This window comes from Nipponia nippon, unplaced genomic scaffold, assembly GCF_047370975.1.
Source record: "Nipponia nippon isolate SJK-2023a ecotype South Korea unplaced genomic scaffold, ASM4737097v1 scaffold_6, whole genome shotgun sequence".
Lineage (NCBI taxonomy): Eukaryota > Metazoa > Chordata > Aves > Pelecaniformes > Threskiornithidae > Nipponia > Nipponia nippon.
Genome location: NW_028262380.1, coordinates 68,599,174 through 68,743,352, shown reverse-complemented (window position 1 = coordinate 68,743,352; position 144,179 = coordinate 68,599,174). Strand labels below are relative to the sequence as shown.

General features: G+C 38.7%; 1 protein-coding gene across 2 annotated transcripts; it reads right to left on the bottom strand.

Moving 5' to 3' along the window:
* Nucleotides 1–45,600: 45,600 nt before the first annotated feature.
* Nucleotides 45,601–132,837, bottom strand: LOC148051542 (uncharacterized). Of its 2 annotated transcripts, XM_087737137.1 has the most exons (9): nucleotides 132,807–132,837; nucleotides 77,482–77,601; nucleotides 64,280–64,402; nucleotides 53,961–54,021; nucleotides 51,378–51,584; nucleotides 49,701–49,724; nucleotides 49,019–49,125; nucleotides 48,278–48,358; nucleotides 45,601–47,735 (listed from the first exon to the last, which is right to left on the bottom strand). In XM_087737137.1, exons 4-8 carry the CDS (start codon nucleotides 54,004–54,006, stop codon nucleotides 48,305–48,307), a joined length of 438 nt encoding a protein of 145 aa, XP_087593263.1. In that variant the 5' UTR covers nucleotides 54,007–54,021; nucleotides 64,280–64,402; nucleotides 77,482–77,601; nucleotides 132,807–132,837; the 3' UTR covers nucleotides 45,601–47,735; nucleotides 48,278–48,304. The 2 variants fall into 2 exon arrangements, with proteins under 2 accessions (XP_087593263.1, XP_087593264.1); XM_087737138.1 differs by lacking the exons at nucleotides 64,280–64,402; nucleotides 77,482–77,601; nucleotides 132,807–132,837 and having other exon boundaries at nucleotides 45,602–47,735; nucleotides 49,019–49,095; nucleotides 53,961–54,143.
* Between the last annotated feature and the right edge of the window lie 11,342 nt (nucleotides 132,838–144,179).

The window sequence follows — 144,179 nt, the reverse complement described above, 5'->3', positions numbered from 1 at the left end:
CTTTTAAAGGGAGAGAAAATAATTTTAGTACTTGTGCTTTCAATAACTAATTTTCATTTTATTTTAAAAAAGAGGAAAAACTGTAACCCAATTTAGTGATCATGCAGCCTTTCTGGAGCAAACAATATAAAAAACACGCAGTATAGATACAAGAAATAAAAAATACAACAGAAAAGGTCAAGCGTCTCATTTCTCAAAGCTGACAACTGATTTTTGGAAAGGAAAATTCAGGGGGAAAATGAGACCAGCAGGCCTAAGTATTGAAACAAAGCAAGAAAAAAGAAAAGTGTCATTATCTGAAACTCCTTTTTTTAATTTCCCTATTGTCCCCATGGTCTAAGAAGCCCTAATACAAAAACTGTTGGATACAGTATAGATTTTTAAGAAGTGTATTCAGTGGTCTATTTAAATTATACTAGTCAACTTGTTAGAAAAGGGAGCATATCAATTCTTGGTTTCAGTATTCTCTCTGAAGAAAGCAAACAGCTAACTTTTCAAGGCAGCCTTAAATAGCTTTCATTCTAAGACAGTAAACTGCTTTGGGTTTAGGTTAAACTCTTCACTGCCATGACAGGTGGCCCATCTTCTTTAATTTATTTGAAAGCTGACGTAAGCCAGGGCTCCTGTTTCACTGAAAGATACAGCTGAAACGGTGAGTGGTTTACTTCACATTTTATTATAGGTCTTCCACATTATTTGAACAATAGTAACAGGCTTGATAGGCCGTAACTTATAAACTGCTTTTGTCAGAGAGATACTCAGGAAAGCAACCCTGGAGTTCAGGTTATAAATGAGTATAATTTACAGGAAATAAATGAATACGAAAAGGAGTTTCTTGGCCATCAAGAACTAATGAGAGAGAACTCTGTAAGCAAGCCAAATACCCTTAAAGCATTCAGGCATTAGGTGTCAGCAAATTCTTTAACCAAAAGTCGCTATTCCCAAGTAAACCACAATATTTGTTATTTTCTACTACTTTCCATGCTATGTGCAACTATTTGCATCTCATCAAGCTTTTCATAGAAGTTATTTACCAGCCAATGTGGGAAAAAAAAAGACATTTTAAACATTAACTACCTTCAATGCAACACTACCAAGATCCCATTATAGTTAATATCTTCAATTACTTCTTTGCTTCCTACATCAATCCTTAAGAAAACTTACATTTCACTTCCCCTGACTCCTCTGCTTTTCAGTCCCATATAATCACTATATAGTCACTAGAGATTTAATATAACTTGGGAATTATTTTGGGATAATTTTGGTTAAAGGATATTGCATCAGTGCAAGAAATTATCTGTGTGTCTGGCAGAATCCACAATGTTTCCTAACTGAGGTGTCTAGGTGATGATCACTTACAGCCAAATAAGTTGTATTTTTAAGGCACTTAAAGCCTCCTTTGGAGAGAAAGACATTCATATTTCTGAGCAAGTACAAGATATTTTTAGCAGCATTTTGCTGTAGATAGAGCTGAAGGATATTGGCAGTATTTATTGGTAGCTGGAAAAATCAGATAAATTTCCAGGCATACAAGTGATTTTATACAAACATGCCCACAGCTGTCTAGTTTTCCTTTTTTTTTTTTTTGGTTTTGTTTTGTTTTGTTTCCCCAGTTGAATTAATTGGAGATACTATCTCTGCCTATAAACTTTGTCCTGACAGGTACCTTCGGCATTCTGCCTTCTGGACCATTCTCTTAGTCAGGTCTCATTCATGCCTGTTGTCCAGAGCTGGCACCACACCATGTTTTCCCAAACTGGTGAAACTGGGCACATTTTCTTCTGGATTAAAATTAGTGGCACAAGGCAGATTTCCAGGACTCTGCAAGCAGGGCTGAACAGGAGTACCAGGACTAGCTTCTGTGGCCATCACAGACCACCACATCCTTCCTCTTGGTTCTCTAGCTGGGCACCTCCTCTCAGGCTCTGTAGATCGGTTGCCCATGGCAAATGTCTGTTTAGATTTTTGTCCCCTGATGTGCTACAACATATAATTTTTGGAAATGATACTTGGAAAAGATGGCAAGGCTAAGAATGACCTCCTAAGACCAGCAGTTTAGCAATTCCACTATTATGTTAACTCTAGGCAACATCATATTTTGGAGTGATATTTTCCCTCGGTTATTACCCCATGAAATGCCAGTCGTGTTCTAACACCTGAACTAACGGTCTAAAACAAATTCACTGAGTCAAGATGCTTGTCACTCTGAAAAGGAGGGAGAATGGTGTTTCAGCTGAGCTGACCTCTCTAATCATGTGAGACATGCTCAGCCAATTAGGGACACAGGATAAATACCATTAGACATACACCATTGCATATGTCTTAACACACACATCTTCTCGGGGTAATCCTTCACTGACAGTCAGAGAGAGCAAAAGGTGATCTCTTCATGAGAAACCTGTGAATTAAAATACAGGATTGGCAATGGCGCATTTGTTAATGTTAGTAAAATTTGAGTCAGCCAATTCAAAACTATTTCCTTCAATCCAAATTTCAGGCTGCTTTGTTGAAGAGATGAAGTTTCCTTGGTAATAAAATCCATAATATTCTTTGTCTTGCATTTTTCTCCAAGTAATAGTTAATATTCCAGACAATCCTTGTAACGAGAGGTCAGAAGAACAGCAAAGAGGGATCAGCAAAGAAGATTCTGAAGAAGATTAACAGCCCAAAAGATCACATTTGAAGGAGTTAATTAAACATGCTACTGTTGCAATAATGGCATAAAAAAAAGGATTTAGTTCTTTTGATATTTGACTGTTGACAGTATATCTTGCAGACAATGGATTTGTCATTGCTGCTTATTGCCAAACTACTGCAACTACCAGAAAAGCAGCTATAAAATCTCTGTGGCTGTGCTCTCTCCTTCAGTGAAGAGCTGTACATTTTTTTAGTGTATTCTCAGAAGTTGCAGGAAGGGAGTGTTGTTTATTGTCCATTCAAAACTACATATTGCTGCATCAAGAAATTTAAGTTGTCTTAGTGGTGCCGAAAACAGTAAAATCTTTTTTTCTTTTGGCTTGATTTTAACACCTTCCCTGGGGCCATTCTGCCACCTACCTACAGCTGAACAGAACTGTAGAGAATACTGTTAACACTTGCAAAAGCTAATTATGTTATACATATGCAAAAATACAGGCTGAAGGCATCAACCAGTTATGATGTTTCTCCATCTATATCTTGTCAGGAACACATTCATAAAAGTTTCAGTCAATTGATAGAAAAGATGCAACTGAGGGAAGTTGCTGCAATAATTTGTGGGGTAGAACCTCACCTGTGTCATTCATGTCACAAGGAACTCTCATAGCCGTCAACTCTGACAGCTGTCAGATTCTTCAGCTTGAGAATTTTCTATTTGCCAGCTGGGTGCTGATCTTCTGCCCCCTTCTAAATGCCGTTATAGATTATTTCACCATGTGAAAAAACATCTTGCCATTCCACTGCCTCTCAAAAAAACATCCTTCCTTCACGCTCTATGGGAGGCACGACTGACCCAACTATGTAAAAGGAGACAATCTCTGTTGGTAACCTGAGGAAGTTCCTAACCCCTTAAAGTAAAGAAATATCCCATTTTTTCCTCAAATAAATTTTCAAGACTGTTCAGGAAAACCTTGTATTTTGTTTTCTTTCTTCATTTTTTACTTCCAAAGTTGTCTCACAGGTGTTATATAGTATTTGGGAATATGGATTCTTTGTCGCAGAGATTACAGTTACTGAAACAGCACTGGAAAAGAGGCAATTTGGAAACACATTTCTCTGGATGTCAAATGAGAATGAATGCAGATGAATGAAAAGTAGTAGTGTCTAGATGTAATTTACATCAAACTTTAATAACTACATTTAGAGAAACATAGTTCACCTACAGCATATATCTCAGCTGAATTTCTAACCTCTTTTACAACAACTTGACTCAAGGTCTTGAACAACTTGACAACTAAAGAACTGAGCTGGATAATGATTCAGTGCCCTAGTTCACTGTTAGCAGTCAGCCTGTGATAAGATGCAATTGTAAGTCTGCATAATTCCTGAGGGAAAAGTGCCACTGTAACATTGTTACTTTTACAGAATTGCAAAACAGTAATGTAGGACAACATAGAACTTCTGAAGTCATATTAATGTGACTTGTTTTCTCCAGGCTTTACTTTTTCTCCAGACAAATGAGATGGGTCTGGTCATGTAATGCTCTCTCCAAGCTGTATTCTGATTGGTTTTACGTATGGTTGCCATAGTAAGGTCAAACCTTTTGAATTTCTCTTCTAGGTTTTAAATTCATTTTAATGGGACTTAATGAGCGAGATTAATTTCTCAATCCTATTCATGTTTACATTGTGAATAACGCTGGACCTTGAGTAAGGCTCCAACACATGCAATACAAGTAAATAGGTGCAATACACCATAACAGTAGAAAGACATTTTTCCCCCCTCAGTGTGTCCTGAGGGGGAAAGAAAAAAAAGCTAACTGGGTGGAAACAACGACATGCTCCCAGAAATTACTACCAGTTTTGCTACAGCATGGCCACACCTGTTTTTTGCCCAAGAAATCTTTTGCAAAAATTTTATCTAAATGTCATCTAAGTCTCTAATTACATCTGTTGCATTTCACTACTTTTTCCATAGGAATCACTTGTCCTGGTTTAGATACATTTTTAATGCCACTATTATAATATTTCTAATGTAACCATTGAGCCATTATTTTTTGCTGGTACATCTGAAATTCCCATTAACAGTATTAATTCATAATAATCACAAAACCAAAGAGAATCTTGTGGCCATTTTAGTTGATACTCGATTACTTTTATTAAACTGCCTCTGCCAAGTGATTGTGAATAACAAGTAAAGGAGTTACACCTAACTGAACATCCTTTCCTCACATTTTTGGTCTAGAGCACAAAAAACAAATAGGCTGACTTTAAATTATGTATGTATGGTGCATTTGTAGTTTATACCATAAAACGGTTATTTTAGAAAAGTGGACCAGACCACTTCTAAACACAGACTCTCTCTACAACCTGAAACAACTATTTTCTAGTAAACTGAGGAGAGTTACTCACCTTACTAGGAGCCCTAGTTTTACAACTAAGACCACCACTATTCTCCCCATACAGGTATATTCATGCAGAATGTTTCTGTACCATAAGTGACACAGACCATTTCATTGCCTTTCTGAGGAGTTCAGACCAGAAACTGAACTCTCCTAGTGTAAGGGGAAGATAATCCTTTTGTGTCATGATCACCTGAATGAAAGTGAGATGATGTCATTATTTAATTTTGTCTCTTGCTTTGTCAACTTTTTCCAATTATTCGGCCCATGAATGGAGGCATTCAGATGGTGATGTATCATGTTTTGTACTCGGCATATTCTTTTCCATAAGTGGAACTGCAGCAGTCTTCTACAGCCACTGGGACAGTCATACAGATGAGTTTATAGACAGCTGATAATAGTGGTACACAAGTTTTGCTTGCATTTCCTCACCAGGCTGTTTAGATGGTGGATGACCAGTAGTTTTTGAGAAGGCTTGCAAAGATGTACACTTTTTTTTGGAATGATGGTTGTGCCTTGTTTCATTTGGTGATCTGGCTGCTTTCTGAGAGTGTACTTCATGGAACTTGAAGACTGACCTATGTATGGCTCTTTCTGTGTTTCTCACTGCTCATTGCCACTAGCAACGTAAGCTGATTCTTCAGGCTGTCTTGTTTTGGTTACTTGATGCTGTCTGAGTGGAAGGGACAGCTGAATCTTAGGAGCACCCATTGCAATCTGCTACGTCAATGATCAAGATAGTTCACACAGTTGCAGAAAACCAGTGACAAATATGGATCACCACCCAAAATTCTAATAAACCCTCTTTCTAGTCACTTGTTTTTAAAACAAATGCTTCTTTCTAGATCCCTGCAATGGTGTGCTGGATGATTAATTTAGTTTTCAGAACTTGCACATCAGTGAAGTTGATGCACTTTGTGCAATACCATCACTTTTCATTCCAACCTGACACTACATCATTGCTCCACCTTGTGTTCACAGAAAGTTCTGGCTTTTGAGATTTGATCAGCACTTGCTCCCCTTCCCTTTCTCCTAAGTAGGAATAAACTGCACCAAACCTTTTGCTGGCACAAGGTACTGGCCTAGTGACACCCTCCTGATGACCCGAGATCCAGGTAGCATATGTAGCTTTGCAAGCTAGTGCATTGTGGGCACATCATGACCACAGTTTCCTTGGAAGTCAGTGGGAGTTTATCTTGAAAGGCACAGACTAAGGATTAGGTGACACAGATTCAAGCAGATAACTCGTTTCAGTATTACTGTCAGTGCTGTAATATATCAACTTCAGAACTTGTTTCAAGTATGTTTGCATTTGAAATTGGAATTTTTGCAAATGCAAACATGTCAATTGGCATATTTAAAACCTAATCCCTGAAGGGATTGATGCCAGGAGGCTGAAGTGACCTGAGTTGTATTTGCCTGGGGAAGAATATGCTCCTTCTATACAATAGGTAAGTTGTGCTGTGATTCAGCCTTGTATCTCCTGTGGTGATTGATACGTAGCCTGCTTCAGGAAGCCTCTCTGAAAAAGCTGAATCTTTATAAGTGTTTGATATTAATAGAATAATCTAAACTATACAAATTAATCCAGAGCAGTAATGCTTGTGATACTTTTGAGAGAGGAGAAAAGATGGGGAAAGAAGGCAGTACCAAATTCTACCTCCTAAGCAGGTCTGTCAAATCCTTGTCAAAACTGTATCCAACGATAGAATGCAGCCACGTATCTTTAAAGATTGCCAAACCTGGCAATGGCTTGACAGCTGTTCATTATTCGGAAAAGGCAGCCTGAATGCAAGTAACTTAAGCTTTCACAGAAGCTGCATGACCAAGTGCTTAGTTGATTGAGAAAGTGAACTCATTTCAGAGTTGTTTTTATGGCCACCTGACCAGTTTGAAGTGAAAAGCATGCTTAAATGCTAGCAAAAATTTTTCTCCTATGACAGAATAAAGCCACAAGAGCTGTATGAAACCCAGCAAGAAAAGAGGAATATAGCAGTCTGCATCAGCTCATCTTAAGTTAGGAAACTGGAAAACACAAAACTCAAGAATCAAGCCTGTTATGAAACATTTAATTACCGCACAGTTCAACAGACTCCTGCCTGTGCAAATTTATCAAGTTACACAACAAACTGACATTTAGAAACTGCTTCCCGAGCAAATTTAATGAGTAATTTCTTTGGCCTAATATGCTGGCCACTTCATATTGAAGTTTGCATCTATGGTGAAGGAACGCCTAAAATTAGAGGCATCTGACCCAAGCACTTTTATCTTTCAGAGCTTCAGAAGCAATGTACTTTCCCTAATTACTCACCTTATCTGCTTTATAATTGTGTTGTGCTTTTCTGAGTAACAACTTATTCTTAGGGTCTGTTTAGACTTTCTGAGGAGCATGTTTATCACATAGCGAAACCTATGTTTTGCATATGACAATTGTTTTATTTGTTTTACCATGAGTTAATCATGACATCTTTAAAGCTCAAGCATTAAGAGGAAGTATAAATCTAATCCTAGAAGTTTTGCATGATACATTAGTGTCAGTTCTAAGTACCAGTTCAAGTCTCTCAGCCATAAAAATAGACAACCCTGTAAAATTGTGCTAAGTTCCCATAATACCGTTTACAATCTACTTCTAGCCTTCTGACCTCAAACTAGGAATACACATGGCCCAAGGGGAAAAAAAAAAAAAACAAACAAAACCCCCACATTCTGGTTGTTTCTGTGATTCTTTTCTCTAAACTTTGAGTCACGAATTTTGAAAACTGGCAAAATAAACAGCTACAAACCTGCATATACTTGATTACCACCCTTCACATCTACGCATCCAAATCCCTACAGGGGCAGTTCAGGACTGCCTTGCCCGTTCCCCATGGATAAGCCATCTATGATGCCCAAAGCATAAGAATCCCCACCCACCCATGCCCTGCCCCTTGGAGTTCAAAACATGCTCTGTCCCTATTGTCTGATAGGTTATGAGAAAACTCAGTGCCACATGTTACTTCCCTCACTGGCTTCTTTTTCAACATGTGCAAATTTTTCATCTGTTCTCAGGGAGAAGTCAAAACTCCATTCAGGAGAAATTCTCCACATATGAAACGCATGACTGACAAAGAATAAAACTGAAACAGAAGGAAAATCAACCAAAATAACTAAGGAGGAAATAATATATAAGGGAACAATTATTTTAAAAGTGCTTTTCTTCCTCTAACCTCAGTCTCACAGCACAAAGATTGGTATGGCAATAATAAGTTTTCTGTAGTCAAGTATAGTTCAGAATTATGTGTACTAATGCTATGACAATAAGTATTTACTGCTAATAGCTTTCCAGTTCACAGCTTGAGTATTTCCACTGTGAGCTCTGAAACACCATAAAGTCCTATAGCTCATCACAAGGGCCTGCTGCATTTAAAGCTTACACCATATATTTAGCTGTAGGTATGGGGGGGGAGGGCAAGAGGAAAGGATGAGGTAAAGTGAGGAAAATGCTTTGACAGTTCTTTAAACACATCTAAAGCTTAAGCATACAGTTTTTGGAAATAAAGTCTATTGCATAGTACTCATGGAGATATTAATCTACTAGTTGAGAAGCTGGAACAGCCCTAAGACACTTGGCTTTTTGTGTTCTCTGCCTTTGCAAGGATGGAAAATATCCATATTCCTTCTGTAATCTCTAAAATAATGTTATTTATTTATTAATTAAACTTACTAAAATTAGTACTGTTCTCCCCAGTACTATGTCTATATTCCATATATTTCCCTCTATTTCTTTGGCAGCTTTTCCCATAGTAACACTCCTTCCCTCAAGCCCAGTTATTAGCCGAGTATGGTAGTATTGTTACCAGCCCAGAAAACCACATCATCCTGTTTTACTATGGGAGAATTCAATTTGGCAAAGAAACACTTGGATATAAAAAATTAAGTATTTCTTTCAGGCTAACTACAGTTATTAATGTAGTAGCAAGTTTAACAGTTGGTTGTAACTTCAAAAGTATATTCTAGGCCTGCCATAAACTACTTTGTTGGTAAAAATAATCAAGCTTACTGTTTTTAGGAGCAAATTACTCTCTCTAAATTGGAGTATACTTCATTTTTATTTGTAAGCTTCGACTTTACTATAGACAGTAAACACTACATTCTTGACTATTTCTTTTTTTTATAAGCAAAACTGTATTTTTCCAGGCTAGCTGAAGTTTTCCTATGCTTTCAAAAAGGATTTTTTTCCTAGTCTACCAATGTCTCCCTGTTATTCTTGTCTCCTTCCCATTCCTTCCTGCCCAGTTCAGAGATCTTCTACGTTGAAAACTCCCCTTTAAGGATGAAATTAAGTATTTATATTAATCATCCCAACAGAGTAGTCAAGATTTTTTTTTTAATCATGATGCACCCTTTCCTGCAGCCAACTTGAAATGCTTAAAAAAAAAGGCAACTCCTCAACTCCTTCTCCAGAGCCCTACAGCTTCTAGCACCCACTCCATTATGTTTCAATACATATGAAAGTAATATAAGGAGATAAACATATTAAAAGATAAGACAATTATACCATCTCACACGATTATGTTAATCAAATGCATACATTTGTCTGGAAGAGCAGGAGCTAAATCAACCACATTCTGTATCCTTATGTAAAGGCTAAACTTGGCTTATGTAAGAACTTCTAATAACTGTTAATTAAAAAAATTAAAAATAACATTATTGATACATGATAACACTACGTATATATACATAGATATGTACATACCTAGCTAGCATTTGGTCAGAAACACTAATTTAAAATCTGATTACTACTAAATCAACAAAGATTTTCAAAAGCATATTATAGTTTGTAAATAATTAGGTTTAACATCTATTTTACAGTAAATTTCCATCTGTTTTAAAATTGAGAGCTAGATAACTGTCCTGCTGTCATTATCTCTATACTTTTACCTACTTGTATCCTGTGAATAGGTGGACAGATTGCTCTGTACTATGTGATGGATGAAAGCTTAAGATGGAAATCTGAGCCAGCAATCATTCAGGAATGACAGACATTTCCCAGAGCTTCCCTCAGAAGACTTCATCTCCAGAAAATTTTGTAGGACAATGGTCTCACACAGTAAATCCTTTAAAAAACAGAAAGAAAAAAGAATACTGTCAGAAATAACCTGTAATATCACTTTCATACAGGTACGTGATAGCTTGTTGTCGGTTGATGGATTCAATATGTGCAGTTACTCACAAAGGGCTCCTCTGGCATTCAAATCACTGGTGTTAAGCTTTTCCCTTCTACCTGCAGTGTGTCCCTATAAGCAAACTTAATGCTTGGTTGTAAATAGGGATATAGAAAAATGTGTAAAATATCTTTGCATGTGCTGTCTTAAGTGGAAGTTTTTGTTAGCAATACACTGCAAAAGCATTATGGAAACACAAGCATTCTAGCATTTGAAATCCAAAGAGTACTTGCACTCCTAAGTGAGCTGAGTATTGGTGACAGATCCAAGATTATGAACCAAAGATCCCATGCACACAGTAAGCGCGGAGATATGCTAACTACCATCACACAGACTAACCACAGTGCCAGAAGTATGCAAAGGTGTGGTCTGGAGTTACCTAGCAAAAGGAAGCCCAGATTTGGAAGCCATGTTCACAGGATACCATGTAGAGCCAATAAACATTGTAGAAATACTTGCAGACCCTGCCATACTCTTCATGGACATGGCCTGGTGAATTTGCTTTGTGCTGTTACACATAAATTTGCCACCTCAGTTCTCCAGTTACTAGAACGCGTCTGCTTTATTAAACTAACAAGCAATTTTTGGAAGACATGCTTGAGGCAAAGGCAATGCATAGTGTCACGGTTTGGCTCGAGCAATAGCAGTAGAAGAGGCAATATTAACATTCTCATATTTTCTTTCCCGAGTCTTTCCTTTTTAGTCTATTACAGATTGAACAAAGATATCTCTTGTTTTTAAACAAACCTGAGTTCAGACTTCATCCAGGGCATATAAAACTATTCCCCTTGATTTCACCAGGTTTTTGATCCGCCCAGTCATACTGTGCTTGGCAGCTAAAATCAACATACATCCTACCTCCCTAAAAGCTCCAAAGAACTGAAAGGGCAAAACACACCCTGAGAGTAGATATGAACAAGTATACCTGCTAGCATGCTGTTGGCAACCGGCATTTCAAAGAAGTGGGGGGAAGCTGTGGTAAAATGCAGGTAAGAGAACGGAGGGGTCATATGGACAATGCTGTTGTAGGGCAAAAGGTGTTTACAAAACACTTCCTCATTACTCTTGAAGATACTTGGTGAGGAAAAGTATAGTACAGTGACACAGTGCTCTTCCTCTTCTGGCCCTTTCCACTGTTGTCTGTTATCTTTGCAGTTTACCTCTCTGCTCTTTCTTTTCTCCGCCACCACTAATTCCTTTACATCCCTATTTACCTCACACAGCCCTGCTTGCATTTGTACGCAAACCCACCCTGTGCTTTGCCTAGCAGAGATTGCCCTGGTGCCACCACTTGGACATCTTTCCCTCCCAAGGCTACTGACACTTGCTGAATTGAGCTTAATTTAGCAACAGTCAGGAAGATGAGGAATCGTCTCCGAAAAGCTAAAGCTTTAATGTGAGTCTAATGGAACATTACAGAATTAGAAGAGAGGTATAAAATTTACTGGAAGTAAAATGACGTGATTCAGAGAAAGATTTTCAGGATCATTTGGGTGGCTAAAAATGCAATTAGGTGTTTATATAACTTTACATAGCTGATTTTTAAAATACTTCTGAAGCTTTCAGTCTAGATGTCACATAAGCCAGTCAAAATGCTGACCTCTCTTTCCTTCCTCCCTCATCCCTCCAGTTTTTCAACTGGCATGGCCAAGAACTGTAAAAAATTGCCACAAAAAGTATATAGAATATATCATCCCTTCAAGAAGGCCCACAGAGATTTTAATCAGAATCTGCTGATCGATTTTGGGCTTGTGACAGATGACAGATTAGCAGCTACAAGGAGTCAAACCTTCTCCTTGACTGCTTGCTCAGTCACCTTTATTACTAGTAAAATAGAAGGTGTCTGAACTGAAAACTACAACTGGAACAACAGATCCTATCAGCTCTTCAGAGTACCTGTTCTCTAGACAAGGTTCCATAATACACATGGAAAAACTCAATGGACTCAGTTTTTCAAACAGCATCAGGGTGAACATTGAATAAAGCCAATGTTATTTAACTTTATGGAAAAAACACTATTTGTTATACATTTGGATGTATTTTGTGCTTCTTTTTTTCAATCACACTGGAAATACCATTCACAAATTTCTTCTAACTGTAGAAAATTAAAAAATAAACTGCATCCTTTTTCATATAACTTTGAGGTATAACACAGGTCACAAATTAGCTTTGTGCCACCTATTATCCGAACCAAATGATGAGGAAGAGATTTATAGATTTCAAGGAATATGGGATTTTAACTTTTATCTAAATAGAGTTCATATTAAAAATGACCAGGTTATTAAAAGAATTAGGACTTTTTTTCTGCGCTGGTAAAAATTCTGTAACCTGAGTGCCTCCATTCTAAAACACGTCACTGATTCCTGAAGAGAAATAGTATTTAATTTTGATACATATTTCAGTTCTTTGTCAACAGGCTCTCTACTGCCAACACTTTTTCTTTGCAGAGCACTGGTCTCTAATTCAGAGTTGTAAAGAATGTTGTGGTGAATTTCTTCAGTTCATTAGTAATTAATGAAAGGCAAAGAGGAAGGATTACTCTCCTCCATTGCCACACAGGAACAACCACCCAGGCAGACAGAAACACACCTCCCATGTGATAATTACATAGCAGCTTTGGTTCCCAGTTTTATATATTACCTCACCATGTATCATCCTGATTTAAGCTTTTATGGGTGTGAAGCGATTAATTTAAAATCATGGCAAATGCTTCTAAGTTCTATACTGTTTTAAAAGAAAGAGATGCTCCGGCTGTATGCGAGTGGAGTTTATGGAATATACTGTGTTATGACCGATCAGGAAGATCAAATGCTTCCAATGTTGACAGGTACTGGTTGCACAGGCTGCTTGAAAAGGAATTGCTTTTTCAAACATTCTTTCTGCATATCTGTAATCTCTTTTCTGGCTAAATTCACTTCCTCTCCCATACTATCATTACTGTCAAGTTTTTTAAAACCTGAAGAGTATCACATTCATTCAGTCATAAGCTTCACCAGGACTCCTCCCCCAAAGGACCTGGCTCAGGAACCTGCAATGTCATAATAGTTTTGCTGTTATCACCTTGACTCAGTTCCTCCTTGTCACTGAGAATGTCTGATAAGAAAAATTCCCTTCAACATGTCTACATAATTGGATAGGAAACGCTCTTCCGATCTAACAAATGTTTGAGTCTAAACGAGTATTTCCTTCTCTCAGCTGGGGAATTCTCTTTCCTACCTTCTGTACCTAAAGAACATATAGACGCAATGAATAACACATTAAGAACCATTACATCAACTGACAACTAAATTACTGCACTTCCGCTGGCTTGGGAAATACAGCTCAGATACAATTCAAAGTAGTAAATGGTCCCATTGGCAGCAAGGATTCTGAGATTACCTTCTCTGAAACACACCAAGATTATTTAAAACCCAGCACATCCAAACCCCTCAAAACCCTAAGCAACCAAATATCTCTTCATTGCTCCTTCCTTTCTCTGCTGTCTTTATCTCACAAACAGTAAGACTAGCCAGCTTAAATGCTGCTTCTCTGTCGTCACATTTACACAGCCGCCCTCATTTGGAGACAAGGCAAGCCACTCACGGAGAACAGGAAGGCCTCTCTTACTTCAATTACCAGAAGCTGGTAGAAAACTTCTCAGGAGTGAAACATCTTTTGTCTGAAGCTAACAACACAGCACTGGGTTTTCTGGGACAAATGGATAGATGGGAGTAAGATTAATAACTAACCCACAACAGGGCTTCTTAGCCAAAAATGAGTTTTGCAATCTGTTATGCATCCCCAGCTTCCAGATACTGCTTGTTGAAGCAGCGGTGATTTTTTAAATTTAAATCCCTGTAGCCCTTTGGATGGAGTATCTGCACTTACGTTTTACTCCAAGGAACACCAGGATGGGAACCCAGTGGGCAAGTTATAGACAATATGACTTTGGGTGGTGGATAATGGTAGGCTTGTACTTGCCTGATAGGCTAAAACCTAGACTTTCTCTAGTTATTCATAACAAGACAGCTTTCCCAAACCTCATGGGAAACTTTAAGGATATGTTCATAGGACTTCAAGAAAAACGCATGTTCTAATTTGGTTTTGCTTCAGGCTTAGGCTGGGCTTGCTGTGGTCTATTGATAGATGCTTCCAACAGGGGTTTCTGGTTTGCATTTTGCTTGCTTGTTACTTTTTGTAATAACTGTTGTTTTGCTTGCTATGGAACGCCGCCTAGCACCACACATTTCTCAGATCTAAAAATAAGTAAACTTACAGCAGCAACATAGTGGCACTTAGCTCATTCTTCAAAAGGCAGTCTGGAAAGCACTCCCTCCTAATCTAGGGCTGACTAAATAGTTCTAGCTCTTTCCTTTTACCCTGTTGCATAACAAAAGAAGCTACAAATGCAAACATCCTGCTAATTTCTAAACAAGCAGCTCATGGACTCAAAACTAAAACCAGAAGTCCAATTTCTGTGACAAAGAGCACAAAGTGAAAGCAGTGCCTGTGCCATCTCTCTGTACCACACTCTCACCGTCTCATTACAGAGAAGCTTTGAGCTTTTCTGGGTGAAAGTCCTACCAACTCTTTGCCACCCTTCAACAATTAGCTTCATCACAAAGCTGAAAATTACCTTGGCACAGAACGGAAGGATAGGTGAGAAGCCGGCTAATTCACTAACTCATTTCACGGGTCCATTACCACACTCAACTCCTTAGCCACTTGAACATAAACCATGAATGAATCTCAAGACTCTACTTTCTGGCTTAGCTACAGTTGCCTCAACTCAACTATATTTGGCTTGCCCTGTCCTGTCTTCTTTCCCTCACCCCACACCTTCATTCTTCATTGGGCTTTTGCCAGGGAATTTGGCTGATGGGGTGGAACAATACCCAACCATGCACAAGGCACGAGGCAAGGTACTGTGCAACCCCAACCCAGTCCCATGGCAAGTGCCCAGTACTGCTACAGCTGTACCAACTGGACAGGGATCAATATTCAGAGTTTTTCTAGCGCCTCTGCAGTACAGAAAGAAAGAAGAAAAAAAAACTGTCATGAAAATCCCTGTGGGATGGAGTATGAATGGGAATTAACAAGGCTTTCTACACTACAAGAAATATTTCTCATTCTTAGAAAGCGTGAAGTTTAGACATAGTGAGCTGCCTATTTGGAGGCTGCTTGCCCGATTGATGTTTAGAAGAATGTGTTTTGTAGTTTGCAAGTGTTCTATAAACGCATGATAACCACATCATCTATATGGCAAGATAAGAGCATAGGATTGAAGCCAGTTTTATTCTTGCAGAAATTTCTTACTTACTGCCACAGTTATAGAACAGCCATCAAACGGTGGGAGTTTAGTATGTAAGAACATAACTTCTGTGCTTGAAAATCTATTAATTTTCTGTTTTAAAAGGACAACAGCAATTCTTTCATTCTCTCTCCTACAATTTCTACAATTTCTAGCCGTTGTATGATTACTCAGACCCTCTCCTGCATTTTAATTCACTGTACTGTACTGTGTGCTTCTTCATGGCTAATAGCTACACAATTCCATTATTTTATATCTGAGTAGCTGCAAATACAGATAAATCATTGTCACCAATCCAATTCAGGAAGCAGTTAAATGACTTATCGTTATGACAAGCTCCATAAATGTTGCCAATGTTTTTCAAAGCAAGTATGTTTGCCTGAAGTCTCTGTAACAGATAGTTACAACCAGCCCAACCTGATGCTTCAAAATCTGCTTTGGATTTTGTTCCCTTTATCTATCTGCCATCAACCTCCATTCTTGATTTGAGTGAGTTCAGGTTACTCTATCACAAGATTTTCTCTGCTTGCTTTTTCTACTCCCCTTAGGTTTAAGCACAGAATAGATTTTTCTTTATTTCCCTGTAAGAAGTTTCTAACAGCTGTAACAAACATATGGAGGACATCCTAATTTACAGGAAAGAGGAAAACAAATACCTACTCTTTTGGCAAATACCTGTAAAGTCAAATATTTCTGTCTGCATGAGAGCTTTGCTAGACTAACAGTAAAATTCCAAGTTTTATGCTCAACTCTTGAACTTTATAATTCGTCCTACCAAATCTATTTAATCCCTTTCCATATCCTACAGGTTAGAAGTAATGTTTACATGTGCCTAAGCAACAAACTTGATCAAAAGTTCAGCTTCTTAATCACTGCTCTGCTTCATAAGCAGTTCTGCCCAAGAAAGTATCTGGTGCAATAGACATTTCCAACAGCACTGGCCCTAAGCATGTTCACTGGCACTTTAACTCAGAAGCCTTTGAAGAGCAAGAAAAAGGCCTGTTAAAAACTTACTGACAATTTAATAGAACTTGTCAATGATCTTATAGAGACTAGAATAGAAGACTTTTCTAAAGCAACTTAAGAAGGGGCATTGTATTGAGTGACGGACAACATTTATGTTTACTGGAATGTAGTTTTCACAGCAGTCTCTACAACTTCCTCTGGGATTTCCAGCTTCAGTAGCTGTCTACATTTTGGACTTTCAAACTCCAGAGAGTAAAACTTGCTTTAAGTTTACTTTGTCTGCACTGTAGGTCTGACAACACTGCTATAATCTCCCAAGACTGACGGATTTTTGTATTTCACCATTTTTGAAGCCTATGCTACCAACTTGGATTCTTGATTAATGAAGATGACTTGGTAAAAATGACAGAATAGGAACATGAAATTGTGTCACGTCCTTTTTATTTACTCTGAGACTGCGTCTGTAAGACTTCACACTCCAAAGTGCCTGTCAAAGTGATTCCTGAAAGACTGAGCTAGTATTTGAAACCTGTCATCTCCTGTAAGTGGTGTCATACTTGGGCTCACACCAGATCCAGTAACGTGCCTCCATACTGACCTCTGAGTCCATAGCTGCCGAGGTGTGAAAAGCAAATCACATGAAAAAATGCAGGATTGAACATTTCAACAGCACTTCACAATGTGTTCATTATTTGTTTTAAGAGTTTAGCAACTATGGAAATTGTCATCTAATATCTCTTTAAGCAGACAAACCATTTCAGGCCAAGTTCAACAAATGCCAGTTATTACAGATCAAGAACCGGTATGGTAGGGCAAAGGGTCAGATGCCCTTCTGCTTAGATTCTGCTTGGCTTAACAGGGAGAGGAAGATTTTAACCCAAATGACCCTCACTAATGGGCTCAGACTACACTATAGAGGTTCCTCAGGTCTGCACTGTCCTTTGTGAATGTATCACAAAACTGTAGAGATGAATGAGATGTTCTCACCTGGAGATGCCAGGAAGCCTTTGCCAGGTTCTCGGCCATATTGCACTGGGAGAGACAAAAAACCACTGAAGTAGTGATACCGAGCTGTTTTCTTCTCACATCAGCTCACCTGTTCATACAAATATAATAATCTTACTAAAAGCTAGAGGATTTTTTAAAGAAATATTTTCTATTGGCTTTGAGCTCAAGTTGGTTTGCATTAGAAATTACTTCAAGGCCCTGGCTGAACCTAAGGGGTTCCCTTCCTTCAAAAGGGAATGTCTGTTCCCAAGCTGATTTTCCTCCTCCTCTTGCTTCTGCAAAACGTTATGTTCTCCAGTTTATCTAAAGGAGAAAAATTACATATTCTTTTAGTTGTACAAGTCAGCAAGGCAGTGCTCTGCATCTTCCCCTGACCACCATGAAAGAAGAAAGATTTCTGGCACCCCATTAGGAACACCCAGAATCATGATGTTCCCAATGGTTCATATAGCAATATACATAGCAGGGTTTCGTTTGTTACTTTTCTGGCTTACACTCATTCTGTGTTGGCTGGCTCAGCAGTATTTAGCAATTGTTCCTTGCTTATGTGGAAATATTTCTTGGATTAGAACTCAGTCTCTCTGTGCAGCTTATTTGTTGAACTATGCGGTAATAGAAATGCTATTTTGCCCTTAATCATTGTTAACAGAAACATAACCATGACCGAACTGTCTTGGATGTACATATGATATTCAATATCATGTATAACAAAAAGCATTGTATTAAAAATTTCTATTGAGTGTCAATGGTTTCAGTTACAACCTATAAAATTACACTTAATGAATCCCATAATGTTTCACTTACTAGCGTTTCTGTCTCTAACAAATACTGAACTGGGAACTGCAAAAGGAGTACCACACCGATTCTAATAATAACAGGGTTCATTGCAGTCATTCTACATAATCCTACATAACTTGCATTTTCCAAGTTTGTGATCCTTTGATGCTTATTTGGCTACAAAAAGAAAGCCGTGTCTCCAGATAATGAAGGAAAGGAAGGTTGTCCTGGACCATTTGAAGTCTGAGCATATTTGATTCTTTCATTGCTTACAGCTAGGCTTGTAAAGGATCAAAAAGATTTTTGCAAGACTAGCTTAGTGTAAAGGCTTATTTCTGATTTGTATCACAACCAGCGACCATAAAGAAGGTATTATCTTTGAGAAGCAATTGGACACAGTAATTAAAAAGCAGACTACAGATCACTTCATACAACAGGGAGAGGGAGTGGAGAGCTGTTTCAATATGGAAACAACTTCTGTATGTATACTCTTAATTTTAGCCAAAAAGCTTGAATTCACATAGAAGCTAAGATCTCTGTTTACTGAAACTTTCAATTTCTTCTTACTCTCTTTCACTCATTCTGGAAATCAGCAGACACCCAGATTGCCATTAATGACTGCATCTGATTTCCTTCATGAAGCCATGCCTAATTATCCAAATGGAGCACTAAGACACAATAGAGTAAAATAGATTTTTAGTAAGTTTGCAGCTTAGTTCGCCATTGAAATTTATCTCCATGGGAATGAAATTTTCCTCCTACTAGGATCTGCAGCGAGTGTTGTAATATATAGAAAGGGAGAAGAATCCCACTAAACAGTCTTCTAATAATGCTTACTATATTTTCTTATTTTCAAAGGCATGTTAGTGCAAAGCAGCAGGATGCATAGGCAGCTAAGCCCAGAATATCAAACACTATTGAAAGAAGGGCATTTCAATCCACACAAAAGAACAAAAGAGATAGTGGCAGACTAGGAATGCATGATGAGTCCTGTTTATGATAGATTAGTATCTATGCAGCTGAATTAAAAACAATATTGGAACAAGGACAAAGATAAGACACCTGATGCATAATGCTTCAAAGGAATTCAGACCTATTTTGGGCCTCATTTAAGTGAAAGCAGCTTCTATTTCCTGATCAGACCCCAGGATCAGGGGTATGTTATACCTGAGTCAGTGGCCTTGGGAAAGACGTAAACAGGCTGTCAGCAGACTTGGGGTTACACCAGGACGTATTGTACCTACATGTCCCATTTTCTGGACAAGCACTTAAAGAGCTAAAAAAAGGTAAAGGTGGACATCAGCACCATCATTTTCACTTTTGCTTTAGAAGAAGGTCTCCACGCACATATTCTGTGGGGGACCTCATCCTACATGGAAGTGTTGAGCATACTTTAAGTATACCTACTAGACCGGGACAGATAAGAATTTTTAAAATACCAGTCCCAGGTGGCAGATGATTTTTCTCCCCCCAAAATTTAATGTGTTAACCCTGCATATCCTTGTTAAATTTGCAACTCTACAGTCTTGCTACTTATTTTCCCTTTTGAGCTGCCTACATTGTAGATTCAAATTTGTACTCTGCCATCCTCAGGGAAATTGATATTTTAGGTCCAAAGGAACAGAAGATTTCTATTTTAGACTGTACTCTTTGAGGTAGCCTGCAGATGCCTATTTAGGTTACATGAGCAAACAACACACCTAGACGTCAAGGTAACTGCTACCTACCCCTTAAAAATAGTCCGGCCTGTACAATCTGAATATAAAACATCTGCAGCATAGCAGGCTTAGAGAAGTGGATTCTGTTTACGTTAACTGAAGTGTTGCCAGATCTTAAGTAATCTGAGGTCACACCTAGATCTAACAGACTCTGTGACTGCAAGCAAGCCTTGCCTCACACAAAGACAGCTCTAGACAAGGTACTGCGCTGCGATGCTGCAAAGAGCCACCATAAACAGTCCCAGAAGCAGCACTGTGGCTTCAGTACTGAGTAGGGGCTCAGCTGCTCGGGTGGTGTGCACTGCCATGCAAAGGTGGCTAAGACTAGTTTGGCATAGCTGTGCACATTCTTGGTGGGTACAGATCTTTGAGGTCTTACTCTACAATGACAACTGAAAGAAACAGGAGAATGGAAACATGAAAAATAAGCTCTTGAGCTCTGCATCTCAGTTACCCAGCTATAAAAAAAAAAAAGAAACAGACCTCTGCCTCTTATGGTGATAACTGCTACCAAAAATCCTGTGTGTTAACAGTATGTAAAGTGCTACCTAGAAAATCTTCACCATATTTTCACTGCTCACTTGATAGCTCTCAGAATATTCTGACTTGGCAAAGGGTAGAAACGTCATGATCAGATAAATGGTTTCTAAAAAAAAAGCTTGATTTATGACAGATTCTGTTTAATTCTGTTTACAGAGAATCCTGCTGCTGGGAGAAATTGATCTTGGCACTGACGCGTTAACATAATGCTACCAAGGGTGAAAATGAACAACCAACATCACAGCTATGAGAATGTGTAAGTAGCATTGGCTGCTAGGTTTATATGCAGATGTGCATATTACCATATCACAGCTACTCACAGTGATGCAAAATGTTTGTAGGAAGAGTTATTATTGCTACTGAGAATATTCTTCTCAACTTCTTTACATAAATAATAAAAATGCCTTGCTTTTTACAACTATTTCTTCCTGCTAATTACTGGGGTAATACATGTTGAGCTTAAGATATTTTAAAACCTGGAGAATACAAAAGATAGGAACACTTGGACTTCTTATTAAGAAATATTCTGCTTTTTAAGGTGCTTTAAGGTATAAGATGACTATGAATTTCAGACTTCATGTGGGTATTGGTCTGCAGCTACTCTGCTACACACAAAGGACAGGCACAAGGGAAGGAGTTTATCCATCTCTCTGGCCTGGGCTTATTATTCAGTAAGACTATAAAAGGAGAGATGAAGTGCTTAGCCCTGCGGTAGTCAGCACAAACGTCAAGTGATTTTGTTTGTTTGATCTCTGAATCTTTTTATGTGGTTGCTAAAATCCACCAACATTCTGTCTGCACTAATTCCTCCTATGTTGAAGGGCAGCTTGTGATACAGTATTGCACCCCCAGTCACTGAAACAGAGTTAGAAAAAGTTGGATTGCATCTCAGAATCCCACAATATTGAAAGATTTGCAGGACAATAGGGAAGTCTCATGTTAAAGTAAATACAATCTTGAGCACATACTGACAATCCTTCCATTGGGTTTTGGGTTTTTTTCCTGCTTTCTGTTCTCTGACCATGGGCTACAGAAGACAACTATCTGACTCTTCACTGCATAGCATGAGATGTTTCCATTTTCACATTCCCAGGTACAAATCTTAATCCTGCAAAAGCTATGCTGAACCTTTATCAGCTGGAAATATCACCTTCTGTTTGTTGGTAGAGGTACAGAAGTAAGCTTCTGACAGTCTAAGTACAACATGTTCAGCAGAGACTTTCACCTGCCTCTAGTTTGAAGACTGAGAAGTACAAATCACGTGCGCTATGTCTAGGGAGGAGGAAGTCAATCACTTGTCATCAGTTGATAAAGCCACAGAACAAGATGTTTACTCCTGTTTTGTTTTCATTTGGTTTCTGGTTTATTTTTTTAGTATGAAGGTAACCAATTTGTAACAAGAATGTTTGCTAAATAAAGCATCATGCTGCTTAGCTGCACAGTTTTCTCTAATAAAGGCATTTATTTTCCTGAATTTTTATTTCTTCTTCTCCTAAGCACTGACATTCCCATTTAAACATGAGCTTATACATTAAGAAAAAGGCTTGGTTTGTACCCTTCTAGCTTACCTATAAGGCCGGAATTTTTAAAACTTTGGAACTAAGCCAGAAGTTATTTGTTTTGGGAACACGATGATACAACAGGATATTAAGACAGTTAAGTGTGGTCATGATACATATTACAATTTGGTCTCAGAAGGAAACATGAGAAGGGGAAAAAACTCAGCTGATAAAGTTCTCTTATTATTATTAGTCTTTCATAAATGCTTTTTTTTCAGCTGTTTCTCAGACATTCAGTGTTTATGAAAACCACATATTTCAGCTAGAACAAATAATAGCTTTTCCCTTTTACTTGGGATTGTATTATTACAATCAGTCTAGTTCCTCATATGTGGTGAAATGCTCTTCCACATACTCTGCAAATGGAAGCATGCTATTTATGCTATATGTGAGCTATATTAAAAATATGTTGAAGCAGATGAGAAAAACTATGAGATAAATGGGATACACGCTACACTTCACAAAAATCTTTTGGATACTGCCATGAACAAAGACAATGATCACACCATAAGTTCCTCCGGGGGCGGGGGGCACGGAATCTTATATATGAGGTCTAAGCATGTGAGGCATATGTCTGTATATTTAGCTTTCCAAAAAACAAACACCACTAATATCACACCCAGCCTTTCCAAAACCGACATTGTAGAAACCCTTCTGGATTAACAAGAATTGACGGTAATTCTAGCAGTCAACACTGCCCCCCAGTGTGGGTTGTTTCAACTTCATTCTACAAAGGCTTCCTTTTTCAGGGTTAACAAATACATTTGGAGTACATTGTTGAGTATGTCATTCCATTACTTAATTTAACTTTATTTTAAGAAAATAATTTTGACAGCTAGTGTTTATCAGCTGTTACTCTCCTTTCTATGAATTACTGCAAAAATAGAAAGGAATGTGTAAATGTATGAATATTGGTTTTATCACTTAGATTTGCTTTATATTGTGTTTAGTATTTTTTTGAAGAGTTCTACAGGCCCAGTGGATCAGCTTCACAGGTGATGTGTAATATGGTGTGGATTTGCTTTCTGCAATTACTTTTCTATCTATTTTATCTATATGCAAATTTGATAGTGCTTACAGAGGTCTATCAAAAAGCTGGCAGAACATACTCATTTAAGCACATGCCTGTCTCCTCAATGAATGCCATGAGTTTGTACATGAGAAGAGCAGGTGTATTCACATATAAGGACCTAATCCAAAATTCACTGACATCAACAGGAGTCTCCTCAGCGGACTTCGTGAGAGATGAAGGACTTCATACTTTTATATACTGAGCACTCAAGCTATGATGTAACACAAATCACACAAAATACATCCAGAAAGCATCAAACTCTACAGAAGCAGTTCTGCTGAAATCAAGAGTCTTCAGAAGGCAGCGTTATGAGCCAGTGAGCATCTGCTCTACCCGCCACCTCTAAACTGTCCTACCACACCAGCATCCCTGTGCAGTCAGGCTATGGACCACCACACAACCAAGCTAGTTAGCATTATCCCAACTGGGCAAGCAAAAAACATTGTGAGGTTAGCAACAGACAGAAACATTTTGAAAGAACCTTGGCAGATCTTTATAAAACAGTAAAGAGAATCAAAACGTTGTTACACTACCATCCCAGCAGATTTCTGATAGTCTGTATAGTATAAAAAAAGAATAAAACTCTTCCAAATCAATAATGCCCTCCAGCAGTCTCAAAGCATTAGGAGCTGTTAATCTCTAAATATATGATTCATCTCATAGTCAACACACTGCATGTATATACACAAATATCTCAATCTCACTTAGAAATAACTAGGATTGTTACAGGCATAGCCGATTTTAATCTATTACTTAATTATCTTTTTTCTATCATTCATCTAGAATATACTACTGAATTTCAATCCTGAATTGCATTAAAAGATAGCATTAATGTAACACTAAGTTAGTATGCTCAAGTACTCACAATCAACAAGTTGCAGAAAGGTTAATTTAGCCACATATTCTCTGTATTTTATATTAACATATTGAACAACTACTGGAGTTCGCATTTCATAAGGAAAAGAAGGGGTTCCTAAGCAGTTTTGCTGCTAGCAATTGAAAGAAAGTTTCCATACGTTTTGGATTTACCATCATTTAAGATCACCTATGTGTGTCTGCAAGATTTCAGCATTTCCACCGTTGCAGAAAGCACTGTAGAGAATAATTTCTGTAGTCCAAAATATATACAGCTTTGTGCATGAATCCATACCTCAGAGATCAAGGAAACATAGCTGGTCAAAACTGTCCACCTCAGGGACTGCGTTTTGCAGATTTTGTGCAAACACTTCGCTACACTTCTGTGTGAACACTGTGCTACATTCCTGTGTCACACAGGACAGTCTTTTAATATAAAGCAGCATGTATTTTCCCAAGTTAAGACACTTCCCAGAATTATTCAAGGAAATGGTAGTGTGAAGAAAAAGGTTAGCAAGTGCAGCGTGGTCCAAATACAAACTATAGTATAGTAAGACCAGTATAATATTAAATGTAGCTTGCTAAAAATTATTCTGATATTAGTTTTCCTAAGAGCACCAGTTACAGCACATATGTTGGAGAACTGTAAGTATTATGGAAATGCAGTATTTTGCTGGTCTAGGAGGAATAAAGAACTATGGGTTTGACCTGCCTGTGTGGAGCTGAAAATTCATATTGAGACTGGAGGCAGGGGGAAGGGCAAGTCCCAAGGTGCTAATGACAAGTCACTAAACAGCATAAGACAGTCAAGGTGCTGTAATTCTCTACCAAAAGACACCATAGAGAGGAAGGCTGGAAAGCACATTACGATTACGATCAAGAAGAAAATTAGGTAGGCTATGATTTAATCTTCAATTGTCATGAGAAAAATGAATGATCCCATTGTTTCCAACCACTACAAAACAGCTGTTTTGTGATGTTGGTGTTTGTAGCTGTACTTGGCCACCAGGCTATGAAGCAGCCATGTTCTCAAACACCTTCCTTTCCTACATTACATGATGCAAACCCCTCAGTTCTGGTGCACACCATTACGCCGAGTTCCCTGGTTTGGTTTGTGTTTCATCTGATCTTTGAGTAAATAAATTCTGATGGCAGCTCGGCTTGGCTTCTCCTCACCCCCCTGCTGGCACCAGCAGTTGTTCCCAGTCTTTCTATTGCCAGTAATACGGGAGGTTTCATGCCAGGCAGTTGCAACTGCTAGTGTCAAGGGTCAGCTCCACAGTCTCTTGTCTTTGTCACCAGCTCTCACAGCTGGCTGGCACCAATTTATTCTATTCTTCCAGTTTACAATCAGCTTGAGACTTTCTTCTGCATAAAGTTTGCTTCCCCCTGTGACCCTAGTAACCTTTACTTGAAATAATTTATATTGCTAAATCCTGAGGTAGTTTGGCTGTGCCCCTGGGCATCGAATCAGTTTCTGTGTCCTTTCAACAACCTTGTGTATGTATACGCGGTTGTCAGATGCCATCAAGTGGCAGAACACGTTTCACAGTTTTCTATTCTGCACTGACACGGCCCCACTGCCGACCCCTGGGGTACCCCACTAATGACTGGCCTCCAGCTGGACTTCATGCTGCTGATCACAACCCTTTGAGGCCAGCAGCTCAGCTGGTTTTCAATCCACCTCACTGTCCACTTATTTAATCTGTACTTCACCAGCTTGTGCATGAGGATGTTAGGGGAGACAGTGTCGATAGCTTTGCTAGAGCCAAGGTAAACAACATCCATCGCTCTCATCTCCACCAAGCCAGTCATCACACTGAAGAAGGCTATCCAGTTGGTGAAGGATGACTTCTCCTTCATAAATCCTTGCTGATTACCTCTGATAGCCATCTTGTCCTTCTTATGTTTGGGAACTGCTTCCACGATTAGTTGTTCCATCACCTGCCCTGGGATCAAGGTGAGGCTAACCAGCCTGTAGTTCCTCAGATCCTCCTTCTTGCCCTTCTTGAAGGCAGGGGTGACATTTCTTTCCTCCAGCCCTCAGGAATCTCACCCGATCACCATGACCACCCAAAGATTATTGAGAACTCTCTCCTAGTCACTCTTCACACAACATTAGGAGCATCTCTGTTCTGGATTTATTAGTTGTGGGCTCCTCATTCCTCATTTTTAAGGAGGCTATATTAGCAGTGTAGAAAGCAATCCCTATTTTTAATTTTTCACAGATAAACCTTTTCACTGGAGCACCAATGGAATAAATACTAATTTACAGATTACTAGTCCCAAGGTGCTAATGACAAGTCACTAAAGAGCGTAAGACAATCAAAACTATATCACTCCATCTGGTGGAGGCAAAAGCTGAATGTCTACTTCAACAATGACCATGACATCGAAACATTTTGCCATTATTATGCATGCTCCCTAAGAAAAAGACCTGAAGGAAAAAATGCTGGTTTTGTACGTGACCATTCTCCAGAGGCATTTCTTGACTTGAAATCTGAGACCAGTTCTCTGATCACTATCTTCCAAAACAATCTCATTGCTTCAGTGGATAGCTAGAAACCTCCAGAAAAACAGAAACTCAAATATGTTCAGGTGTGATGACAAAAGTACCTCATTGGACAATGTTGTAAGAATTTTAGTGAAACTGGAGTTATGCTATAGTATAGATCCATATCTCTTAGACAAATTAGTTCCCTTGGTTGAAAAATAAATCGTTAATTCATAAGCCTTCTGCCCCTTCATTTTTCCTCAGGAAATTCTAAATCTCCAAGATGATAAATCACTTTGCCCTTCAGTTCTTTTAAGTAAAAATGCTGAAGTCCTATTAGGCTCAAGCTACATAGAAAAAATGTGGGAGAGCTTTATTCCCTGCAACGAGCCTGCAATGAGCCTGTGGGGAGGCAGTTTATGGCAGAAGTAGGAAAACATTGTACTACAGACCCAGTCAGAGAGCCCTGAAGTAGGCTGTTCTTCCCTTTGAAATATTTTTTTTCTTTCCTCCCACTTTAGTCTATCTTTGCATAATCTCTTTTATTTTGTTCAAGTGAAGCAGCAAGAAATTCCCCCTCCTTTTTTTTTTTTTTTTAATTGAGAAGAACTGCTCTCTCACTCAGCCTCTGGTGGGAAAAAGCACAGACTGAGGCACAGTCCTGGCTCACTTCTCCCACATTATTCACTCTGATGCAGTTAGAAGCCAATGCGCACTAATTGCTGTGATCTCTCCTTTTAACTTTTAACTTAAATAGCCATCTGTAGGAGAATCTCAGCTGCTTTCAGCAGCCAGAAGCACTTGAAAACAGCAGCCCCCTAACATTGTTTAATTTTTACAACTTTGAGGTCACAAAAGAGACCACTAACTGTTTCAATGAAACTCCATAGGATGGGCTTGGCTGGATGATTTGTTTCTGCTTTAGGATTTAATTTGAACAATATGGACTTTTCCCCATTAGCATAAAATAAATCAGCACTTTGCACTAGTTTCCCACGCATCACTTTCAACAGGCTGCCAAGATTAGGATCATGTGGATAGATGACAAGCACTCAAACTACTTACATCTATTAGAGTCCATTGGTCACATCAGCTCTTGGTTTTGATCATTCTTGAAGTTGTATATCACTGTTACTTACTTCCCACAGTCACCAGGTTTAATATACACACATGCCTTGTAATTCAGCCACAGAGCATATTTAGACAGTCATAAATTCAAATCAGGTAGCAGGGGTTTGAATAATACAAGACATTTTCCCTCAGTGAGGCAGTTATTTGAAATACACCATAGCTATACTTGCAGGATTTCAAGGAGATCAAGTATCAGAATTCACATTTTCCTTCCCCAGCTTTCCATATTCATGTTAGCACATAAAATAGTGCTTTATATATAAATTATTTTGTTCCGTAAGTCTAACTAAGATAAGTTTGAGATTTACTGAACTAGACTCCAGTTATGTCAGTTCATCTTCAAAATAATGTGGGATGAAACAAATGATCCAAGTTAATAAAGGTAACCCACTGAACTAGCTGGAAAGAAGAGGATATTTTTCCATGAAAGACTTTCAGGTTTCTTCTTCCCCCCACACCACCCCTGCCTTACTGCACTGTGCCATAGGGGACATCACAAGGAGCCAAGGAAATGCACTGGATTTATGCAAAAAGCAAAAAATTAACATGTTCTAGATGCCCCTACCCCTTATCAGCTGTACCATCCCATACCCTTACCGATCATGAGGCACACGAGGCCGCATACAAACTCAGTTTGCAGGCAGGAGGTCAACGCTTCAGGGAGAGTTTAGTTTCACAGAGGTGGCCTCAGCCTCAGGGCCGGCATGGTGCAACACAACATGGCCACCGCCCCAGCATGCTAGTCCAAAGCTGCCCCCGCACCCTTTCTCAGCAGCCCTCAAGGCTCTGTAGTGCCCCCAACCTCTTTCCCACAACCATACCCTGCTGTGAGCTTTCTGCATTTGGCCATACAACACACCCCTCACCCTCAGGAGGACAAGCAGCATCAAGTCTGTCTCCCCTCTGTAATGGCGGGCCTCTCGCCTCCCCTCTGTAATGGCGGACATCCTGCCTCCCCTCTGTAATGGCGGACATCCTGCCTCCCCTCCGTAATGGCGGACCTCCTGCCTCCCCCCAGGGCCGCCTGCCTGACCCACCCACCCATCCCAGCCTGTTTCTGGGGAGCTTTTAACCATTTTCTACCCAAAAGAATGGGAGTAAGCAACTCACCTCATGCTGTGGGATGCAGCAGCAAGCTCTTTGAGAAGCCAACTGGCTTTTCTGAGGCAGGGTGCCAGGTGCCACAGCTGGCACCAATCAAACTGATTACCGAGGGGCCCAGCTCCTCAGGGGAGGCCAGCAGCAGCCTCTTTAAACGTTTTTAAACTGCCACCGGGAAAGCCCAAATAAGACAACACATTTCTTATCTACAGTAATCAATACGGTGCCGTGTAAAATGCTGTACTTCTCCATCTCAACGAGTTGTTCACCATTAAAAAAAAAAAAAAAAAAAAAAAAGGCGAACACAAAAGTTATTCCAAAATTTTCCATTACTCCTATGCCTATTACATTTCTGACCCCTGTCTGATACCGAGAAGGGGCCAGTACTGCCGGAGGAGCCTCGCTAGTCAGGACGCTGCCAGGAGCAGCGTATGTTCTGGGGAGAGAGCAGTAACGTGGCCACAGGTGTTTCAGCTGCCAGCCTGGTGATGTACAGAGGTGACACCCTCAATGGAGCAAAACCAGTCTTTTGTACTTGCTTTTACAACACAGAGGAGCCCTGCTGGGGATCTCCATGACTATTTTCCCTAAGATTCACGTTCAGTGATTAACGCTGAGTATAAGGTGGGGCTGGGGGAGCCCTGGCATTTTGGGGAGCTCACGTCACAGAAGCTGCCGACAGCCCCGACTGAGCCGCCTCTGTGAAGAGGGGCGAGCGCAGGAATTACCATATCTGTACAGACCGTCTCAAACAGCCTACGCTTTCTCCCCTGGCCTGGCTGCGTTGGGTAGGATCCCTCCAGCGGTCACCCTTCCCACAGCCTGCTTGTAAATACCTGAGCCCTCTGGACTCTGCCATCCAGTCCTGCACAAAAGGAGGCAAGGCAAAAAGTGGGTTCGCGCTGAAGTGGCATGACGGGATCCACACGTGTCCTTGCAGTCAGTGTTGCACTTACTGCCTGATACAGCTCCTCATGTGCAAAACAAAGCTAAGTAAGTACACACAGTTTTCACAGTTGTGTAATCATGAGTTCTGCCTACCAAGAAACCCCTTAAAAATAACCACATTTTCTGGATTTTTTTGTGAAGCGAATATGTGCTAAACTATCAATGAGCTAAGACACAGGATACAAAAGTTTGGGGAGATTTAAAGAGGAAAAAAAAAAGAAAAGAAAGATAAAACTAATCAGAAACTGAACTAGGGCATAGGCAGGTTCCTGGCTGCGGGTCCAGCAGACAGTGTTGGCGATCTTCTGGGTGTGTCTGTTGCGGAGAGAGCTTCTACAAACAGTTTTGCAAACTACAGCAGAGGTCCAAAATATTTACAAAGCATTCAGAAACACAGACTGTCATTCAGCTTTCTGCACCAAGTGAAAATATGTATCCTATCCATGTTAAGGGCCTTTACCTGTACCTAGACATTTCTATGATCATCTTTTCAGACCCAGTTATCTCCAGTCCAAATTATCTGTAATGCTTCTTGTCTAGACCAGTCTGTATATTGTACATGTAAACTTACATACCAGTTTTAGCTACGAAAGAAAGACGGACTTGCTGAAGAAAAAAGTTGAGTATGTATCTAAATACTACAATAAAACAAACTGCAGATGCTTCTCTGAAAACCATGACAGATTAAATATGCACATTTTTTTCTAAAATCTTCATGTTTCAATTGGCAGCTATAAGCCAAATTACTCTGCCTAACCCCAAAACACCACTTATACAGAAGCATCAAAATTTCATGCAGAAATGTTTTTGGAAAATGAGGGGATTTTTTCTTAAGACTTTACAGGGATAGACTAAACATTTCTAGATTTTTTTAAATATACAAAAATCAGATGCTGTCCACCTGCTAATCACAGAGGTCAGGTAGAAAAAAACCCCAAATTGCTCCACATTCACATCTGAATTTTTGTGTATGTATAAAAACTTCATGTTGTACAACTGTTAGAGCAGTTCGGATTGAACCAAATATTGAACTAAAAAAGTAGCTTCAGACTTTGTGTTAACAAATGATCATTTTCCCTGTATCGCTGGACAATTCCAGCACAGCTGCAACCAGCCTCCTTGGATGCAAAGTCTTCCTTTCTTGCATTTGCCCAAGATTCCAGTGCTGCAACAGCTCGAAGATTTTTTTTAACCTTTGTAAGAGTGCAATAAGTCTTCAAAATGTGCCTATGTTTGTATGTGCAGAGTACGCTACAGCTGGAAAAAAAAGGGTAAATTTTGTTTTATGGGAGGAATGGAGAAAGACTGGTGCCATAGACAATGATTTCATTAAGATGAAGAAATCCCAGTTCTCCAAAGGGAAAGAAAATCAAGCTTTGCTTGAAGACCTTTCATGAAACAATTTGTGTGGTCTTTATCATTTCAGTCTCTTAAAGAGTGATAGCTGCAGATTTACATGATTGTCTGACCTGGCCTTGAAATTTGAGTTCTTCTTTAGCCTGCTTAAGCCCTAAATTCCATTCCAACGACGTAGAGACAATTTTGATCAAAAAGCTGTTGCACCAGCATGTAATCTTCCAATGAAATCTATCAAAACCATAGCAGTAGGCCTAAAATAAGACACTAAAACTTGACAACCAAAAAAATTAGCTGCAATTATGTATCATTGTCTTATCCTCACTGCATCTTCTAAAGTAGTCAGCCTCTAAAGCACATATAGAGCATGTTTTTGCATGTCTGCAAGTATTTTCATTATCCTAAAGTACGACCAAAGAGTCTCCCAGTGACGTTAAAATGTTGGGAGCAGCAGAAAAAAAGCAAGGCATTTTTCGTATCAGAAAGTGAAGCAACCTGAATTAATAAAGTGAAATCCAATGAAAAATTGGTTAAGATGGAACAAAACCAATTTATTTACGTATTACTTTCCATCATTTTAAAAAATCTTTTTAAGTTGGTTTATGGCATTTTTCACTTTCCTTTTCCAGACCAGAAGTGAAAAAGTTTCGTTAAAAATAAAGAAATATAGAAATGAAACCTTCTGTAACATTTACAAATTGTCTGTTTCATGTAAATGATGAAATGTTTTGTTGTCTTCAAAAATCCCCTTTTCTCTCTATTGTGTCTGAATCTATGTGCCAAAATAGACACAGGTTTTATAGTGGTATTCTTTATGCTTCCTGATAAGGCTATGAAGCAGTATAAGAGAGCAGGAGCTGCTGTCTCAGAGCACATGTAAGTGGGTTATTTTTGAGGGGAAGATTCTCATATATAAAACCAGTATTATCTAGTTGTCACTAGTGTTTTTCATTTGTATGTCTCAAAGCATCCCTTAAAGGGAGCCAGGGTCCTTAGTAGGAGGCCTACTATTCCTTCCTAAATAAGAGAAACATCATCTACAAGGAGCATGTTAGTGGACAAACACTGACAACGGAGAGTAATTATAACTAAGCTGCTGTACTCATCATACGTTCTTAAAGCAAGATGGGAACAATTCGAAACAATTCTAATAGCTGACTGGAACAACAATGGAAACATTGAGAAAACTTCTTTCATTGTACTGAAGCAGAAACTGGCATCTGACTACAAGTATGACGAAGCTCCCCTCTAACAGAACGCAAGCATCTGATGAGCAGAACATTTGTATGTGTGGCTGCGCACCAAGATCAGGTATTTTCAAACCCAGCCTAATACTCAGATGTCTAGTTGAACAGTTGCATGTCTCAACACCCCAGTTTTTGACACAGTTATTTAAATACCTTAGACGTGTAGATGCTTTTGCCAATTTCTACTCTAATCTGCTTTCGCTAAAGGAGAAGTAATGACCTAGTAGATATTACTTCACATTTAATTAAGGTACCAAGACAGAAGGTGGGTGAAAGATGAGGAAAAGGGACAGAAAAAGTCATTCTAGACTACCTGGCCATATTTATTAAAATTTCTTTAGACAAAAATTGGCTCCTTTGAAGATCTCCAGAGGTTCCTCCACTGATTGTGTAGGAATGCTATAAAAAATACTAGTTGACTTTTACTACTTGGGATCCAGACTGTTTAACTTCCTGAAGATAGATGCCTCATGGAGTGAGAATAGCTCTTAAAAATAATAAAAATATAATGCCATGGGGCAACACAAGTGCCAGTCCTAATACCATCTTGCTTTTCTGCATAATGGTCTAGTGGGTAACACTAGTCTGGGAAGTGGAAAATCTATGTTCTAGGTTTTCTTAAGCTGAAAGGCTCTGAACTTACACCTTCCAACTGGTAGAAGTGTATCTTAAGCAGCAGGTGAAGGCCCTTTTGGGAGGGGTGAAGTGGAAGAGGAGGAATGCTCCAGCCTTCCTATGGCTATGCAGTCAACAATGCCAGTCATGGGGCCAGAAGAGGGCAAGCAGGACTCTGTGTGCTTTCATCTGAAAGAGTGGACAGCGGGGGATATTACGCTCTGCTACCAGGCAAGTGCATGTATTTTACCCTAGACTGTCCCTGGTTAAAAACCAGAGGCTACAACCCCAAGTGGGAGAACAGCTGACAAAATTCATCAGTATTGCTGGGCTGAACCTACACCCTACTTGCTTGAGCAACGGGACTAAAATCGATTGACTTATTTGCTGCCTTTTTGACTATTTGACTTTAATCTTCAAGTAATAGCATGGTCAGCCTTCAAGGGAGGGATGAAAAACAAACTCACTCTGAATTCACAGTACCTGGTGGCTGAGGTGCTTTCCTGAAATACAGATTCAAGCTACCATAGTCTGATGCAGCCTTGAAATATAGCCCTGCCCTCTGACTCCTGGGGCAGGTGCTGTAGTAACCATCACTGTACAGGGTGGGCAGACATCAATAAACTGTGTTCCAGGAGACTAGGGTTGTGTCTTGGGTGACAAGCCACTTCACCTTAGTTTGCCTCATCTCATTAGTTTCAATTTTGAAAACAAGAACAAAAAACCCAACGATTACAACCAAAAATAAACCAACTAAAGCTCACTCGTTTTAGCTACATTAAATTTTCTTTTCTGCTTAGCCCCATTTTTCACTTTCACCCCATTACTTAGATACCACAGATGAGGCAAAGTAGACACAAGAGCTTCATGTTCTACAGTCACAGGAGGGCAGGGGCAAGAGGAAGACTATTTTCTGTGAAAAAACAAGGAATAATTTGGATATTTATTTATTTTTTAAAAGGGTAGTTTTTGTATCCCATTGCAAGCAAAAAATATATACCTCTCAATCACTGAAAGCTTCTGGAAATTTTCAGTGAAGTCCACAGCAGGCTGACTGGAAGAATTACTATAAACAAAGAAACAGTGTTTTGCCCGAATGTCTAGTCAGGTTCTTCTGGAGAAATTGTCATCTGAATTCTTCCTCTTAGTAGCACGTCACCTTGATGTAATGTGCACCACCCCCACCCCTTGCCCCATAAATATTTCATACACTGGATTATAAAATTAGATTTCCCTGAAATTTCTAGCTGTCCATCAGTTTCACCTTGGTTTTGTGAAGAGACACGCTCATTTTCCCAACTATCATCTGAAGAGACCATGGTGCTTCAGGTGCTGATGGAAATGTGCATGTGCCGTAGTCAGAATATTCAAGCACATTTTTAGACTTCTGTTATTCTGTTATTCAAGCACATTTAGAGACTTCTGTTATGGAATTTCCAGCAAGTGAAATACAAATTTCTATTGAAAGAGAATTTTGTAGTTTTAGAGAGCTTTATCAGTCATTTCATGAAGCAAATGAAGTAATCTGCATGAGCACTATGCATATTGAAATAGTTCAGGACACACCTTGCAAAAATTTGAGCCCATTCTAGAGTTCATCTTTTTTCATTGGAAGGGATTTAAGGTAGGTTATCATAGAAATGAGTGATGAAGCAGAAACTGGCTCCTGACAAAAAAAAAAAAAAAAACCAAACATGAAAACCACCAACAAAAAAACCCTCCCCCACCAAAACTCCAAATATGAAGGTTTAGCAAGAATTCTCCTGAAGAGAAGAAAAGAAAGATTACTAACCTTTCACTTAGGGATATAGTGTGCATCATTAACTTGCATTGCATTTGGTTGTTGAAATCTGTGTGTCCACACAACCAGACAGCAGGGCTGTTGTGTAGAAATCACCGTAGAAAGGGCGTCTACCATTAGGGGAAAAAAAAAAGACTCATAAATACCTAGTCCTTTGGACAAAACTCCTATTTCCTTATTCACCCATTATGTAACATTTAGAGACTGCAAGATTTTCTATTCCATCTTGTGAAGAAACATTGGAAAGTGAACAGTTTTATTGAGTTGATTTCAATCTGAACTGGAAATACCAGTTCATTTGGATTTTTCTGTTAACTAGAAGGCCTTCAAGGAAAAAAAAATTGGTAGGTATCCTCTAACCAGCAAGCTGGTACCAATATACTGACTTAAATATAATCGAAGCCTGTGCCCAACAGCTGTGTTTGCAGAGCTGCTGAAGGTACTTTTTTTTTTTTTTTTTTTTAAAAAAAGGAGAATGCTTACATCATCAATATTTGGGCCAAAACACCCTGAGTTCAGAATTACTTCAAACTACAGTTTTGTTTTTCCCATTATAAAGACAGTCCTTGCTTCCAGTACTCAGGTCACACATAAACTCTTATTCTGAAACACGCTGGTCCTCTCTAACATTTGGACACTTCAAATCAATACTCGTGACTTTGTTTTGCACTCATCTTTAGTTTTCCAAGGATAAAAGTTGAGTTGCTTGATTTCACTCTCTAAATCTCAGCATTTCCTTTCCACTTCCTTCTATCTTACGCCTTCAGCCTTCCAAGCTTCCAGCTCCAGTTGTCTTCCCTCGCTTCAGAGATCTCGACTTCTTAAGACTTCATCATTGTTGGTTGCTTATTATCTTGGCTGCTTTCAGCCTTCAAATCTCAATTCCCCATCTGTTCTTCTAGTCACTGGTCTTCTTATACTCTTTTTGCTATTTCATCCTTTATACTCTTCTGGACTTCTTAGACCTATTTCTTCCATTTATGTAAACTATTGCTAACCCTGATCTCTGTCCTTGCTTCATTCTTGCCCCCCGGCATCTGACATTGTCACTAAAGCCTTTACATCTGAACCAGAATATTTATCCCATAGTCTTGCTTAATCTCTCCATTTCATTTATTCTTCACATGCTCCCAGCTCTTACTTCAAATTGAAAACACAGCTTTTTGCCATAGCATTTCAGAACTGCACTTTTTGATTTCTTACATCTTAGCAAAGGGGGGCATCTGTATCTGTATTATTTATATGCAGAAAGCATTTTGGTCATGCACGTTGTGTGACTACATAAAAATTGCATTGTTCTGTGTCTCTACACTACCTCTGAGGGTTCCAGGATTCTGTGTGGTGAAAAAACACAAGGGAGCTTTGGGAGATCGTATTTTCCACTGACAGCTCATTCTGAGATCAAGTGAGTACACACAGCAGTGACATTTTTAGCTGCGAGTCCAAATGCAATTTTTCTTGTGGTAAAAGCCAAGCTAAGCCTAGTATTCAAAGGCCTGCTGCTATATCCACTTTCTTCAGTTAATACTTGGCCCAACCACATCTACCTCTAACCTGACATTCAGCTTCAGTCTTGTGGTTTTTTTGGATTTGGCATAATCTACATAGCTGCAAAATACTTAGCGCCAGCCTCCACTAGTCTGGAGTTGTCATTAAAACATACCTAATATGTCTTCCAGACAGGAAACTGAAGATTCTGTGAAAAGCAGATATGTTCTCATAGAGACAGATCCTGCCATCAGATGTTGCCTTATGAGGCGCTAGGACTGATCCGTAGCACCTCAGTCATGCAGCACACAATCGCGCACCCATGTGCAATGCATCCCCCAGGGCAGAAGACAGCATGTTGCCCCATTTCTTAAGCTTGGGTAAAAAAACAGTAGGAGAAAGTTCCTGGTGTTTTTCTCCCACTTGCACCAATGTAAAGGGCAGAGAATGAAGTGCCTTAGTAGGAGAAGATACAGAGCATATTCCTTGATGAATATGGATGGACTCCCTGATGTAATTTTTTTCTTTATTGAGTGGATTTTGTCCAGAGCAGAGCAATAAACAGAGCTCATTAATTGTAACATTAAAGAAGTCCATGCAGGTTCGGCTCAGACATCTCTCTGTTCAGTTGTCAGAGTACCTGAATCCAATACAAACATTTTGGAGAAGAGCAGAGACAGGGTTTACAATATTGTCATGGAAGTTCATTACTTTCTTCCAAGACCATTCTGCTAGGCCCCATTCATGCTTACACCTCACTTCTTGCATTCTCTGTGAATGTCCTTCATTGCCCATGGAATAACAGTCCATGAAAGAAAGTTTTAAGACTTTGGAGCCAGGAAGATGGAAAGTACAGCTTTTTCTTTCTTGCTTGCAGTAGTTGTTTTCTCCTCTAAACCCCAGCTGTTAGTTTAGCACAGTCATATCCCGAGTTGCCGATTCAAGCTGGTTTACCAGATACGGACAACTGTACCTGCCAAACCTCTCAAACATACTGCATTGCTCTGATTTGCATGTATGAAAGTGAAGGGCTTTGCTGCTAACCCCCCCAAACACTTCCATGATGGGCAAAAATTAAAGCAACCACCTTTATTTTGGATTCCAGATATCTTTCCGTTACTCGTCTATGGCTGTTTGTTATGTTTATATGGGCAAGCAGATTATTTTGGGAGATGAGAGCCGCACTCATGAGACAGGATTTTTGTGCATTTCACAACTCTGCTCACAAGAGAAAAGCAGACAGTTCAGAATGGCACACAAGGTACAGTTTTGCCATGAATTCATTATCAGTGAGAAACTGGCAGCCTTAGCTGGCATTCGTACAGCAACAAACAGAAAGCTCTAACTTGGCTGAGGAGCTGAACCGGTAGGCCATAAACAGGTCCCAAATCATCTATCAATGTTCTGGATAATTTCTGCCTGAAGTTAAATTTTCAACTATTTTCCCCACTAGCACACAATCCAATTGTATTGCCAATCATAGTTATAATTAGCACGTGCAAACCTGCTTCATTTTCTCAGTTGGCTTCCTAGCAAATACATGCATATAGGGAAAAAAACATGCCCCTTATTAGCACTAACCGAAATGGTTGCTAGTAAGATGTGTGAGTGAGAACTGAGATCCAGATTTCCAAAGACAGTGAAACACCTGTGAACATTTCTAGAATCAGTTCAAGTTTCCTGATAAATAACTAAGTAGCCTGTGACCAAGGAGTCACATTTCTCTTTTGCTTGGTTAGCATAAAATTAATAGAATGAAGTTTCTTCATCTTGGCTCCACCAGCACCAGCTCATCGGGACCTTATTGGGAAGAAACCATTTTGGATTTCCAGGGGAAACCATTTGTGCATTTCTGAGGATCTGACAAATTTAGATTGCTAAATCTCGTCTCAACAGCACACAAATCAATTTTGATTTAATGTCTTAAATGTCTAAATGGCTTTCAAAAATGACATATTTCTACCCAAGACCCTTATGAACTGCAACAGCGAGTGAAGTAACATTAAAATATGTTTTTAAATCAGAGGCTGAATTGAGCACCGATTAAGGCATTCTCTCTCCCTAAGAGGAAGCCCCATATGAAATTATTAAAACCTAGGAACAGGCAAGCCCTTATAAACCCTAGAATTCTGACTTAGACATCCATAGTAATTATATACAAATGACAATGGTGGGAATTTTGTAAACGGTGGTATAACTACATAATTTAGCATAATTGCATCTATTTTAGCAACACGACAACAACCAAGTGAAAAGTAGGACAGAAGCTTGCAAAAACTAAACATGAAACCACGTTTGTTTTTTTTTCTGTTCCCCCCCAAAAACCCAAACAAAACTCCACAACAACAGATACAGTTCTTGTCGTGGTTTAACCCCAGCCAGCAACTAAGCCCCACACAGCCACTCGCTCACTCCCCCCCGGTGGGATGGGGGAGAGAATCAGAAGAGTAAAAGTGAGAAAACTCGTGGGCTGGGATAAAGACAGTTTAACAGGTACAGCAAAAGCTGTGCACACAAGCAAAGCAAAACAGGGAATTCATTCACTACTTCCCATCGGCAGGCAGGTGTTCAGCCATCTCCAGGAAAGCAGGGCTCCATCATGTGTAACGGTTACTTGGGAAGACAACCACCATAACTCCGAACGTCCCCCCCTTCCTCCTCCTTCCCCCAGCTTTCTATGCTGAGCATGACGTCATATGGTACGGAATAGCCCTTTGGTCAGTTGGGGTCAGCTGTCCCAGCCGTGTCCCCTCCCAGCTTCTTGTGCACCTCCAGCCTCCTCGCTGGCAGGGCAGTACAAGAAGCAGAAAAGTCCTTGACTTAGTGTAAGCATTGCTCAGCAAGAACTAAAACATCAGTTATGGACATTATTCTTGGCACAAATCCAAAACAGAGCCTCATATTAGCTACTATGAAGAAAATTATCCCAGCCAAAACCAGCACAGTTCTGTTTAAAGGAAACACAGAGAAATGGAAATGACTGAGCACTGGCACAAGTTGCCCAGAGAGGTTGTGGAATCTTCACCCTTGGAGATTATTCAAAACCTGTCTGGACATGGTCCTGGGCAACTGGCTCTAGGTGACCCTGCTTGAGCAGGGGGGTTGGACCCGATACCCTCCAGAGGTCCCTTCCAACCTCAACCATTCTGTGATTCTGTGAAATGTACAGTTGCTTCCACATATTCGTTAGAATTCAGCAAAATAAAATAAGTGTAGTTGGTTTGTCCAACCTTAAATAGTAAATCAGCAGAACAAACAATTTCTTGTGAAGCTGGCTGGTAAGAGGTGCACAGATCAAGGACATCCATGCCAAACTATGTAACAGGAACCACCTCAGTAGTTCTCTTTGCTGAACAATGTGGCTTAAATGTTTATCATTCATACCGTTCAATCACAGCTACTTTGTCCTGTCACTACTAAGTTACTGTTGAAATTGCCTTCTCTTCCACACTAGCCAGCTAATATTTTCTTCTTGGGTGCTCACAAATTTATGAGCTTTACTTTGATATAAGCATTATTTGATGGCTCATATCTTAGGTGAGAGCCAAACAGGCATTTTCTGCAGCACAGCCACTTGAGATCCCCTCCCCGTCTTTTTAAGTCTCTCCTGACTTGCTTTGCTACCCTAGTCCTCTCCAGTCAGTGTCCTTCTGAGCTTTGAGTTTTTCAATTATGAGTGTCTGCGTGTATGTGCATATGTAAATCTTTATTTTAGATTCTGTTCTCAGCCCTCAAAGCTGTTTTCTGATATACATCCCATGTTCTCTTCCAGTACGCCAAGGCTACTGAGGTAAATTTCTACGAGGGAACTGATAGTCCTGGTTCCACTTACTGCAGCTGGTGGCCGCCTTCTACTTTCTGGCACGGCAATCCACCCCTCAGTCTTTCTCTATAGTCCGAATTTGTTCGTTGCTGTTCATCCATACTGGGTGTTCCTGCAAATGCATGTCTGAAAGTCTTGGAAATTTCAGTCACTACAACACCCAGAAACTGACTCAGCTTCTTAAAAAAAAGTATTTCAAATATGTTTTGAATAGAAATTTAAAGGGTTGAATAAGATCTAAAAATACCAGGTAGGCATCTTTTAAAAGGTAGCTTCCCTCCCCGCGAGCTCTACATCTTGCCTGATTGTATAACAAATGCAAATCCTGAACAGAATATATTTTTAATCTTCTTTGAAAACCTTAAACATGCTATGCTCTAATTCCAGTTGCATATGTTCCCTGTTTGCATTTCAGTTACTAAATTAAAGCTAGCCATAACCTCCTCTGTCTAGTACTGAATCTATGCGCTTCAAAGAAGTTGATACTTCCTTTTTTGCTTTTAAAGCTTTTTGCAATGTCATTATTTTAATGAGAATCTTTCCCATGATTACAGACTATTTTTCTATCATCAAGGTCTATCATTGGTCTTGAAATTCAATATGCAGAGAAGAAAGCAAATCTGGCCTTCTGAGTCACTAGAATGTCTCAAGGTGCTAAGATTCAAAATGCAGTGGTGATGAATTCATTCTTCTAATCACAGTAGGATCAGAATTTGGGATGCCACGTTAATCATCCTCACAATAATCCCATTTTAAAATGTACTTATTTAATGCCAGGATTATACATCTTGATCAAAATGTATTCTTGGGTTACAATAGGGTGCCTATAACAGGGCACAGACAGACTGCCTAGGTGTAATGAGGCTGATGGATGAATAACAATGTCGCTATTCATATACCCAAACCCTGCTGTATCTGAGCCATCTGCTGTTGAAATTGCAAATCTGTACTGAAGAATGGTAGATTATTTTTTCTCTTCTATTATTCAGACAGCACTTTTCATTTGATATAACTTGCAGGCACTGGATCTATGCTGACTTGTTCTAAGTGAGAATCCGAGATCAACTTTTTACTGTCAGAAAGCACTTTGCAAGCTCAGAATAACATGCAACTGTGAAATTATAATCCTTAAAAGATTATGCCTGACTGGATGAAACTTTAAAAGGAATTCCTTTGTTGGCACAAATGATATCTAAAACTAGAATTTTAGTTGTAAAGAAGTTGTATGGGAAAAGAAAATAGCAGCACAGTATCTATAGCACAGAGCAAGAGAAATGAAGCTCAGTAAATTGCTGACATGAATGGTCTTGATGACACCAGTGGATTACTGATGTGAGAAAATTTTGCAGAGTTTGGTCCACAGTTACAATGAAAATTAATTTGTTTTAGAAGTCATCAGCAATACTTCTCCTGAAACTGCTTGAATGCTCTGGGCTTGACCCCCCGAGAGGCACAAAGCAGTATGACTGACTTCCAGAAAGGACACATAGCTGCTTAACACCAGTCAATGTCGGACACTAGCATTGCGGAACATTATAAAACCTGTGCTAGATGAAGAAGTGGTCTTTGTACAAAGATTAGATTTTTGCCAACTATTACAAATGAGGGAAGAAACAATGACAAAATGTATTTTTTCCTAGAAAGCAATGGCTAGTTTACACTTTGTGATTCACACTTAAAACACTGTATCTACCACGATTTACTGTTTGTGGACACTAGATTACTGTAGGTTACTGCTGTCCCAGAATGCCCTGTTAGTAGTAGCTATGTATCTGAAACCCTGTTAGAGTCCCTTACTGACTAAGCAGATTTGACTCCTCTGCATGTTTTTAGTCACTGCTAACAGCAGCGATTATTCTATATGCTGTACAGAAGAGAGGGAGCTGGACTTTGTTTTGTTTCATAGAGTTGACTTTTTACTGACGTTGTCTTTCATAAAGAAAACCACAAAATGTTTGCACGAGTTCAGCCTCCAGAGGTCCCTTCCAACCTCAACCCTTCTGTGATTCCGTGATTCCATGTGCAGGTGTTTCTGTGTACAAAACTGCCTGATCCTGACAGTGCATGTGACTCTGCCCCCCAGCGGAATCTTTTACTGAATAAGCAGCAATTCCACTGCCCCTAATCACTCTGCAACAGCAATAAGAGAAAACACCAAAGCATTCCTGATATACGTACGGTGCCTTGCCGGGACAGAGCCTTTTTCAGGCGCTCACCATATTTTCCCTTATGATCTTCCTCAGAACCCAAGATTTTCCAGACTTTGATCACAGCACAGCCTCTAGGGCTGATATATTCCTGCACCGTTACTGGCATCGTCTGCAGTTTCACACAGCAAATAGCATTCTATACCTCATCTCTCATTTTTGTAGAGATCTGAAATAATCCATTTTTTTCACTCAGAAAGCAATTATTGAGATACAGCACCATCCCTGGTAATGTTTGTTGTGGAACAGAGTTCATTAAGTTAGTCAAAATCCATGTCCCACAGTTGAGCACAGAAGAATTCTGACAACTGGACAGGAGGCTGCCTCCTCAGTAAATTTGTGACAGCACACATATACTCAACGACTATGTTAACCAGAGTACGTGAAACACAGAAATTTTTCTACATTATTTATACATCTCTATGTTTACCTACCTGGTCTGTACCATTAGACTTTCAGAATTCCTGCTGGAGGTAACTACAAAATATAATAGTCAGCCTGCTGAAAATTTTAAGTAAAGGGTCCTCCAGAAATTTCTTTTTCCTTTTTGTTTAGAGGTACAAAATGGCTGCCAGGTATACCTGAAATACATACAAACTAGTTCCACTAAAATTAGCCCAGGCATTCCACTTATTAAGGCTGCACTACAGCTATGCAAAATAATCCCTCACCAGCTACAGATTTCAGGAAAAATTCTCCTTGTCTGGTGTACTTTTGATGGCACAAACCTGGCAAAAGCACCTCTGCTGCTTCTTGTTCAAAACACCCTTTGTACGCAAAAAAAAAAAAAAAAAGGTTATGTCCAGCATAAAGTGAAAAAGAGGGTGTTCACGGGTTAACTGAGGCAAGAGAGGGGCACAGGAGAACACCTTTCTACAGGAGGATCTCACACAAGCCCTATCAATGGCATACATTAGGATACGCTCCTTCCTGCTCTCCTACGCGGACTGGAGTCCCCAGATCAGACAGCACAAATGTCTTACGCTGGCACTTCTCTCTACCGTGGCTGAGCACACACAGGAGGGAATAGAAAGCCACAGTCAATTATTTGACTAGTACTAAAACACAATTATAAAGTGATGTCTGAGAGCAAAACTTAGTGCTTTGAAATTCTCTGTCAATGGACCCATGTCTTTCTATCAAAAGAACAAGTGCTATCAACAAAAAACATCCAGTGTGTCTCCAACACGGTTGCTTCCAGCCATCCAGTCTGGTTCAAAGCTCACTAGCAGGAATGTTTGAGACAGCAAGACATTTCATGTGTTTGTGTCTATTTAATGCTTTGCTTCTTGGCAAGGCCCGCTGCAGAGCAGAAGCAGTCCTACTGATTTTTGACAATTCACTGCAAGGTGCTTTCACAGTCTTGTTTGAGATGGTGTGAAATGGCCTGGCGGTGGTGATCGCACCTACTGTCTATCTAAAGACAGACACAGATATATAATATATATATATATATATAAAATATAATAATACCCTGGGTCCTTCAGTCCTTTCTCACCCTGTAGCATGTTTACCATCTAGAATATTCTGCCTGATTTCATTTATGGGTTAGACCTTTATAGACAGGAAAACACCCTGGCTGCTGCTGAGCCTGCTTCTAGCTTGTACAAGCGGACGGGGAATAGAAAACACAAGTGGATACAAATAAAATTTTAAAGGCCTGAAGGATGCCTTTGCATAAGAAAGGGTTTAAGGGTTAAAAATGCCTAAGTTTTTACTGCCAGGCTTTTGATTTTAGTCGTATTGAAAAATGTTTTTCTCTGTTTATGAGATAGAGGTTAATGCAACTTGTGGGTGAATCCTTCAATGTGTGTTCATCTTTATGCTAAGCTAGAATAAGTCTTTTGGTTTGACCAAGCTGGCTAATGTGTATAAAACCAGGGATGATACATAACTAACATGAGTCTATATAAAATACTGTCAATGTTCTTTAGCAAAACATACTCGAACTGAAGCAGCATACTTTTTGCTTCTAAACTGTGTTCCACACCGTAAGTGCAGGTGCCAACTTTTAAACGTTTTGCAGAAACTGTAGAAATTACAATTATTACCTCAGAAAGTACAGTAAGCTTGCAATTTTCAGCCTCCAGTTATTAAAAGCAGATGTGCTTTCACATTTTTAAAGTGCTAAACTTTAAGTCAATGTAGAAGAAGCAAGACTTACTTTGGGGGACAACGCAGTTATGCTAGAGGTCTATAATATCATGAATGACATGGAAAAGGGAAAGAGTAACTGTCCACTGGGTTTGTTCACAGGAAAAAGATGAAGAGGCAATGAATAAGCCTATTAGACAGCAGATTTAACAAAAAAAAAAAGAAAAAAAGAGAGAAAAGAGATCTTGAGCTATGGAACTCATGTCTTCAGCGTGTTGTACAGGTCAAGTCTGCACTGCTGAAAAGGCAGTAAATTTGAAAAGGTTTGAATGCAAAGGGAGGAAGATTACTCTACATCTGCATCTGCCCTACGCTCATTTCTTTCCAAAGGCACCTGTTACTAGTGTGGCTGGCTGCAGGGTACTGGGCTCAGTGAGCTCTCAGCATTTTCACTTTTTGAAAGTTATTCACAAATGGAGCTAGCTGTTGTACGAACACAGCTAGCTAGCTGTGGTATTTGGTAGAAATTGGAAATTCAGAGCTTGAAGGGACCTGCAGAGACTATTTAATACGACCTTCTTTGCACTGTGCCAGGAATAGGGGTATTTTGTGTAATCTGTTTTTAAAAGTAATCTCCGCTGAGCAAGGTTCCAACACCAGTTTGGGTAGTTTGCTTTTCCTTCCTCGTACTCAAAAAGATTTCTCTGCTATCTGATCTAAAACTTATTTCCTGCAAGTTAGGGCAATTCTGTTTCATCTTTCCTACACTGGAAAAAAAGTACGAATAAACTAACTTAAAATGGGCTTACCATTCAAATGAATATAAAGGCTATCAAACCATAGGTAGCATGTACTGCTGGTCCAAATCAGAGCCACAGGACGCGGTTCTTCTAAGTTTTCTGGTGCCTTATTGTCTAAACCTGCTTTTTCAATACCATCTCCCCACTGTTTCCCAGCAAGCTGCTACTGCCACCTACCCCGTCGGTGTGTAATGCCTGCCAGTCTCTCTGCTGATCAGCATGCAATGAAACTGCAGTGCAATGAGCCAAACAAACGGCTTTGTGAGCGCATGTGTCAGGCCATATGTTGCACAGACTTCACTGACACAAGTAATTCCAAGTTCACAGGTAGTTTAACTGCTAAGTAGTCAGCATCCACTCTTGTGGGACTGGTTACCCAAGCTAGAGGAAATTTTTTTGATTACTTCAGCAATCACAAACATTTTAAACAGTGCACTAACAAAACACGAACACCAAACAACAAATAGTAAATATTATTTATAGTGTACAAATTCCGTAAAAGTTCCGGTAAAATACAACCCCTCTGAAAACATTTCCAAAAGCAGAATCATTCACACAGAGGCTTGCAAACATCAATTAAAGAGTACTGTAAACATGGTTTATATGAATTATTCCTGGCAAACGATCAAGTGATCAAATATTCTTACTTCCTCTGGATTGAACTAACACTGTTTGTTGCCCAGGGCACTCTTGATCTAGAATCTAGAAAAGCATTTAAGCACTTACTGAACTTCTATTTAAAGGAAGGAAAACAGAAGAGACACATTAAAAAAACACATAGGAAGCAGCTCTAGCACAACTCTCCTACCCCAAATAATACTGCTGCAGATATAATCATATAAGTACCTCATTCTTAAACTCAGAATAAACACACAGAAATGAAAAAGATATCTTTATCTATTGAGCAGATGGAAAAAGTGGTGAACTTTCAAATATTCCTTTGCATTTTGCTTCACTGAAGTTGACTGAAAAGATCTCTTTGGCTTTCGTGAAGTAAGTCCAGACCCTGGCAAGAAACTGCTTTAATTTGTAGAGAATGTCAATCAGTACCTGAAATTGAAAGCTGACATAGCATTCTTCTCTACTGTTACTGGGAAAAATAATACTGCCTTGAGAAGATTTACAGACAAACAGAATCTGTGATTTCCTGCAAATTTACAGCTCTCCAGATAGCTTCGTTACTGCACGCTCTTACATGTATTTATCTTCACAGATAAATATGAAGTAGAGACATACTGCTGGTTTTGTCCTATAGACCAGGAGCTCAGTCTCAGAAATAAAGGCCACTTGCCAAAGCTCACACAGGAATGTTTTGGTAGAGCCATCTCAGACGATCCCCTTACCTCTCTGGTCCTCCTTCCTCTACTACGTTACCGGAAAGCATCCCTTTGGGTGTGTGTCTTCTGGCCCCTTCTGCCCCAGATCCTGACACCAGTTAGTAAGTGCTACCCAATCAGGGGAAGAAGTAGTGGAATAATGATGGTATAATCCAATAAAATCCAGATTTTCAGCATTAACTGACTCTTGATTATTATCATCATCATCATCATCAAGGGCTAGAACTAGAGGAAGGAAGGTCTGTCAGTTTACACCAACTGAGGAGTTAACCTTTTAGCCACACAGTTGCTGACTTTAATGGACATAATTTTATCAATGCATTAACTTATTTTTTGCATTCTATAAAGATAGTTTTTCCTGAAATTTCCTTATTTCCTCTCTTACAAAATGGATGATGTGCTGAAAACTGAATTGCATGTCTTTGTTCAGGCTATGGAAATTCTCTGGGTGCTAGTGGCAGCCTTGTCACAACATAGGGTTTCACACAGATTAATTTACACAGAGCCATAGGCCAGGATATGAATTTACTTTGCACTAGTGATTTCTGCATTCGCTCAGTGAGGATGCAACAGCTTTGGCCTAAGGTCAGGGTGTGAGCCCATTCTGTTACTCTGTCCTATGAGAGCATTTACCTAGTGAGAAAGTGCAACACAGTTCAACTTTGTAAATTGACTCTCCTTAAGACTCTGCTCCAGTCTAAGGCACCATAATAAACTTTTAGCAACAAGCCTTATATTCAAGCAACTGGCTTTTTATACAGCTACAATGCAGCAGAAAAACAGAGCGCAGTGAGTAAATAGAAGTTTGCAGTGGCCAGCTTTCATTAATCACCGCTAATAACTATCAATAAATGAGTGAGTAGGTACAACAAATATGTCATTTAAAAATAGCTTTAAACAATAGCACCGTATATCTAGCCTAGTAAATTAAACAATGCCTAGGAAACTCCCAGGTGCGGGAATAGTACTGTTTATGCTGTGAAGCTGGTTTCGTCCTGAGCCAGATTTTGGAAGCTAGAGCCTGCCAGGAGCTATTTCGAATAGGTAGTTCACACAAGCATAAACAAGGGCTATTCCAGCTAGTCTCAACAGTAGCAATGTTCCTGTGCAGGTTTAATTTATTAGAACAGACATAGCCTAAATGTTCCGTTTTCTGTAACTAGGATCTCTTTAATTTCGAGAATTTAACTTTTTTGAAGATACAGCTCTTTTGAGAGTGCTGTTTAAATAGTCATAGTTGAGAGGACTTTCCTTTCTTCTTTCCTCCTGAAAAGGACATAAGAAAAGAAAAACATGAAAAATATTACTGAAATAAGAGCAGGATGGAAATACACCTCACTGCAATATGTAACAGATCAAGTACGCAGCAAAGGCCACAAATACCGATGATTAAGCTACCCAGAGTCCTTAGTATCACACAGCTCTCAGAACTGGATTTAGTTACTGTATTGATGAGGAAAGAGACTACAAGGCTTGAGGCTCTGCAGCAGTTTGACCTTTCTCTTGTTACGCTACAGGCAATGCATGCCACATCAGGTGGCATTTAAGAACCTCTCTGGTTTTAATGTTTCCCCTGGTTTTAACACTTTACTTAATAGCATTGACCGAGATTCTTTTGGTAACAGCATTTTCTTGTTAACTGACATTCCACATTATTTTGGAGTGATTTGAAACACTCACTGAAAAGGGAAAATCACTGACTCGAAGTCCCATGGTATGTGCGGTTCTGCCATACAGGTGCACAGACCAAAGGGTCATGCAAGAGCTCTCCTGCTACCGCTGTAATGCTCTTTCAAAAGGCCACTCACATTGGTTCTCCCATGTTGAATGTCTTTTTAAGGACAGTCCAGCTTCCTCAGAGGGACAGGATTCATTTCATCCGAACTTCCCTGGGCAAGAAATACAAATATGTTATTATCACTGCAGTATGCATCTGAGCCACACAAATACAAAATCAATAATGCCAATATAATATTAGTATTGGTTCTGCTGACATTTTTCCTTATATTAACTTGTTTCATTAATACAGTAGACTATTTTTGCATACCTGAGTCTATAGTAAGTGTTACTGCATTTATTCCTATTATTAGATAAGTTACCTAATATTTTAATTTTTAGCAATATTAACTTATCAGAGATAAGACTGTGGCTGCAAAATAATTATAGCATCCAAAGTAACTCAGACAGATAAAACTCACTTGAACTGTTCAATTGCCATCTCTGATGCAGAACCTCTAATGACAAAAACTGTCATTAAAGGGAGAATAAAACTGCAAACTAGGAACCATTCCTATTAAAACGTGAGCAGGCACTACCCAGGAAGGGAGGTCAGCTGAGGTAAATTAAACCTTGATTACAAGGTGACTAATTTTAAGAATGCCATCCAGTGGCAAAAAAATCCCAGTGGAAAAGCAACTACAATGCAAATGAACACCAGAAGTCTGAGTGAAAAGTGAAAAAACTGGGAAGCTGACACTTTCCATTCTATAATATATACAGATAAACATACATACATAAACAAATATCCAAAGGTAAAAACTTGGACTTACCCTTGATTTTTTCCATGCATAACAAACACCAATAGTTACAAGAATAAGGAATACAAAGAAAATGCTGATTCCTGCCACTAGAACAGCAAAAAGAAAGGTATCCATGACTGTAAATCATTAAAGAAAAAATTAATACCTACATTTGTGGTGGATAATTATGCAGCATGAAATAGTTACATGTGACACTAAAATCTAGGTCTTTATTTTTCCTACGAACAAAAATCGCATTCAAGTCTGGATTTGTACAGAAATGAACCAAGAATATTACAGCTCACTACAGTCAATGATTTTTTTGGCAGTGCAAAGTACGTGCTATATTAATCTTCAATCTTAATATACCAACAGTTACTGCTGCTCACAATATTATTGGTGCTACAGATTTTACTGAAAAAAAAAGCCCCAAATACTAATTATGGTAATAAGAAAGTAAATTACCATGGTTTAGTCTAGTAGAGTGATATTCTTATTACTCAGATCAGCAGAGAAATACCATGATTTGCAATTAAGGAGTGTCTTTAATACTCCTTTATAAAACCAGAGTTTTTCAGGCTAATGTAGGCAAGTCCAAACATAGTTTTTGTTTTCTGTAACGAATTGCAGTAAAAGAAGTTAAAAGTTCAAAAGTTAGGTAAAGAAAAAAATTATTTAAGCAGAAGTATAGATATTGAAGTTATCAACCTACCTAATAGAGCTGACAGAGGTATTCCTGTTAAAAGGAAAAGAATGAAAATTAGAAACACAAGAAAACTGTACCACTATATGTAATGAAGCTAAAGCTGTTTTCCCTACCTTTTTTTTTGGTGATTACAAATTACTGAATTTACAGTCAGGTGTTAGAAGGAAACTAACTCATTATTTCCTGCCAAAAAAATAGATGGCACCTATTAACCACGCTGTACCTACATTCACCATACTCATATGCTGATTTCTGTTTATTGTCCTTCATACGTGCTTTGTCTGCTTGGCAGGTAAGACTTTGTGTGCCAGAGCACTCTCATATATTTAGGGAGTTGTGCATTTACATATCTTTATAATTAGCATAAATAAGTCCAAGTGAGAACAGCAGCTTTCTTCAGATCCTGCCATGCTGAACGAGGAAGGAGGAAGAAAGCAGACCAGACTGTTGCCGCCAAGAGTTTCCTCCTCCTTTTTGCCTTTCTTCCATCTTCACCACTGAGCCTTGAGTAGTGTCTCGGCAGAAGCACAGAGAAGACATGAGGAAGAAAGAGGGCAGGTAAAATTCCTGACTCTTCAGCTAGCAACATTGCCCTAGCAGCTGCTTCAGAGACCACCACCACACAAAGCCTCACAAGCGCAGGAATTAAGAAAGCATTAGCATTCTGAAGCCCTGGCCTGTGCCTATAAAGTTTCACGCAGCTTGTAGCTGTGATCATAAGAGCAAAGATGGGGCCTGTGAAAGCAGTCACTTCATAAAGCCTCCAGAAAGATCAGCAGGAGCAGGGTATCACTTGAGACACACACAGAGGCAGGTGCTGGTGATCCTGCACAGAGGGGTGTCACAGAAAGAATCGAGACACTTAGCAGGTCTAAGGGCCTTTTTCTGCCATTATCTTCCTCATCAGTTTTCTTCCTTTAGCACAGAATACCAAGCTATCCACTGATCATGAAAAGTGCCTGACATTTTATACTAAATGATGTATTTTCTGCATCTTGACAGACAATTATTTAGTCTGTGTTATTTGAGATGTCTGAAATATTCTTTGTGCTTCAGCTTCCACCTCTATAGAAACAGGGGGAAACCTGTTTAAATCCATCACAGGCTTATACTGCTGCTAAATTGGTTTGTGTTTGCAATTTTTTTAAGGCTTTTGGATAGAAAGAGTCATTGGGTGGAAAACAACAGGGGAAAAATCATAGAATCATAGAATGGAATAATAGAATCCTTAAGGTTGGAAAAGACCCTTAAGATCATCGAGTCCAACCGTTAACCTAGCACTGCCAAGTCCACCACTAAACCATGTCCTCGAGCACCACATCTACCTGTCTTTTAAATACCTCCAGGGATGGACACTCAACCACTTCCCTGGGCAGCCTGTTCCAGTGCCTGACTACCCTTTCGGTGAAGAAGTTTTTCCTAATATCCAACCTAAACCTGCCCTGGCGCAGCTTGAGGCCATTTCCTCTTGTCCTATCACTTGTTACTAGGGAGAAGAGACCGACCCCCACCTCCCTACAACCTCCTTTCAGGTAGTTGTAGAGAGCGATAAGGTCTCCCCTTAGCCTCCTCTTCTCCAGACCAAACAACCCCATGGAACAGTCTATTCACAAGACTCAGGTGTACACAGTGAGGGAAGAACTGACCCAGGATTTGGAGGAAGCAACAAATTAAAAACCAGACCTGGAGCATAGTAATCGCTCCCATGTGGTGGTGTTTCTGATTCATGAGCATGCATGACTTTGGAAGCAGGTGAGGAATTGTGTTGTGGTGGTGGTGCGGTGTTTGCAGGAGCGTGCGTGACTTCGGAAATATGTAAGAAAGTGCTTTCTGGTGATGTTGTGATGGTTTCAGTGGTTGCAGCAACATCCATATTGTTACTAGGATACCCTAAAATAAAAAAAAAAAAATAAAAAATTATTGCTGGAGTATCTCATATCATTTATTATTGAGGTTGTTTGATCATTTCAGTTATAAAATCCTGCTTTCAAATGCTCATAACTTGGACAATCGCGCCTGTCGTTTTATGTTTGGAATGTTTCCCTCCATCTGACTTTTCTGTGTGAACATTTCAGTTGAAATTGCTAAGACATTTCTCAGAAGAAGTTTTGAAAAAACAAGACTGTCATTTACGCAGCTTAAAAAAAATATTTTCATAGATATTCCTCTCAGATATTGTTTCCTTGCTTTGGAGTAAGAAAATGAAATCCATAAAGGAATAGTAGCAGAGCTATAGCCTTTACTAGATTTGGGCACTCTGTGAAAATTAGCAAAACCATTTTCATTTGCTTTGATGGGGCTCGATAGGATACGGCAGCTAAATTAACCTGGGATGTTTATTGATATTCATCCTCATTCTCACTTTTCCTCAAATGGGAAGGAATCACATTAATACAGATGATGACATTCATTAGCTTGCTTTCGCTAACAAATGAAAACACCCTTTCTTTCGCATTCCTCCTCAACTGCAGTTGCAAATTAATGAAAAAGACTTAGGGAGGGGTGAAAGATACTTTCCCTGAACTTTTTCTGAATGACAGGAAGAGAGGAAAACTATACCCTTTGTTAAGTTACTGGAGCATTAAGCAGATGCTTTGTTACACAGTCTCAGTTGTGACATGAAAAACAAAACCAAACCTCTTCTCTGGAAGCAAGTTTAGCCAGCAAAGTTCCAGGAGGTTCTGGGAGGTTCCCCGCCCCCCCCCCCCCCCATGGGAAGTAATTGACTCTGAAACAGCACAGGGGGACAAAGCTGTGCCACATGAGATTCTTGGACATACAAGTTAAAAAAAATCAGCATCAAACATCTCACATAATGAGATCTCAGGAGAGATCAGAATTATCTATAAAGTTCTTCCTAGAATTATAGCATCATCTCCAGACATAACATCCACAGCTTCTCTGGCAGGGAGCAAACGTATGCACCCATGATGTTGCAATAAAAAAGAACAGTACTTAAGGACAGATGCTGCCTCTCTCTCTGAGAATATGCCGCACTTGTTAGCAATGGGCCTAAGTTGCTCAGTGGTTAGCAGAAAAACTTGCTTTGTCACTTTGAAGGTTTTATAGGACTCTGCCAGGTTCTACAGAGGGGGCCTGATGACAGACATATCTCCATGAACTCCTTTGAAGGGAGATGGCATAAATTCTCAGCCAGGCTTGTGCTCTCTAGAGCTCATGTACGTTCATGATAAGAAGGTCCATTAGCCAACCCCCTCCACCTCTTAGCACCTTCTTAAATTCTCCCTCTATTGCTGCATTTAGCGGGACAGAGGTGTAAAGAAGAAAGTGCCTTATGTCTTCGCACCAACCTAAGCCTCTTCTTTGTCTTTTTCACAAGGAAACAATGTTCTAGTGAAAATTTATGAAACCAGTACAATTAGTCATAAATTCTAATGGCTAAATACAAAATCCTTTCATAATCATAATATTAGTCACAAATGATGTAAGGGGTCTCTGTTATATTGTAACCAGTCACAAATCCTAAGTATTAAACCTAAACATTTTCATTAGACAGAAATGATAGAAGTGGCTGGGGTCCTGTCAGTCCTACTAATGCAAACGGTGCAGTTGGGAAGAAGTTCATGAAACTTGCAGGGTGAGATACCACCCCTTCTCACTTCTACTCAATAAATTTACAAAGTCTTTGTGGGACAACTAGGAAGATCTGGTGCTTACTGTTACATGGCCTGAAATTTTCTGCTTTCTTTGCAGCATCACCGAGATACCACCACTGTACCTGTAACTAGCAGTGCTGACAAAAAACATAGGGATGAGCTATATGTGTTGTCATTTCTCTAGTTCTACTATTGATTGTTAGAAGATTGATCGTTATTGATATTAACATTCATTTGCCATTCATTAATGAACCTAAGATGACTAATGTTGCAAGACGTCTTTACCTTTTATTGGCAAGGGTGTCCTCCTGTACCTGCAGGGGATTTCTTTAAAATACAACCACCTAACTTACTCTTGAAGTTTTACTATTAGGGGTGCTACAGATATTTGTATGGCAAAATAATTGCATGCTTTTTAAGTGAGTTGTATCTCACTTAGATGTTTAGAGATGTAACTAAAGTAATCATTCATGTGGTACAATATAATAATGCATAGAGAAAACACCTTCAATGATTGTACAACGATTTATAGATCAAGTCTCATGAATTAACATTTAGAATATACTTAGGAATATCTTCAAAAAGTAATTACAAGTATTGAAGAGAAAGTAATAGCTGAGAAAACAAATATGAAGAAATGTTCACTCACCTGTAAGCAACAGGATGAACATAGGTATTGTCTTACATATCTTCATTTTTTCCTTTTGTATCTGGAAAAGGGCAAAACCGACAGAAAACCAACCTGAAAAATCCCCAGGTCACTGTCCCCCCAGCAAAGAAGACGTGGTCGTTACCCTCTGAGGCAACAGACCTCCAGAGCCTAACCCTGCTGCACTTATCATTTCCTGAGCTGCTTACTGGCGAAATCAGGCTGTTTCCTGAAACAGCCGTTACAAGGGCGTAGATGCCACATTGGCTGCGTAGCGCCAGCAGCTTTGGATGTCCTGAAAAGAATTTACTTACTACCAAGTGAAGTGTGCAGGGAGCACAAAAATTACGAAACCAACAGCTAGACGACAAGTTCTCTTCATACCTAAAACAAGTTCTGAACTGTGCATTTACTAAAGTACTCTAGTTGTGATGAGGATACTCTCATGTGGCACACCTACAGAGAGAATTTGTGTAGATCTCAAAGCTCTTTGTAAGCATGGAAAATGTATCCTTTCACAGATGGAAAAGCCTGGACACATGGAAGTGAAATGCCTGTTGATCACAAAAGACAACCATTTTCTTTTGCACTAGTCACAGATCATAATATATTCCTAAATATTCAGTGCACCATAAAAATAAGTATTCAAAGCAGAAACATTGCCAGCCTGTAAAGTGTAATGATTAGTCACATGCCTAGTTATTTAGGATCATTTAAAGAAACAGTATTATGCCTTCCATAGCTGTTTCCCAAGTACGTCTCAAAAATTGTTGGTCAGTGTTCCAGGTGGTCTGACACAGGCATGTACTTCATCCGAGGGTACACCACAGATGATGCTGAGTTAACTATTGATAATTCGAATAAAAAGGAAATAAATTTGTCAAGCAAAAGGAGTTTGCTTGGCAAACCATCATCCCGCTGTCAAAAATCTCACCGTCTTTCTCTGTCGAGACTATTTCTTTCAAAGTATACAATAGTACAACGGGAATACTTGTGTCTCCATGGACTCATGCACTGTACTACAACTCATTATTAGTAGGCTCTTCCTGGATGCTCCTCAGCCATGAACCTCCACACATGAAAAACATACCAGTTAGACTTTCAGGAGTGACAAGTTGCTGTCTCACCAAATATTAAGAAAAACCCCACAACTGGTTACAGTTTCTCTATAGGAATAAGATTGCCAAATGGCACTAAAACCAAGCAAACAGGAATAACAAGCATTTGGATAGACATCTCCAATTCCACAAGACAGCATAATGCTTGCAACAGTGCTACGTTAGCAGCTCTTTTTCAGTGCACACGTTCTTTTCTTCTGAACTTTTCTTTATCAGGTCATAGCAGACCTTTGCAGTAAGAAATAGTGGCACGGAGTTTTCTGCCTTCCAAGTCTATTGATAACCAGCGCAAGAAGCCACTTTCATTATGCAGCTTTTTTCTTTCAAAGACTGCTCCCAAATTATGGTGTAACAGATGTTTTCTTCTCAGACTTCGTTTGAAGAGTATCTCCAGTAACAATTATGTTTTCTGTCCCTTCTAATAATATCCTATGAACATTTTCACAGGAGTAGGAAATGAATATCTTTGTGTATCTCCTGTGTACACCAAAAGAAGTATTCATGTAAATTCACTACACAAGTGGAGAACCACAGCTCCTTGTACCACCAGTGGAAAGAGGCAATTCAGAGGGAGAGCCCCCAAAAGGCATTGCGCATTTCTGAAGTGCCAAAGCCTGCCCATCAGTTCAGATGGATCCGAGGAAAGACTGGCCTCTTTTGCCTGAAGTCTGACCATCTAGTTAACTTGTCTAAAAGCTGTCTATTCTGCCTACCTGTTCTACCTTCAGACACTCGCTTGTAAACGCTGAGGAGGGAAAAGCTACAAATAATGAATGCACCTACCCACAGGAGAGGAGGAGGGTATATAAAATGTGTAGGATGCTCATTTGCAACTAAACATAACAGAAGGCTTCCCTTGGACCACAGAGGAGCTCTGTAACCCATAAAGGTCAGCTCCATATTGACGGTGCTTCTCTTTTCCCCTGGCTTAAAGTGTAGAACCCTCAAGCCCACTGTTCCCTGACAAAAATGTCTGAGTACTGACAAAATCTCTTTCCAATGTACACTTTATAAAATAGTACCAAAAAACCCAGACCTCCTCTTTAGGAGAGACTCCTCATCTAGGTGACCTGACTTACCAGGGAGTACTGATCCCTGTTATTTCATGACCTTTCCGGAATTACTGCCTGTCACATGAGCACTTTCAGAAGGAAGGACTAGGAGAGATATAGGAGAGATGCTTCCATCTCTTTACAGAGATCAAAGGTTTAAAGGAGAAATATATCTAATGCTTTGGGATCACTGTGTGTTGTACCAAATTTGTATCCAATAAACATCATGCCTACTAGATCACCTACACTTTGCTGAATGATGAAAGTTCTACGCAATGTTACAAAAGAGGGCAAAAGAGATATTTACATATATGTGCGTTTATATGTGTTTTTTCTAACCACTTTCTCTTACACGCTGGCTTTGCAAGTTCAGTTTCTAATAAACAGTGCCAGTTAGATGGCCAGGTAATTATATAGTTGGTGGCTACTCTATCTCCATTTCTCCTCATACCTTGCAGCAACTAATGGGATGTTATGCCACAGGTACAGGTCCTTTCCCTAATAACTCCTCTCCTAGACTTTGAGATTTGGTTTGTTTGCTCCTATTAGAATTGTTTGGGAAAAAACCCTACAATCTATTTTTGTTAGAATGTTTTGATTTTGAAACAGTTTTGGGAATGGTTCAGTTCTGATAAATCTCTGATAGAAAACCATTAAATTTCTGCCTGCCTAGAAAGCTGTGCTCCCAGAGTGTGCTACTTCATGACAGACATACATGTGGATCCTTTTGGACACAGGAATGCACAGGTCAGGCTCATAAGCAGCCTGATGATAGGCAGCCCTACAGCCAGGATTTTTAGAGTGCCCAGGTGTATTATATGCAAGAAACAAGTTTAGAAGTTTTAACTGAGAAGGTCTATTTCCCAGATTTCCATCCCCTTGTCATCTGGAGGCTGAAGTGAGCCTTGAAATCCTGGGATCTGTGGGTCAGCAATACTGTACGGCTTCATTTGTGGCACTCCACGTTTAAGAAAACAAAGTAAGGTGCTTAAACTGAAGTCACGTATCTCTGAAATCAAACACGATACAAAACCTATGGCAAATCAAATAGAATTGCTTTGTTTTGTAAAAGTTATTTATACATGAATTTGGCCATGTATGCCAAATTTTATTTATTCTTAGTAGAAATCATAGGAACAATAATTAATATAACAGATAATTTTTTTATTAAAAAAGTGGGCAGTGGTTATTACAGATTGTCTGTCTAAAAAAATACTTGATGGACACCATATGATTGGTCTACCAGAATGGGCACTGCCATGCTATGGGCACTGTACAGATGCTTGACCAGTAAACAGTGTTTGCTTAAGAAATGCTTGAGCCTCACATCTCTGACTCTATATACCAGACACATAGTCTACAGACATCTGGATTCAAGCACAGCTGCCTGAATGAGTGTTTAGGACTCATTTGACCTGATCCCAGGCCAGTGAGTTCAGATTCAACTGTAATTCTGTTCTCAAGTACAGAGATGAAGCACTGAGAGACAAGCTGTTAATGTATTTTCCTTTCTCCCTTGCAGGGAATGCGAGTCTCCCCTGAAGGTGGCATCATATACAGATCTTCCCCCCAGAAAATCAACAGCCAAGATATAAGTGCAATTGTCATTGAGTGGTTATTGACTGCTGAAGAACAGATTAATTTTGTTTCTAGTGTGATTTTATGATCTTGATCCTTCTTTCAGTTCCTCCATCTGTCTTAGAGCCCATATTCTCTATAGAATGCTCTAAATCTTCATACCTGTCAATCTCTCTACTCCGGTTGCTGTATCTTGCATTTCTGAAATCTGCTGTCATTGCCATTACTAGCAAGAATGCCAGAGTGAATCCAGACTTCTAATTTAAAAAAGTTTTTAACAGCAGCAATAGATGCACTGTATGCCAAACAACAGTAATTTAAGAAACAAAGTGGAAGTGGGGGAGAAAATTCAGAAAGCCACCTGTAAACGATTTTGCTGAAATTACAAAATTAAGAAGCATTTTGTCAGCCCAGTTCTCCCTAGTAAGTTGTCTAAATATCTGGAACCCTTCTCCAATCCTTCTGAACTCCATATTCTCATTTGCAGTCATTTTCTTGTCCTCACGCATTCAAATATAGACACCTCAAGATTTCTGGAGTGACAACAAATACAGATACAGGCAACAGAGAAATAATTATCCAAGAAAATAGACCATATTCATGGTGGCAGCAAAGTCTCAGCACCCTGAGGTTCAGGTGAATGCAGGCCACTAGGCAAACGTACAATTGCGCTCAGGTAATGCCAGGAGGAACTTAAACCTTGCAACTCTTCACATAAGTACGTTAATCATCAGTAACAAAGAGTCATCTGCAGTGGTTGACATATTGCCAGCATGTGCAATCCTGCCCTGGAGGAAATGATCAGCCATTAACATCAGTGGAGTTGCATTAGCTACTGCCCCTCAGGAACTTAATTGTAAAAGGTGAGAGTACCATCAAGTCTGAAGAACAAAAAGCAATGTAGTATCTTAATACTATAAAAGTTGCCCCTTCTCTTTCTACAGCCTGTTAGCCTATAGAAGTAATTCTATTTAACATGACATGAAAACTTCTAGCTCTATGGGACAGAAAGGTTGTCTCCAAATTTGTGCATAAAGAAGCTGGCTTCTATATGCTTTAAAAAAATCAACTGTCTTTGGTAATAAATGTTCTTGGCCACGAGAACTGGAGAATAGTAAGAAATTATCCTTTCAGAGTAATGTGCAAAATGTCTGAAGAGTTAAATATTTTTCCAGTGACGTCGGTGTCATGTGATCATAAAACGGCTTGTTACAGCATTTAAAAAACATATGGCCTGAAGTGCTACAATTTTGGATTTTTGCAGACTAATATTGCCAACAAGAAAGTCCACGTTGTAAGTTGAAAAAAACCTCTCTTATTTACCCTGTACCTCATGGTAATGCTATGTTTTGTCAAAACAAATCAATGTGTGATTCTTTCCATCTTCTAAACAGACCTCTTGAAGTTAATTTAAAAAAAGAATTCACTGGGACGCACTCACATGACTCAGTGTTACCAGCACCGCTTTGCATCCTACACAGCAGGTTAGGTTCTACTTACAGAATTTGATTGTTACTATTTTCCATAGTGCAGAACCCTCCATGTATTTAGAAACTTCTCAAGTATCACATGATTGCAAATAGCAGGTTTTGCACCATGTGTCACACACATTGATTTTCCGATCTACACTGCTGTATGGGGCTGGGAGCTCTGAATGATGCAGAGTAGCAGATTGGTATGAACAGAAAATAATGATTGGGAAAAATAATAAACATTACATTAGAAACTATATTACATTTAATGATCTACTCGCAAGACAGCTTCTATTTACTTATAAAATAATAAGTGGCATACCTCCTAAACCAACAGACCTTTGCAACAAGATATTTCCTATAAGGTGACTCAAAATCATTGCTTCTGCAGATTAAGTCATACACATTGTAGTCCACCGGTCTCTTTTTCTGGTCCTTATACACATATACATGTACACCCACACTTATGGGTCTTTTCCCAAGCAAGTCTGAGGAGGAGATCCAGGGATATCCCTGCTGAATTTTCCTCAAAATTAGTCCACTGAGGAAGCAGGACTTATTCACCTGAGGAACAAGCTGCCAGGATCCCTCATTTGCAGGTTTTCACGGAGCTAGTTGCCATTTGTTGCTGACTTGTACAGTACTCTTCTTAGACAGCGCCATCACCCACAACTGAGATAGCTGAATGGAGCAGACTTCTTGAATCTCGGTGGTTAACGAGCAACATGGTTGTTACATGTGGAAGAAATTTTGCCTAGTCTGATCTGCAGTGACTTACTGGTAGGTTCTTTCTCGAAAATTTATGCAGTGCCTAGCGGATATAGGAAGTGGAGGTAAGTAGTTCATTCCTCTTCCTGCTTACCTTGGCATAACTTCTGACACCACACAAGAAGTCTCAGTATTGTGGACAGCAAGCAGAAATCACTGCTGTCTTCCACCTCATATTTGAAGAACTTCAAAATTTATCTTATTTTCTTTGCCTTTTCAACAAAAAGTAACATGTTGGCCTTTTACATTAAATCATTGTCCCAGCTGTCTGTACTAGGGCACCAAATGTTGTTTGATTTGAAGAAACTGTCCTCTTTACACTAGAAACTGCAGACATATATAATGCAAAATTTCTGACTCAAAGCATTTGTAGTTTCACTTAGGTCTGTCCTGTTTCTCCTACCTGTGAAAACTATGGATTCTCCGTAACGCCTACAGGAACGGAGGATATTGATCTGCATATTGAATTAAATTCCCTCAAAGTTATTCTACAAAATGATCCCATTTATTGAGGAAGGATCTTTCAGAGGCCTAATGAAAAACTAACCCCTAAACCAGATGAAAGTTTGCCTCCTGTAGCAACAGCTCTCATTTTCATGCTTCCATGTTTGTTTTACAGTGGCATAGTCCTTCATTCACAGACTGCAGGTAGTAGTTTGAATTCAGCACCATATACAAGTTGCTGAAGTGAGAGGCTGTCAGCTATTTATTTTTTCACATAGGAGCATTTCACTCAGGAACTATAAAATGCTTCATCCTCTCTGCATTTTGTAACGAAGAATAACATTGAGCCCCTTGTGTTTTAGTTCCCTTGATCTATTGACCACACATTTTAAGGAGAGGCTGACAGCTAGCATGTCAGTTATTTTCAGATATCTGTCTCTGTCAAATTCAGAAATCCCAAGAAAATAAACGAAGTGCAGGATTATAAATACATGTGAAATCAGAGCTGTCATCACTCTCAAGGATTTTCCATTGTGCCTGCTGCACTATTTTAAAGCTAAGATTTCCCAGATGTTTAGTAGGAATGTTTAGAGAGTAAAGCATTTCATTTTTCTGATGGCTGCAACATTCTTAAATTTAACCTATTCAAAATTGGGGGTTTGTGCCTGATTTGTTTTTTTCAATTGTATAAGTGGAATAGAATGATAAAAACAAAGTTTAGCAAGCCTACATAGCTCTTGATGGCATGAAAGCTGTTGTTTCAAATTTTCAGGTACACTTAGTTATTCAGAAAAATAAAACGTGACAGAGACCCCCTGAAAGGATGCTTCCTCCTCCTGTCTGCTCACCCTGGTCTTCAGAGGCTGACACTGGGTCTCTATTGCTCTGAGCCACAGAGGAGCAGAGTAGGAATGATACTCCTTCTCTGTAGGTCCTTCTCGTGCTCCTTCTGCTAACCTGTGGTTTACTGAATGCAGCTCAGGCAAGACTGATTTAAAACTACAAATTTTAATTATGATTTCAAATAGGAAGAAGGAAATTTTATCTAAAACGCTTATCTTATTTTAACTTGCTAATTGATATAACTGAATACCTCCACCTTTCTGGTCAAGAAGGAGGATAGCTATACATTTAAATGTAAGTAAATATAATTTGAACATACTTACTTAGAAACCTAATTTTTATGCTGGTTGAGAATGTTGACTGACCCATTTTCTATGTTCCCTAAAATGGTTCATTTTTACTTGCTTTTTTTGTCAAACTGCACTTGGAAGGAAATTGGATTCCGGCTGAACATATGTAAAAGAAAAGTTCTAGAACTAGTAGATCTTATATCTTTACACTCATAATGAGTTGTCTTGTGATTTTTACTCATTCTGGCTCAGACTATGGATGATCCAGCCACTAACACAATCTTAAAGGCAGGAAATATCCCCTCTGAATCCTCAGAAGAGGCTGCTATTGTCAGAATAGGTCTAAGGTACCCACAGCCTCCAGGTGCTTGAACAGTGAAGCCTCCAGAGCAGTGCTTTGGCTTTCTTTAAAACACCAGTAGTGCACATTTACTACCTCAGTACTATTTTTCTGTGTAACTTTTTTTTTTTTTTTTAATTTATAACAGTGACTCATTCCTCAAACTAAGTTCCCAAGCTCCAGATTCAGCTGTATATGGCTGCTAGGTATGACATGGGACATATGGCAGATATGTGCCTTCTAGAGTATTAGGGTACTGTAAGACATCCGAACTGGCACTACACATGGTGGGCAACTGAATCAAGCCCCTACAGGAAGCCTAGTAATAAACTGCTGTAAGAATAAGCAGGAGAACCTACTGTGATAGATCAATAATCCCCAAATTTGCTTTTTCACAGACTCTCCTGAAAAATGGGCACTGATGCAGGTTTCATCTTCATTGGGTAATGTCAGGCATGACAGGCAAATTGTATGGTACAAGCAGGGATGATGAACAGGCTCACAGGGCAAAGGGGCTAACTCTGGCAATGCACTTCCCTTTCTGTGGCACATGAATCAATAGACACTGGTAGTAAGTTGTACCCCTGTATGCTTCTGAAAGTGTGCCTCTGGTGTTCCTCGGGCAACGTGTGCAGCACTCTGGATCGCCACCACCTTACATACCCTAATCAGAGGACCACTGCTAGGCAGCCAACATAACAACAGGATAAAAATGTTTACGTTAAGAATGTTCTGCTCACTTTTGAATTAAGATTCAAACTGTTTCCTATGCCTTTATTAAAATAAAAAAGTTTCCCCGTTCCAAAGTTTTGCTGCACTTTGTATACAGCCAGCTACTGTAATTTACTGTCCTGTTAAGTTCTTATATAAGCTGCAGAAAGCTTAAAAGGTTGTAGCTAGGTGGCTTGTGTTCGCTGCCCATAGTCATCAAATTACGTCAGAAATGAAGTCACGTAATTGGCTTTGCCACCCAACACACAGATTTTAAGATTGCACTTATGTCTCTCTATGTGTAAGTGGATTTGGCATGGTTTATATTACGGGGAAGACTAGCTTCTGTACACACCTCCTTTTCTTCCCACACTCCCTTTTTTTCTCTCTCACACATACACACACATGCTTTTACTCAAGAGATGTTCAATAACTATAATGCTAAAGTTCTTTGACCCTAGGCCATTAGCCCTCTCAGGACAGACCCAATAAACAACTGAAAGAGCTAAGAGTTTTAGGCATCTGATCTCTGGAGAAAACACCAGAACTCTGCCAAAGATGTCTGTGCGGTGACGAGTGAGATGAAGGCAGGTCAGAGTGGCAACCTACAGAGCCTGCATGCTGACCTGTGTTCTACCATCTCGTAGGAAATGTTCATTCTGCAACCGCAATGGCTGTCTGCAATACTGAGCCTCTCTGTAGCTTAGATACTTGACATAGTGCTGCAGGAAGATGCCTTCATTCATCCAGGATTTTCAATCAAGAATCCTTCTGAGGATCCTTCTCTTTTAAAATGTCATCAGAGAAGAGGGCAACTGCCCACCTCTTCTGTAACAGATTACATTTCAGAGCACTCAGAAATTCAATTCCTTTATCAATATGAGAAGACTCAAGTCCATGTTGCCAGTGTCCTTTACCACCACCGAGGAGACTACTGTGAGTCTTTCTTTTAAAATTGGATTACAGTGCAGTAAAGTGCTTAAGAGTGGCGGGCAGGATGCAAGAGCAAAACTCCTCTTGCTGTTGGTTACGGTACAGTCTTGGAAGGGGAGATCTGAGATTCCCAGCCCTGCTGTACGCATAATTTCTGTACTTTATCGTGTTTCTATTACACGACATATCTACAAAGTATTAATGCATACATTCAGTTATTAACTCCTTTATATATAATATTCTAGTGCTTCTCTCTAGTATGCTTCTCTCAGAGCATAGTTTAATACCCTTCTGTTAACACTGTTTGTTAAACATGAATTATCTGTTATTTGCACATCACCAAGTTAACATTAGCCAAAGAAAATGTCTCATTACTTAAGTCTGAGTGACGTACAGAGGTACATTTCAGTGGAGACATCCATACATCCGTTAGATCTACCAAGGCACTTTGCTTAAGTGACATGGAGTGCCCGGACCTTTGTGACTGCCCACCACTTCCACAGACAGGATAGCTGTGAAGTTCAGACCTGCTTTGCAGTTTGATCTCCATTCAACAATATTGTTGTGAAGGAAATATGAGATACATTCTCCTGTCTTTATGCCTTCCCATAGGAAACAACAGCCTGATCTCATGTCACAGTGTGCTGTATTAAAAGAAATATCATAATAACTAAAATCTCAAGCTCTGAATCACTGTGGTCTTTGAGTGGGTACTTAGGTATCCCATTTGCTCAGCTAAATTCCAACCGGCTAATAACAACGTTACTTACTTAAGCCTCATGCATAGCTTGAAGGCCATCTTGAGCCTCTGTGCTGTAGTCTGCACTGGCTAAAGCGTGGCATTTCCAATGTAGGTTTGGTTCCTTTTCACAGAGTGAGGAAGTGACAAATGCCTGAAACAGATGATCCAAATATGAATATAATTGCACAGTATTCATTTTTCCAAATAAGTAATTTTCTATAGTCTTAAAATTAGCATAAATCTTTTTGCTTGCCCTAATACACTGAATTTCTATATTATTACTTAGCATTTAAAACATTGCAAACTGAAAGCCGATGTCAGAATTTTTAGCATTGAAGAAAAGGACGCAGCTGTATTTCATGTTCTTGCAAAGAAATGCTTTGGAGAAACTTTGAATACCTGTTCTCTTCCTTGGGCACTAGAGGTCACCAGTGGTACAGACACGGGGAAAGGGATCGGTTTTATGATCTTCAGCAATAGAGACAGAGGCCTCAATCCCTCTCCTGTGACTTTCATTTAAGTTGTTACTGGAAGTCCTTTGGCAACTCGATTTTTGGAAGAGCGAGAAGATTAAACTATTTCTTTCAAGCGCGATATGCCGCAGATGTATAGCTGTGTATCTATTTGAAACGGATGGGTGTCTCTTGAAAACATGATTTATTCGTCCCTCTGATACTTGAGAGTTCTTTGGCTGATACCTGCTGTATTTGAGCTCTGAGTAATGTTGTTGAGACAGAACCACAGAACACCCAGCAGAAACACATGTTGTTTCAAACGAAACAGCATGGCCCATTTCAAGAAAGAAACAGTGCTCCTTTACTGGTTCCATGTGTGGCGTGTGAAGGGTTCACTGAAGCAGAACGTTCAAGAACACCAGTTGCGTTTTTTGACTACGAGACCACACCATCTTTTAATGCATTCAGGACTTTCCATTTCTATGAGTGACGCTTATGACAAAATATCCCGAGTCCTCTTGCATGTGAAGAGGCTCAGAAATGCTTAGAAATCTATGCTAGAGCACAGCCATTCCTTAGAGAAAATACATCCAGCTTTTAACCTCTAAAAGATGGAAATGTGCTTAAAAGATTTTTTATCAGATCAGTAGTTAAATTTAACAACCACCAAGTTTATACACTCTATCAGCTATTTATATAATGCATGATACTAATATAATCCGAAATAAGAAGCAGGCTTTTTTAGCAATGATTCATTTTATAAAAGCGTTGAACTGGTACAGTGTAATAAACATACTACTGCAATCATGGAGAGTGACTATAATCAAACAGTACTACCTAACCGAAAGTCTTCTTGGTGTGTCAAAAGTTATTCCCATGTTAAATATCAACTCAAAGATTGTTTTGTCAAAAGATTTCATAAGATTTTGGATATTAAAGATTGAAATTTTGGTGAAAAGTCTATTGAAACTCTATAAACCCTGAAAGCTGCAGTAAGGAGCAATACCACACAGGCTTTTTTCATGCTTGCTTGCTTCACCTACGTTTCATCTAACTTTGAACTCCTTTTACTTCAAGGTACAGTACATAAAGAATTTTTAAAGTTATGCAAAGTTAAAAATTAGGCAGACAGGAGAAATCTTACTCTTGGAAGAAGTAAAAACAACTGGACACTATATGCTACATATTTTCACTACTTTGTTTAAAATAGCATATTGATGTACTTAAAACACTTCAGATCTGTGTGTTATTTATGATGCTGTAAACATACAGAAAGGCATGAAAGTCACATTTTCCACTGCATCCAAGGAGACAAATTTAAAATTACAGCTATTGGAAATCTGTTTTACGAGCTGTGTGAAAGGTGTAGTTAAATGCAGTGCTATAAACTTTGGCCCACAATACCCTACGTATTGCAACTCCTAGGTAGGGTTAACGAAAAGAAAAATCAAACTAGATTGAGACTTCTGCCTACGTTCTGATTTTTCTACATCCTTCTGAAAGGAATGTGAGAGCACATGTGAATCTAGCCCACATCTTATACATCCTTGTATTAGCAAGACACAAAATAAGAATACTGCAATATACAAGTTACTGCACTACTTATGATCAAAGGTAAGCTGGGAAGACAGCTCAGCTCAGCAGGGAAGACTATCAAGGGGTTATGTGAAGCTTTGTGAGTCAGGCAGCAGATCTGGGACACCGAACTTGATGGAGGGTCTTTTCTTGTGAGCTCCTACAGCTTTTGCTCATAGGATTTTTTCCCTTCTCTCCTCCTCCCCCTTCTCTCACTAGCCCACAGCAAATGTCAGCCGAGTGTAAGCGGAGCGTAACGTGGCATACCTACAGTACTGCCAGGCCTGTGCCCAACCCAAGGTATCTCTTATACCAGGACCAATGCACACAGGAAGGAAACGAAGCGCCAGCAATACCCGAGAACTGTGCTTGCATGGGGAATTCACCATGGGGCAAATCTAATTGCTTTCGGCTTCTTTTGGGCAACCCATCCATGCAACGCAGCATCAATACATACCAGATACAGTCTTCACTGCCCACAGTATTTGTCCAGTAAGCCTGACCTAGACTTCTTTAAACAAACATTGGTTTTTTTACTTAGTGCATTCATAAAAAGGCTGGTACCAGTGAAGAAAGGGAGTTGGATACTGGATTATGAGATACAGCTCAGCAATCACTCTACAACAACAACGACAAAAAGTTAGCTTTCACCTGGATCAGTTCTCTGTTGCCTGTACCCTGTAGTCAGGGAAGCGTGTGTTCTATCGGCGCAAATGCTGGTGCTGGCACAAGAGAGCAGACACAGGAAGGGACGGATGGGACCAACCCTTTTGGCAAAAGGGTAGCTTGACTGAAAAGTCATCACTGAACTGCAGCATGTATTTTATGAATATGCCCACGAAAGACAGAAGTTGGCATCAAAAGACAGGAGAGTGGGCCTTAAATTTCCCCTTTAACATAAAACATCCAGAGGTGTTGATATTCAGGATAGGCCACTAAGCTCATCCCATGCCTTGTGGATGTGGGTCTCAGCAGAGGGTAAGGGTATTAGCATATGAGATGCGGCTATGTAGCTGGGTTTGAAGAACCAAGGATTTTTCCTTTGCTGATCTCAGGGAAGCTTCTGACATTTTTACTGTAATAATTTATTACAGTTTTCATATTTCGTGAATATATGTAGGTCCTGGAAAAGCTCTTCTGTATTTACATAAATCTACTATAAATAAGGCTCATTTACCTTCATCCACCCATCATATAGCTCTGGAACTAGAGGAAGTAAATATTGGACCTGGCAAATATAATATTTTATACCTCTGGTCCCTTCCCATTTTCTCAACTTTCATCATCTTCCAAAATTATGTTTCTATTTCAATTATTCAGTTGTTGTTTTTTTTTTTCCTAAAATATTTGCTTGATGAGAAAGCTCTCTTCAGCTGGAAAACAGCATTCTGATTAGGTGAATATATGTTCAGCTTGGTGAACCCAACAGATGGGCCAAGTGCATCAGTTTTCTGATTCTTTTCTCTAACTAGCTGAAACCCTCACTGGTTTCCACAGAGGATCAGTGTGTTTCTCAAGTCCTTAGCCTTGCTCTACCTGCTTTGCACTGACCTTGCAGAGTAGGGTAGTTTACTTGGGCATTTGTGTCTCTCTCTACAGCTTCTAAGTAGCTCCCCTCACCTGGGTCCAGGTCTGTGCTCAAAGAAAAGAGGCTGCACCCATCACCACATCAGCTCAGAGGAACCTGGCTGCTCGTGTTTCTTAAGAGCTCTGGCTTGAATAAGTCAGGGTTACTTTTGGCACACATAAATTGCTGAGACTTGAGACCTGAACACATAGACCTGCAGCGTCAGGGAGTTGACAGAGGTGGCTTAGAGCTCCCTGTGTGCTTTGTTCATGGACCTCAGTGTGCGTCTCCAAAGTTGTTAAGGTTTTCCACCAGACTTGTGCCATACCAGGAGTGAAGTTAACCATCACGGTTACCTTTGCTGTCAGAGCCCCTGCATTCAAGGCAGGAATGCAAGTGCAGGCTGATAGCCAGCTATCCTGAGACTGTGTAGTTGCTGGACTTCAACAGAAATCAACTTGTAACACAGAGACTATGTTGGTGGGGGAAGGGACAGCACTCTATCCATGGCCACCCACTGCCTAGAAAAAGTCTGGCAACAGGGGTGTTATTCTTGTTCCATTGGCAATCGTGGGACTTCTGCTAGACTTGATCCTAAATGAATGCATTTTTCTGACCCAGCGTCCTTTTATGTGGTTCAGCATGGAAAAGTGCCATGGTATTTGTCACAAAAAGTCCTTGCTGGCTAATCTGTTTTTAGGATTGTTGATGGTTTATAAATTAGAATTATTAGTCAAACATTGCTCTGTGTGTGCAAACTCCTAGTACAGACTGGGGCTATAGGGCCAGCACGGAACCACCTTTCTGTCTATGGTAAATTGTTTTGAGACAAGAGAAAGGTACTCAGAGCAAAATCAGAAGTGTACATAAGCATTGTACCCCTGACACGTACTCTAACGCACCCTAGTTGTTAGAACATTCACACATCTCCAATAAAAGTGAACTTCTTACGTACCAAAGCCTTGGCAGGTCCCATTTAAATATGCCATATGCTCTGTGGCAACTAACTGCCTTGTTATTTCTCTCCACGTTAAACAGAACGGGGACATGTTAACAATTTAAAGATTAGAAAGGCAAAACTAGACGAATCGGTTAGTTCTCTTTAATCAAAGGACAAGTCCTTCAGCAGTGCACCAGCCTGCCATTCCTAGGCATACAGGACACCCACCCTAGAGGTGAGCTGAAAGAGGCATTAAGTGGTGAGGAACCCTTCCCGGGTGCGTGACCATAAATCCCCCAAGTCAGGGAAGGTCTGTTACTGACCATAGACTGAAATAATGAGAAAATGAAAGTTGGCAGGCACTTATGTACATCCATGTGTTGTTGTGCTAACCCGACTTTCAGATGTCACACTGCCAGATTCTCTTACTCCCTTTGTATTCCAAATTCCTTGTTTACCCAATTAGCATGAGTAAAATGACATATAAATATACATATAGTGCTAAATTCTATGACAGATGTAGATCTGAGTCTTGAACCTCAGAACGTTCAAAACAGCAAGAATGTCTCAAGTCATATAGAACCTGTAATTTTTTGTCATTCCACACCTGACTGAGTTTTGGAGCCCCTTTGCCTGTTCTCCGAATAGACCTTCTTACATTAAAATGTTCTTGGTGAAATGCAGAGTTGATGATAAACATAAAACCAATATGGATTAATTTTTTAAAAAATTGGGAATTTTTTGCCTGTATTCCTCCCTGCCCCTAAAATTCAAAGCTTGAAACTCAGAAATGGGGAATATCATCAAATGTGGAAGAAAAAGATCATGTTAGCTGCTCCTGAAGCCCTGAAAGTAGGCCACTTTCCATTGGATGATGTTTCAAATGGCATACGGATCTTTTGTACTAAGTGTCACAAGAAAATCTGTCCCTGCAGCTGTTGGTAACTATTTTTTCCATCAGACCGGTTCTGATAAACTTTTTTTTTTTTTTTTTGGTAATAGCCACACAAACAGATATTCACAGCTTTGGGAGAATGACTTCTTTGACCCATAGTTTTTCTGCTGATGGAATCCAAATTCTGTACATGCCACTCTTTTTCCAGGAATGCTAACTACGAAATTAATACAATGTGGAAAACAAAGGACAAATCTTAGGATCAAATGGGGGAAAAATAACAACAAAACCAAACTCATGTTTACACTAATACAGAGTTTAACACCACAGAGTAACTATGCTTGTTGTTCCTTCCACTCAATTTAGGAATCTACTAAATATATTCGCTTTGATATGCATTTCAGCCAAAGCATTTTATTCTCTTTTCTTTTACAAGGCAACCTGAAATATGTTATTTGTTTTGTGTTTGGCAAAAGATATGAGAAAGATTAGAAACATTTGTATTATTCACAGTCAGATGAGAGTGAGAGCGTATGGTAGCTGCTAACTGCCTATAATTTAAGTAAAAATTCTCCATTGAGCTTTCTATATACATATGTGCTCATGTATGTATAAAAAAAAATAAAAAATATATTTATACACACATACACACACACCATATATATAAGTCTACAAGGTCAGCTTCCAGACAGTTCCTCTAGAGCATTTGATACAGCTGCTGATAGAAGCAAGACTACAAAGCTATATGAACAACCAGTAAATCTATAGTAGCAACTTTTCCTTGCCAAAATTTGTTGGGCAACTTCTCATGTAGAGGAAGGTGCTGAAGCAGTGACTTGAATGGTCTGAACATTCACCTTCCTATGCAGCCAGAACCCCAGACCATTTTTAATCCTTTTCATCTCACAGGGGAGAAAGGATCCTCAGAACTTTGCTACCTCTCTAGAAGATGCACATATGTCTGAGTGAGACCAGACTTCCTTGGATTTCTGGGCAACGGAGGCTTTAATGGCAGTGTGAAAGGAAGGAAATGCTGTCTTTCCCTATGCCGTGGTTTAATCCCAGCCGGCTACTAAGCCCCACACAGCCACTCGCTCACTCCTCCGCCCCGGTGGGATGGGGGAGAGAATCAGAAGGGTAAAAGTGAGAAAACTTGTGGGCTGGGATAAAGACAGTTTAACAGGTACAGCAAAAGCTGTGCACACAAGCAAAGCAAAACAGGGAATTCATTCACTACTTCCCATCGGCAGGCAGGTGTTCAGCCACCTCCAGGAAAGCAGGGCTCCATCATGCATAACGGTTACTTGGGAAGACAACCACCATAACTCCGAACGTCCCCCCCTTCCTCCTCCTTCCCCCAGCTTTCTATGCTGAGCATGACGTCATATGGTACGGAATAGCCCTTTGGTCAGTTGGGGTCAGCTGTCCCAGCCGTGTCCCCTCCCAGCTTCTTGCGCACCCCCAGCCTGCTCGCTGGTGGGGTGGGGTGAGAGGCAGAAAAGGCCTTGACTCTGTGTAAGCACTGCTCAGCAGGAACTAAAACACCCCTGTGTTATCAACGCTGTTTGCAGCACAAATCCAAAACACAGCCTCATACTGGCTACTGTGAAGAAAACTAACTCTACCCCAGCCAAAACCAGCACACCCTACTAGTACTTGATGTTGTTTTTTAATGCAGGACTATCAAAAGCCAAGTTACGACACACAACTACGAGAATTAATTTCATGTGAAGTCTACAACACTGGAGGTGTGCTCAGCTTCTAAAACACAAACATAAAAAAACCCTAGAAGTATCATCTGCAACAGTACCATTTAATGTCTCCTAATTAACATTCCTGTTTCCTCGATATCAAACCTCTCTAAAGCACACGTCTGTGCAGGCTAGAATAAAACCTGCTGTATCAATAGGTGACAACAATGTGTGAAGTTGAGCCAATGCTCTACGTGTGTAGAGTATAATAATATGCACGGAGGACCAACCTACTATACATTCTACCATGTAAGTGAACATGTTTTATCCTTGTCTACAATTACAGCTAATTGAGGATAAGCACCCATTCATTTGCATCTTTTAGAGGTACACATTGTCAGCAATACGTGATTTTCAAAGCATTAACAACGTGCAAAATTAAGACATTTGTAGTCACAAAGCATTATTTTATTTTTTCTAAAAAAAGTGGACACGTGAAAACAGGAAAGAAAAATGTAAATTGCTGGAAAATGCAAACTCATAGACTATACAGTTCTGACCATAAGACAGGCTGCCATTTACAATAATAGGCTTTATCTACCACATAAATCTGCAGAAGAACTGAAAAAACTTAGAGCCTATAAAGTGGCCGGGGCTGAACTTGAGGTGTTAATTTGGTTAAAATATTTCCTGCTTTTTTGGGTCTTTGTTGGTTGGGTTTTTTTGTTGTTTTCGCGGTTTAGTTCACCTCAGTCAGTCAGTCCAAGTTAAGACTGTGGTTTTTTGCAGTGTGGATACAGCTCAAGTGTCAATGGTAGTGGTGATTAATACACCCATGTTTTTCCAAGTCTGACTAAGTCCTATACCATCTTTCTTTCCTTTCTCTCTCTCAACCTCTCTCCTCTTTTCATTTAGAACATTCTTTAAAACATAAGTTAGATCCTGAGCAAAGAAACAAAGGGAATTTCATGACTGGACAGAGGTACACTGGATCTAAAATACAGAAATTACTAAATTTGACATTAGCTGCAGTTGCTTACGAGCCACTGCCTCAGTCATGGTTTAATACTGTTTACAAGAAAAGGGAAGGAATGGTCAACATATGTTGTGGAAAGAATGAGTGACCCTGGTGGAATGGGTATCAGAGATCATGTATATTGCTCACCAGCAAGACATCTGTTTTCAACTATGGGGCTTTTATTCAAGAAATGATGAATAAAGTCTCATGATCTCTAAGTAGCATTGCTAACTCTCGTGACAGTCACAGAATTTCTCTAAATGTCAGTCCTATCATCCTGCACTAGTGGTGTTGCCCATGCCAGCCTGTTTGCAAAGTATACTGCGGTCAGTATGTTTGATTGACTTCTAACTTGGAGCTGCTACTACTAGATTTCAGTCATCATGCCAGGATAGGCCATCATGGACTTAAGTCCAATTAATTTAAATATGGAAGTTAGAGCAGGACGTATAAGCAGTATTACATCTCTGAAAAGGAATTAACCCATAGAATCTTCTCCCATTTTGCTAAAAACATTCCTTCAGAAATACTTATAACACACGTCTGAAATTTACCTGCATATTGCCACTGAACTGGTTTGTGGCTATACAGGAACCTTTACAACACAGAAAAATCGATGAAATATCCTTTGAAAGTACAGTCAAATGTAATGCAGACAAAATGCAAATAAGCTCCAAGTGCCAGACTTTTTTTAGAAGATAATTCACTGTTATTGGGAGGGAGGAGATGTTTATAGTAGTCTTATCCCAAAAGGCCACCACATACAATATTCCCACTGACCTTAATAGTTATAGTAGGTGCAGATTTATGGTTGGGTGTAAGGATGTTTCAGTCTTCACCTCTTCACCTCTTATTAGCACTTGTCTTCTGCTTCCTTGCCACAGTTTAAGCAGTCCCAGATGCTGCGCAGTTCCAAAGCTCCCCTCTAGCTCCCATAAAACCAGAAAAAAAGTATGTTGTGGAGTACATTCTGAGTGGTAGAGATGGGGCAGGAAGGCAAAGAGGAATGATTCTCTGTGGAATGTGACCTGATGAGCAAAGAATGGTCTCAGCTCCCTGTTAGTTAGAGCTAAATCTAACCTTGCCCTGAATCTATAAAATTTTTCAAGTTTAATGCTTTCATTTGTACAAGTATCTTCAGCAAAGCTCAACCCATTTAACTTAATTTCTTAGTAGGAAAATATAACAGTGAGGGGATAATGCATATTAATAAGCTAAATATCAGAAATATGAAAAAACAAACCCATATAAATTTAAAACAATTATAAATTTTTCACTGCCTTCATGAATGAATCTGTTTAGGCATTTTGAAATTATAGCAATTTGGCCAGTTATAATTTCAGTGATTAGGATAAATGAAACTATGAAATCTTTATATAGAATACAAGAATCAAGGATAATGCCATTTTATTTGAGTAAGAATGCATGGGATTTACTTTATCCTAAAGTTGCCATTTAAAAATATCACTTAAATTGCTCTAAATCTGGAATTGGTTCCTACAAAATGTCTTGGGCTGCAAAGTAACGTGGAGAAATGGATATAATTCTCTCTAGAGATGAATATATTCTTCTCAGAGTATTACAAGTCTTGCAGTTATGAATGATACTTTCCACAGTGCTGTGGTAAACAGGAATTTTAGCTTACCATATTCTAGCTATAATTAAGAAAGATGGTTTAGTCGCTACGTCTCTTTCTACCGCCGCCAGAAGGTCAAGATTCATATAAAGATACACAACCGTCTCTCCAGTATTCTTTTTCTTAGTAGCCAAATGCCTCTCCCTTTTCTGGCAATCGCACTCAGCCCTCGTTATTGTGGAGTCAGAGATTCTGCCTTTAATATTACTATTAAAATGGGATGCAGGGGGCAATTTGATAAGACAATGACACATACGCATTGAATGCCATCGGTATTCAGTTTTGAAACTCCTTCAATTTTTCCTAAGCCATTCCCTACATCAATAAATAAAAGCCACAACAAAAAAAATACCTTTTTCTTATTAGACTGCCGGAGATCCCCAAATCTAGTTGATATCTGTTTCCAATTTGTCTTTGTGGAAAGGAGGCCAAAGAGTTGCTTTTCTTCCTCCTTGCAGAATGCAGCCAAAATGTAGTCTAACCTGGGTGCACCCACCCACACTCACCAGTATATGCATTCTAGTCATGACTCAATAAATTTGATTAGCTCGTACAGTACTCCAAGCCAGCAGCCCACAAGGCAGGTTCAACCAATACCTTTGCTTCACTCACTGCTCTCAGCAGACCACCAAGGCTCTAGTTTGTATTTTTAAACCTGGGTTAAATTGTGGCATAACCACAAACCATTGTATGCGATTAACAGTGGGGTTCCAATGACTGACTGACAAACAAAATCTTAGCACACTGAGTCTGCTTCTCCCAGTAGTAAACACATGTTATTAATGAAATGATTCTAACAGGCTACACAATTGGAAGCTTTTTTCTTGATTGACAGACTATGCTTTTCTTAGCAGGCCAAATAAAGAGGGCATAAAGAGTACACTTGTATTTTTTACTTTGTGAAGTAAAGACATAGAATTACTGCAATAGTTTCTCCATTCAGTTATAACCTAATGGAATGTTTCTCTGGCCAGTCACTGAGTGATGCATTACCTTGATACACACGCTCCGTTACTCTGAACAGAAGGGACTAGCATTTTTAAAAAGCACTGCCCTCCAATCTCTGTTGCTTCCTTTCCACTGCTGACCCACTCCTCTGTCATCACTGACATAGCTTAACAGTTGATTGGGGAAAAAAAAAAAAGATGTCAACATGCATGTGGCATGAGATCATGACACCATCACTCAAAACTACTGCAGACTGGTACAGTTTAATTGCCAGCTGCTCAAAACAACGCTTGCTAGGCTAGACCGGGTATTAAGCAGCAGGATGAAACAGATGGGCTTGCTCATTCACAAACCCTACAGTTCATACTCTTCAGAAGAAACAGCAATGGCCAAAAAACAGGATGAGAAGTGTTACACAATTTCACCACGCTTTTTTTCTTTCCACAAGGAGTGGACGAACTACATATCCAACACATCTTTAACGACACAATTCATACCAAAATTGCCATCACAACTGTCAAGGCCTCTGAATTGGACCTCCAACATTCAGGCATGGGATTTAGTTACACATTCAGTAGCTGTGTTCTTCAGGCTATTGTTAAGCAGTCCTCACTACTTCAGTCTCTGCCTTGACTGTTCATATATGCTACTACAGTGTCATTTGCCAGGCTGGTGGAGGACTGAGAGAGGAAGCACGGATTTCTCTCAGTGCTGCTGCCAAAAGACAAAAATCCAAATTGAACGTTAGCCTCAATCTCATGAAACTGCCCCAACTTGCAGGCAGTTCACCCATCTGGATTATTGTTACACCCAACGATGCTACTAGCCAGTAAACAGTAACACCCATGTATACTCTCATGGTAAACTTGCTCCTGTGCTCAAAAAGCAGGTTTGGAATATTTGTCTTACACAGCCTGTCATGCCAATCTGTACAGCAACACCACTAGCGTTAACACCACATGCTTGGCCTCCAGAGCTGCAAAGAGAGGATGAGATTAAATACTTGACTTTCAGGGAAGGTTCTCACTGGGGAACAGAAAAGCAGTATTTTATACTTAGCTCATGTAGTACTCTATTATCATCACTATCTCATGCCTTTTTTTTTTCATATGGAATACAGCAGCAACTAAAATAAAAGGTCAATATTAATATTGCTATTTTGAGGTTATTACAAGAAATTGTTCTGTTGCATCACCTACAGATGAATGGCATTTTTGTTGGAGAAAACAGTCAGTTTTCATGGGATTCACTGTTTCATTTCAAAGAAACAAGCTGTGAATGCTGAAGGGAGATTTCTTCCATGTAAAAGGTTAGAGTGCATGTTAGAGCAATCCGTCACAGCTGAGTCAGTGATATTCCCATGCTGCACTATTCTCCCTGTACGTGGTGTACAGCATGCTGAACTGCCTGAACTGGTATGGTCAGGCTAGAAAAGGGTTTGGCTAGTCACTTTTTTATTTATTATTGACCTCCCTCTTGGAGACAGATCTCACATCTCCCAACTTTACAGCCTTCTTGGGCAGAGGAGTAAATTTGTGGGTGGGAAGGAACAGAAACTCAGAAAAGGAAGGACAGGAGGGAATGAAACAGGCAAGATTATCTGTCAGGCTGTGACTCTGCCTTCCTCTAAAGGTCCACGAGGGATGGTGTAGATTCCCTCCAAACAACTAATGCAGATTTTCCTGGATGGTTCCTGTAGTCTGATACCTACTGCATGTTCAGGCACCCACTCTTGTCCTTACTCCTTCCTGTTCATGTGGGAATTAAATGCTTCTTCCTCTGCAGCTTTGAGAAGTGACCAAACCCAGCAAGCCAGTTGTCCTGTCACTGCTGTTCACCACCACCTCCTTTTTGTGGCTAAGTAGTAGCCACAGGCTTAACCTAGAAGTTCTCTTCAGATTCTGCTCCTGAGGATCTCTCTTCCCAAGAAAATAATACTACCTCTTCAAATGGAACTTCAAGAAAAGAGCTAAATTGTTTTTTGCCTGCTCAGTTAGTGTTGCATTATCTTCTGTTTTGCTCATTAATAATAGAGTGGCAAACACGACTCCCCTGCCTTCCACACAGAAGAGGAGGAATGGCAAACCAATAGAAAATGATCCAGCTGTAAATTGCTTTAAACACTAGACTTAAGCAAGGATTTCAGTCAAGGCACTTTTGTATCCCTCACAGCATGGAGTATTCTCAAATAAGGTGACACCCTCATATTAGGCCTTAGAAATTAACAAGTAATTGTCTTAAACCTTAAACTTGTTGAATGTAGTTTCAATGGAATTAATGGCTTAAATGTACCGGTATAAATGTCGATACTAATTTTCATTATTATATATTAGGAATCATGCTAAAGGTAATCTGAGATATTGCTAACCAGGGATTCCTGCCTCTCAAGGACCAAGGAGTGAGACTATGAGTCTGAGTTTTATTGCTCCAGCTTGGCTGGCTGTGATGAGGGCTTGGTTCTCCTATCATAAAGCACAGGCACATCCTGTTGTCAATTAGACTCACCGGCATTCTGTGGCAGCGGCATTGGGCCCCTGGGATGTTATATAGTTTGTTTTGCTACGTAAACAGCATGAAGTAATCCAGGCAGTGAAGGACACAGATGAGCAGGCAATTTGCAGCACACTAAGTAAAAGAATAAAAGCCTGTGAGTGAGAGTCAGAGAATAAACAGTAACAACGTCCCTGGGATATAATATCCACTGGTCTGGGGTCATCAAAAATATATACAAAAGAAAGTTAAGGGACTAATTAAAATAAAATATACCCGTTCTTTTGCTTCTGTGGATGGAGCAAGAGAAGGACTTAGTGTAGGAAAAAAAATTGTTAGTTATTCACTTTGATTTTAGCACGTATCAAATACAGCTTCCAGGTGGATTTTTTTTTTATATAGCACCTATTCTGGGACCCGATCCAAAACTCAATCAATTTGTTGAAAATTTTTGCCCTCCCTTGTTTTCGGTAGGCTTTGAATCAGGTTATAAAACCAAATGTTCATTCTGTACCTGTATACTTATCTATTTTGTGAAAGTAAAACATAAGATAATGTCCTTATACACATTTTTAATTGGTGCAGCTTAGGCCCCCTTTGTTTGAAAATGCAGTCCCATATTGTATTAGAAAAATCTATTTGTGATATTAACATAAACTTGTACAAAAACGGGACTGCAACAGATTTAAGAATGTGCTCCTGAGTCTTTCTTCCTCTCCTTTTGGACACACAGAAATGGGATATGCAGGACGTTTAAAATCTATCAGAGTTCACTGATCAAAGAAAACATATAAATCCATGTTTATTAACAATGTTTGTGTTTAAATAAAACTTTCCACAGCACACAAACATCAAAATATTTCCCTTAGTCCCTTGGCGCTCATTGTTTATGGCATTCAGCATAGAGTGCGCCTTCCCACCCTCTCATTTATAAATAGTGCTTCCCTGATGGTAGTTTTCTATTATCAGTTTTACAACAGCATGTCATTCTGTCTTTGAAATTTCTAGATAACACTGTGGAAAAATTGCATGGTTTACTGTTTTGAAGACAGGCTTGAGAACCAGGTCCCCTGGTTTCTATTCCTCTCTCTGTCAGCACTTTGCTGTGTGACTGTGGCCAAGTTACTCATCTTTTCTACTCTTTGTTCTGCTACATCTGCCATTTTCCAGATCCTTCATCCTATCCTAATTTCAGATAGGTGCAAGCTGTTTTCTGGAGTTTTCTCTCACAACTTAAAATAGAATAGAAACTACTGAAGGCAGGGATAGAAAAGATACTCTCTGCCCCGATGGATTTTTTTGTAGTGAAAAGACCAGAGATTGCACAGGTAATAAAACCCAAGCAGCCATGTGAACAGCCCTATGCACTGTCCAATGCACCCAGGAGGGAGTAGCTGAGCACTCAAGAAAAAATGTGGGAAGAGGGGATGTGGAGATGCATGGCAAAGAAAGAAATTCAGCAAAAAGAGAGAGGAAAGGGTAAAAAAAAAAGGGGGGGGGGGTAGGTGTACAGTAGAAGCCTATCCTTCACCTTCCCGCAAACAAAAGTATAGAAAATGGGGGGGGATAAAGCAGAGTAGAAAGGAAGGAAACAATAATGAGCAAGGATGTTAACAGGCAAGCCAAAATCCATGTAGTGCTAAGGTACAGAAATGAGAGCCACAAATGGCAGTCAGGGAGTAGGGGTTGAGGAGGAGCGCTCCTGATGTTACAGGAAAATTTCCTCTAGAATTTACAGGGAATGTCCTCAATCTACAACCCACATTTTCACATTTCAAGAGCTAAAAGGCACATACCTCAAAGATTAGAGAGGGAGCTCACAAAAAGGTTCACAGCCAGGAGATGACAGGGGCTCAGCTGGCCATGCGGCACGACCCCAGGGCAACCTAGCAGTGCCGGCCCTGCTGGCTCCTGCTGCTTGGCTTCCTCCCATAGCCAGGGAAGTCAATAACCAGCAGCCCATGATTACCCAGTTGTTGCTGATCCGTTGACACGGTCTGGCATGGAAGATGTGCTTGAACTGCTTGATAACTGCAGGCAGCCCTAAAGCAACAGCCTGGACATCCCTCTGATAGACAGCATTAAAATCGCTTGCTAGGAATTATCATCAGTGTTTAAGTTTTCTCTCTCTCTCCCCCTCATTCCTTCCTATCGGAATGAAAATGTCAGCTCCTCATTTGAGAAGGCCATTGCCAAAACAGTTGACATAGAGCAGACATCCTTCAAGGACATTTTGTAGGCTTTCCTTTCAGTAGGAAGGCTTTTGAGGCCTCAACAAGCAATACTATTGTAAATGAACTGAAATCTTCTCTTTCGCTAAAAGCACCTCACATTTTATATAGAGATGGTAGTTTAGCCCTCTAGAAAAGACTGAAAGGCAGGTCAGTATTCTAGAGACAGTGAATTAATGGGGAGGTACTGCACACACAGATTCAAACTTAACATCTTTTTTAGTTCACACAAAGACAGCATAAAAAATAGATTATTTTATGTCAGTGTGAGCAATGGATCTGTCAAAGTGAATTTAAACTCAGCTCCATAACAGAACTATATTCCATCAAGCGGCGTGACATGTAATATTTCATTTTCTGGCTCACTACTACACTGTCTGTGAGAAAACATAAAACCAGTATCTTTCCAGACTCTATTATTCACATATTCTAAAAGTGTGTGGTATTAATTAATCAGAAAGGAAGCCAGAATTCTTATACTAAATATCTTTCCATTTTAATCCTAATTAAAACAAGCTGAGCCCCAAAATTGTAAGAACTCATCAGGATCACTAATTGCAAAAGAGGAAATAGGAAATATATTTCCCAAAAAGATGTCCATTGATTCATTTTTTATTTTACTTCTTTTTTTCCTGAATGAATAATGGAAATACGACTTTTTTGCAAATAATTCATCTTCTATTCATAAAATTGAAAATTTCAAATTTTTGATCACTTCTATTTACTACTGCCCTGGGGAATAAGTTTCAGAACTTGACAGTTAGCTTATAGTTAGATAAATGATTGCATTACTTTAAAGCCATCCAGAATCCCACCTTCCTCTGCTGGCACTGTACAGCTCTTGGGATTTCCAGAAGAGAACTAATGCTAGCAAAGATGTCCTTGTTTGAACATATATCACATATTTTTCACTAACACGTGCATATATTTATATTCCTCAGCTGGTGGATTTTGATGAGATAAGTGTTCATATTTTTCAACTCTTTAAATAGCTGACAGGACATCCTGGTTCGTAGGATATATTGCAACAAAAAATAAGCATCCTCCAAGGATGACATTGGCAGTTCTGAAGATGGCCAGTGTCAACTCTGAAGTGATTAGGTAGTTTACTATATTATATCAACATCCAAAATTGAAAGTATTCCTCAATAGTTATTGCCTAGACAAGAAACCTGTTTCTAAGGTACAAAATCGCAAACTATGTCAAAACCATATGCTGAGCAAGATCCATGTTTGTGAAACTTGAGCCAACTAAAAGCATAGTAGCAGAGCAATACAGCTTCAGAGAAACGTTACAGTTGGCTCCTATGATATGCACCTTCATTTTTTCATTAAAAAAATAAAATCTCTATTAGCACAGGAAATAAAAGCTGATGACAAATCTATCAGCCAACTGACTGCTAACTCAGTTTAGATCTTCAGTAAACAGTGCTCACAAGCACGGAAGGGTAGTTTTCTTTGGAAACTTGTTATATCTGTTTTAATTTCTACATGAAATATCTAAGAGACATATCTCATACTGTTTTCAGGCACAAAAGTCTTGGCACACCAGAGGAGATTTCCTTGGTGGTGAAGACAGAGAAGCAGCGGTGTTTTTCCCAGTCTTTTGCTGCTGCTCTCCTGCCCTCCTTCACACCTCTAACCCTTCCCAAATAAGCACCCCAGCTCCCTGCTGGGGACATTTCATGTGACAGGCTCCCGCCTAAATATTACATTCCAGCCCTTTCTCAGAAGACCCAGTGATGTGGACAGAGAGGATAGCAAAGGAGAAACAATCCAGGAATATCTGGGGGAGAATACAGGAACAGAAAAAGAGAAAACGTAAGTCATTGCATTCCCTGTGCCAGCTGGCAAAACTCCTCTGGGGATGTTCCTAGGGTGGGACCTGGTGAAGACCTATTTGCAGATGAGTTCCGGTAAGTAACATTGCTTTTCCTTATTTTCCTCTTTCAGTGTTGCATTTTTTCATTCACTGCCTAGACTGTCTTTTAGCCCACCTGACAAAACAGTTCTGCCAGAGCTCTCTGTGTACCTCTTGGGCTCAGGGGATGGAGTTACAAGCTGTCCGTCCATCATTTACTACTTACGCCAGAGGAACCCAACTGTACAGAGAGAAGTCTGGCTTGCTTTGCTTTCTCCAGAGCATTTCTCCAAGAACTAAAGCCTTAGGAGGCTTCTCTTCATTTATATAGGAAACTGATGTATCTAGATTTTCATTGTTTCCTTCCTCCTTCATTTATATAACAATACTGTACCGACACATTCATATATATTTCAGTTGCTGTGAATACAGCATCCCAGAACTCCTCAAAATACAATGATACACTGATACAATAATACACTAGATGAGGCATTTTTTCAGACAAAATCTGCAGCAATTAAGACATAAAGAGTGACAATAAAGCCATTGAACTTAGAACACTGACCACAGAGGAAGTTAAAACCGAAGGTGCTGAAATACTATTATTTTACTTCCAAATCTATCAAAATAGTAAGCATGTTTCTAGTAAAAAGGCAACACAGAAAACTGAAGGATGCTGACATTAAAAAGTTGCTTGAAGCCTTTAAAAAAAAAAATCACTTGGCCAAAATGTTTTTATCCCTGACAAACTTTGCAGAAAACATTTCTCATAATCGGCCACTTTAAGACTATTCTAAAGTGGTTACAAGTTGCCACAGATAATGTACTGTCCTTTGACCAAAATAAGGAAGGAAACCCAGATATGTCTACTGTAGAAACGTGCCCAAAACCTGAAAATAATTGTGGATCCCCAATGGCCCGCCCACAGACTCAAAAGTAGCGCGAGTTAAAATATTTCTTCCTAGACTACAGTAACTTTTGCACATCTTTGACGCAATAAAGATGAGTGTAGCATCCTGTTAACGTAATAAAGGCTGTTCGCTACAATAAATTGCTCTTAAGAGGTGATGGAGTCCATTGAGTACTGAACTGGTTCTGGGGTGATCCTGTTGCTGGATATCTAACAGTCTTCTATGATCTTAGAAAATCACACTACTACTTTGTGCCTCAGAGCAAGAGTTTGCAATAATACCTTCCTGCCCTTTCAGAGTATTTAGTAATCTACATATGAAAATGTATTCTTCTATGTATTTCATGGTACATACATTTTATACCAGAAATTCTAGAATTTCAGAGATTTTTATACAGTAATAAAAATCTGCATCTCTTTCTGTGCCAATATTCCAATCTGATTATTTTAACACAAATATTTTTGTATTGTTCCACTGCTATTCTCTGTAGGATTAGAAATACAAGAAATACATGTGAATCAATAGGAATACTTGGGGGCCAAGTTTTCAATTTGTGCAGACTGTCCAACTAAAGCAAATGAAACATGCCCTAGCTGAGAATCTAGTCCTTGAGTCTACTTATGGGTACTAAGGATGTCTAAAGACAGTAACGTACACATAATCAATAGTAACTGTTGGCGATCTGCAATGCAATCTCAGTCTGACTGGTAGAGCTGTACAGACACCTTGCCAAGAGCTTATCACGCAATATAGGAGTTTACACCACACCTAGCAATGGCAAAGCCTGCTGTACTCTCCCCTGCACTAAATTTGTCCCTGGAAGTTATCTAGGTTTTCTGTATCTTTTCAAGATGTTGAGCAAAACAGCAACCTCACTCTTTTGCACATGTGGGGTAGAAACTCACACCACTGAAGAAAATTCCAGTATTTCCTTGGATTTTAAGAATTCCTGGTATCTCTTAGGGATAAAAGTTTCATTCTTAAAATTTATTTTGGACAACAATGCTTTAAAAACACCCACCGGAAGCACATCACATTAAAGCTTCATTATTAAAACAAATGAAAGATTTAAGAAATGTCTACAGACTTTTAAAATATAAAGTCTCTTCCTATCTAAAACTTTGAGAACCAGAAATATGCTGAAGTTTTGAAGAGCCATGGCCATTTTGTTATTTGGAATCTGCATTCCATAACAAGGACTATACACTTGTAGAACTGAGGATCGAGACAAAGAACTGACTCCTATGGGACACTAGTGAAACTTCAACTCTTCGTACAGTTGAAATTACATCAAGCATCCCTTCCTTGCCCTTTGTTGTTTACTTTTAAACACTGAGGAGTGGGTTTTGGCACTTCTTTTGAAAGGAAGAAGTTGCTCTAGTCTCTGATTTTTTCTTCAGTGGTGTCTTGCCAGTTGTGCTAACTGTGCTACATGGTGTAATAGAGAAAACAGAGTCATTCCAGGCTGCTAAACTCATTCTCACTTTTCAGTGAAGCAAGTTTTAACCAATTTTTTAAAAGGTGAAAAGCCAGTGCATTAACACACTAATACAGACTGTGAGGTTTGCAGTCTAGAATTTAAGGTCTTCCATTGTAAAACTAAGTAATATATTACATGCCATACAGATTAAGCTGATACATAAGCCACCTTTGTTCCAGAGACCGAGCGTTACCCTCCATGGAATGGAATTCTCAAATCTCTGTGGAGAAAGGTTCTTTTTACAGAGGAAGAAAATATTTCCTAACAAGAGTATTTACTGGAAATACTGTAAATTCATGCCACATAATAAAGATGACTGGTAACTCCTTCAGTATCTTCAGGAAGGACAAAAACCGAAGCCAAATGGGTGTCAAATTACTTCAAGGCTTTCCTTCGCCTGATCTGGAGGGGAACTTGAGGTTTTATCATAAAGGGAGAAAACTGGAAACTGAACTGACTGGCTTGCAATCGTTGAGAAAAGGCATCAACATCTGTTTCTGGTCTTTTGCTGAAGAATCCCTTCAGCTGATCATTTGGATTGAAAGTAAATTGGTTTGTTTTCATAGGTCCATTTCTTCCAAGTTCAGATAAAACAAACCTCTCCTGTGGGCCTGATGGTTTGTGTTCTGAATTCTTGGTTCATGTGGTGGAGATTCTCTGTATTATATTGCTAACATACCATTCATCTTGAAGAACACAAAGTGGGCTATGCCTTGGCATGTTTCTGAAAGTTTCCTTGCCTAGTTACAAGACCTTGTGAAAGCATGAAAATGGGATCCTGATAAATTCCCCATAGTCAAGGAAAAATGTGTGTATGCATTTGTTTATATATATATAAAATGACATTTGTCACAAATGTCAGCTACAGCATTCTAGAAAGAAATCTAGTAGTTATTTTCTGCTAGCAAAATTTACTCCTAGACATGACAAATACTGTTTAGGTCACACTGCAGCCCTGTGTTAGCCATGAATTCAAGGTTTGGCTATAAGATTCCTCAAAGTTAGTGCCTATGTGCAACTGGAATTATGTTCAAGTCCCATCTCCAACAAGTAGGAATTAAAAGTAACTTTGTAGTCTTATCTCCTTTATCTTATGGTCTTCTGAAACTTTTCTGAAAGCCTGAATAGCGGAATAGAAGAGCAAAATGAAAGTTTTTTTTAAAAAAACTGTCCTCTAGGAGGGTTTTGTCCTTGAGGAGGGTTTCAATCTCTTGCCCCAGAGTAAAATGAAACCATAAAACATGACTCTTACAGTGAGATTCCGATTCTGATGATTCTCTGTGGGACTAAGTACTTTCTTAAGAGCCGAAAAATGTAAAGTCATCAGAACTTTAATTGGGGAGACAAAATTAGAAATATACACCCATTCTAAAGCTGTGTTTTGTTATGAATTATTTTACTTGAGCACTGTAATAAATGAAAAGTAGGTTTTCAATTTCTTTACGTCTCAGTGGAAGTAGTAATACAAGAAGAAACGGGGTACTACCAAGTCTAGTTTATGAGAAATATATTATGGTTATTGTAATTAATCAACACGAACAATTCTATCAAAGATGCTCTCTCTGACCACCTGTGTAATTTTTCAGGACACTATTAACATGGGGCAACTACACTCAAGAAGCTAGGCAGGGGAAAAGCAGTATTTTAATGTAGTTTAACATCTTAATATGGGATGAATGAAACTACTCCTCTTTTTGTCTCCAGACTGATGAAATTTACGTATTTACAGGATGATATTTACAGTTTCATCATTTTACTTCCCATGGAAGAAGAGCAAGTATTTTCTTTACTTTTCTTACAGTTTTAAAACCCCAGAGGATCAATGGAAAGCATGAAGGTTTTGCTTACAGTGCCTTCTGTTCAGACTGACACGGCTGTTTGAATGCTTTTAGAGGGGCACAATGACAGCTGAGGCACTGTCATTGCAAACTGTAAGAGTTAGAAAAGGCTGCCACTGACCATCATGTTCCCACCTAGTCTTGTGTGGTTTTGAGAAGGAGGTTGAGTAGAGCACTGTTATCGGGCGGCTGGTAGCAGCACCCACCTCAGTGTGCCCTTCACTGGCCTCCCTGCTGACTTACAACCTTCTGACAGGCCTGTGGCCCATTAAACAGCAGAGCTCCATGCAATCAACCTCCTCCTATATGGAGAGTACAACCTCCCTTCTTTGCCATTTAATAGGATAGAAATATATGTTTCAGTGCACTTCAAGCATGTTATTTTTTTTCTGGCTGCGGTTTGGTTTCATTAGAAACTATATGTTCTTTAATTGTATTAAAGAAAAAGCTGATTAATTCAATTTTCATCAAAAAATGGAAAATACTGATAACCCTAGTAGGTCTCAACTGACCACTATCATTATTTTCAGCAACATGTGTGTTAGATTTGTTAGATAAATCCAATAACAGTTGTGCTGAAAAAAAGATCAGCTTCTGAAATGTCTTTAGATAAATGCAAGAAACTACATGTATTACAGTTCATTCAGGAGTCAAGGTTTACACAGACGTAAAAAGCCCTGGTTTTCCAGTATCAATAGCATTTGGAAATGCAACCGAATTCTGAGTGCTGTGAGCCATAGAGGTACAATAAAACACAAAAATATAATAAAAATACTATCTTTTTGTTATTTAACTTCAGCTGTACAGAGACTTTTAAGTGTCAATTGAAGAAGACTCAAAGCTTTAGTCTGATTTCTAGTCAAAGTACAAATACAGGCTTCTCTGTACATAATGATCAGAGTTTTATTTCTGTTGAGTAAAATAGTTTTGTTTGGAACCTAATCTTAATTCCATTGCACCAAATATGAAAAACAGTTACAACTTTCTGAGAGGTGGTCCCTTGCCAGGTAGCAAAAGAAGAAAAAGGACTTCATTCGATTAAATAGTTTAAATGTATAATTTAAAAATGCTAGGAAAATGCTTACAGCCATTTCCAAAGACTCAGTGAAATCTGGTCTGAGAACATATGCCTCAAGGACCCCTTCTGATGTGCAGAAAATCCTCCAAGAGTGGTATGTTCTTGTAACAAAGGTTATTTACAGTGTGAAACAAAACATGGGCAATCTGGGATGACACGGTCACCCAAAGTTCTGTATTAGGAAGTCCAAAAGGAAGAGATAGTGTCTACGGACATTTACAAACAGGCAAAATAATTATCCAGGTTAGAAACAGGACTGTTTTAGGGAAAAAAAATCTCACAGAAGACTTCAGAATTTCGGAGTGAGGTCTTCTCCTGAAATTATATACCCATTGGTAAAATATCAAAAACTGAAATATAGCCTTCAAAAAGCTTAGAGAAACTTTTTGTATTTCACTGGAAATCCAATTTTACATTAGAAAATCATAATTCTAGTTGAAATTCCCTTCTTAAATATTGGTCAGAATTCTGAAGGCACTTCTCTTTGACAAAGTATGATTTATTTCTTTCTTTTAATGATTGTAAATGGCTTTGTCATCCAGATTTCTATACACAGGCCACCATCTTCCTTCAAGATTTGGACGTGTGGCAGCTAAGTAACAGCAGCGCATAATACAGCGCTCCTCTATGCCTGCCTGGACAAAGAGCAGGCTGGTATTTGTAACGCAAGTGCAATACAGTGGGCAGCATGAAATGGTGAGTCACCAGACCATAACTGAAAAATAAAAGGGATATTTCTTAAGGCTTACTAATGACTCGAAAGGCCATCTGTAACCAGTAAATCATCACCATCTTTAATATCTACTAACGGTGTTACAGAAATTTACTCACATAGGTCATTTTTAATGGCCGAGTATAACATTTTTTCCACCTTCATCAACTTCATGGTAAAAAGATTTTGGTTAAGAAAATCTACTGCACAGGCTGGGAAGGCTTCTTTATAAAACGATAAAGAACATATTTAGCATTAGATTTTGCTGTCACTTCACATTTTAAATTGCACGCTAAATGCACAGGCAACAATTTCATTTGCTGGGCATTTTTTGTTGGTAAATATCCTAGAGCCATCTATGGGGGCTCTGTACAATCAGGAAAAGGATGTTTGCATTTTCTGATTATACTTTTTCTATAAGACACAAGTTACTTTTCAGTATGAGCGTTTGAAACATGAAAATAATCTGAAAATGAGTAAAATGAAAATATGCTACAAATATGTTAGATCACTCAAGATCTGCAATTAGAAATCTTCATTCTTGACTCCATATAGCTGTCTGATGAATTGTAATTGATTCTTCAGCTGCTGGAACTTAAGAAACCAAAATTTCCATTGAGTTTTCTATTATAACTCACTGATTGGTGTTTTCTTTAGGGTTGCCAGCATTTCTCATGAAAGTAGCCGAATTTTCCAGATGTTTCTTCAGTAAAGAGAGCCACTTCTGCTTTCCAATATCAAATCTTTCCTAAATACTACCCCTTTCTTTTCACAAGACATAATCAAACATCACAGCTATCACTATTCTTCCAGCTTCACACTTTACATTTACACTGTTGAGTTAATTCAGCAAAAACCATGAAGTAATTCAAACATGGCAAGTTCTGCTCGAATTGTGAGTTCTGGGTAATCTTGCTGTTCCTGAACTAATGACAGTTTCTTTCAGCACTCCTCATAAAACAACCAAGTATACCTCATTGGCCTTGTCATCTAACTTCTATCATAACGTTATGGGGTATTGAGACTTACTTCAAAGTATTCCAAAGTTTTCATCATTAAGAATCCTGCAACTTGCATCACCATTCCAGTAAATTTTCAAGGGTCTGCTAAACTTGCTTTTGAGCGTATTACCTCCTGAAAAGTAACACTGCAAGTCGTACTATTAGGAAAAAAATGCCTGATAGTTGATCAGGCAAAAATCTCCATCTACTTAATTAATAAAGCATATAAGGCATTAATATCTGATATAATAAATATCTGAAGTATACAAAACAATGTCTTTATATAGATATATCTGCCCAAACCAGAAATACAGCAGTGCTAGCCAATTTATTTTCTTGTGCTAGATGACATAGGGCATGGAGTAGTTTGAATGCAAAAGAATAAAAATTCAAAATGTCATTAAATAGTAATTAGAGCATTACGAAAAAATTGTTCCAGCAGTGATTTTAAATTTCAAATTGCTTGCCTGCTGTTGATCATCACCACAATAACGCTAATAATTTCAAGGCAAAATTGAGAGAAATTCAACTGTTGGGCTGCTGAACGTGAGAGCGTTGAAAGACAGCCAGTAGACGAGTGGGACCTAGACTGTTACATCTGAGACAGTTCTCAAGAATCCCTTTATAGCCTGTGGAGAAAAATCAGTACTATTAAGGGATGAGACATCTCATGCCAAGGTCACACAGGTTAGATGAATCACGCTCAAGAAATGCCTATTTTTCCCCGCTGATTTTAAAGGGAGCTTAGTGACTAGTTCATATATTGGTCTTACACTGCTGATGTCTAGTTAATCCAGGTGGATCCTGCCCAGGATACCTGAACTGCAGCTACTGGAGGACAGAAAGGAACATGATGATTTGAGCACCTAACACTTTGTGAAAATGTAGGAACAGAGCCTGGATCTGAAAAGTTCCATGAACATGTTTAACTTTCTTAGTGCTTAAATGAACCAAACCACAGAAATCTGAGGCTTGCCCTTCACAAGCTTCATAATTTTTGGCACTCCATTTTTGTGATGATGTCAGATCGATTATTTTGTCATAATCAAAATTTGAACATACACGATATTTTGTTTATGCCAGTCCTCTTTTTGTTCTCATGTGTATAAACAGATACACCAGTGCTAAACAACTATAATTTTGTGTCACAGACACAGATGTGGAGCAGTATGGAGGCTTTCAAGAAGTTCAGCGTTGCCAAAAATAATCTTCTACCTATCACCTTGTGCAACAGCGTTTCAGGAGACTGTGTACACCACATACACAGCAACCTATTGCGACCATCAAGAAAAACTAGTATTTTGCAGGATTTGATTGCACAACAAAGATGGCACGACTACAAGTTCTACAATGAATATATGCCTAAACATATTTTAACAAAGTTTCAGCCTCATTCTAAACGTCTGAATTTTATCAGAATTTCATAGCGTTGAGGAACATCACTTGAATAAGTTCAATGCTGTCCACACTGTAAGACCAAACTGCATCTTAATGTGTTTAGCGCTGTTACTGTAATTAGACTTTGCAACAAAGCAGTTATTTGTGGTGCTTTCCCACAAGTACATGGGTTATTTAAAGCTCCTTATTTCATAAACAGCTTTTTGAAAAACCCTAGAGCTTGCAATCTACAAAGGTGAAGCTCTCGCTGAAAATACATTTATCAAATCGAATGGGAGCTTCCTTATCCATTGGTTCTTTGGTGTGTCTTTAACAAAAGATGTGCCTACGCTGCAGCCAGAGGTGTGACAGTGGTATGTTTAGGCACTCCTGAGCTAGCCCTAATCTTGCCAATAGCACTGTAAATGTAGCGGCAAAGATTTCAACACGGGCTGTATAACCCCATGAGATTGTCGTACTCATGCCAGCTGAATTAAAGCTAGCTGGGATATGTCTCTTTCTGCTGCAGGCACACTTCTGATTGCTTTGCAGACATAAGTCACCCTGCTTGATTTTGTGTATCTATGACTGAGTCAAACTTTCCTCATGCTACCAAGCCTTACGCTGGCAAGCTTGCTTTCTGTGTACAGTGAGTCAATACACTCTGACTCTATTTTCAAGATTCTAGAAAGACAAGGCTGGAAAAGCAGTATAAATCATTCCATATTGGAAATAATTACTTACATTTGAATTCTGTAATCCTTATTTGAACAAAACTCACATAGACCTTAGTGGGAGTTCAACTCAGTTAATGACTGAAGTACTTGGCCCTTAATTCCTTTTTCTGCCCTGCTATCAGATGTATTATTATTATGAGAAACATCTGTAATAATACTTTACACTTCCATAGCCCCTGACATCTGGAGGCTTCAACAAACTCTCTCTGAAATTACTATTAGGTATTCTTATGTTACTAAGGATGTCAAGTAATTTGCCCAAGCCAGAGATATAATGTTTATGCTTTATGCAGCTTTCAAAAAATTAAATGAGGTTGCATTGATAAATACCATCCATTATACAGCCCATGTCTTTATTAACCAACTGGAGAGAAAGACAACTAAAAAATGACTGATGCTGAAGATTAAAAGAACCGTAGACGCCTAATATCAAATAATGTCAAATTCAGCTATCCGTACTTGAAAATTCTTGTTTTGCTTTTCAGACTCTAGAAATCACTTAACAAACATGAGGCCAGAAGTCTGAGTGGGACAATAATGTGGTTTCTGTTTATGCTTGCTAGCTTGTCTGTCTGTGTTTATCTGTGAGCTGCAGCTAACTGATCACATACCATATCTGTTCCACTGTGGCAAACCAGCACTATTTGCTTTGGTTTTTTTTCCTCGAGGTACTTTTAAAAATGCTTCCAGATATCAAGCAATCAATTATTTTAGGAGATCTTGGACCTCATCATGTTCCATCACACAAAATGTGGCACACGGTAAGCAAACGCCCCAAAATGCACAGGAAATGAGCTGCACAATGTACACGTGGTCGTTCCAAACGAAAAACCAACAAACCTATGTACTGCAAGGAAAGAAATTACAGACTCGTCTCATTACATGAGGGCAAAAAAATAGAAAAGCTGTAATATCACGAAGAAAGTGTCTGGCAAACCAATCATAAACAGCAACATGTTTGGGACAATGAAAGGGAAGGGTCTATTTTCAGTCCACAGCCAGTTACAATTCATCCCTTATCATAAGGCACTCTGTTACCAAGGCGCAGGTCATTGTTCTGTTAGCTCTTTCAGCCACTCAGAACCGCAGGATTGCAATTCGCCTCTGAATATCCCTGTCACTGTAAAAATGTAGAATACTTTACAGCTACGTATGTCAGCTGTTATATCCCCTTGTACCTTCTTTATGTGGGCTCTCAGGGTGACAAGGCAACCCAGTACCTCACTTTCTGGACACTTCTAGCTGCAATTTGTCCTTTATCAGATGAAGAAACACTGCATTAAGGCCGAGAGTAGCTGTTATGCTGAAACATGAATGGGCCCAGAGCCAAAACAAGTACCTCTGCTTTAAAATATAATGTATGACTTACCTGTCTTAACTTAATCACACAACCATCTACAGACAGAAACAGATTCAGTTGTCTTAAAAATCTGCTTAAGACTCAGTGCCTTGCTGAAGCATTTGAACGGCTTAGAAATGTAAAATGCCTGCTTCACAACCCTAAGTCTTCACATGCGTGCTCTTTTAAGGGTAGAGGGCTGTCTGAAAGCATTGCCTTAGAGGAGGGGGGGGTGAAAGAAAGTGAGACCAAGTGTGCTGCCTAGCTGCCTACAACTTTTGGCAGTGGATCAGACAAACAAGTTCAGCAGAAAGTCGACGTAATTTTATTGGACCACACTGTCTCAAGCAATTAGAAAAATATTTGTAAAACATCAGATGAGAAGGGGAAACGTGGAGCCCAATAATGCAAAACAATGTTTATAAGACAGAAATTGTGAAACTGGAAGAATAAACACAATTACTCTATCAGCACCTCCAGTTCTTCTGAAGATTACTTAGCTTAAATGCAAAATGTATTCCTGTTGCATTTAAAAGTATTCATAGTTAAAAAAAACTTTACAAATGTACACGTATATTAAAAAAAAGTGTTATATATGGATTTTTACTGTGAAGCTGTCAGTGCTCGTCAACAGAAAATTACATGCTACATGAATGCACTTTATGTACTGACATTCACAAGCATATTTGGGCAAGGAATTCAAATCCACAGTTGTGCAAGAAGGATAATTTTTAGATCCACAGATTCTTTTTAGAAGAACTACAGATCATCCAATGTACGTGTAAGCTGCTCAGATAAATTAATACTGTGTGAGATGAAAATCTTTCTTTGTAATTATTATTTCCCCCCTCTAAATACTACGCCGAGAAAAACAGTTTTGACAACTTGCATAGTGCAAGCTTAGACACACACAGCAGTAAAGATGGCCATATGCATTTCTTTTTAACTTGCTAGCATGTCAGAAATTTGTCTGCATCTGAAGTTGGGACATTTGTTCTTTTCTACCAAGTAGAAATATTTCATTTTCTGCCCCAATTAACATCATAAGACTTGTCACATTAACTGTTCTGTTAAAACTCCAGCTACTTAGGCATTAGTGCATGTGGAAGATTTATCTGTTAATTCTAGGATAACACAGTACTGCCTGACTGTTGGCAGTTATCTGAGTAATAGGATTGGACAAAATGCAAATATTACTATGTCCATTAGAGGTTCTATCAAGATTAATGATGGCCGTTAATGAATCAGAAGAAGATTCTGAGCTCCCTGGAATTCAGGTGTATTGTGCATATCAATTCAAACCTATCTTGAGCCAAGATGGAAACCTCTTGTCGGTGTTTACTCTTTGTGTAAAGAGTCAAAGAATTCAAGCTGTTGAAAGGACTGTTCTGACCTGACTCTTACTGACAAACACAGCATGCTAAATAAGAGAGAGATTCAGGTGAGAGAAGGGTGTCTTGAGCAAAGATTCATGGTGCTGAGTGACAGAGGCAGGACTTTCATAAATACAGGCTGCTTCAGGCTAGCGAGATGGCAGCCCAAGCTCTTGAAGAATGCTGCTGTTGCAACACTGGGAAGAATTCTCAGTATAGCAAAGATAGGGATTCAGGAGCTGGAACTGCTAAAAGTTTCAATCGTTTATAGACTACTACAGTTACTCAGTCGCAACCTCAGCAAAAGCAGGAGCAGGCCTTCATAACACCAACCATCAAGTTTACCTTCCGGGCTCGAATCCAGTGCCAACATATTCAAATAAAATCCAGAGAGAACAGCCTGTGTTGCCCAAACAGTCTACTTGTACCTAGATATACAGCAATGCTTTCTGGGCAACGGTGAAAATTATCTACAGTATAACAGACTTTTCCCACAAGCATATTCACAATGAAAACAAGCTGCGAAATTCAGGATAAACGTAAGTCTAGAGAAAGCAGCTCTGTTTGAAGTTGTGTTTACAGTGAAACTTTGGCAGTCCCAAAAAACAGCTAAGCTCCGATTTCCGTACATCTATATACTCTGCAATATATCTTGTGTGGACTAGAAATTAATCCTTTGCATTCCAGAAGCATCAAAGAACGACTGCTGAAGAAGACTAAAACTTCTGTGAGTGATTGCTGGGGGAGGGGGGAGTGACATAGCTGTAACCTGACAGGACATTAAATGTCCCAGCAGAGCTGTTGCTTACACACATCCTTTAGTGCACTGTCAACACTGGAAAAGAATCTGTGCTGGAAAATACTGAGAAATTATATTTTTCAATACATATTACATAGTCAGCTGAGCTAAGAAGAAGTAAAAGGCCATGAATAAAAGCTGATATCCTAAGTTCAACCAGCAGCATGGAAAAAAACATGAAGATAAAAATGGACAGAGGAAAGGAACCAGGCAGATGAAATGAGAGCATGGAAGACAGTAGAGAGAGGGTTGTATGAATACAACCCCATGCACTAGTACAGGCTAGGGGCTGACTTGCTGGAAAGTAGCTCTGTGGAGAAGGACCTGGGAGTCCTGGTGGACAACAAGTTAACCATGAGCCAGCAATGTGCTCTTGCGGCCAAGAAAGCCAATGGTATCCTGGGGTGCATTAAGAAGAGCACGGCCAGCAGGTTAGGTTGAGGGAGGTTATCCTCCCACTCTGCTCTGCCCTGGTGAGGCCACATGTGGAGTACTGTGTCCAGTTCTGGGCTCCCCAGTTCAAGAAAGACAAGGAACTACTGCAGAGAGTCCAAGGGAGGGCTGCGAAGATGATTCGGGGACTGAAGCATCTCTCTTATGAGGAAAGGCTGAGAGAGCTGGGTCTGTTTAGCCTGGAGAAGAGGAGACTGAGAGGGAATCTTATCAGCACTTACCAATATCTTAAGGGCAGGTGTCAGGAGGATGGGGCCAGACTCTTTTCAGTGGTGCCCAGCGACAGAATGAGGAGCGATGGGCACAAACTGAAACACAGGAAATTCCGTCTGAACGTGAGGAAAAATATTTTTGCTTCGAGGGTGACAAAGCACTGGAACAGGCTGCTCAGAGAGGTTGTAGAGTCTCCTTTCGAGATATTCAAAACCTGCCTGGACACGATCCTGTGCAACCTGCTCTAGGTGAACCTGCTTTAGCAGGGGGGTTGGACTAGATGATCTCCAGAGGTCCCTTCCAACCCCAACCATTCTGTGATTCTGTGAATAGATTACATATGGGGAAGTTTAAAGAAGCATGTCATATAAGCAGATTTCATTCTGAGAAGTACTTCAGCAGATGAATTTTCTACTGGATGTCTTTACTGACCACACAAGATCTTTTTTTTTTCAAGGATTAATGCTGAGCAAATACAGGGTAAAGAAACCCTTTGCAAGAAGTATTTACAAACATCCATTTGAATAAAACCACAAAGTGCTTTAGATGGTATTTGGTTTACCTCATCATTCATACTCTAAATAATGAAAATTACTTGTACTTGCAGAGAAAAAAAATTCTCCATTAATATTTTTGAGAATATTAAATAGAATTAAACACAATAACACCTTTAAAGTTTATGTCTGGAAGTTACAGTTGTATAAAGGGTGAGACGCAATGACCATGCTTATAAAGCCTTTCAGGAAAGACTGCAAGAGTGTGAATATCGTTGAATTTCCCACCTTCCATACATGTACCCTTCACCTCTTCAGATAGCTTGCAAATGTAATCATCTGTGTGGCATACCAAACTACCTACTACCAAACTTGGCAGCCTTAAATACTGGATGCCTGAGATGTAAGTATTAGAACCTTACCCCAAGCTGAATTCAGGCAGCCCACCTTTCTGAAACATGTAGGTTAAGGTCAGAAAACAACTGTTCTTCAATATGGCAACGAACTGTATGACAATATAGAAAATAGTCTAAAATATGAGTATCATTTTCCCACTGTCGCATTAATCTGCTTTTCTCTCACGGTAAAAAACTGAGAACTAACAGAAACAATGCTTTAATTGGGATGCTCTCTAAATTACTCAAAAATTAGGGATATTCCACATAGAGTTCTAACATAGCCTTTGATTCAAATGGCATCGGTTGTCATCTTCAAATACAAATCAACATTTTTTAAGAGTTTGTTTTTCCTGTCACATCTCTTGTGATCTAAAGGGATCCCACGTCTACATCTACCTCAAGGCAGAGCATAAAAGGGAATGATTTGGGTGATCTTTCTCCTGATGTAGTTACTTAACCTGGCAGAGTACATATCATGATGTGATTGCAAACATCCCAAAATACAAGATACTCAAGTACAAGATGAAAATACCATTCCTGAAAACATTTCAAACAAATCCAGGCTGCATTTATGAGAAAGTCTGTACTCTTTTCCTCCTTTCCCATCTTAATTATCTTCACAAAAAAGTCAACTACATTTGGCAATAGATGAAGAGTAGGAATCTACAATACAGCTGAAAAACAGAACTAGGAAAACACTGTTTCAATGGAAACTAGTTTAAATTACTGTAAAGACTTGTATGTTAACTTCACCTAGAATAAGTTACTAATCCTGAATGCCAGTTCGTTCTAGCTGTTTAGGTATGAGGCAGTGAAACAACCCATGAACAAGAAAAATACACATAGTGGTTCTGCAGTATGCACTAAATAATCTGAAGCAGGAGGCAGCAATAGCGGTTTTATCTTGCAAGTTCCCGCAGTGGTTCTTTAAAGAAGGTAGGATAGAAAAGAAAATGTATGGATCATACTTTTACACTGAAAAAAGTAATGGAAGAGGTTTTCAGTTGGTCACATACAGACGCATTAGCTTAAACCTCTCAAAGAAAAAAAGAAAGCCAAACAAAGCCATCTTTGTCTTGCTTACTTGCATCAGTTGACAATCATGGTCCATCACAATCAGCTTACACTCAGGTATAATAAACAGTATTGAGGAGGTTATATTTTAATGTGAGAGAAGTAATTTGCTGCTGGTGACAGGTTCAAACCATGCCTGTAAACCCATCATATAACACATCCTCTTTTAGGCCTACTTAGATTAAAAATAATAATACTGAAGGATAGGTTTTGGCTTTGGTACTCACTGCAGGCACTTCAAAAGGACACATAGGGAAACTGGATGCGTTTTGATCGACTCATCCAGAGGGCTTTCTGGTTGCATTCAAAAAACTAACTTAAAGCATACACATGCTCCCATCATATAATGGTGCTCCATCACTTCAGTGCATGTGGGGGTATGCATGTCTGTGTAGGAGACAAAGACACAGGAGGAGGAGGAAACTTCTCACCCCATTAGGCACTGAGTGCTTCCAGAAGCTCTGCAAACCATAACAGCAATTTCCCTCCCTGCCCTGCCCCCAGGGTTCATCTAGTCCTTGCACCATCATAAAAGCAGGAAAGCTGTAGAATCACACAATTCTTGCCCTATTTCTTATACTTATTCCTTAAGCATGTTCTTGTTGACATCTTAGGTTAAATAGACCTCCGGACTGCTCCAGTACAAGCATTGTTACATTTTGATGTTATGCTCTTCTCTTTTCCTCTGTGGAGAAAAAAAACCTGTCAAGCCAAGCTGAAGAAATTCCTGCTTTGATGTATTCTCTTGTATTAAAGGACATCGCATTACAAATTAACTGCCTCAAAACCATAAACTTAATAGATTTAGTAAAACTGAATAATAATTTCTCAAATAAGTCTGGGGAAACCAGTTTGCCACAAAATATTTGCCCCAAAACTAAAACAAGACAAGCCTTTGTAAAAATTTAGTTGGTTTATTTCATTATTATTTTCCATTTTCCTATCCCTGGCAATAACCAGACCAGATCTGAATGGCTGGAACTTTTGCAAGAAAGTTTGCCTTCTCAGATGGTCTAGTCCCCTACCTCAGATTCTGAATGTCAGGGCGGTTTAGATAAATGTTTGTGATTTTAGGCACCTATCCCAGACTGTTGCTGCTTGCTTATTAGGATATAAGAAGTTAATTGGAAGGACACATTTTTCCTTAGTGGTAGAAGCAACTGATTGATTACATTACGTATAATCTCCTATGCATAGAAACAGCAGAACATAGCATTCTACAGGCTGAGATAAAGGGTGTTTGTGTGTGTGTGGCTGAGGGGAAGGGGCACAGCAGGGAAGTAAAATACTAAGAATATCAGTGCACCAGATGAGATGTCAGTGGAATAGAAAGTCATCACAGGATAATGGTCTCCTGCTGCTAAATGAAGGCCAAGGCAAAGCAGATGTTGACTCAGAGCAAAGAAGTTTATTTTTAAAGCACAAGACACTGATCCTGTCGTAGTAGTTACTCTGCTAAACTGCCGGTAAAGTATCATTCATTTCACTTGACAGACATTTTTAAGAAAAGCATTACTTATTCCGTATTATTATTGAGTTGTTATATTTTTATTGACTTGAAAAAAACCAACACATCCCCCCCAACTTACTGTTATGTTCCATCAAGCAGAAATGAAACTAGTAGTGAAAGTACAAGCTTACTTGAAAATTGCACTGAACTTTCATGGTTCTCTAACTTTCTGACTAAGGTTGGTTTACTGATAGGCTTCAAGCCATTAAAAACTAAGCTATCAGTGCAATTGGCTGACTTTAGTTACATCTACTCTTGCAAAAATCAAGCACTTGTCCTAATGTGCAAATGCAGGAAGGAAAAACGAATGTTTGGGTAAGGAACCCAATCTTTTCATTAAAGTAGACACTTCTACTTGGACAAGACTGACAACTCTAGATAGGCATCTTGCTTGAAATCTTGGTTCCACTTACATCAGTGGCAATATACCCATTGATGCAGGGGGACTAATGATTTCATCACGTATTAGTCTGCAAAACGGATGTAGGTGCAAAATGGCTAGTGCTGGACATTCTTCGTCTGCTGCTCACCGATGCACTTCAACTTTGCTGTTGGCAAACCACCTCTGTGAGGGATCTAATATCTTGTCTCACTTGTTTGTGGCCTTTGGCGAATCCTTTAACCCCCTGTTTCTCATTTGTACATTATACAATCCCTTGTCTCTCTTTATTTTGGTTACAGGATCTTCAGGGTAGGGACTGTCCTGAACAGAAATGCTTGGAGAGTGGCTAAAATTCTCAGGCACTGATCTCAGCTATTGCCACTGAAACTACTATGCCAAGAGACAATAAAAATATATCTGACACCTCATCCAGTATGCCTGTCTGTTCGCTGGCTTTCTATTGAATGCAAAGACAAATGAAAGGCCTTGACAGTCACATCGAAAATCTTTTACAGATTTGGGTATGGTTATTTGAAGAATTATCTCAACTTGAGTTATGACTTTTCATCAAAAATACATTTGTTTGGAAGAAGAGAACTCCTAAACCAAGAAGATGAGAAACTTTCCTAGCAAGTTCTGAACAGCTGTGTTTTGGAAGAATTCTACTCTGGAAGAAACCATAACAACTACAAACTTAGTGTCTTCTTCTGGGATCCATTAACTAATCCTTCTTTAGAGTCCACATTTTAAAAAATCATGGACACTTATGAGCAGAGGTCTCCTTAAAAACCAATAAAGAAAAGGCTCCCAAGTCTCTGTGTTGCTCTAGAGAATCACAGTTACACTTTTAAGTGACTCAGGTGCTTCAGAATTGTATAGCTGTTCATCTCTCAATAACCTCTCGGGTATAATAGCATTCCTGAAAAATGAGCTCATCTGTTAAAACTCCTCTAACCAATGCAATAAAAGTATCAGGCAAAACCATTTAATCTGGTTTTCTTTTTGAATCTGATGTATATTGACCACCTCTTTAATAAATTAAACATATTGTACTAAATTAAACAGCTGCACTACAATTTTCATACTTTTCCCAGCATATTCCCATCGGTGAAAGGATAGTTCGAATGTATGCACAAAATATATGCTCTTACAAAAATCTCAGTTGCAAAAATGAGTATTACCTATAATTAACAATACTGACAATTATGTCAGAACTAGTCGGAAACATACACATACTGCAGTGCCAGTAAAGTGCAGCTCTAAGAAAAAAAAGGTAGCCATTACTCACAGACTAGTAGCTACATCATTGACCACAGCCAGTTTCTAAATATTAATCTGTGCATTCTGGTCATCAAGAGGTGTCTAAAAATGGATTCATTAAAATGTGTTAGCTAATGAACCTGCTAAACTCACCTTAGTTTCTCACTCTAGACAGAGCTTTAACCTGTTCGAATTTAGGTTCGCCTAGCTGTAAAATGGGGCTAATGGTATCTTCTTTCCTCTACGCTTTAACTTGGCTATATAGACTGTTAACTCCGTTGGGCAGGAACAATCTCACTGGGCATTTTACACCACCCAGCACAGTGAGCCAGTAATCTTGGCTTGCACATTGAGATACTACTATAAATCACCATTTTTCAATGCTCCTAACAAAATTCATATTTAAGTGAAGCCATTTTATTGTTAGTTTTTTTGTTTGTTTATTTTGTGCTGGTTTTGGTTGTTTATGCTTTGGTTTGTTTTTTGGTTTTTTTTGTTTTGTTTTTTTTTTAAATATATATAGAGGAAAGCAATTCCCTTTATGTTTTTACAAATGAAATGAAGATGACAGCATCTCCCTTGAAAAAACAGATTGGGAATTATCAGTGTCAGAAGAATGATATAAAAAAAATTACAAAAAAATATTGTATTGCCAATTAGGCAAGCAATTATGAAGTAGGCAGCTATACTTTAGAAATAACCCAGATAGATTTTTAAACAGAAGCCGTATGGTACTGTAAAACAGAGAAAAGATAACAAGGTTTCCTTACTGGGGACAGTGGGAAGAATATAAACTTTCTAGGAATGCAATTATTTCACATGCAAGTATTCTCACTGCAGTTAAGGATAGTTCAATAGCTAAATGTTTTAGTCTCAGCTTTGTCTTCAAATACATGAAATATATAATATCCACTGAATTCCCTGGGAGCTGTGAACATGTATCCGAGAATGTAACTAAGCCAACTGAGCCTAAAACTGGGCCAAAAATTTGTTAAGTTTTTGCCAAATATTTGGTGGTGGTGCTGCTGTTGTCATCCACAGCTAGGAAGTTCTGAGGCATGCATAGAAGAAAAACAACTAGAACAAGGACTAACATAAAAAGTATATGAACTTTGATTTTGAAATTTAGTAGAGATTTATTACTGTAATTTAACACTGGCAATGGATTTGGCTTAACAGAAGACGTAAAGGTCATTTAATGAGAGCACCTTGCTGGTCTAATAGATCGTCGTGTGGCATTGATCCAGCTGGTGGTCTACATTGAATGGGTTTCCACAACTCCTGGTAACCACTGGTTCTGCCACAATAAAACTTCACTATTTCAATAGGGTGTTGCACTTAGTTTAAATATGTATTTAAACAAAATTGGAGGCTATCAGTAGCACCACTGGCAGCTTGGAGTTGACTTTGCTTGAACTGCTTCATAACATCTCACTAACTCACAGAATGCAGAACAGTACTTTTCTTACAAAAGAGACACGAAAAAGTTTCAAATGGACAAAACTTCTTGGATAAAATAATAAGCAATCAGAATACTAACTTAAAACCTCAACTGGAATGCTCTGGAATAGGGACTAATGTTTAAATTAACCATTCACAGACTTGTGTAAATGCCCGGAATAAACTGCAATCTTCTACATTTACTCCACAGGCAGCAGGTCAAGACCCAAGTACGTACATTCAGATTCTCACCTGCAGAGATTGTTGTCAACTCAGGTAAGCCAAGCAAGCTCCGAGAACTCATGCTAGAAGAGCATCTACTTATTAGAATTAAAAAGGATACTGAATTAACAACTGAAGTATACCTTTTTCTTAAAAAGAATCAAGCATCGCATCAATCCAGAATAGTAAATACCTCAAGAACTGTATCACTTAAATTTAAATGCTAAACTATGAGCCTGAGAACAGGACTCATCTCACCTAATTCTAGCCATCTAAAAATCAGGCATCTGATCTGTCAGCTGGGTTCCCAGTACAATGAGTGGAAGAAATAGGTACTTCCAGATGCAAAACACCTTATCTATCCATGTTATGCTTTTAAGACAAGATGGAAATTTGTTAAGTGCTATGGATATCCCACCCCAGGATATAGAGAATCTTGATAACTAACTTAGCTTTGTTGTCTTAACTTAAAAATTACTAACATCAGGTGAGATAAATACCACTCCAAATGTCCAACTTTAGACATCCTGTTGTGAAAATTCTGCATTGATAAGTCTTGATAGTGTGTAATTTTTCTATTGCTTTGATTGATGAAGAAGAATGAGCACAATATTTAGCCATTTTCAATTTATGAAATGTCACAAAATTAAATTAGGTCATTTTGCTATATTCTAGTTTGTAATTTCATGACTGGCAACGTACTATTTGAAAACATTTCATACTTCTAATAAAATATGATTTAAAGCTCTCGTCCTAATAACTATAGTAACAGTTACAAACATGAGATAGAAGTAGAACGTGCATTCATGACTTTTTAAAGCATGTTACACAATTACAGCTTTTGGTAATACAGTACAGCTACTGTTGCATATTTGCCCCATGTTTCTAGAAAAGGAAACTTTTAAGTTGTGGCACATCATCTACCATGAAAGGACATTAGGGACAGGAAATGGAAACATTTGTATTATTTCAATCAGTTATTACTCATAAAAGAATTTTGTTTAAGAACCTGAAGAACTTGGGTGCAACTGAGCAGCTCATTTGTCATTTAGATATTTCAGATGAACCTTCAATCTACTTTAACATTGCCCAGTGATAAAAGGAATGAAAAAGTACTTCAAAATCCACCTGATTTTTTCAAAGACATTAAACTAAGATATTAGTACTAGTTAACGCAAATGAAGTATACGTTTTAAACGTGAGTGTTGTTATTGGTAGTAGACTTCAGATGATATTTAAAACATACTACTTAAATGCTACTTAATTTACTTTCTAGTTAAACACCATTTACTACTGTAGTCAACTTTCAGAGCACAGGTAGAAGTTGGCTGTTCTCTGCAGCATTCTTTTTAGAAGTGGCTCTGAATCCCCTTTGCTCTTCTCCACCTCTGTCATATTCCCCTCTTCTCACGGATTTGTGGGGCTGTGCGAAAGAAGAGCAAATCCATAATCCACTATTCATTTATTCCCTGGTTATATTTTATGTCATTCTGCAGGTAACCACTGCAGACGCTATTAAAAAAATTAAACTCACAAGATATTTAAGAATTAATGATTGCAAAAAAATAAGAGGGACAAAAAGATTTTGGGGTTCAAAATTACTCCTAGAACTAGATGTCACTGTCTGAGCTGCACAATTGAGTTAACTGGTTGAGCCATCATTCACCACGTACATAATACTACAGGTAAAACATGACATAAGATGACGGTCAATGAGTTCGCATTTTGGGTATAGCTGGTTGCAAGTAAGAACTTCTTTGAACAATCGCAAAAGTGAAGGGGGGCTGCGCACACGAGCAGGAAAGCGACACAGCGAGCACACACAGAGCCTCATTCAGGTGAATCTGAGTGGTTGGTGGAAAGCCTGGTGAATGTGGATTTCACCATCTGGAAATGAAGCTGCTATACATTTACTAGAGTTCTCACAAAGAAGATTGATCATTTCCAGATTTCCCATTTTGTTGGGATGGATTAACATCTGGAGAAAAGAAAAGCTGTGTTTGCTCTTGCAGAAATGTCTACTACTTGTATGCATTTATTGAAGCCTGCAAAGTCCTGGGATATCAGAGACTGCTGACCAAGTCTTTACGCTTCCTAGATAGTGAAATTAAGCTAAGAAGGATTTTGCCTGTTCTTGGTAAAATAGTTACTGCTGCTACATAGAATGACAGGATATAGCTCACTTTGAGAAGTTTATGTTAGATTCTTGCTCAAGGAAAAGTCTCATAACATCAGTGCTTTTGTCAGAAATCTCTTTTGGGGAAAGCAATGATGGGAAATTTTTTATAAGAGAGACAGTCAAGTCTAACCGCTATCAGTCTGCCAGGTTTTGCTGTTATCTCTTCTGAGTAATTGTCCAGAGTTCTGCATGACAACTATTCACGAACTATAAACATTTAAAGAATCAAGTACATACTTAATATCATTGATACCATGGATTAATGATTCATGTATCGAAGTCTTTTTGGACAGAGAGTTAGAGCTAATAAAAATTACAGATTTGCATTTTTATTTAACCATTAAGCAAGCCACTTATTTTGTAGATGGCTTTACTTAATTGCACATCATTTTGAATATGAATCACAAGGCAGCACTTTCCTGAAAAACTCTGTTTCATATGTTTTTCATAGTGTAATCTGGAATACCTCCTTGTACATGAATGAGAACCTGTGATGGTTTTGGACAAGTGTTATAGCTCACCTCATTTTTCTTTTCAGATATGTATTAATTTTTTAAAAAAAAGATGGAAGACTTTTCCTATTAGAAAACATGGCATTAAAGCTAATGTATTGATGGAAATAAATGAAAGTTACTTTGAAAAGAAAATGGAATATCGTTTTTAGAAAACAGAGAGAGTTTCTTATCTTCAGTCGGATTAGGAATTACCTCTATAGATTTCAGGGGAAAAAAGATAGCTTTTATAAGCTCTAAATCAGCAGTTTGTTTGTACTCAGGAAAGTGATTTAGTACATGTTTAACTTCAGGCACATGCTTAAATTCCATTGATTCCAATGGAAATAAAGCAGATGTGCTTGGAGTTGATCACATGCTTAAATAGGGTTGAATTAGGGCCTTTATACTTCACAAGTTCAATATACCAAATGTTAATTAATCCTCACTGCACTTCTCAAGGAATGTCTCATTACTACATGCAACTAGTGGGAGTGGAGATTGCCTAATAACTCATGTAATAACTAATTAGTTTGTGCTACAAAATGTAGCTGCAGACCTCCTAAGCTGTCTCATTTTTCTTGCACTGCAGAATTGCGGATAGGAAGGAGGTGCTTATGGTAAAAAAAAAAAAAAGCTTCTTGTCAATAGGAGAACTTCAGTGAATGCTTCTGTGTTTGTGTGTGCATTCATAGTAAGCAGCCTATATTTCAATCATTGTTGATGATATACAGAGAAGGAGAAAATGAATACATGCAGTATGTAGGCAGAATGTATTATTAGTGGTCAAAACAATATAAACAGGAGGTGAGGAAGAATGATAGGGAAAAGAAGCAAATTCGATAGCACACTATAAAAACTAAAGCCTCATTACTGTGGAAATGTCTAAAACAACTCGATTCTGGCAAGTAAAATCTTTCTAACCTTTTAAAACAAATAATTATAAACAACAGCTTGTGAAGCATTTAATTGAAACTTGCCATAGTCCATATAAGAGTGTAGGAGGGCACTTCCATCATGTCAAACTGCCAAGCAGCCAATATTTTTTAACATCAGAAAAGGGTTGAGTAAAAAGGAGGGTCTTTATATTTTAGGTAGTTTGTGGTAAGCATGGTTAAAATCTCCAAACCAAAGACAACCAGGCTTTCACCAATCCCACAACAAGTTTTCAGGGTTGACTTCATTAACAAATATACAGATTCCTCCAACTAGATATTTCAGTTAGTTGACTTAATCAAGAACAGATTAAGCTTTATACTTCTAGTACGAGACATATCCAGACTTAAACCAATTCCACAAGATCATTTTCTACAACGCTTTAATAACACACCACGTTATTACTAGATCTACATAGTTCCACCTTCATCTAATCCCTCCTTTACATCAGAGTTTGTCAGTCATTGCCATAGGTAAGAGCCTTTCAGTATTCATCAATACCAGAGGGGACCCATATTCACCCTTCTTTGCACAGAGAAGAATCTGCTTGAAAACGCTGGGACATCTGACTTCTCTCTCTCTCCTCAGTAATTTTAAGAATGGATTTGAAAAAAATTAATGGAAAATGTTTTAAAATTAATAGCTCAGTTCCCTTACAATTTTTCTTCTCCCTCCCTCCCCCCCCCCCCCCAGTCTTAATGTGCATGAGGTTTCTGAAAAAAATACCAGGATCCAGCCTTATTTACTTTGAAAAGCAAGAATCTGATGTGGAACAAAGCATTCATTAGAAACAGGACATCATGAGGAGCTAGACTGTTTTTACTCATACTCCTGAAGTTTCTTTAAAGATGTGCTGCCTAAATTCATTTTTCCATACTGACTCTGTGCTACATCCTTCCGACAAAACACCCTCCATGACATCTCCCTTTAACAGGTAGCACATGGAAAAAAAAAAATGCCTTCCCTAGGAATCCCCAGTGCTGATACTGAAAATGTGACTATAGACAAGAAATCTGTTGTCTGATTTAGAAGTCCTGGTGTAAACTGGAGTAAAAGGTTTCCCAATGCCAACGGGTTGGCTCATTGGAATAAACACAGTGGTCAGTGGCTTGAACCTCCTGTGGCCAAGTGTGTCATTAAAACCTGGTGGTCCATGTGTAAGGTGAAACCACGGCCATATAAACACACATGCCATTTCCCACACGTCCAAAGGAATGCTAGAACCTCCTACTTCCCCACTGAGTGATGCTGTTTTCTGAGCAATGGAACCTGGGAAGCAAACGTAACAGGCTGCCTTTTTGCTCCCTTCAGTTTAAAATTCAGTCGCTCCCCAGGAATACTCTGTGGTAGTGCAAATGACCAAAAGAAGCATCAAAGATCATCTCCACAACAAAAATGACTGATTAAACTGGATCATACCAAATACAAAATTTCTCTCCAATGCGTATTCCTGGATAAACACTTCTCCATCAATGAAACAGAACATTTAACATGAGACTTGTACCATTAACCCACAGAAACTCTTGATGTTCCTAATGTTAACTGTTATTTGGAATCAAGTCCAGAACACTGACATTGTCATAGGATCAAGACTGGGCTTAATCTAAGAGTAGTACACATCCTTGTAAAACACTTTGGTGCAGTGACACAGAAACAGCAATGTACTATGAAACAAAATAGAAAGCTGATGCAGCAGTAACGAACCATTTTCAAAAGTTAACCTAAGATGAAGTTTTTAACTAGCTAGCTGCTTGGTTATCATTGCCTTCAACTCTAATATGTCACTCAACAGGCATTGTCAAATCAAGTATCATAGTCAAGAACCTTTACATGGTAGGGGCATGGCTGAAGTCTAGAAAAAGGATTTCCGTCTTGCTCTAGGTATTGCTGATTGCATGAGTTGTTCTCTCTTCTGCCAGGAATGGACAGAATACTGAAGATGGCAAGAAATACTCAAAAAAAAACCCCAAAACAGAAGAAAATATGAAGAAAAAGGACGACACAGAAATAAAGATAAAGCTATGTTGGCAGAGCTGTGGGAAGAGACATCACCACACGCTTTATCAGTCCTTGGCACACACAGCCCAGCTCCCAACAGATCCAGAGAAACCCGTTTTCAGGTTCAGAGTGAAAAAAAGATTGGGCAACATCCCCAATGGGAACTTTCAGGTGACTTTCCTAGTGCTTAGGAGGGTCGCCCTGGCTGGGAACAGGTTTGCTCAGAAGAGCCTTTAATTCCACTGCGAATTCTGCCACGCAGTACCTCAAACCTGATCTGATATGCTGCCTGCAGGATTATCCAGGCAGTAGTTATGCAGCTTATTTAGGATAATCATTTTGTATGTGGTCCATTTAGAGGCATTAATTGCAGCAACAGCATGCTTTCCTTTGACTCTCCAACAAGCCAAACAGAAACAACATCATAGTGGCAGAATTATCCCAGAAGTATTTACATGCTGATATATTTTAAGAATACTAATTATTTATTTTAGAATGGCTCTTTGTTCTAATTTTCCTAATTTGGAATGGTCTTTCGTTAATGCTGTAAAGCCATATGCTGTAGTAAGGCCCAAAGTAATGTTTAATATGTATCTTAAAAACTGCAGTGAGTGGTGCAAAGTAAACACTTATGTTTTGATTAGCTCCATTCCATGCTATGTGTCAGAACAAAAACTCTTAAAAACATTGGCCCTACTGTATTGTAGGACCTATGCATAATTATTTCAAAACACACAGAAAGTGGCACACAGAAAAGTAACGAATAAAATATGCCAAAAAAAAAAAAATCAAGAAAAGTTTTAGATATTACAAACAAAGCACTTTCTGTAGGACTAGCTTCTTTTAAATCCAACATATTTATAAGGGCACCCTGCTTTAAAAAAAAAGAAGCTGTATATAAACTAGATAGCATACATAGCTGCTCTGTTTAGAAAACAGCAAAGTACCATGTAAAAAAGTCTCTGTTTAGTCAGCCCACCCACTATGAAAGAAAAAAAAAAAAAAAAAAGCTGACATTTAGAAAACAGGATATACTGAACAGTTTTCACAATTGTGCCCAGCAAATCTGATAGAGCTTTCTGTGTAAATTCTACAGCATGGGCCCAATCCTGCAAGTTACCACCTATTGGGAAATGAAAGGTGTTCAAGGATAAAAGTTAAAACAGCGTTATAAGCCCAACCTTCCTTTACAATATGGCCTTTAAAAGAAACCACTAGTTATCAGTGAAATAGGAAATCAAACAGTAAGTGTGGGGCAAATATCAAAAAAACCCCACTTTTTGGAAAAGTGATCTTTTCAGTCCTACTATAGATATGACAAAATATCGTTACTGACAGACCAAAAGAGAGGTTAAAAAAACCTGCAAACCCAAAGTAAGTACATATAAACATGAGAAGAAACTCTAAATACTGTTAAATAAAATTTTCGGAGCACAGATTTTCCTATGTGTTTGGAAAATACTAAACACAATGAGGTCCAGATGCTGATGGGAGCCAACAAGCTTAATGCAAAGCAAATACTCCATAGAATTATTATGCACGTCACTTTCTGCACAACGCTGCCCGATGCAGAGGCAGCCTGTGTGCACTGCTTGGGGTCGTCTTGATCTGGGCGTGACGTCAGCTGCCTAATGCTGCAATGAATTAAGCATGTTACGGCGCGGCGGTGCGTAATCTTCTGAGCGCACATATACCGTGGGTGACATTCAACCTCTGAAACCACATCAATATACACAGTCCTTCAAGTTTCAGACTTTCAACAGTCATGAAGTCTGTATTTACACACACACGTGTGTATATATGCATGCATTTCTGGTCGAAAATACTGCAATGGGGAGCACGTTTATTGTGGAAAAACAGAATAATAAGGAAATGTCACTCTTCATCCAGCCAATCCAAAATCGTTCTTAAGAACTGGGCCTACCTTTGTCTCTGCTCCTGGCTTGCCTGCCTGCCTCCCTTCTGCCCCCACTCCCTGGTACTTGGTAGTTTGACCTAGAAGGCTAATAGAAACACACATATACAACTAATAATGCTGAGGTTATGTATACAAAGCCCTCCCCAGTCTCCACTGAGCCAGCCAAGGAGCTCTCAGCTCCTCATCACTGCCCCCTGAAGGAGCCTAATTAGACCCTAAGACTGGCCAGCGGCGATGCTCATCTGAGCCCTCCAGCCTGTTCCCCTCTATGTGAGATGGGTTAATTTAAACAGCAGGTCTTTTCTATCTCCCTCAGACCTATGAATGATAAAGGGCATAGTCAACAGATAAGGAACAACTTTAAACACTGCAGAAACATAAACAAAACTTTAACTGCAAGCTGAGTTATTTTTTTTTAAAAGTGCCCACAGCCCAACAGAGCCATCCTATACTAAAAATTCCAACACAGAATTCCTGCAAAAGGCAAAATCCAGTGCCAAGGAGTCTCCCCTTGAGTATTCACTGAACCTTACTAACTAGACAGCGGTTGAAGGGGATTCCATTGGGGCACACACAAAATCAGCCCTTGTACAGATTTGTGTCAGCCTTGCATCTCAGAAACAGAGTAGTCTAAGAAAGAGCAGCACACTGTCAACCCAATGGCAGGCCAACCTCCTGACAGGTTAAAACAGCGCTCATTGTCTGAGCAGCAAGTCAACGCAAGCCAGGAAAAACTTTCAGAGAGTCGACCAGTGGCTAAACTTCAAGGAACAGAGGAAGTTATGCTGAGGAATCCACTGCTTTTTTTCTTCTTTTCTCCTTCCTGCCCAGGGAAAAGACGGTTGGAGCTGCTGTGCAGGCTGGCAGGGAAAGCAACAAAGTGAAGGAAGCTTCCCTTTAGCTCCTTCTCATCCAGAATGACAGTGTGTTCTCTCACTTAGTTTCCTTGAATACTGCTGAAAGATAAGAAATTACTCTAAAAGGAAACGTTTTCCCTTTGTCTTCTGAACAGAGGTAAAGGGTTTAACTCTTTGAAGATCCACTAACTGCAGGATCGTCCCTAGGAATACGTCCTAAAGAGTACTTTTGGTAAGAACGGGTTTGCTAAGCTTTAAATCACCCTGTTTTGGGGAATCCTAATTTCAAATTGTAATTTCAATAAAGATAGAAAAACTACACACACAATTTTCATTAGTGTCTCTCCGAGTTTAAAAAGATACTTCATATTTCTCTTGTTCAGTGAATGGGCACTTAGCTCCCGTATGTCCCATCAAGCAGATGTACACCAGACAGTGAGATGCATTACAAGTGACTGAGTTCTATAAAAGGCCTTAAGCCACTAAAAATGCTGTTAAATTATATAAGCTTTTTAGATGCATAGGCTATTGTTTCCACAACAAAATGTTCTAGAATTTTTCAGATCCGGACATCCAACAGTTAAAAACTGGAATTCATTAATGTAGGGTTCAGATAACAAGCTGGACCATCGCTTTTTGCATCCACTTGCCCTGGAAGAAGCAATGGCACTTCCATTAAAAACTGTTATTGAAAATGTTCAGAACTTTCACTACTCACTTTATGCTTCTTCAACTGAATTTTTATCATACTTGAGGACACGCACATTTGGAGTTAGGTCTAAATGTGGCAGAACTGAGAGCAAACAAAACTAATCCAAGTGTCATTGAATAATGATATACAGGAAGAGAAGATAAGCAGATGAATAAATCCTTGGTTTTTTCCTGGCTTCTCAAGGACTGCACACGTCAGGAAAACTTCTGTTGTTTTTTAGTTAGTGAACAACTCCAGGTATGGAAAAGTGCTAAATTCATGCCCCTGTCCTCATCCACGTCTTCTCTTTTAGACTCATGAACAGTTCCTTGGCAATACCAGAAAGGAGAGGGAAGGTCTGTTCTTTGCCTATACCATATTTAGGACCATTATAGAAAGGGGTAAAAAAATGACATTTCTTTTGCCTCCTCTTCCAAATTTTATGGTTATTCCCTGCCTGTCTCTAAATTCAATTGGGGCATTGTTATCCACTGCCATATATTTGCCAAATTGAAACGAATATGCAACTGTACTTGTACACATTGAATTAAACAACTAGCACACTAAAGAACTTGCAGTCTGGCAATTGGATTGAACCGGGTGGCCAATAGCAGGGGATATATGTCAGAAACCATACGTTAACCTAAAACAACGTCTCCAAAATGCCTTGCACAAAACCAGGTAAAGGTGTAACACCATTATCAATGAAAAGCGAAGTAGAATCTATTCAGTCTGAAACCTGATAAAGTCTCCGTAAATGTAAGGACTATCATTCCGTATCTTTGTTAAACGTGGTCTTAAAAATATTTACTAAATGGCTAACCACGAGACTAAACAAAAGCATTACCACCATTGTAAATCAAGATCAAGGCAGTTTCATGCCAGGCAGGGAGGCAGCTGATAATTTAAGAAGAGTGCTACAGATATTATGAGAGGTGAGAGATGATGATGATCCCACTGTTGCTTTTTCTTGAGATGCCGAAAATGTATTTAATAGGGTAGGATCAAATGCTGATATCTACAATCTGCCTCTTGCAAGTTTTGTTTTGGATTAAAACTCAGAAACCTAATTAAAACAATTTACTTTCACCCATTAGCCTTAATCCTTATGAATGGCTTACTGTCTTCTCTGGTTATTTTACCAAGAGGCACTTGAAAATGATGTCCTCCCTCTCCTGTCCTACTTTGCACTTGACCTTGAACCTTTAGCCATCTCCTGCATTTTTATTCTGAAAAAGTATTTGGCATCCAGAAACTATGGGTATGTGTAGGTGACATCCAGACAGTTATTAAAAGGCATTTTCAAAGAACAACACAGACTTCTGAAGAAATAGCTCAATTTCATTGTAATTTACAATAGTATCCTCTTTCATTCCCTTGCAAGACCAACCTATATCTCCATTACAATGCACTGGTGTACCAGAGTCATAATATCGAAAATATCATAATATCTAAAATTTTGTCTAGATACACCAGTAGCTGCTTTGCAGGACTGTAGATTAGGGCCTAACTGTCATTGAGATCAATTACTTTTAAGAACTTTGTTTGCTTTGGGTCTTTTAAAAAAAGTAGTAGATGCCTAAAATTTTAAAAACATGGGTTATTTCTCTAAGTAAGAATCAGGCCTATCATAATTTAATAGTTCAAAGAAACAAAGCTGTGCCAACTGCACAATGAAGTTCCTAATTCTAAGCACTTAGCTTTTAATCTTCAATAATTTTTCCAAAGTGTAAAATGCTTACAAGTAAATTTGGAACTCAAACAAAAGGAAGAGAGATATACAGAGAATGATAAAAGCATAGAAAATCATTTAAAAGGTTTCAAAACTGAGATCCTGTGAACTGTAGCCTTTCAAAGAGACTTAACATTTTAAAGCTTATATAGAGACAACTTAAGTTCCTGCCCATTTGCAAGCAATATACAGTCCATCCATTTGCTCTAAAGAAACAAAATATACTTCTAGCAGAATAAATTCATACCCCTGGGAAATATCTGAACTCTTGTTTCTGTAACTGACTTATCCAGGTTCCCACTCTACCATCAAAGCAAACACCCATCTTTAAAGATGTTTCCAACGAAATCCCTAGTAGCACAGTTACAGACATGAAAAGGAGAAACAAAAGAGGATTCAAATTGTGTGATATACCTCAATCGAGGGTGACCCATAGATTTCTTAAGGGAGGGTTATAAGTCTTCTCCAATGCAAATTCTACTCACTCTAAAGAACAAAAAATTAAAGACTTTGTCGTGCCACTGCAGTACTATTTCAAAATGTGGCCTTCTATCCTTCACAAATCTCACCATATAGTAGTGAAAGGGTTTTCCTGACAACATAATTTCACCTGCTTGCAGCAGAAAATACATTTTCGATTATAAAGTATTTTTCAATGCTGCTTTATTTTTAGATTTTTAGCAGCAACATTCAGATTGTTTTTTGTCAAAGGTCCTGGCCAGCTTTCAAAGTCTACAAAGCTAGTACATATAAAATCTCACCTATGAACAAGCAAAAGATACAGCTGACTGGGCTTTATGACTCACTCCATGGATCGGTGTATGTCAGAGACTGTCAACAGCTTTGGAAGTATCAGTAATCCATGTACAGTAGCATTTCCAGCTTTTAAGAAAAAACAAGACTCACTCTTTGGTAAAACTGAGAAAACTGGATGTTGTTGAAAGAAACGTTCTTGAAACATCTCAAAACACAGAGAAAACTAAATAAAAAACTAAACAAATATATTATTGCTGCATATTTTCTTCATGATGAATCATTTTTAAACCTTTTCACTATCCTGGAAAGACCAGCTTGCCAGCGTGTGCTTTTGCCCTTCCAGGCTCTCACTGCTACTCTGCCTATCAGCCATCAGCTTAGTAGGACAGCACAATGTTGTCTTTCGTTTCTTTCTGCCATTTTTCAATTTTTAAACTCTTTAGAAAACCGTACCTCACTTGATATATTTTTCTCTCTGTGCATACACCCAGCTAGAAAAAATACAGATAGGTCTCCAGGTAAAAGGCAGAGAATTCCTGAGGTTGGAAGGGATCTCTGGAGGACCCCCTCCTCAAGCAGGGTCACCTAGAGCAGGTTGCCCAGGACCTTGTCCAGTTGGGTTTTGAGTATCTCCAAGGACAGAGACTCCACAACCTCTCTGGGGAACCTGTGCCAGGGTTTGAGCACCCCTACATTAAAAAAATCCCACAAAAAACCAAACAAACAAAATCCCCAAAACCCCCCAAAACACAGCACTATTTCAAAAGCAGACTGTATATTACAATCTTTCTTCCACTCAAAAAAAAAAAAAAATTACAAACTGTGAGTGACTATTTATTAAGCATATACAAATATGAGTACCTATGCGCCTGCACATATGCAATTCTCTGCTGTATTTATTTAAGTTTTTCAATAGGAAATGGCCCATTCAGATAAAATCTTTTATCTCCAATGTAGTCCTTGGGCAGGACAAAAACAAGACAGGAATATGTATCAGTATACATTTCAACATAGAAAATATGTTAAAAACAGCTGCACACCGTATTTGCTTGAGTACAGAAATTGTAAATTCTGCCCAGCTGAAATAGAATATATTTAGTGTAATACGTTATTCTATTCAATATATGAACTTCTATTACCATACACGTTCATTTTCAAATATTATTCTTATGAGTGGGTGCAGAGCATATTTATTAGATAACATATCAAGTGCAACACATATAATTCTGTATCTAGAAATGGATTTGATACATTCAATTTTGAAGAAAAGGATGGGCAGAACCATGGTTTATGCATGACACATTTCACTACCACATAGGAAAAGAACAGTTTTCAATAGAAGAAAAATAGGTAAAACCCTGCTCTTCGAAAGCATGCCATTGTTTTCTTAAGTTTTTAGATGGAATAAGAGAAAATGTAAAGTCTCAGCTGACAGTTTGCCATCAGTGCTGTAAACCCAAGGTTCACGTTTATTGAGCACAACAGCAATCTATTTTTCTTAAAATCTTTACTTTTTTGGTAGTTGTCCTCCACCACCTCCCTTAAGGCCCTGAAATATGTGACTTTCCTGTGCTTTGAACAGGTCTGCATTCAGAAGATCTGAGAAAGATCACATTTCCTCAGTAGTGTCATTTCAGGGAGCTTGGCTGGAGGCTTCTCTTAAGAAAAAAGAAGGCACCCAATTCCCACTGATTTTCTGTGGCACATATTCTTAGGAAAACCTCAGTTCTTGCCTATACTTTCTCGCAATGATTGCTTTATATACCCTAAGTCTGTTCGTTAGCTATTGCTGCAGATAGTCTTCATCACTTGAACACCCACAATGATTTTCGCTGACTACTTGTGTGTAAAGGTTATAATAAATATCACCTGTTCAAATCCAACACTGACATTTGTTGTTGCCAAAAAGTTAAAATGTCTTTTCAGCCAATAATAATATTGGTGTCAGCTGCCAGGTCCTTTCCTTTGTGAACTTTTGCCCATTTAAACTAATGGTGTCTTATTTGTTTTATGACTGTTTTTTTTTCTAGTAGCTGCTCTTCTGTGAAGCCTCCTCTTGGCTATGTAAGTCATACACCAATCTGGAGGACACCTGCTTTTTAGTACTTGCTGCCAGACCTATTTGAAAAGTCAGATCTCCACTAAGCACATCAAACACTCTGATCTCACTAGATCAGAAACACTGTGAGTTGTTTAAGAATGCGGCTTGACATACATAATCTGGTCTAGCTGTAGGTGGCTGCCAAAAGGGGAAATCCTGCTCCCCCTGCCCCCCAGACCATGAGCTGAATGCTCTTTCCCTCCCCTCACTTACATTTGGAAGCAAAGATCCTGAGGTCCCCGGCTGAATCAGTTCAATGAGCTGCTCCAATGGAGAACTCATTTCTTCCCCCACCAAGAAATGAATGATGGTTGCTGAACCGACACCCTGGCAGCAGCACGACGTGCTGGACCTAATGTAAGGGAGAATGGACTCCTGGGCAGGGGCGGAAGGAAGACGATAGGAACACCTCCTCTTCTGGCGGCAACCAGTAGCGGGCAGTTAGATCAGATGAGATAAAATGTCAAGCAGCAACTACATGAGCAACAGGTAACACCGTGTGTCAAGGTACACAGTTGAAGACAAATATGAGAATCAGCTGATATGTAGGCATAATGCAATTTCTTGTAGAATATTTTTGCAAAGAAAGATGGTATTGATTAAAAAGATTAATTCAACAGAGAATGTTCTGAGCTTCGAACGTTCATCCCAACTGCGGTTTTCTTAGGTACAGTAAGATCTAAGTAGCTTCAAGGTGAATTCTTAGAACATTTTTTCCCAAGACTATTTATAATCTACTTTGCACAGACCGAGCTTTACCCTTATGCATTGCAGAATACAGAGTCTCAAAAGGGCAGATAGGGGAAATGAAGTGATCATCTTGTCCTGAGACTGAAGAATACATTTGGCAAATTGCCATACGGGAGAAAAATGCCTACATACAAAAACATAGATGAAGGCAAGAGCTAGTGCAATGAATAGAAAATATATTGAAAAGGCAAAGCAAAAAAGAAGCAATAAGCTATGTGTGGAAATTATAGTGTCAGGGTCTGCATCTAGCATTTGCCAATGTTAATGATTGATTGTAAATTTGAAAAAAGTAATTTTAAATTAGGTAAAAATCCACAGAAATTAGTTTTCATAGTGACTTTCATCTGAGGATCTGAAATTGTTTGGCAAGTAGTAAGGAATTAAGATGCACAGATCACTTGTCTGTTTAGGGAACATTCATATACGCATTTCAATGAGAAGTTGTTAAATACCAACCAGAATGTGACATGCCCAAGAATATTCCATGACAGAACCAAAAATAAAACCCAAACCACTGGCCTCTTGAAGACCTATACAAAATCAAGCAATTATATGATAGACAATAACATCGACATGATTAAATATTTCAGCATATTGATTGGTGAAGGGCAAAATTCCCAATTGTTTAGAAAACCTTTTCCTAGACAACTCCATCACTGACTTATATGTTACGTATTACTAACAACAGTTTGGTCCAAGAAGACGCATATAACCTCTGTGCTATAGAGACTGCCCACCGAACACGTTCAACAAACTACTGTATGACATTAATAGAGCAGCTCCCTGGACAAGGAAAGTAAGCCTCGAGGAAGAAGAAACAGGCTAGAGCCTGACTTTGGCTATAGTAATTTAACCATACTGAACACACTAAAACTGTATCAGAAATTCCAGCAAGCAAAGGCTTGCTGGAAAAAGCTGGAAAAAGCTTAGGTTTCAGTGACATGGAAGTCAAGGACAATGTTCCCATAAACTAACAGATCAAAATCTTCCAGATCTTATGACTAGCTCACAGGGAATCATGACAAGACTCTGCCCTATGACTCAAGAGCAAAACCAGTCTGGATGGGAAATTATACTGATAGAATGGGAACCAAAGGAGAACAAACAGAAGAAGCACGTTACAATTTTCTTTACTCGGAGTGATAGTTATCACTGTACAAAGAGCAAAACCAAACTGAGCTTTTAGCGAGACTGGCAGTAAGGGCTGGCAGGTAGCAGAGTGAACCACCAAGCTACAGTCAAGCCAGAGTACAGATTACATGAAGTGACACGAAAGAGCCAGTAGCTGATTAAATGGGTCAGATCTCTTTGTTTTACCCTATGAACTCTGTATGCTATGAACAAGCACACCCAGTTCTATAGCCTCCATGAACAATCACTGCGGGATTATGGTTCCAACGCAGCCTTGACAAAGCTAAAAAATGGTTGATGAGGTTTCAGTAAACTGTATATCCCAAATGAGGATAGATTCAACCCCCAAGTGGCATCTGGTAGTAATACTGTACTATAGCAAATAAAATAACAGTAGTAATAATTTACATTTCTATGTACTCCCCTTTAAGGCATCTGAAACTGGCTACTGTCAGAGAACAGATGTAGGACTAAATGGCATGTATCCAATATAGATGAAAAACCTGATGCCCGACTGCTACATTTATATGAGGAGAAAAAAAATGAAAGAAAACGGAGAAATGAGGAAAACCAGCTTTTAACTGTAATATTTATGTGGGTACAGGCAGACCCCAGTTATTTATAATAGGGCCTCATTATCAAAAGACTAAATTGCACAAAACAGTGAAGCCAGCAGATCACAGAACACAACTGCCTACCCCTTCTCTGAGTTGGTCTGTGTCTTGACTTAGGTAAGAATATCCCAAGAGCTACGCTAGCTTTTACCAGTTGTCAATCACTACTAAGAATTTCAGAAATTCAGATAACTTCTCCATGCCCTTCACATTTTAGTCACAGAAGGCAGGTGCTGTCATGATATCTGGAAAATATTACCTTCAGAAAAGATGTTCCCAAGGAAGGATCTAAAGTTACTGAATGTATGGCCACTTTATGTCACCAAAACAGTTCATACTGACACAAGCCACTATGTGACTTCCCAGGGAAAAAGAAATCTACTGAAGAGGAAGTTGAGGTTTTCAGTCAAGAAAACCCAGAGTCAAGTTTACAGCTTGCAACCTAGAACTCCTGGAGTACTAACACAATCCTCATAAGTCAAAAAACGAAGAGGCTGTCTTCACAGGAGAGAGAAAAACATCCCAAGTCTGTACCATGTGATTTATACTTGCAAAGGAAAGCTGAGCCAGTTATATGTGTAAACAGGGGTTGAGCCGATGTGTTGCTTTTCTCCTCTTCCATTCTGGGAAATGACTGTGGGTGATCCCTCTTCTTTCTTTACCTCCCACTGTCTCTTCCTCCTCCACCAGAAGAAAAAAAAAAAAAAAAAAAAAAAATCTGTTTGCCAGTAGACAGTGTGAATACCAGCTGAAACACCTGCATGCCAGACACATACAGCTGTCCTCTCCCATGCCTCTTGCTGACAAGGCATCTGCGCTGCACACCACACACCAGTTTGCATGCTGTAGGTAAGGAGACTTTTAGCATTATTATTCCCACTGCTCTTGTACAGTTCTGTTTACCATCCCCCATAGCCTGAAGAGGGGAACTTCTCCACAATGTATAGCAGCCCAGCAAAAATGCTCTGTATAACCCAAAGCAATGACTTTTCAAATTCTCTTATGGTACAACCGCCCCATCATTCTAGTGTTGGGTTACAGGACAGCATGAAGTCAGAGCCCTCCTCTAAACAGGAAATACAAACATCTATAAGGTTAAAAACAGGCCTAATCCTCTACTACAGACCCCCCTCGCTCCATTTTCACAAATTTCTGTGCTTAGTAAGAGCATCACTGCTGATTTTTTCACATTTTTTCTTGCTGGTTGTGCAAGAATCGGGAATAAACTAAGCACAGCAGGAAGCCTTCCACCTTGAGATTTCTAACCTTCTTTCAGACATCCCAGCAAACTGGACAGGAAGGATAAACTTCAAACCAGAGTCAAGCAAAAATTTCAAACCTCTGTGTCTTAAGATTATGAAATAGAACTGTATGAATAACTTCTTTCAGTTCCTGTCTAAAGGGAAAAAGGATTTTTAAAAACTGGTTCAGATTAATAACTTATTTTCAGGGGTTTCATCTGAAAAGATACAACCGATGTTTTGGAATTCATTACAACAAAAGAAGTGCTACATATATGCAAGATTGTCTGAAATATATTATTTTAATAAATGTAAAAGTAATATATTTGTACTTTTCAACTACGTATTTTTCACCAAATAATTCACCATATTTATCTACATATATATCTTTCATTTGATGCCCAAATTCAACTTTCTGTAAATACAAATGTCGCATTTTTTTCACAATAATATTTATAAATAAAAATGGCCTAAATTTCAAAACTGCAAAACACTTGCAGCACTCTTTGACTTCAGTTGCTTCTGTTTTGTGGGTTCTCAGCATTTATAGAAATTGATGCTTGTGTGCAGAAATACGATTTAGGATCCTAACATTTGTCATCTAGATTTTAAAACTTTGGCTACAAGACAAAATTCTATAAAAGGGCGAAACAAAATGCAAAGACATACGCATAAGGTATTGTTAGTTACATAAAATCTGTTAAATTTTCATTTTTCCCATTTTCCAAAACTTAGTGACAAAAAATGGCCACTTTTGCTTTGTCAGATATCTGATGCTAAAAGGAGATAATACATGATATACTTGATTTTTTTTCCTTTCCCTACATGATTGCCAATAATTCAATAACTAAAATAAATACAAACACCAAGTCTTGCTCTCAGTTATACTGGATTGCCTTATACTTACTGGACCTGACCAAGATCTAGCTATGGGAGGATGGAAGGAATCTGGAATGTCAGTTCCTAGAGCTCTGTATCCTTTTTTTTCCCCTCATTTTCTTCTAGATCTCTTTTTAAAAGGTGTGCTCATCATTTTCAGATAACAAGGAACATTTTTCAGAAAACGAACAAACAAAACCACTAGCAAAGCATTTGTGATTAATTTTTAATGTTCCACTGTTTTTCGTACATAGCATGAAGAAAGATATTAGTGCTGGGAACACAGAATTTCTGTATGCTTTTTAAAGACTACAAAACACCCTAATTTTTTTCTCTCAATATAGGTGGTAGTGGTTTTGTTTTTAATACATCTGTGTGAAGACACAGTTACCTATCAGTAGGCAAACAGACACAGAGTACCTTACCCTGCCCTTAAAAGTCAGCAAAATCAAGTAAAACTAGTGGCAGTGTTGCCATAATAAAACAGACTGATTTCAATTTCTTCCCAGTCAAGAATATGTGTTGTTGCCATTCTCTTGAGTAAGGATGGAGGCAGACTCCTGATCTAGCCCACAGTTTCATCCTTTAAATCAGAGACAGTAGTGTAACTAGTCTCAAGCAATGATGCCTAAATATTGTCCAAACCTGTCCTCCTTTATAGTTCTAAGCAATATATAAAGAAAAACAGTATTAGAAAGTCATGTTAACCGGAAGAAAAGTAGGAGATGGGAAAATGTAAACAATAAGCCCCATAAAACTCACGAACAAACCAGTACATTTTGAATTGCTCTTTGGTAACTGATGAAAAAAAGTGTTATGAGGCAAATCGTTCACTGGGTCACTCACTGGGGAGACTGGTAAAAATAAATTGCACAGCTCTAATTTTCCTAGCAGCTTCCATGCTATTCTTTGAAACTGAGTAAGAAACCCTTGGCCTAATCCCAAGAGCCAATCTATAGTAAATAGTGCACACTTAATGCCTAAGTTCCTTTTTAGCACCATTCAGACAGTGACTTCAGCCACACAGCTTAGTCATAGCAGACATTTTTGTGGTGAAAGCATTAAACCCACATGCAGCTCTCTTTCTGTGGCCACTGGGGGTCATGCTCCTTTCCCATTAGCTGAATAAATCATAAAGTCTGCACAGACCACACAAGAAGCAAGGCTAGCAAGCCACAGGCAGTGCCTACAGCCTGCTATTTCTTTTCAGAATTTAAAAAAAAAAAAAGGAAGAAAAGAAAAACAGGAGAGAAACACAGCAAAACAGCCTAGCTTTAAGAAATTATTTGTTTTTGTTTGTTTTTTTTTTTAATTTGAACTCTTTGAAGTCCACAGAGATTTGTTTGTTTGTTTGCCTTTTAACCCAAGCAGCTACAGTGAAGAAGAAAAGCAGAGAAAAATAAAAAGAGCGGCATGCAATTCCTTTGTCCTATGCTGCAATAGCAGAAGGTAAAAAATCCTGGTAGTCTGTTGAATAATAGAGGCTGTCATACAATACAGGACCTCATCAGATACCAACAGAAAACAAAATAGATGTTGATAGATAATACATAATATAGGACTGAACAAGGAATCAAAATAGTGCGTAATATTTTTCACATCAAATGATTTATTCTGCCAATGAAAATGACAGTAACTGAGCAAGCTCTGGAAGTCTAGAGGTTGGTTCAAGTTCCCATCAATCAGGAAACAAGATAAGAAGGAATTTTAAACATAGCCATTAGCATGCAACTAATGAACGTGAAGAAGATACGCACAGCTCATTATGCTAAGGAGCGTTTCTTTAAAATGTACCAAACCCCGAAATATTTTAGAAAGTGCACTGAACTTTACAGAGACTTTACATAACAGCTTGATTGGCAACTGGAACATGCCCCGTTTCTCAAAGCACCCAGATGGGGTGGGCGGGGGGAGTGTGTGGGAGGGTAGCTTTTCAAACTATGTTCTGTTCCATGATCCCATCTAGATCATTTGGACATGCAGTGTTTAGAAAATAACATTTACATGCTTCACTGTCTACATGCTGAAAAACTTCTTTGAGCAGGGAGGACAGCCGAATCAAAGATTGCTGGGTCTATTTACGCGCTGTCAGCTGAACCTTTGTTTGCTATCCTATTTTGTATTAGCATTTTTGGTGCAATCTAGGGTATTTTTTAGCACAACGAAAAAGCACACCAGAAAAAAATAATACAAAAAGAAACCAGAAAAGCCCAAAGGACAACAGAACTGAAAAAAGAGGAAATAAAAGAAAGTAAGCACCACCTAGGGTCATATAGGCTTAGACCAGAGTTTTGAAAGCTCTTTCAATCAGCTCTACCAGTAATCCTATATCCTTACCTGCAATATAACTTACTCTTTAGCTATTATAGTCCTCCTGAGCAAAGACAGATAATCATGTTGAATTGTGACAAATTATACGGTGGTTTTGAGATGTGAGCAAGCACTCACAAGGGAGTAGGGCAAGACCACTTAAATCCATTTCATTTGTGACTTAATATTGTGGGTTAAAACTTGTGTGACCTTTGCCAAAGACATCTCATATATGTGCAGGAGAAAAAAAATCAAATCCCAAGTCTCAAAAGATTCCTCGCAATAAGATATACAGTTTCTGACAGGTCACCCAAGGCACAGCCTGAATTTTATCATGGAATTCTTACTGATGGATTAAGTACCACTTTAACCAGAATAACAATAAATAAAAATCCCTTAGTGGAAAAACGTAGAACCATGTAAAATTTAGGATTTCGCTCATTCCAGTGGAACAGCTAGCTCTTAACATCTTCATACATGTATTTTCCACACCAGTAAAAGTATAAGACATTCTTAGACAGCTCATATAGAGCATCCTTCCTGAAACCGGAGTGCTCAAAAGATCTCTAATAGTTGAGCTTTCAAACTGATGCAGTTACCAAAAGAAGCTGAGTGAAGCACAACTCCTTTCTGGCCATTATAAGCCAAATTTTTAACCTTTTCCTCAGGCAAAACTTGTGTTGATCTCACTGGGAGATTTGCTCAAGTGAGGACAGAAATATTAAACTCCACTAGCAGCAAGAACCAAGGATACCACTTCAATAATTTTAAAATGAAAACCATATAAATATACTTGTTTTGTCCAAATGCGTATGAACATTAGCAACATAAAACATTTCATAGGCCCGTGTAATACAAGGATAGCTAGAGATTCAAACTTGGCTACTTTCAAAGCACCCTTACTTGTAATGAGCAAACACAATGCAAACATTGTGAGGCCAAATTCTCTCTCCAGAATCTGGCATGGGTACACGCTCTCCAGAATCTGGCATGAGCCCAGGATAAGGTAACGCAATATGTGTAAGGGAAGGGAAGAAAGGCTTTCTCAAGGCAAGCAGAAGGGAACCTAAAAGGTTCAGGTGAAGGAGAAAAGGCCAATCTTCCCCCCTCACATTCCCCCTCTGCCTCAGTGCCATACTACGGAAAGAGTAAGCATAGCTCAATCAGAGCTTTCAATTGAGTTCAGCTCTGCCATTCCCAGAATACAGAAATTCTCATGTATTTTTGCCATTCTGCAAACAAAGAGATGGGGAAATGATTTAATTCTTAATAACATGTGCTACCAGCAACATAGTACCAGGCCTCTGCCCACAGATGTACTGATGAGAAAATAAGACAAATGTTTGAGATAGATAGCAAGGGTTACGGCATATACCAACCAGAACAATCACATTGATTCCCATTGTACACCATTATTTCTGCCTTTGCAAATGAACGTAAGATTCAGGATGTTTAAATGGAAGAGTAATATCTGATAATTTGTTCTCTATTGGTTTCTTTTGTACCAATGCGTACCATCAACAGCAAAACACAATCATACAAATCCTAGGAGGCAGAAGTTTTCCTGGGTCTTCCATCCTCACTGATCAAATGCCATGAACAGCATAAGTGCATTCAAACTCACATCTTCATGCAGTGCAAACCAACCAACATAATACATTCTATAAAAAATATGAGCATCTCCCACACCAGTAAAGGCTGAGAGAGCTGGGGCTATGTAGCTTAGAGAAGAGAAGGCTCGGGGGGTGGAGGGGTGTGTCTTATCAATGTATATAAATACCTGGTGGGAGGGTGCAAAGAAGACAGAGCCAGGCTTTTTATGGTAGAGCCCAGTGACAGGACAATGGGCATATGCTGAAATGCAAGAGGTTCCCTCTGAACATCAGGAAATGCGGTTTTACCATGAGGGTGACCGAGCATGGGCACAGGTTGCCCAGAGAGGCTGCCCAAGGAGTCTCCCTCCTTGAAGATATTCAAAAGCCGTCTGGACACGGTCTTAGCCAACTGGCTCTAGGTGGCCCTGCTTGAGCCCTGGGTTGGATCAGATGCCCTCCAGAGGTCCCTTCTAACCTCAGCCATTCTGTGATCACATTGATCAAAAAAACCCTGAAATTTTCAGATTTCCAGGCTGAGTTTGTGATATTAAATACCTTTCCACTTTCAGGCCACAAATTCTAGACAAAACCATAGTATTACTAATGTACTGAAGAAATATGAAGGAGTGCACTTCCACACATTGCATGAATTGGGTCAGTCAGTCAGTCACTAAAGGTTTGTGTTTCCTGTTTTTTTTAAATAAGAGATTAATAGAGTGCGTACTTTTTACAACATAATACAAAAATCAGCTGACTCCGCAACAACACTTCAATATAAGAAGAATGTTGCTCACTCTATAATTCTGCATTAAGTGTGACTAGGTGTACATTAAATTTCAAGTACTCTGGACTACTATCTCATCACTATTTTCCAACATGCACAAGCACAGGCACATAAAATACAGTCTCTCTTTCCAGAAAAGGTCTTAGCAAAACACAAGGGTAAAGCTAGGGGTGTGGTTACGATGAGATAGTACCAGCCACTCCTGTTTTAAAGATACCTATTCCATGTTGAACTTGCAGTATCCAAGATAAGGAGTATCTCATGCTAACCAGCTTCTCTATTGTGCCTAATTGCTTAGTTACTCTTTTACTACCTTCCTCTGCATTTTCACCACCCCTTAACATTACAACAATAACAACTTTTTTTCATCGTACTCTCGTTGATCTCAGGATTTTGCTAACCAGCGAGTTGATAAATTTAGGAAAACTGTTAAAAGCATACTATTCACAGTATTATAGGTAGGTATGTATGCTTTCATTATTACACAACTATTTAGATCTCAGCGGCAATATCCACAGATAACATGCACAGTACTTCCATTAATTTCATAGGAAATTACTAAGGACATAAGGAGCATATAGAGCTGTGAAGTGCCATTTGCCTACATCGCGTCAGTTAAGATCAGACCTTAACATTTATTATCACAATGAGAGATTATTTTATATTCTTGAATCCAAATGCTACTAGAGGTATACAAAGAGGCTCATGCCTTGGTATGCAACGGTAGATTAGGACTTGTTAAAACAAGACTAAATTTGGTTATCTGTTAGATATTTATCAAAAGGTAGAAAGTGTTATGTTTTTTAAATATGTTTCTTAAAAAATGCAATACAATTGGATCCATTCTGTTTCTAAGAATACTGCTGTAGACCAGATTCTGAGACTGTTATTCAAGAGTAAAATGTATTTATACAAATATACCTCATTTTGAAAATGCTGATATAAGAACTGCTCATTGAAAGGACAGCAGATTGTTCTTTCTAAATACCAAAATTTAAATACTGTACCAGGTGGTCAAATATTTTGCTAGGGAAAAAATACACGAAATAAGCCATTTCCCTGAAATTATCATAAGAAATCCTATTGGTGTAAAACATACTTATCTAACTCTTTATTTATCAACTGGGGCATTGCCACAAACTTAAGAGACAGTTTCTGCCATTTCTTATTATGAATTGTTGCTGCTGCATCCCCTCTCCCATTTAAAATCACTTTACTTAGAATGATATACATTTTGAGCATTGGAGTATATTTGTAAAACTAGTAGTTGTGGTAACAAGACGAGGTTTACATGTCTGTCCGCATCAGCACCATGTACTCAAGATGGATTTCAGCTGCCAAAAAGGTCAATCCAAACTGCTTGCACAAACCTGTCTTTATGCTCCTGTTTATTATGCTCCCATGTAGTAGATGTCTCGTGCACTAAAACAGTGCAGCCATATGTCAACATCTCTCTGGTGGTTCCGAATGTTCTAAACAAGAGCGAGGGTGCACTGAACCTCCCATGTAAACTTTATACAACAGATTCAGCAGAACTGTAATTATTTACAAAATGATGGCATGAGAAATCTCTGGATTTATATCTCACTTTAAAGTAACAGGGATTGTGTCCACATAATTCTTGAGTTCATGGTAGGTTTTTAATTTACTTTCTTATTTTTGGTATGATAAGATACAACTCAGCACTCTTTAAAAATCAATGTCATTACTTTTTAAGTTATTAAGTGCTTTTTAGAAATAAATTATCTCTCTCTCTCTGTTTTCCTTTTTTTTCTTTTAATAAAGGCATTGTATGTAATTACAGATGAACCTCTATGTTGAATTATTGGCACTACACGACACTTGTATCTTGGATTCCAGTTGTTCCCTGGATAGAAAGAAGTAGGTAAACAAGGAGAGCACAGAATTCACTCATCTGCAGAGGATAAGTACAAAGCATGATTGGTAGGTAAATTCCACTGAACTCAATTTTCAAGCTTCTCTCAAAGCCTGACATATTTGTCATTATGTCAGGTCCTCAACTGAAAAACAAATGATTACGCCTTTCCCACTGTTCTTTATAGACAGATTGAACAGAACAGCATATAGAGTCAGGCCTACCTGAAACAAACCGCACCCAGGGATTCTGACCCCAATGGATACCAGTTTTACAGGATTATACCTCGACAGTCCTCCCATGCTCTGAACTTAAAATTTGTCCCGCTCTCAGTCCTCTTCCTTCTTACTTTCGCTGTCTCCTTTTAAATATTTTTTCCTCTCCCCACAAACAGTACATGTACAATGAATCAGGCTCCTTCTGTATGATCAGACTAAGTGACTAAGTAAATATGACACCTTGGTTTTTAACTTAATTATACCTCTTCTACAGAGAGCCACAATGTTTATGAACATTCGCATCAACTGCTTTTCAGTTACTTTAATGTTTTCATATGCAATTAGTACATATTTTAAGTCATTCCTACATAATATATATTAAATTACCTTTACTCCACGTACAAAAGTCTTCGGTTGTTTTTGTTGCAAAGCTAATATATAACGAAAAAATAATGACTATTTGTAATACAGTGCTTCTTGTCTTTGGACCTCCAATAATTGAGTATAATGAAGTATTTATTATTTCTAGTTCAGGACAAGCAAACAGTGTTAAATAGCTTCTCCAGAATCCAGGGCTTATGGACCTCTGCTCCAGCCACTCTCCTACTACAGTTTGTTATTTCTCTATGCTGGTGGGCCTCTTGCCTGACTTTAAGACAGTTAAATAATGTAATTAAACAATTAAGATGATTGTCCTTAAATGATCAATTAAGACAGAATTCTAAACATGCTTCCTCATTTGGAATTTAGCCTACTTTCTATCTCCTTCTGTGTATCAAAGACAAGGCAGCTAGGGTAAATCCTGAAATCACTGCACTTCTTATATTATATGGCTTATCCTAAGCTTATACGAGTGCTATGTGGTGAGTGCTATTTTCTTAGGGCTTGGGAAAAACTTAAATCTACACAGCCAATCAATGCAGCCAGCAGATGCATTGATTTAACATGAAGAAAAGGCAATATTTATTTCTTGCTATACTACGTATCTATGTATGTTACTTTCCTCAACACCTGGCAAATCTAACAAGTAAGTTCTAGAGTTGCAATGAATGTCCATGTGAAGCATCTGAAGTCTTCTGAAATAACCTTCGCAGGCTTACTTAGAACACTCTCTGTTAACTCCATTTAGACTGGGGCAATGAAAACCAAAGCCAGCAACAGTAGTTACATACCTGTATTTAAGTAATTACCAGGCATAACTGAGCTGATAGAGAGGCTACAGGGATTTTGTGATATGTAAATAAAACTGGCATGCCTAAAACATGTTTCATCTCTAACTGCAGATATTGCAATTTAATTTAAAAGGAATAATATTTAAATAAAAGATTACCCACTTAAACAAGTCTTCTCTCCAACCCTCCCTCTCTCAGTTTTAAGTCACTCTGTTTAGATCCTTTGCAGAACTGGTGTCTTTCTTTACCACTTTCATTCTGTATCATAAACATTCAGTGTTATTACAGACATCATGGTATCAAACTCCAGATAGTCTGATGTTTTAGGGGAAAAATTAGACTATTTAAAGTGATTATAACTTTCCACTTGATAGTTTAACTTTCTACAATCATTACTGAGTCTGCAGGCACTGTTAACCTGTTCTGGTGAGACAAACATGTCTTTTCTAATGTTTACTGAGATATTGTAAATTACTTAACGTACAGCAGAGTACGTTTTTCTCAGTTAATCTAGATCTGATCCCTGAGGGGCTATTTATTACATATGTATACAACCTGTCTGTAGAAGTGAAGTTAATGTAATATGACACAAGTAGCACACATTGTTTAAATGTGTTCCAGAAAGTTAGCAAATTTAGTTAAAAGAATACTTACATGCTCTTCTGCCTGGAAAACAATGAGGAAAAGGGTTCTAAATATTAAACACTGCTGCTCACTGTAGGTGGCCAATTAATACACTGTATCCAAGCTGGAACAAATCCTTCAAATATATACATAAAGCATATAATCTCTTATCTGCTTAAGCATTATCAAATTTTTAACAAATCCTAGTAACTTCAAACACAGCTTTAATGGGATGTGGTACTAAAACATGCAAAGTAAAGAACAGAGTTTTTAAGAACATAATCTGTTTTAGAATGTTTCAAGAGAACTGCTTTGAAATGCAATTATAATCTTAACCCATGAGTAAATTTGTGCCATCTTGCAGAATTACATTACATGAATTAATATATATAGAAAGGGATAGCCTCATGTTCCTAACACCTATTACAATTTGAAAATGGGGCTTTAGACAGAAATATCATGAGATAGTTCTAAAGGGTAGCTATGTTTGAACACAGGAGCACATTTATGGCTACAGGTTTGGTCCCTGTAAATGTTTTATTTGATGATGAGAGAGAGAGAGTTTACTTCAGAGAAAATTCTAGCAGGATTTTACAACTGTTCTGGCCCTGATAAATAGTTGGAACGTATTTTAATAGAATCTATCTGTACTTTTGGGTCTTTATCTCACCAATCTAAAATTAACACAATGCATCTTTTTCTCAGGGTGCAAAAAGGTCAGGGTGTGAGTTGCTGCTTCCTCAGACTGTCTCAGCTTTCCCTTACACATATAGTGAAAGCTCTTATTCCGAAGGCTACACTTCCAGCTTCCTTTGTGTATGCAGAACATGAGTTTTTCACACTGCTTTGCTCTCTTTTTGTTGTAGTTTACAGTTCCCTCGTCTGCATGACTGACATAAATGAGACCTATTTTGAAAACAGCAATATGGGTTTAAAATCTGTTTTATTACTTTGAAGACAAAGTGACAAACTGTTTCAGGTCATAGAATCATAGAATCATTTAGGTTGGAAAAGACCTTTAAGAAGGTCAGCATGTTCTCTACAGATAGGCACAGTTCAGACTCATTGCTTTTCATTCTGAGACAAAAATTATTACCTGGTAAATTAAATTTCCCTTCTTTTCCCAAAATAAGCTGCAATTCTCGATTAAGAAGAAAAATAGACTGCATGCAAGTGATGCAAGCCTTGTACTTTAATATGGTAAGCAAACCTTTAGACTATTTACAGACCACCCTGTTAAAGAACGTCAGTGAACTCAATGAAGATGCTCTCTCTAGTGCTTTGATGTTAAAAAGAAAATCAAAAGCAGTGGGTTTTGGCCATATATGGTAACTGCGCAAGGTGTGATTTTGATCTCCATTCAGTGAACAGCCATGGTCAGATGCAAAAAAAGATGCAGAAATATAACTGAAATTTAAGTAGAATTTAGGCAATCATGAAAAGGCTGTTCAGCTACCACCAAATATAACCAAATTCTAAAAGCACCTCGGTTTTCATTTTTAAGAGTCCTGAGTGCCTTCGCTGCTGCTTTCATGCCTGCCTTTAAACACACCGGTTACCACAGAGCAGAGCAGTTCAGACCTTAGCTCCTGCCTAACCACTAGCATCCCAAGGATCTCTGACAATGCAGTTTGTAGACATTCTAGATCAGGTTCCAAAACCAATACAATAGTAACTACAGCTTCCTTTTTTTAAGGTATAGCAAAGGGTTAGGCTACCACTTCTTTATATTAACAGCTCAGTACTTGCAGAATCCTTCATATATGAAGGTGGTAGAGCTTCAGCTCCATCCTCTGCCTAAAAGGATTCAAATCCTGATTGCTCACTTGCAAGGGAAGTCACCATTGCAGGGTGGGAAAAAAAGGCATGTGTATGTGTGGAGAGCAACAAGAATCACCATGCTGAAGCTGTTCTTGAAAACTCAAGGTTTCAAGGTTTCTGTTCTAAGACTAGACCACAACAGGAAAAGGTGAGGAACTGGAGTTTTGACTCGTACTTCAAGAACAGTGTACATAATTTACATGGAAAAAAAAATTAGTAAGTCCATAAACAGATGATTCTAGCATTGGTAAGGTCCTAGGTCTCCTGCTTGACTGAGGGCTTCACCACCAAGTCTGACAACTGTGTTCATACTTGCTTCAAGCAGTTCATCTATAGTAGCTAAGATTCAAAAGAGAAGGTAGTGTCCCTTTATCCCTCCAAGCCAAGTATGGCCTATACTAATTCATAGCAGAGGATAGGTTTGAGTCCTCTAAAGCAGAAGGACTCTGTTCTTCCCATGCATGGTGTGTGAGCACTAATAATAGACACTTTATTGTCTTGGAGGTTGTCACGGCCACTGGAAGATTTAAAAAAAAAAAAAAAAAAGGAAAACAAAAAAACTACTGAACTTTACCTTATTCTGTGAAGACTTAGGAAGTTATACTGGGAGAGGGAACTCCGCTGCAAAGTTCTAACAGAAGAAAGCGGTTATCTCTTGAACATCTTAAGGCAGGATTCAACACTCACCTCTGCCTTCACCACTCTCTCCTGAAGAACTAGATGCTCAGTGGCTCTGGTGCCTTCCAAGGCCTTTCTCTCCCTATACATAATATTACTGTTTTAAGTTTACCGTGCTGGCCACATATATAAAATTACACATTGCAGAACATCAGAATGGCAGCATGGAGTAGTGAGCTCTGGCCCCTTTTTAGATCTGGCCCTTAGTGTGGAATGACATTGCTCGTACCTTAGTATCAGTGTGGTTTTCGAAACATCGCACATCCTGTGTAGATTTGCAAGTGCCAAGCTGTATTCATTCACTATATGTTTCCTGGTTTTAGCACTACTTGAAGATCTTTTTTTCCTAATGAATAGTATCCTGAATAGAGAGGAAGAAGAGCTTAAAGTGAAGCTAGTTGTTTCCTCTTCAAATTAATAAGCTGTTTTCTTTTTTTTTAACTTTTGCTAGAAAGATTATACCATTTGTTCCACGTTGTACTACACAACATGCTGATTTAAACTATATTTATTACAAACCTGATTTACGTAGCTTTCTACATCTACAATAGCTCTTGTTCTAAAGGGAGTAATGGGGATGTCAAGTATCCAAACAGAAGTAATTCCTTTTGTAGTCGGTATAAAGCAGGGAAAATGAAGAATTCTGCAGTAATCTGTATTAGTTTCGCAGTGCCTTTAAAACGCATACAAGACCACAGATTCCAAAATAGGATCTCGATCCAAATCCCAGTGAGTTTAACTGAAAGACCCCCCACCAAACAGGGCAAATTCAGTAGGTTTTTAATCAGGTTCTAATATCTTTACAGTGATTTAAATGTTCTTTTCCATGTTAACGGAAGATGACAAGTATATTCAGGTACAACATTGTAAACACTTATTCCTGGTCCCAGTAAAGTCACTGCAAGTTCTACTAACCTGAAAAATATATTTATACAAAAACCTTTTTCCATAGCTTCAGCACTATAATCACTGAAGTTCATGAGTCAACGTTTTCTTAGCGCTGTTTGACTAATGGCTTAATCCTTGTATCAATGACATATACAACAAGGGTTATTTTATCAAAGTATTCCTACATTATATGGCTGTTTTCCTTCAAAGAATTCCAAATAAAACAGAAGTATTTATAAGATCCTTTTTTAGAAACAGAGAGACTACAGAATAGGGAGAAAGCAATTTTCTTAGTATTGCACAACAAGCTAGGAGCAGGTTATTAGGCCACAACAAACCACTGCAATCATCTGATCTCATGAATAACACCAGTCAAGGACTCTCCAGAGTTTATCTTGTTTAAAATAAAGCATATCTTCTAGAAATAAATGGATAGAAGTAAGAAATAAAAGTATAATTTAAAAACATTCAGTGACAGATAATCTATCACAACTCTTCTGTTCGTGCACTATTCCAAAGGTTAATTACCTTCTCTCCTCAAAATAACACCTTAGTTGAAGTCAAAATTTTTCTAGCTAAGCTATCAGTTACACTGACTTCTAACTGTGCCTGCTAGAATGAAGAGCTCTTTATTAGAAGATTTCTGTTCCACACATACATACTTATATGGATGAAAATGCAAGAATAGAATTTCAGTTTTCCGTCTGATTGGCAGTAAGCCACTGTCACTATAGTCCCCCAGGACATCCTCCCACAACTATAGCTAAGTATAGTTTTACATTCACTTTTGAAAATAATGCATCATACATATTACTTTGGTATAAAGTTAATGACATATGGAAAGCACAACGTATCTTCACAACAAATTAATTTGGATTATAGTGAAGTTACAAGGGAATTAAAAAAAGACATCTTACCTCAGCTTCCCTGTGGACCTTTATCTTCATCAATTTGTTTTCCTTAAATTGTTGCCAAACTCTTAACATTCACCTATACAGAGATTTTTATTTGTAAATTAACTATTTGTTATTAACTATATGGACTACATAAATCTGCCTTTTAACAAAACAAGAAAAAAATCTTCCAGTATTCAGTTGTGCTACAGCATATCTCCACAAAAAATTGAAAACTGTATAGCAAATTTCTGGACTATATAGGTTAGTATATGACATGAAACTAAGCTGCCTCACTGCAACTTCTATCCCAGCCTCTCTCCTCCCTTTAGAGGTGGCTAGAGGTAGACATTAAGTCTGATCAGTCCCAACTGATATAAGTTCCCCAGATCCACCAATGCTACAAGCATGAAGAATAAACTGAACAATCTCATCTTAATGATAGCATAGTCTAGAAAGCAAAATTTCTGTCTGTAAATGAATAAATTAACTTCCCGTTTTATGTTAACATTGGATCAACTTACTTAATGAATACATATCACTACAGTATACATATCAACAGTTTGTACGTTTTCTGAAAAAAGTTTTACAGATTTCCTGAAGGCTGTAAAGTAGAGGTTATCCTGCTTCACAGTAGAGAAGAGAGTAAATTTCTATTTGAAGAACAGCCACCTTTTTTTAATTTTCTGAAGTGCTCTTCAGCTCAGGAAAATAGAGAGGAAACAACAAACATCCAAGAACCTGGTCTGCAATTTACCTCAAAAAATCCAATACGTACACCTTCTAAATTATAATTTATTGAGTACTTTTCACATTTACAACTATTTTTGCTTATAAAGGTATAGATGGTCCATTGCTTCCAAAATTAGGAAAAGACGGGCTTAAATATAACAAGAACAGTGTCTAGGTCTGTTTGGTGCTCTGCCAGCACTTAGTCTAAATACTTAACACGATACAGACTACTTAAAGATACTTATTTAAAGTACACAGTCACCTTACTTAAATCACATTAGAATTAAACCTAAGATGCATTCCATACTGAGAAAAAGATTCATAAAGGTGAAAACAAGATCATGTTTCTCCAGTTAGCCTCTCGTCAACTCTGTAGGTCTAGATGATATCAAGATGCTTTAGAGAGAACCCAGCACTCCAGCTAAATAACTGGTAAGGTATTTGTTTTATCAAAATCCGCACACACAAAACAATTTGAAACTTCACCACCCAGAACAAATACCTAGGTCCTCACAGGTTTGTTTTTCTTCGTTTTCATTTTCTAAGAGTAATAAAGATCTTGGGGCAGGGCATTTCCTTTGGATTAATGACTGGCTGGGGTTAATGGCCAGGAGCTGTTCTTTGGGCCATCAACTCCTCTCAGCCGGTCATTAATCCCCAGGAAATGCTCTGTGCCTCAATCATTATTGCTTAATTTCAGTGCAAACAAACTACTGTGGCAGGCAGCATGCTGTATGCTATCCCTTAAAGACAAGCAACACAGATTCAGTTATTTTAATCAATTGTTTACACTATGGTCTATCTTCTGTAGCAAGAGGAAATCACAGATCTTTTGACTGTTCAATGAAATCTGTTGGTTGGTCTCATGATCATTCGATAGACTGGGCTTTTTCTGCAGGAGTTATTCTGTTTGTCACTTACATTGTCATTGTTATTAACTATAAGCTGGATGGCCATTGCTCACTTTATTTCCTGTCAGAATTCAAATAAATGTCCTAAACATTATTTGCAAAACGCATTTTCCAATGACAGTGTTACCTACCCATGCATGCACCTCATCTTAAGTAGGAGGTTATTAAATTTTACAGGATACCTCATTTGACACATCCTGACATTTACTGTACAATTTCAGGCGTGCCATAGAGTTATTAAATTATCAACAGTAAAATATAACATGGACTTTCTCCAGGCTTGTGCTATACAAATATTTACTAGAGCACAGAACTTTGTTATATTTCTCTAGTCTACTTGATAATCCCCTGATTAGACATCCACATGCTTGGTGGAGCCAAAGAAAAACTGTAAATGGTCAAAGGCAATACAGCATATTTGTTTTTAAAGGCAAACCTTACTATAGTTTGACTTAAGAAAACTTTAATCAAACTGGCCAACCTCATTGATTTCTCAGCTTTGGGATTATAACAAAAGGATTCAAAGAAGCTATTAGTGGTAACCGAAAGCCACTTTTACTACAGCTCTAAAAGCTGAAAACTTTAGGAATGTAGATACTGCTAACTAATTGGGGCACTTATCCTCTGCCTTTCATGTGAAAAACTGAGTTAAAACTTCAAAATATAGACAATAGGTAAATGGTCAAACCCATTTATTCTTTTCCAAACCTTTACTCTTAATTCAAATACTAGTATAAGGATGATATTATGCCAAAACAAGTGGAATGGAGTAAGTGGAATGAATGGAATTTCAATTACCATTTTCAAGTACCTGGTGTATTCTTCACAGTCAGATGCATTTACCATGCATGAAACTTCTCTGTGGTATGGAAAGTGTCCACTGCATCTTTCCTGTACTATTGTTGTGCTAGGCACCTCAGTGACTGTTTCTCTGAATCCAAGAGAGAGAGGATTAGGCTGTAAAGACAGAGACAGAGAAAGAGACTGGGTAACAAAAATTCTTCATCATCATCATCTTGACTGGACAGAACTCAAAGTCCAAAACCTCAACAGGTATCTAGGTTTCCGAACAAGTTTACCCTCCTCACATAAGCAATATGAGTTCCTAGAAAAGATGCGGGAAGCTGTATTAGTATATTCTACTACTACTCTGCTAGAAGGCATTCAAACTCTAACGGTGTGCAGCATGTCCATGAAGGGCCTGGGCTGAAATGCTGCTAACACACTTGAGTTGAAGGTAGTGGGGCAGGGAGGCCTCCTGCAGACTCTGTTTTAACAATGCCCTCTCTTTTTTCCCCTGAAAGACAGGGTATGTCTTAAGTTGGTTTTTATATGGGTCTGCAGTCTAGGAGGTTGTTTCAGGTAATTCTGTTCTTTCGGATGTTAATACATATAGGAGAAAAATATCTCCACAGAGGGTTGCCCTATTTGTCTAGACTACAATATAGTAACGGGAACACACACACTTCAACATAAAAATAGTTTGATATATACTGTATTGAAGAAGGTTGCCAAGTTGAAAAGGTATGATAGAGCTCAAAGCAAAGAGCTTTAAGATTGCAGGAGTGGAAAGAAGTACACAACAGGCTAAGAAAAAAAAAAAAAAAAGAAAAAGCACCAAATATTATTCAGATCCAAATATGGCATTTTAATCTAAAAAATATGAACAATTGGTTGAGTGAAGTCACCCAGGTCATTCTAAGCATACAGATGTCAGGTATTGAAAAACACTATTGCACTTTGATTCTCTGAACAAGAATTTCCAGTCTTTTCCTGCATGGTTTTGCTTTCAAGTATAAGCAGACCACATTCATTAAAACCAGATGCTACTGTCTCTTTGCTCCATTTCAGTTATCAATATCATGTTTGAAAGATTCAAAACATTTTAATAAAAATTTGACTGTGTTTGCGATCACATCAGGCGAGGCCGGGTTAAGATGCCAAATTCCATAGGCTTTCTTGCAAAGAGAAAAGAAAAATCCAAATAATTCAAACTGTACTCCCCCCTCTTCTTTAAAACAGTTTTTAAATTGCTTGTGCATTCCAGAGCAAAAAGCAAACAAATAAAAAAAATCATCAAACCCAAACAAAAGCTAAAACCCTAGGTAATAAGAAAACATATGTCATCTGACGACACACCCTGGGGACTTTGGGTCAGCTGGCTGGAGTACCAGCCATGCTTTTTCCCTGTTTTCTTCTACTGTGGGAGGCCTCAGAGGAGGAAAATACAGAATACATCTACTTTGACTTTGCTTTTGCTTCACTAGTGAATGTTATTCTAAGGGGATCTATTCTCTGCTTCCTGCATGTTACTCCAATAGCTGAAATGGAGGTGGTCCAGAAAAATCACGTGTTCAAAGCCTGGATGCTCAGTTTGCAGCTCAAGCCCATTCTCATACTCTGAGATCTACTAGGCTCCAGGGTCTATGCCAAAGTTCAGAAATCATTGCTCTAATTTAGGTTATTATCATTATGGGAGCTTTTAATGGATTAGTGTTCTACATTTTCCTTGTTCAGGCAGATACACACAGTATGGCGCTTGGCATTGCTCCGAGCTGCTACATTTCGATCTTTTCATTTCTCAGATTTCTTACCATTTACCAGGTAACAGCTACAATATTATTCTCAAACATTCCACTGCTGGCAGCTGTTAGATATGACTCTGTAGCCTGTTCAGATCCCACTACCTTTTGATTTATTGATTTTTCCTCTCTTTGTTGCTGCTTCTCTACAGAGCAGATTTTCTCCCTTCTAATTATGTTACAGATTCCTATAATGAGAATGGCTCCTTCATTTCTTTCATAAATAGTGTTTCTTTTCATTAAAAAGTATCTGTATTTGCAAGAAGCTACTGTCCTCCATCAGAACCTTCTAATAAATCACTGGATCCATCCTACTTCATCGTGAACATTTGTTTCCATCACAGAACAGCTCTAGAAAAAGACAGTCTTGGTTCAAGTGATAACAGCTGAGTCTTGACACCAGTGAATTAAGCAGTAAAGATACTTGTTTTACCCAGGCCAGAACTTCACGCCAGACTGGAATAAAAACAGGGCGAGGATGTGATTGAGGCATATTTATGTGAGGAAACTTGCAAATATGTCCTGAAAGTCCTAATTCTTCAAGTGGTATGTCTATCTCACTTCCCACTCCTAAAATAATACATAATGGACCTTTCAGTGAGATTATGAGTAGCTGCATATTTCAATAACAGGTAATGATCCATTGTTCTTTTTATTTTATTTTTGCCTTTTTTTAAAACAAAGCCATTTGATTGAGACAAGAATAAACATGCAGCGATGTGAGTAACTTCAGTGATCCTTTCTATGAGAAAGATAGAATTGCCTTAAAAATACTCCACTTTCATAAAGGTACATTACTTTGAAAGCACATGTTAGGAAATCTCCCTTTGATACATCCAAAGATACTTTATATATTCATATGCTTCAGATTTCAACTTAAATGTACATATGTCAAAATGAATAGGAATATAATGCAGCTCTTAAGTAAGTAATGCATTGTTAAAGAAGCAAGCACTCTGTTTCAGTCTTCTACAGGCCTCATTTTAGACCATCCATTTTGAAACTGTCAAGTGTCCTCATGTCCTCAAAAAAAAGACTATGAAAAATATAAACCTGATAGAACTATCCTGATAGATTCCAAAATTTGGCTCATGAGCACTGTTATGTCACAGATCTTTATTTCCCAGGTCACAAAAATTCTGCTCAGTAATACAGTTCTACCCCCTCATCATTTCTGTCTACCAAACCACAGTTAAATGCTGTTAAAACAGCAGATCCTGTCTGCACAGCTGCAAGTTGGAGGGTCCCACTGTGATCATGAATCAGATGAAACGTATCTTGTGTGACTGCAAACATGTAAAGAAGTACTATGTAGGACCATGTCTATATTTTGATGTGATCCACACTAAAAATGATGGGGAACCTTGAGGTAGGAGAACCCACCATGAATTGTAAGCACTTTCAGGTAGGCTGAATTAGATTTTGTAAAGCAAGACAGTTTGAAAGAAACAGATCTTTTCAAAGAAAAACGGAATGACTTTCCATTAGTTCACTGTTTTGTGGTACGATAGCCACTCTCGTGTCTACAAAAAATTGGTGCTGATTTCTGCATTATTTTCCTACATCGAAACTAAAGCTGAGATACTGTACATTTTAGTTCTCCCAGCCACGATATCCTTTTTCCAGATGTAAATTTTGCCTGGGCAGACAAAGTGGACTCTGATGATTTGTCAGAGATTTACAGATGGCCAGAAGAGAAAGGAAGCCTTAGCTGTAGACCTGGTCTGCATCTGCACAAACTATCTAGGCAGTACGTACGCACTTGATCCCATACAAATTGGCCTTGTTGGGCTCTCCGCACATGCACTACTTGACACTGACGCAAAGATTTCTCTTCAGAAAGACTCAGACAGAGGTATCAGTAATCTTGAAAATCTTGTTTAGTAAAATCCCAAATGATCCTGAAAAAAGTGTTTTGAGTGGAATTTTATACTTTGTTGCTCCTTTTCTTCTCTGAGAGGTTTCCACTCTCTCACAATGTAAATACTATTAAACTTACCTCCTTCAAATGGAGCAAATAAGAAATAGGCACAGATGTTCTCCTTGGGATAAAGGATTTCCTTAGCTATTGGGTGGTAGTGGAATCCATTTGTCCACCCTGAACACAAAGTACCACTTTGTAACCACAGTTAGAATGGAGATTAGTATTTTTTAGTGTCAAGATGACATAATAAATTCCCATTTATCCAGGGGGTCCTGATGGCTAGGCGTGACCTTCTGAGGGATTTTCTTTGGATGAAAGGAAGAATTCCTAAAATAGAAGGCATTCTGCCTCACATGCCATGCCTTCAGGGTGTGGCTGCTCATACTTGGAAACCTTCACTTCTCAGATTAACTCAGATGATTTATATAGCACTGAAGACACAGTTGTCTAAATAAGAGAGAGGAAGGAAAATCACATTGTAGGGCCACCACGATGGTTAAAAGAGTGGCTAAATTCAAACACTCTCTTACAAAATTGTCCTGTTTACCAAGTAAAACCTGAGATAGTCACATACTGTCTACCCAGCAAATCTCATTCTAAGGGCTTCCTTTCTGTTGGGGTTTTTGATGTTTTTAAAACTTTACCTACAATCTCTTCAGGCAATCTGTGCTGTAGTTTGTATTGCCTCAGATCACATGCTATGTGTATTTGAAACATATGGGATCACAAAAGATCACAACTGCAAAGGAATATTCTCTGTAACAAGTACCCCAGGGTACTACTCTCTATATCCTTCTATTCCTGAGACGCCATGCACGTTGCCTTTGAGGAAGGATCCTAAAACTGCACGTAGGTCACATCTGATACTTGTGGATCGTAACACTTCAGTAACTGTAGTGCACACAGGAAGCTGACAATTACGTTGCTCCTTGACATCCCTGAGTAATTTCTAAAATAAATGGCTGGCTTGCCTGCATTCACTATTATCAAGCCAAATAGAATTTTAAAAGCTCAAGGAATTTATATTTCTGGGTTTAATTCTTGTCTAAGGACCAACTCACTCTGCCTAAAAAGCAGGAGTAAAATATGCAATGTCACTGGCAATGCTTCTTTAATTTCCTCCTACTGTCATCACTGGCACATATAAGTAAAAGCCCACCTATCAATAAAATGGCAACTCATTGCTAGACAGCAACAGATTAGTAAAAAACAAAGTGATGAGGCTGGGATTTCCTGACACACCATTAAAGCCTTTCCTTGTCACATGTCCTGAAGCATCTGCTACACTGTATGGTGCTAAGTGGAGGCTAATGACCCTTTAGGTCCCCTGGCAAGTTCTCCTTGACAACAAAGCGTAAATGGCTCTTTAATACAGCCAACCCCTATTGAAACGAACCTTCTAAAGCCAACAAGTAGTACTGGGGTCTTCTTTAGCATGGCATCTGATCTCTTTGGGACCGCAGTGAAGGAGAGGACCTAAGTCAGCTGAAAAATGATTTATGTAGGCTTTACACGTGAACAGTAACTTATAATTCCCTACGTTCTGTGGTTCACTCTGAGACTGCCTGTGGGTGCAGCACATCTTGAATGCTGTATGCAGGAAAGTGAATCAGAAGGAGAAAAGTTTTCCAAATTAAGAAGCAGAGAAGGTATACCTAAAGGAAAATAAGCTATGCAAGAAATAGAAGTTAGCCTCTTTTCAGTTGTACTAAGAGAAAAGAAGTCAAATGCCAAAAGAAACCTAGAAAATAACAGCGATACAAAAAACTAGAATTTATACAGGTGCCTTTGAATTTCCTTATATATAAACACAAGGACACTGAGACAGTTTTTCAGGGACCAAAAAAGAAAATAAATAATTTCACTCAGTTGTTGGAAGGGAAAATAAGCAGCAGGACTTCTGACTTAATTTCAGCTCTGCCATTATGCTGATTAGCAACCTTTCTATAGTTATTTACTTCAGCTTAGTTATGTCTTAAATGTGAATAAAAAAATAATCACATAGAGGAAATTTTACAGCTTGTCTTTTGTGTAATGATTTAAAAGATGAAAAGTCCTATTTTAAAGGCTATTACTGCGGAAAGCATATTCTTTTATTGAACAGTTTATAGAGGGTCCACACACAGTCCACTGTCCCCAGTAAAAGAGAAACTGACAAACTGGATTGAGTCCAGAGGAAGACCACTGAACTGGTCTGGAGCAAATGACGTTAAGAGAAGAGGCTGAGAGCTGAGTCTGTGAAGACAAGTCTTAGGGTTTCTATGGTTCAGCTACCTGGTGGGCAGCTATCTAGAAGACAGCCAGGCTCTTTGCAGAAATGCAGAGTAAAAGAAAAGATCATGAAATTCTGATTGCATATAAGTCAAAAAACATGGAAAAGAAGGTGGCTATGGAGGGAACAAGCTGCTTAGAGAGGCTGTGAAATGTCCATCCTTGGATGTATTGAAAGCTTTACTAGGCAGGGCATGGAGCAACCTGATACAACATAGAAGTGGGCCCTGCTTAGAGCAGGGGACTGAACTAGGTGACAGTCAAACCTAAAATATTCTACGATCCTACATACATATACGCTGATATTAAATTTTGATGCATATGTCTCAAGAAAATTTAATTGGCCAAATACACCCAAAACCCACCAAACAAACCCCATTTTAACTGATTCAGAGTAATATTCTTCACTATTATTGATCAGTGATGAAACTGTTTCACTGTTGTTAACCATCATGAAAGACAAGCCAGCAAATTATTACTCTGTCCTCTTTCCTAAGCCCCTTGAAGTGTTCTTTAAGGTATTACAGTTGTTACTATACGGTTAAATTATAAGCAGACATGACCTTAAATTAGAATCTCAGAGACACCCCTCTAAACTTGTGCAAAAGCTGGATCCAGAGCCAAACTTAGAAAACCTAAGCTTTTAATACCCTGAATTTAAGGGGGGCTTATTCTGTCAATGTCCTAAAGGAAACGGTTTGCCCAGCTCCTCTAGGAAGCATAAGAGGATGAAATCTTGGCACCACTAAAATGATAGGAATCTTGTCATAGACTTGCCAATGAAATTATGATTTCCTAGGCTTGTAAATTTTATAGCCTCAAAGCTTTTTCACTTCATTTGGTCATCTTTTTGATGCAAATGTCATTTGTATGAGCAAGGCACACGGAAGTTGGAGCTATCTTTGGAAAATGTCCCATGGGCTCTTCAAGAACTTTCAGAAAGATTCTGCTTTAAATCTCTGGGTACATTTATAAAATAGGTTTATAAAAATATGCATATAATCACAAATTATTTTAGTCTTGACAAGAGCATATGAATTTAAAGAACATGAGTCGTAAAGGCAAAACAACATTTAGACAGAAGAATCCAATTAGGTATTCCATTAGCTTGCACGTTACAATACTGAGTGAACTTTATTTCACTTTCTTGAGCAGTACATTCTGAAGCAGTACTTCAGTCAGAACAATAGTAAACATTAATAGGAAAGTGTTCTCTTCTGTACGTTAAAGTAACATAATCTTCAGTAGAATGCTGGGAACTGTGAGGATTCCTTGAAGTAAAACAGATTGCAGCTTACTGTTCATCCAAACTGCAATGTGTAGGAAATGCCTCTGGAAAGTACTTATATCAAGTAGATACAGGAGAATAAGTACAAAGAAAAAGATGGGCCATCTCCTGACAACTTTCTACTTCTTCAACAAACAACTGATGCCAGGGAGGATATTGCACGGAACTATTAATTCAACTTCAGATCAACAGTTCGTTGTAATGGTTCAGTCTCTGAAAGACTGTATATCAAATGCAAATAGGAGGATCTCTCTCCTGAGCAAGATTTGTATTATCTTTGTGAGATCCATGCAACTACTGAACAACATAAATATGCATGTGTTTGGGTATCACTATCACCACATACATCTATATTTACTGATTGTTTGGCTCAAATTTAATGTGGAGATCTTATAGTATTCCAGAGAGTGCCATACGTAGTATAGCAGCTTGCTTAGTATTCTTGTGAAGGGGGCTCTAAACAGAAGGGCATGCTAGTGATACCGTTCTCTCACTACCTTCTAGCGTTACGATGGTCCTGGAGACGTATGCAGCCATGCAACGTCTCTCCTGAAAACCTGTCTAAAGGAGTACTTTCAAAGCTGTGAAAGTCACTCCTGCACGTACTTATGCAAGAAAGGTAGCGTGGGAGACTGCTCCACTGCTAAACACTTTCAATTAACCAAGGAAGACTAATAGCTTTGTTACGTCGGGAAAGGAAGACACTCAAACATTTTAAAATTGTACACCACAACTGTGCAATTTAATTCATTCAAAGAAAACCAGACTAAGGCTAAAGGTATACCTATATGCAAAGGAATACCTCTTTGCAGTGTAAGATCCATTTGCTATGAGTGAAAGGCAACTTGTCAAGCATGAGAATCTTTAAATTCCAGTGAACTCAGATTTTGCCAATCTATACGCATCCCAAGACCTGTGTAGAGCTTCTTCATACGCTGCACCACGTGGTTTTTTCACTATTATATTCAGTGTACAAGGCAATGTATTTTTTTTATATTTGAAAGAGACCTCTTCACATGTTTAAATCGATATTAGCGCTACTTGTTTTTTCTGGATAAGATGGCAAGGTAGGTGGAACCTAATATAAAAACCTCTTTAAAAAAATTATATAAATATTTTGGATTTATTGCCTTTATTACAGCCTGCATTGCAATAGAACATGTCTTAAGTATTATAAAACTATTCTTAGAATCTAACATTTAAAATTCTCAGTTATTGTTTTTCTTTATAGTGAGTAAGCACTGGAAATGTCTAAGGCATAAGCCTAGCTATTAACAGGTTCAAAATATTTGTCCATTAAAGCCTGGTTTTGTGGCACTTGAAGAATTCATTAGAATATACAGAATCCAGTAAAAACAGATGGGAGTTAATACAGATTTGGAGAAGACTTAAGCCAGGAAAAAGAAGATATTCATCACTGAGTATCATTTTAGGATGAAGAAACAGACAGCAATTCCTTGTTTATGAGAACATTCTTCCAGTCATCTATTTCTGGGAAAGAACAGAGCTTTTACTAAATGATTTTCAAATATTTTGGTTATCCTGTAGGAAACCATTAATGAGCAAAGATGGTAAATTATAGTATCACCATCCTTCACTGGTCTTCCAGACTGACTTTCCATTGAGACAGACTTAATGTTTCCTTCTAGCATAGCTGAGAAGAGAATCCCTTGGCTCAGTCAGGAGACT

Bases quoted from the DNA above. Each gene is read 5' to 3' on its own strand.
- LOC148051542 (XM_087737137.1), bottom strand. From the start codon at position 54,006: ATGAAGATATGTAAGACAATACCTATGTTCATCCTGTTGCTTACAG. The intron at 51,585-53,960 runs GTGAGTGAACAT...TTTTTATTTTAG, and splicing joins GTTCATCCTGTTGCTTACAG to GGTATCCTAGTAACAATATG. The intron at 49,126-49,700 runs GTAGGTTGATAA...AATGATTTACAG, and splicing joins ACCTCTGTCAGCTCTATTAG to TCATGGATACCTTTCTTTTT.